This window comes from Melanostigma gelatinosum (assembly GCF_949748355.1).
Source record: "Melanostigma gelatinosum genome assembly, chromosome: 10".
NCBI classification, from domain to species: domain Eukaryota; kingdom Metazoa; phylum Chordata; class Actinopteri; order Perciformes; family Zoarcidae; genus Melanostigma; species Melanostigma gelatinosum.
The window spans coordinates 12,074,140-12,218,318 of record NC_136643.1 but is presented as its reverse complement, the minus strand read 5'-3'; the positions used below and the strand labels follow the sequence as shown (position 1 = coordinate 12,218,318).

The 144,179-nt window shown below is 42.2% G+C and overlaps 7 protein-coding genes across 14 annotated transcripts; 3 read left to right on the top strand and 4 right to left on the bottom strand.

The window, feature by feature from the left end:
- Positions 1 to 4,066: 4,066 nt before the first annotated feature.
- ftcdnl1 (formiminotransferase cyclodeaminase N-terminal like 1) lies at positions 4,067 to 9,414 on the bottom strand. The gene is made up of 4 exons (XM_079276855.1): positions 9,109 to 9,414; positions 8,407 to 8,562; positions 6,497 to 6,685; positions 4,067 to 5,616 (listed from the first exon to the last, which is right to left on the bottom strand). The coding sequence occupies exons 2-4, from the start codon at positions 8,513 to 8,515 to the stop codon at positions 5,180 to 5,182; spliced, it is 735 nt and encodes a 244-aa protein (XP_079132981.1). The 5' UTR covers positions 8,516 to 8,562; positions 9,109 to 9,414; the 3' UTR covers positions 4,067 to 5,179.
- Positions 9,415 to 13,204: 3,790 nt separating this feature from the next.
- LOC306783321 (sentrin-specific protease 7) lies at positions 13,205 to 26,191 on the top strand. 4 transcript variants are annotated; one of them, XM_079276914.1, is made up of 24 exons: positions 13,205 to 13,355; positions 14,213 to 14,301; positions 14,752 to 14,791; positions 15,387 to 15,452; positions 15,549 to 15,655; positions 17,443 to 17,691; positions 18,261 to 18,379; positions 18,797 to 18,915; positions 19,378 to 19,702; positions 19,854 to 19,984; positions 20,671 to 20,793; positions 20,892 to 20,925; positions 21,355 to 21,582; positions 21,710 to 22,128; positions 22,379 to 22,506; positions 22,851 to 22,967; positions 23,063 to 23,179; positions 23,577 to 23,672; positions 23,762 to 23,943; positions 24,085 to 24,131; positions 24,251 to 24,294; positions 24,561 to 24,629; positions 24,728 to 24,878; positions 25,016 to 26,191. In XM_079276914.1, exons 2-24 carry the CDS (start codon positions 14,282 to 14,284, stop codon positions 25,151 to 25,153), a joined length of 3,069 nt encoding a protein of 1,022 aa, XP_079133040.1. In that variant the 5' UTR covers positions 13,205 to 13,355; positions 14,213 to 14,281; the 3' UTR covers positions 25,154 to 26,191. The 4 variants fall into 4 exon arrangements, with proteins under 4 accessions (XP_079133040.1, XP_079133041.1, XP_079133042.1 ...); XM_079276915.1 differs by lacking the exon at positions 14,752 to 14,791; XM_079276916.1 differs by lacking the exon at positions 15,387 to 15,452.
- Positions 26,192 to 28,318: 2,127 nt separating this feature from the next.
- impg2a (interphotoreceptor matrix proteoglycan 2a) lies at positions 28,319 to 48,342 on the top strand (the record flags this gene model as incomplete). The annotated part of the gene is given in 23 exon segments (XM_079276605.1): positions 28,319 to 28,397; positions 28,505 to 28,723; positions 30,714 to 30,880; positions 30,967 to 30,992; positions 31,105 to 31,137; positions 31,989 to 32,044; positions 32,389 to 32,444; positions 32,546 to 32,704; positions 33,628 to 33,686; positions 33,799 to 33,819; positions 36,118 to 36,308; positions 37,454 to 37,497; positions 39,240 to 39,435; positions 39,693 to 40,576; positions 40,872 to 41,159; positions 41,252 to 41,471; positions 43,039 to 43,176; positions 43,179 to 43,242; positions 44,180 to 44,228; positions 44,230 to 44,369; positions 46,756 to 46,957; positions 47,698 to 47,777; positions 48,297 to 48,342. Coding segments are annotated over 23 exon segments (3,417 nt in total).
- A 20,269-nt stretch (positions 48,343 to 68,611) lies between these two features.
- On the top strand, positions 68,612 to 100,906 carry abi3bpa (ABI family, member 3 (NESH) binding protein a). Of its 4 annotated transcripts, XM_079276480.1 has the most exons (22): positions 68,612 to 68,912; positions 75,831 to 76,010; positions 76,152 to 76,220; positions 76,330 to 76,462; positions 78,245 to 78,435; positions 78,834 to 78,877; positions 80,098 to 80,146; positions 80,998 to 81,063; positions 81,268 to 81,342; positions 89,438 to 89,515; positions 89,919 to 90,107; positions 90,841 to 90,906; positions 93,819 to 93,890; positions 95,468 to 95,593; positions 95,995 to 96,087; positions 96,228 to 96,437; positions 96,791 to 96,896; positions 98,060 to 98,139; positions 98,509 to 98,538; positions 98,653 to 98,811; positions 99,563 to 99,685; positions 99,774 to 100,906. In XM_079276480.1, exons 1-22 carry the CDS (start codon positions 68,819 to 68,821, stop codon positions 99,887 to 99,889), a joined length of 2,349 nt encoding a protein of 782 aa, XP_079132606.1. In that variant the 5' UTR covers positions 68,612 to 68,818; the 3' UTR covers positions 99,890 to 100,906. The 4 variants fall into 4 exon arrangements, with proteins under 4 accessions (XP_079132606.1, XP_079132607.1, XP_079132608.1 ...); XM_079276481.1 differs by lacking the exon at positions 89,438 to 89,515; XM_079276482.1 differs by lacking the exons at positions 81,268 to 81,342; positions 89,438 to 89,515.
- Positions 100,907 to 101,525: 619 nt separating this feature from the next.
- On the bottom strand, positions 101,526 to 110,974 carry tfg (trafficking from ER to golgi regulator). 2 transcript variants are annotated; one of them, XM_079276861.1, is made up of 8 exons: positions 110,868 to 110,974; positions 108,812 to 109,025; positions 108,484 to 108,567; positions 106,730 to 106,876; positions 106,377 to 106,544; positions 106,138 to 106,284; positions 102,909 to 103,004; positions 101,526 to 102,799 (listed from the first exon to the last, which is right to left on the bottom strand). In XM_079276861.1, exons 2-8 carry the CDS (start codon positions 108,993 to 108,995, stop codon positions 102,357 to 102,359), a joined length of 1,269 nt encoding a protein of 422 aa, XP_079132987.1. In that variant the 5' UTR covers positions 108,996 to 109,025; positions 110,868 to 110,974; the 3' UTR covers positions 101,526 to 102,356. The 2 variants fall into 2 exon arrangements, with proteins under 2 accessions (XP_079132987.1, XP_079132988.1); XM_079276862.1 differs by having other exon boundaries at positions 106,138 to 106,215.
- A 124-nt stretch (positions 110,975 to 111,098) lies between these two features.
- On the bottom strand, positions 111,099 to 113,164 carry jagn1a (jagunal homolog 1a). Its single transcript, XM_079276811.1, has 3 exons — positions 113,096 to 113,164; positions 112,245 to 112,345; positions 111,099 to 112,128 (listed from the first exon to the last, which is right to left on the bottom strand). Exons 2-3 carry the CDS (start codon positions 112,331 to 112,333, stop codon positions 111,666 to 111,668), a joined length of 552 nt encoding a protein of 183 aa, XP_079132937.1. The 5' UTR covers positions 112,334 to 112,345; positions 113,096 to 113,164; the 3' UTR covers positions 111,099 to 111,665.
- A 942-nt stretch (positions 113,165 to 114,106) lies between these two features.
- col8a1a (collagen, type VIII, alpha 1a) lies at positions 114,107 to 126,784 on the bottom strand. Its single transcript, XM_079277656.1, has 3 exons — positions 126,705 to 126,784; positions 118,020 to 118,317; positions 114,107 to 117,766 (listed from the first exon to the last, which is right to left on the bottom strand). The coding sequence occupies exons 2-3, from the start codon at positions 118,306 to 118,308 to the stop codon at positions 115,830 to 115,832; spliced, it is 2,226 nt and encodes a 741-aa protein (XP_079133782.1). The 5' UTR covers positions 118,309 to 118,317; positions 126,705 to 126,784; the 3' UTR covers positions 114,107 to 115,829.
- Positions 126,785 to 144,179: the final 17,395 nt, after the last annotated feature.

Genomic DNA, 144,179 nt, shown 5'->3' with positions numbered 1-144,179 from the left:
TCAGCATCCAACGGAAAATATGCAGACGATGGCATCGCAATGACGGGACTAAAGTCAGCATCCTCCGCTCCCCATCACATGACGTGTATTTACTGAATGAGATGCTCTCTGCTCACCTATTGCCCTCTGTCTAACCTCCAGTCAAAATGTCTGACCTCTGGTTCAGTAACACCCACGACTGTCTTGTGGTTGGAGAGGTCCTGATCTGTGATGTGTGTTATTGACTTCTGTAAGGTTGCATGGATTCAGTTAAAATTAGATGAACTAAAATGACCTGAGCTGAACTGTACTGACCAGACTGAGGAGGAAGTGACTGTGGTCCAATGTGTCTTTATCAGACAGGCTCAGATGGGATCCAGCTAAATCATATTGTTTTATCTTCCCCAGTGTGTAGGGACACATCTTCCTTGTGTCCATTTCCCCTCCAAGCAGAACGAAGCCAAATGCTTTCAGAAACCAAGAAGACTTTAATAAATGTTTTATTCAGGTCTTCTCCTATCCTAACCTACTTTCCTCAGTACTTTGGGGGAAGCGCAATTACTTGTTGCTCACCATGATATCTCCTAGGTCGTGCATTATACATGGAGCTATTCTGCATCGTGCATGCACACAATATGGCATCATCACAGTCGCGCCATGGTACTGTTTGCAGCCTCTAAAAGGAACTCAAAATATCTCCCCCCCCCCCCACCCCCAATTTCTGTGTCCAAGAGGGATCAGGCACCCGTGTGAGAAAATAAAAATTGGATGTACGTGGTCGTAGTGATTCGTAATGTATTCATGCAACACACAGGCACGTGCACATACAAAACCCATCAGCCTGACATTTGAGCGTGCATGTCAGAGCACCGCATCCTTACCCTGGCAGTGGCTGCGTGTATCCACGGAGACAGATGTCAGCAGAGGTGGCAGGTTGAGCGGTCTCCGCCGAGGTGTAGAGCATTCCTCGTGCGCATCACATTCAAAGACCACCGGAGGGGCGGTGCATGGCGAAGAGCCGGGACTCCACAATCTGGGTCAGTGCTGCTGGAGCCATCCTTATGATGAAGAAGGTAGCCACAGAGAGGAGTGCAGACGTCACAGGCCCACATGGATCCCAGCATGGATCCTAGCATCCGGATGCAATGAATCCCACTGAGACTCAGGCGGGGGGAAATCCATGGGGTTCTCACATCCGCACACGACGAGAGCTTTCTGCTAGAAAATAACCTAGTCTGCACGAAGCATCGCCGCCTCAGTGACAGACTCTCCTCGCATTTCTCCTCCTCCTCTCTCTGCCTCCGCCTAATTCACTGCTTTATCGCTCTATTTCTGTCTTTCTCTGATGCTCACCCATATTTCCACTTCACTGCCCTCTCTCTCTCTCGCTCTGTAATTCTCAGCTGTGTCTCAGTGCTCTGCTCAGCCTGTGCCCAGAGGATGTTGAACATGTGTTCAGGGTGGGGGTTGGGGACTGCTGACTTCATAGGTGGCACGCTTACTTCCCACACTGATAGGTTAGGGAGCATGGCACCGTGCGCTCTCATTTTGGGCACAGCAGCATCTAACTGGCAGTTGCGTTAGTCAAAATCAGCTTGGCCTCTTTTTCTTGTAAATGTTCCTGTTTTTGAATTAAGCATCTGAGCAGTCGTAGATGGGATTAAATGGCTGTGATTAACCGTCACGCTGTACTTGATTGCAGGAAATCTGTGGGCTAGGAAAGTAACGAAGGGAAGGATGACAGACGAGACACATTTCTCTACATTATACACAACAGGAGCAGAGGGAAAAGAGAAGATGTGGGAGGCAGAGTGTGTAGGGGGGAAGAAAATGGACAAACAGAGAGAGGGGGGAGAAAGGGAGAAGGAAGCAGGGAACAGAGAAAGCAGCAGGGAAAAAAAGAAAGAGAGAACAGAGAGCTGTGGAATATTTATAGCAGGCTGGAGACTGATGTGAAGAAATAAGCTCCTCTATTTCTGAGCTGTGACACACATGGTCGCATCTTGGATGGTCCGCTGTCAGGCTAAGTCATATCAAAGGGATCCTATGGTGCTTCTGCAGCAAGGATGCAAATAGAATGCAGCTGCATGCAGGAACATACATGTCTTTATTGAAGCAGATTGCACACCAAAAAAACAGATTTAGGCTTCAGTGGGAAAGTGTTTTTTAAATGGATATTAACTGCTGAAGGAAGTGCACTTAATCATGGAAATGATGGTCTTGTGACAATCATAAGAGCCATTAGACTGAGTCACATGACCCATGAGGTTGTTTGGCAGGGAGGGGACTTTTGGGAAAGATGAAATTCCCTGATTTTCATTTATAGTCTTCTTTTTCCATGGGAAGCAAAGTGTGTCTGTTGTCAAAATGACAATCAAACACTTTTCACTGTCAGCAGAGGAAAAATTTGTCGAGTCAAAATGGATTTTGTATCCAAGACGCGATTTCGCTTGCAAATTTAGAAACGCGTGTGTGTTTGTGGAGACAGGATACCTCTGGGCTTATGCTGTGACCTAGATTCGGCCTTGATGCTCCCAAGCCTGGCAGGCTGAGCGTATGTGTGTGTGTGTGTGTGTCATCCATAGAGTAAATACGTTTGCACGTGTGTCTAGATGCAGAAGAGAAAGTGTAAGACAGCAAAGAGGAGAGAGAAAGGATATGTGTGTGTGTGTGCGTGTGTGTGTGTGTGTGTGTGTGTGTGCGTGTGTGTGTGTGTGTGTGAAAGGGAGGGGGAGAGTTGTGTATGTACGCATGAAATGAAGCTGCATGGCTGCGTTGCTTGTGCGTCTAAGAGCCTCAGCTGGATGATATACAAAGAGGTGAATGCTCACACAGCAAGAGAGCTTATTCAATGCACACATTGATGAAAATTGCACAGCTTCTGCCTCAAAGGGCAACTTTACGTAACTTCAAATACAGAGACATGCACACAGCATGATGAAAATCATTTTTAAATTCAGAAATTGACGCCAAAGCATACTAATCTGACTGGAGGATTTTGTGAATCATGCTACCTTGGTTCGTGCGTAAAGATGAACAGATTAACGCCCACTCTCTGCATGTAGATTATAGGCAGTTATTGGCTCTGGAATCACTGATGTCCTGAACATATGCTAAAAATTCAACATCAGGATTTGCTTGCTTTTGAAACTTATGCTGACCTTGCCTTTATGCCACATCCATATAGCACAGGTTATTATTACCTAATGACTCAAAACCATACCTCCTTGCCCCACGAATGTGCTGCTATTCAATGCGTTATACTGACCTTATGTAAGAAATGAGCGGAATCATCTCGCCCCAGATAATTCCTGACCTGTCCGCTGGCCAAATTCGCTTCAACGTTATTAAATTGTTTAACATCTGCATCATAAGCTCACACTATAGACTTTACAAGATGCTTGACCAAATGGTAAACAACTATATATATATATATATATATATATATATATATATATATATATATATGTATTAGGTGTGTAAGGGTTCACTAAACTCACGGTTGGGTTGGGTACGATACAGTGGAGCCACGGTTCGGTACGTTTCGGTACAGTAGAAAACTATAAATGCCAGAGAAATGTACTTGATTTTAAAATATATTTATTCATTACAACTAACATCATAAAGTTATTCTTTGACTTTGAACAATGATGGAACTATACCTGAGTGACTCATCTTCTGGGGTGTCTTCTTAGCAACACATAAGCATAAAAAACAAAAACTGCTCCTTAATGTTATGTAGTATTGTTACTTGCATCTTGTATTGTTACTTACATCTTGCAAAAGAGATTTTTAATCTCAATGGGACTACCTGGTTAAATAAAGGTTTAAAAAAAAAAAAAAATCTTTTTTTTATTTTATTCAAACTCCCACAGAGTCATGCATGCAAGGCTGATGGTGGAAAATGATGGGAAACGACTCATCAGCAGAGACTCATCAGTAAACATAAGTGTTCCATTTGTTCCAAACAGGAAATGACACACACACACACACACACACACACACACACACACACACACACACACACACACACACACACACACACACACACACACACACACACACACACACACACACACACACACACACACACACACACACAAAAGACAATTCGAATTCCACTCTGGAGGGTGATATTGTCGGATTTATGCTTTAGGTCTTGGTTGGGTAGAGAAGAAATTCTGAAATAAAACCCCAAATGTCTTTGAGTGCAAGTGTCGGATTAGGAAGGCCCTGATCAGACAGGTGTGTTAGAGGATGTGGGAATATTTGCCACAGTTTAACTTGACCCCCCCACCTCATGAACATAATACCAGGATAAAAATGTTTAATCAATAAATGATTTTGTTTACCGTCATATTCATAACATGATATCACAAACAGTTGCTCATCAAAACAAGAAAGAAATATCTATAAATGCAGTCGTGACCTTAATCAATGTTAGCAATATTAAAGATTAGATGTCAATATTAGCGTTATTGGATTGGATCTCAGGTAATATGAATCTATGAGTAAATTAAGTGAAATGCACTGAACGAGTAAACAGGTCAATGGTTCCAGTTACTGAATGCTAAGTGCATTACCAAAGGAAACATTTAAACTTTCTCTACATGCTAAAGCTGTGTGCATGGAGCTGTAGGCTAGTAAGAACCAGTTTGGTGTTTAGAGAATGGGGTTTTATCGATGTGCCTTTCCAAAGTCAAAATAATACAAGAGCAAAATTGTAAGGAATGGGTTTAACAATGGGTTTGCCTGCTCTAACGTAAGCTGCAAATGTTAGCATCCCTGGCTAACTAGCATCAGCAGTAACTTAGCATTACCTCCAAAGTCAAAGCACATATTATTTGGTGATATTGTTGTTGTGTGGGATTTTGTGTTATTTTGTGTTTAGTCACATGTTGAGAACACTCGCTGTGTGGGAGCCAAGATGCTCCTACATTAGAGTTTAAGATAGTTAGTGGCTCAGTCTCAAACTATATTAGGATTGGGGAAGTTTACACTCCAATTGATTTAGTTAAGTTTGCCAACACACTGGTTTGTCTCGGTACTTACTACTTCAATTGAATCATCGTGCTTGAAAATAAAAAAAACAGAGAAGGCAGCTTAACAAGCGGTCAACTCTCATGGTAATTAAAGTGACATCAAACAAAGATGAGGTTCTTTTGCGTGAGGTTTTACTGGTTTTGGCAAGGATTCATTTTCACATACGGATCCTGCCCTGTTCTTTCCAGAACTCGGCAATCCTTTGAGACAGTGCGAACTCTGCTAGGCCCCTGCACTCATGGGGGGTGAACCCCACCAGCGCTGTGCCCTTCACGCCAACCCCCTCTCTCCCCGCCAGCTCCGTGACCCTTGCCGTGATGAGGGAAGCTGGAACATGGCAGTACGGCTGGCCGCCGATGCTGAAACACGGCCACGGTTCACCTGCAGTCGTTTCACTAGTCGGGCTCCCTTTCACGCTTTCCACATTACAGGCGATTTCCACAGCGCCCTCGTGTGGCAAGGCCAGCACCTGCACCCCAGGCAGCCCCCCCGGGGTCGACTCCCTGAGGGCCGCGGCGATGCTGCGTCCCATGGCCATGTCCTGGGTGTCGATAGTGACGTTGCAGTTCATGACGTACGGACTGGCTCCAACACCTGCAGGACATCAGCCAAAATCAGAACACAGAAAACTTAACCCGTCTCATTTACTCTTCTTCAGGAAGCGCAGTCCTGCATTTTACTTTCAGCAGACAGCTTTTGTTATTGCAGGAAACAACCGCAGAGGAATTGAGCGATTGTATAAGGAAGTGATGAAGACCTTCTCTGGTGAAGGAGTTTCGACCTTGCCTCAAAATACAAACGTGTTGTTGCTCGATTACATTATAGTCTACCGAGGCTAGCGTCGGTGGTGAAATATGGATATTCTGCCACTCACGCAATTGATTTCTCCCTGTAAAACTGTTGGAAAACAATTCAAAACAGCAGGTCTAGAAAGACGCTCTTGCTCTGAGGGACTGACACAGTTAGTCTTGAGATAAACAAAAGAAACGGTCTATCAAACACCTTTGATGTTGCACCAGAAACATCTTAAGATGACACGACATTGGCAATGATTGCCAAGTTTTTATGTAAGAATAAGTAAACAGCAGTGGATAACAGAATGGACAAAGATAACAGAAGGTAGGTCACACCAACAGCTGCTTTTAAAGGATACGTCCGTCTTTCAATACTCACATCACATGCCATATTGTCTATTGAAACAGTGTTCGCTCCGTGTAATCACTCCTCATGTCCACAATGGCCATGAAGTGATGACTCTCTAGTGTGCTAGCGTGACTACACCATAAGAAATTGGAGGACAAAATCAGCAGTCCTCGCTGTGTGCAAAAATTCATCCTAAAGTTCAGCTGGAGCTCATGCTTATGTCAGCAGATACCCTTTTAATTTGGCTAATTTAGACTTCTGGAGCCTCATATTAGCTTCGGCTGAACTTTAGAACACATTTGTTACCCAGACATGTACCCATGGTTCTCACCTGTTAGACCAAACGGTTTCTGTGGCTGCGGCCCCATGTCGGGCCTGATTGCCTGCAAGTCTGGCGTCTTCTTGAACCAGCCCATCTCCTTCCTCCTCTGTGCCAGCCCCCGCTGAAGGGGGGAGTCTGCCCAGCCGAACAGGAAAGCACTGGTGCCCTGGACCCGCTCCGTGAGTCCCTGAGCCACAGCTGAGCCCCGGCAAGAACGCAGACGTGTTAGTTAACCAGCAAGTGGAGCGCATGTCATCACATGCACGCAACTTCAGGAGCACGAGAGCAATGAGAGAGTGACAGACAAAACACACCTGAGGGGATTTAATTCAGACGGAGGGAAATACACGGACACACGGACTGCTCATTACGCGCATGCATAAATACAGTGCTTGTTAGTGAGTTTGACAATTATTATTCTGAAATCACACCGCACAGATTAGCATACATCAGGCATGCTGGCACACATGCTGGGCTGCTGCTTATTATCAGCAAGACACGTGGTTGTTAAGTCAGCTGGCAAACTGTGAAACTAATCAACAGCACAGGAAGCTAAAGATGTCACCTCATCAGCCACTAAACACATTGCTCTAGAACTCATTACAAATACTGTACGGCCGATGCATAAGGCAGATACTTTCTAAATGACTGAAGAATAGCCCAAAACAGGGTTGAACGAAAAATGACAGGTGCCCACTGCAAAGGGGAAATTGCAACTTCAAGTCACATCTATTACATGTGTCATCCCTGTGTGCACACACTGGATGTTTACTCTACTTGAGCCATAGAGTCAAGACCTGTTCATCTCAGTCCTAAGCAGGTGCTGCAGAGTACAAAACAAAAGATACGAGTAATTGCTGCCTTGAAATGGAACTCGTGAGCTCATGGTTACAACACGGGATGTCGTGCACACAGTAGCCTTGGTGTTCAAGGGGTTAAGTCGTGAGAATGGTCTCATTCACATGAACGGAGGTATCAAAATAACTCCGGATATAAGTGCATTTTAAAACTGTCAGGACCTAATGATTTAAATGAGGGCTATTCAAGTGTTCATACGCTGATTTAGCTCAAAATGATCCGCTGATTTACAGACATCTATTTTCCAATGTAGGTCCATGGGGACAAGTATTTTTGGGATAACGTCACAATCTGGCATCCACAAGCTCCCAAGGATAACAATTTAGCAAGCTAGCTAGCGGATACCATTTAGCAGGAAATGAAAGGCATAATGTAAGAGGAAAAAGATGAGTCCGTTGGGAATGTCAACATTTTCCTCAGACATTTAAAATGACAAAGAAAAACTCTATAGACTAAAATAACTATATTAAACGTGCAAGATCTGACATTGGGAGAATTTAGATTGCCTCTCAATGGCTCTTAACATGGTGACGGCGAGCCAGCGGCCCACTGCTAAGGGTGCTAACAATGCTAACAGTGCAAACTATGGCGAAAGTGCTGACAGAGCTAACAGTGTTTACCTGAGGGGGAAGAGAGTGCAGAGAGGCTGCCGTGAGCTAACCAGGGGAGCACGCGCACGTGCACTAAAAGCACATTTGGCCGGCCCGGCTAGGTCAGTAAAGAAAGGAGAGGCTCAGATGACATCACACACAGAGGGTGAACCTCCATGGCCTCCGCCTTTTCTGAAAAGATCAGCCAACGCGTCACAAGTCGTGAACTCCGAGCTTTCAAGACAATTTCCACTGAGGAGGTTGTGGCTAATACAAGAGGGAGGCGTTGATATGAACTCCTCTTTCTCGTGAACACTGTAAACATGACCTCATTTGAAGGCAACAAATGACGGTGCCCTGAAAGCTAATGAACAGATACAACAAAGGACAACAACTGTACGCTCAACTGACAGGGACATGTATCTACGTGCACTCACACACACACACATGCATGTACAAATGGCACCTCACCCCGAGCCTCTTTAGCGCAGTCCTCCACTCCCACCTCCTCCCCCAGGGGGTAGAAGGGCACGAGGTCGACGGCACCCATACATGGGTGGACCCCCTTGTGGGCGCCCATGTCGATCAGCCCGCAGGCTTTCTCGCATGCAGACAGAACCGCCTCCCCTTGAGTGCAACAAAAATGACATCATAACAATACATCAAACATACTGTCAAAGCCAAGTCCTGATGTGATGGCTAAGAAAATGTAACTAGTTTTTCTCTTTATTTCTTTTTATTTAAAGTTGTTTGTTAGCTTCAGCAGAAATTCTGATCCAAGACTGAAAAAAAACTGAATTCAATATGATGAAAAATAGAAGATGTGGTGAAATGAAGCTGTTTCAGTCTTTAGGAGTGAGTGGAAGACAAACAACTGGAAACCTCGACAACTCTGGCTGCATTGCCAGAAGGTCGTGTTGCGGATAAGCATGCAATGAGATCAACTTTTCACTGTGATCTTTGCCAGAAAAAAATGTTCATCCTGATTTTTTTTGTGTGTGTTTAAATCCCTGACAAAGCTTAGGATCCCCCCCCTCAGAGGATTGGAGAGCAGACTGAATCCCAGCTGTAGTACTGCTGCAGCAAGTAGCTGGCTCTATTCTTCCCTCTGCAGCAGGAGAAAGAACGTAAAACCGTGACATTGCACCACACATGTAAAAGTTCAATACTTACCGATAGAGTCGATACTGGCCACAATGGTGATGACGGAGCGGTTGTAGTCACAGTCGTTAAAGATGTTCAGCACCGTGATCCCCTCTCGTCTAACACCTGATGTATAATTGTAGAATAATCGTCCAGGTTTAAATTGTGTTTTAGGTGAGGTGCCTGAGTCTTCTCAGGTCACTATGAAGCTTTGTAGCAACATAACAAAAACAGAAACCATGTCTAACAGCATCATGGAGGACAGGGAAGTGAATGTGGGAAAACAAAGTATTGTGAGTAAGTCAATTTAATAATGTTAAAATTAAGAATACTCAGGAGGAACAGCCTCCGGACTGATTTTAGCTGTCTTTAGCATCCTTAGGTGTTGTAACGTAGCCTGTGAATAAAGGTTGAGTTATTCTTTCTCTGCAAGACAAAGACCAAATGAATGCTTTTAGTAATAATTATCCCCAGACTCATGAATTAGAAGTGATTAAACATTAAATGTCACTTGCCTTCATTGTTGTATAAGGCTGCCCTGGCCACAGTCTCCACCAGGTCTTTCCTGCGAGCCTCGGAAACATTGAGAAGACAAGCCACCAGTCTTCTGCCAAAGGACCTTGAGGCCATGTTTCTACCGTGGCTGCTGCTGCTGAAAGTACAGAATGTAAACATGAAGTTGACTGACCAGACTAAAGACGAACCAAAAGCTGAACAGCAGCCAGTCACAAAACAATATTCCACTATTGCCCAAATGTACCTTGACAGCAACGAAGCCAAGTTAATGGCTTTCTTCACCATGCATGACAACACATGTTGAAGTACGTCACTTTCTAAACGAAAAGTTGAATTCAAAAGCAACGCAGTAAGAAGGTTTGCTTCTACAGGTGTATTTGCTCTGCTAGAAGCTTAAGGTACTTGCTACTGTTGGAAAACTTCAGATAGATATGTCTGTGTATCTAAAATCACTTTGCTGACTCCTCTCTACCTGTGATATTGTTATAATATTAGCATTTACCATTCTTTATAATTGTCACTTGTGGCCATCGTGGCTGCTGCTGAACTAGTTACATAGATTGTATGCACACTTCCAAGTGCAAACATTTGTTTCCCCATTTTTTGTTTTCTACGCTCCTTTTAAATGTGTCACGATAAGCATTTACATTAACAGTGTTGTTTTGTCTCTTTGCGAGTTATTTTGGCAGGTGGGTGAGATCTTTAATAAATGCATGACTCTTAAACTGCTGAATGGCAACTGTTCACTCCAAATAACAATACAAATACTTGTTTTTGCCTGTGACAAAATTGTGACCGAAGCATGCAAAGTGTCCCATGCTGACAAGAGAGCAGCTCTAGAAAATAAACTAAAGGGCATGACTCCAGGAAATACAAGAGTACAATCTGTGTAATATAGTCGAGACTGAAGCTGCAGTTTAATAGTTTAATTTAAGTAGTCCTGTGGGTATTATTAAACTGTCTCTCCATATCAGTGCCGTTTGTACAGTTACAGAACGTGTTCAAAGTCCATGATGGAGTAAGCTAACTCACTGACCTGCAATTCAAAAACATGCAATTGCACCTAAAAATCGGGCCATAAAGAATAGCATACTTGCGTTACATTAAATGATCTTTCAGCATTGACATGTGAAGTGCATTTTTGGTGCTGATCCACGGGGGGAAGCGCATTTACGTAAACACCAACCTCCATGCACCGTCCACGCAAATACACACAGGTACTTTAGCACTTGTGGCTAAAGATGAGAGAATAAGTACAAGATGGTTGTCTCCTGTTTACAACCTACTGGCAACCGGTCTTTTCTGTTGGACGCTAAATTTTGCTTCGAGCCTGTAACGTATTTTGCACAATTGTGTAAATTATTCATCTTTTGCGAACTTCGTTTTTTATTATTATTTGTACTGTTTTTGTGACTTATTATTGTCTATGTATGTATGTACTTTTCATATTAGGAAGAATAACCCAAACCAGACAGGGCTGAAAAACTAGTTTAAGAATGTTTGCAAAGCTTAAAAATTGCATATTAAGGGCCGGGTGTTGCAATGGCTATAAACAGCTACATGCATTACAAAGCAGTATTTTAGTCTGTCTATGTCCCTTCCAAATGAAGAATGAATAAGTAAATGACACATAGATCTAGCCCACACAACATAGAAAAATGGTTGCTGAATTGAATAAATTTGTCATGTTTGCTTAATCTAGAATGTATAACATTTATGTATCTATTTCCTGCATTGTTTTTATCTGTATAATGCCTGTAATATTTATGTTTACATTTTTCTCACATATAATCAAGAATTTAGTCTTTTCTAAATCTGTTTAATTTAATTTCTTTATCCTAAGCGCTTGACAAACTGGACGGTCTGGTGTGCTTAACTGACGAAAGCGGAAGTACGAAGGAGAACTTCTCTCACGTCTCTCCGGAATCAGAAACAAATACATGCGCGAAAGTGCTAATGGCTTGCTGTTGTGTAGCAGAGCTGATCTCCGTGGTCAACTCAGCAAACACTTAAATTGTAGTGCACCTATATGCTGAAACCTACGGTAAATGCATTCAAACGGCACAGATCGGGAGCGAGCGAAGGACTTTGCAAAGTTAGCGGAAAGATTAACGTGAGACAACTTCCGGTTTTCTACAGACTAACATCCGGTTTTCAGAATAAGATACCAACAAAGTATACATATTGCATAATGAAATGAGATTAAATGAATTATATTCACATTAAGTCTAAAACATGCTACCTGCATCTCCTGAGTTAAAGGGAAAATACACCTAAATTGTGCGTAAAGTGTCTTTATTCTTTTATTTGAGGGTTGCTGGAAGTTAATAATACCTGACTGACAGTCAATTAAGATATTTTACGAAGCAAAAACTCTGAACTGAATTTGTATCTTCAAATGGCAATTTTTTTAAATGTTTAAGGTGCTATAAAAATGTTTTTCTCAATAATTCCACATAATGACTCATGCATATATGTTCAGGACAAAAATGGGTAATATCACAATATTTAAGGTGCTATAAAAACTATTTTCCCAATAAACCCAGATAATGACTGATATGTATGTGTTGAGGACATCGTTGACTCCGCCCATATTGAAAATTTGACATTTCTACTGTACCAATTAAGAGATATTTCATAGTAAAAGTCATACATTTGAACTGAGAAAACGTCTAATAAATGGATATTTGAAGTGTAATAAAAAGTATTTTCTCAATAAGTTCAGACAATGACTGATATGTAGGAGAGTTGTCATACATTTGTACCAAGAAACGGGTACATTTCTGAATATTTGAGGTGCTATAAAAACCCTTTTCTCAATAATTCCAAACAATGACTGATGCATATAAATTGAGGAAATCTCTGACTACACATATACAGGAAATGAAACATTTTTACTGTCGTAATTAAGAGATTTTTTAAAGTAAATGTCCTATATTTGTTCCAAGAAATATCCAATAACTGAATATTTGAAGTATTATAAAAAGTATTTCCTCAATAATTCCAAACAATGATTGATGTATACAGGTACATCTCAATGAATTAGAATATCATCGAAAAGTTAATTTATTTCAGTAATTCAATTCAAAAAGTAAAACTCATATATGATATAGATTCATGACACACAGGGTGATATATTCCAAGCATTACTTGCTTTTAATTTAGATGATTATGGTTTACAGCTAATAAAAACCCAAAATTACGTATCTCAGAAAATTAGAATATTACATAAGACCAATTAAAAAAAGGATTTTTAATCCAGAAATGTTGGCCGACTGAAAAGTATGTCCGTATACAGTATGCACTCAATACTTGGTCGGGGTCCTTTTGCATCAATGCAGCGTGGCACGGAGGCGATGAGACTGTGGCCCTGCTGAGGTGTTGTGGAAGCCCAGATTGCTTTGATAGGGGCCTTCAGCTCGTCTGCATTGTTTGGTCTGATGTCTCTCATCTTCCTCTTGACAATACCCCATCTGGACATAATCAATATATTGCAGTAACCTATTCCAAATAGGCGGGCTTCCATCAGCACCCGCGAATAATCTACAACCTCTTTGTGCACCTTGCTGTTTCCCCCGACACACTTCCGGTGATCACCGGATGTTGCTAAAGTAGCATTGAAACGCCTGTGAAGTGAATTGGGACCGGCAAAATGTGTCTATACAGTGTTTACAAGGTGCTATTGGAAACCTTGGTTTGTAAATAGTTGTCTACACACTCCGTATATTCTCTGTTGATATCGAGAGAAGCCCCGGCCTCGGGTAAGCTTTATATCTGCTACGTTTAGCTAGCATCATAGACAATGTAGCGTAGCACTAGCAAGCTAGCCCAGTCGACTAATGCTACCGCAATCAGATTAAAGTCTTCTGTTTCTGTCGTGTTCATTATTTTAAAACTCTTAACAGGTGGTCGTTGCGGGGGGGTGCATAACCATTCCCATAATTATCATAGGGGTTCCTGTTTTGAACGGGTAACGTTAGCGTTACACGTGGTATATGCAAGTATTTTTTAATTTATTAGTAGTATTGGGTTAATCAACTGTCCAGGGTTAAAAGGAAAAGCAAACAAATTGATGAATGAAAACCAAAAGCCATCTGAGAAACAATGGGGTTGTCATATTTTGAAAATGTAAAATGAATACCCAGAAGTGTTTATTTCTAATGTTTTCTAATTGACTAAAACAAAGAACATCTCTAGTTCAGGCCTCATCGGATCGTTTGGAATTTAATAGATATCTTTCAGGTTACTATCCAGTTTTTTTTACCCTCAGGTTTTCATCGCCTAAAGAGTGCGTCATCTTTTTTTGTATTTGTTAAGTAAACAAGACTATCTGCGAGATATTGTCTTTCTATATAGTAATCTTTAACGCTCGTCATTGGAGCCACCAGGTTGTACTGGGTCTTACAATATCAACATGTCACATGTGTAGTTGAAATTACTTTATTAAGCCACCTAGTTTGAATAAGACCATTTAACTTAGCAAAAAGCAACATCTTGGTTATGGCTTAGAGAATGGATGTAATTTTATTTTATGTGTTACAGTGCTGGACGTTCCTGACCACCTTGCCATTTTGACAGAGGCAGACCGTTTATATTGTTCTGTATGTTTTTCTTGCAGTGTTCTTGCTGTGTCTTACCAAACTGTGGACCATGATGGAGCGAAGAAGAGCCTTAACTATTCCATTTAATGTTGAAAAGGATAACCGGGTATGTGTGACCCATGTTTTCACGACATTCATGTAAGCTTGCAACCTTTTTGTACTGAAGTGACGCTTGCTTTATGGCTGCCATCATATTGTGCTGTTCTTGTGTTGATCCCAAGCTGGTGGTGATGTGGGATGGATTAATGGCTCTACTCTCACACAGACCTGCTCATGTGATTGCTATATTGCTAAATTCAGTTGATCAGTGAACCCACTTCCCTGCTGTTAAAAGAAATGTATCTCAGCAAGAGTTAGACATTTTTTTTGCTGATAATCGTTAAGCATAGTCAAAGCTGCTACTACGCTACAATAATTAGCTGCAACAAAATATTATTTTCATTATGGATTTTTGCTGTTTCTCAGTTCACCATGCGGCCTATAAAGTGTCAGAAAATGTAACACAGGTTCAAATTCTGTTCATTAAATTGCTTGTTTTGTGTGACCACGAAAACAGGATCCATTACCCAAGACAGATAATGAGCAAATCCTTACAAGTGAGCATAAACCAACCTCCCGGCTAACATGCAGCACAGACTTGTGTCATTACAGCAGCACATTTGCTCCGTCCCACACTCAAACATGTTTTTTCTAAAAATAAATGTGTCCACAAGTGCTGTTTATAGGCCTTGTTTTTGACTTTACGCACATGCTTCAGTCTGCGCTCAGCGTCTCCTCTCCTCATCCCTCTCTGTGTGTGCGAGTGTAGACGTACCTCAGAGTCACGTTTCCCCCTAAATGGCGGCGTTTTGAGGCGGCTGTCTAAAGTACTGTCCAGCTCCAAACCCATGTGTGATGCAGCCTGCAGAGGCTTCAGCTCTGCCCTTCCGCCCCCTCTGTGGGTTACGCTCCGGCATAAGCAACTTCGACGAGGGCTCTGGCTTAGCTCGTCTCCATGACATGACCCGGGAAGAGCTCAGCCAAAAAAAGAAAACAACAAATATACAAATACCAAAATCTACGCAACGAACAAATAACAGTCAAATACTTGGGTCCAACCTTAGTCACAATCTATGCTTATTTGCACTTGCTGTATTTTGCACACATGCTTTTGGGCTGTTGCTTGGTAACTAACCACACTGTGAATTTTAGGTGGAAAACCCACTCAAAATCTCCGTGCGATGTCTTTCATCACAGTGTGGAAAGTTAGAAAGACAGGTACAGCGATACCTTTGTTGTAACCACACAAACACATGTCACGGTGATAGTATGGTTATTCTGGACTATATCTGAGACTCTCCTTCCCTTCAACAGGTTTCCTGGACTGCATTTGCAGGTTGCAAACACAGACATCGTAGTTCCCAGCATATGAATGGATCCATGCAGTTCGATCACAACTTTGTAATATTTGAAATGGCCAGGTAAGCAGACTACGGTAGTTGGTTTTGACAGATGGACTTTCTCAGGGTGTTGATTGCAACGTATAATTCCTAGTTGTTGTTCTGCCTATGAGTTAAACGGACCCATTGTGTTGTCTGTACTAAACTAGGCTCACTTCCTGCTTCGCTACAGTGCAGAAGCTCTTCTCGGCTTTGCTGATATGTGAAGTGATATCTAAAACTGCAACACATTTAGACAGATTTCCTATAACAACTAAATCACCGGGAGGAAAAGAAGGCTGACGTTCCTGCTCCACCTATGATTATGAATGCGACTACGTGGAAGTTTAACTCGCACACTCACAAAAAAATGATCGCTTATGTGATAATATTGGTTGCAGTCCTGAAGCGCTGCATGCAATGTGCCAACCTGCTCACCAGGAGCGGTCGGGGGTTCAGCTGCTCAAGGAAACTTCGACACTCTCTGGAGGAGCCAGAATCAGCCAGGAACCGTCAGTTTACCAGTCGACGGCTCTACCAGCTGCATCATGCCGTCCCGCTTCGATCTCCGTCATCTGGCAGACAGCCAAAGATGGAACAACTGGAAAACAGACTTGATTCATTATTGAGACCATGACACAGAAGTAGAGATGACTACTGCTAATTCTGGACATGCGAGTGTTCACGAAGAGTCCAGCGCCCAAACGTGCACAATCTGTAACGCCAACCTCGTTGATTCCAAAGACGATGGAGAGAACAGCGCTCTCCTTCCGGGGCTCACCAGACTGATAAGGAGCTGCAAATGGTTTTCTTGGATGCCACTAAGCTGACCTGCCACATCTCAAATCGCCGCCGTTCAACACCGAGCATCTCTGCCTGGTGTTCAGGTCCATGGCTGGAATCAAACCAGCTGCACTGCAATACTGTGTTATGTGCTTATTCAGCTTATTCAGCTGCTGCAGCGCTCCATGTGTCTCTGTCTCATGTGAAGCACTTTGAAACGCCGTGTTGTTGAAAGCGGTGCAAAATAAATAAACTTTCTGTTCTGTAGAGTTTGATTGCAGTTTCTTAAACTTTCACAAGATGGGGCTCTCACCCTAAAATTCTAACATCATTTTTATTGAAATGATTCACAGCAGTGTTCAGTGTTTTTCTCAAGCAATATTAAAATTATAACTTCAATTTCTTAACCCTTTGAACATCTAAAGCAGTGTTGTAGGCTGCACCTTTGGAGCTCAATGTATTCATGATATATATATATATATATATTCAAGTTATCTTTTACACAGTTTTTTACTTTTAATATGACTGCAGATACTGTATGTTAATTGTACAGGTGTGCTTTTATTAAAAACAAATATTGCCAGCTGTAACTGATCAGCCGTACACGGCTTTATACAGCGTTTTGCAGATGACATCGCTGTGCGTTAACGGTGATGCTGCTCCATGCGTGACAGAAACAAATGCTCTAGGTGTGATGTTACAAACATTGTAGAAGTATCATGCTTTCCTCACTGATTGTACAGAAACCTTTAACACAGTGACTCAATGTTTCATATAAATTTGGTCTTAAAGCCGTTACGGCCTTTTCATCTGAGAAAATGACTTTTCTATCACCTGCTTATTAAATAAAAATGTATTTATGAGCACCGTGACTCAAGGCCAAGCTTATCATGACCGCACACATGGCTTATCTACACCCCTCCCTCTGGATCCTGTGGTAAACACAAGGCCTGGCCTGCGATGGTAGATGCGCTGTAAGTTAGAATACCTTGAATACTTTGCTCTAGGACGGTTGTGAATAACTGCTTCTATGTTTCATCCTGTAGGAAGAAGCCCTGTCTGATCTTGACCAATGTCCTAGAGACAGAACCCGGCAAGGAGTACATGGAAAGGATAAAACAGAGTCGTGCTTTGGGGAGTCGAGGGTCAAGTACACAGAGGGGCAGCCGTCGCTCCAGGGAGGAGCCGCTGATCTGCAAAGACATGAGGTCCAGACAGAGGGAGGCCAGGAATGATGAGAACAAGAGTGTAACCCCTAAATGCAACCAGAAGACCACCTCTTCGCCCGCTCATAGGTAGGAAGTCCCTGTTAAGGCAATACTGTGGCTCTGTCCAAAGGTAACCAACTCCACCTGCCAGCACCTCGAAAGCTTAACTAGCACGTTATACCTTGTACGTTTTATTCTGTGTAATTAGCGGAATGTAAAAAGTTGCTTTTAATTGATGACTTCCTGAAGATTTATTTGAATGGTCACTTCTCTATTTTTCAACCTGGACCATGTTTTGTTTCAGTGTCTAACTGACGAACAAGGAGCCAGACTGCAGCTGCTCACCGTCACCTTTTAATGGAGTTTGGCTTTGCTGGCTGAATCTCTGGCGCTCAGTATTTTCCAGGAAGGAAACGTGCTGATTTTATTTGGAATAATACCTCACGGAAAGCTTTCACAGCTTAGATTCTAGTTCAAATATGTGTTTCTGCTTTTGTGTTTTTGTCTAATTTCTTTGCTTCGGTACATTTTTTTTCGTATATGAAGTTCCAATGACTTAAGTTTTACTCTACTTTGTGTGGCTTTGTCTAAACAATGAGAGTTCTGCCTCCAGCATAATCAGAGCAATGTGTTAATTCTTCTCATTCTTTCTTTAGGTCAAGACTCAGGGGAAGATCACAAAACGTTGATGGTGACGTGGAAATAGAGGAAAACAAAGACATTGCAGAGGTGATAATAGGAAAGGACAACGGAGACGACTTCGCTGAAGTTGTAGGTGTGTAAACATGACGGCATTCAGACGCACAGTTGCTGAAGTGCTGGTGCTCTTCATGACCGTTGTATTTCACCGGGTTATTCTCGTAAAACTTTGACTTTATCAGTTCTGCTACCGCTCTGAAAGCGTCACGCTTACATTTCGCTACTTTTCCCTCTTTGTCTCGTACGTCCTTTAAGGGTTCTTCCAATGGGAACGATGTATTGATACTGCTGGTGCTTTATCCAGAGTAGATAAACAGATGCTACACTTTATGTAGCATCTGAAATAAAATGCTACAGAATTTGCTATTCCCTTACACGCATGTCTTCTCTATTTTCTCATCATAGTGGTAGCAGTAGTGGCTGTCAGGCTGCCAGTACGGCCTGTGTTTATTTTAGCCTGATAGCTTGATCAGTATTTATCTGTCTCATACAGATTGTGGGTTGTCAGTGAGCTGGGGGCCTGCCGTGGATACAGGAAGTTGTGAGGAGTTCCCCCCTGCTAGCATCAAGGACCGGTTGACTGATCCAGAAAAAGAAGTACAGCACAGTCTGGTGAGTACCGAGCAGGGCCGCAGAGAAAGCCTCAGAACTCTCACTTCAACCAAACATTACCACAAAAGGCTTAAATGAATGACCAGACGTGCACCTCATTATGTTAAAGTGATTGCATTTTTTCACAACATCGTGTCTTGAATACGCCGTTGAGTCAATTTTAGGACTCGGTAACATTTCCATGGCACTCCGACACGGCACAACTCTGAAATGAATACCATCACATGAATGTAAATCCACAGACGTTTTCACCTAAGTGGATGAAATTCTGAATATCCAGCAAAAAGCTTTACATGCCACTTGTGAACAAATAGGACATTAAAACTTCACTGACCAGATAAGTTTTAAAATCCATCAGCCTGTTCTTTCTCGATATCAGTAGTTCATCTTTGCACACCAGCACGAGTTATCCGATGAACTAACGCCTAAATTGAGGTGCTGCGTTCTGTGCTGTTTCCACAGAAGAGGAAAAAAAAAGATGAAGAGTCCCAGTGCAATGGGACAGGCAGCCCCAAACGCCACCGCGAGAGTGTGCTTCGCCTCACCGGAGAAGACAGAAGAGATGGAGGACGGGCACCGACACGCGCTTGTCTGGAGGAAAGTGGAGAAGACGGAGATTTGGAGAGCCTGGACCGTACCATTGTACAGTTCACGGTGGGAGCGGATGATCAAACAGAAGTTCTGCTCCCAACCATCTGTCCTAATTCAGAGGCCGGAGACTCTGTTGGTACCCCCAGAAGAAGTCTATCGTCTCGCCAGGACAACACAACTATAACCTCTGAACCCAGTGAGTACAACACAGGATGAGATCTTCTCGACTTGGAAGCAGCATTCTGCGGAGAAACTCGGTTAACGGAAGCACTGAGCTTCTGTCAGCTGTTTCTGAAACTGGCTCTTGGAAGAACGGGCATAATCAAATTGTTTCTTTTTTTCTCCAGTTGTGCTGTCCAGTGATGATGAGGAGGAGATTGGTGACGCAGCATCCAGCACACTGGTCACTATGGAAGACGGAGTAACACAGGAAGCTGTGGCCAAACAGCAAGACGCTTCTGATACAGAGCACATGCAGGTTGGCAGAACGTGTCCCTGTATTTAGTTTGAGCCATACCTCTTCAGAAACACATTTTATAAAAGATCAAGCATGTTTCCGACTGACGACGTAGTCCTGTATCTGACTCCATAAGACCAGAGCGGAAATAGATCTCTAAACATGATCGGAGCATTAAAATGCCTCCATGTTTGCAGGACAGTGCCCCCTTATTTATTTTTTATTTTTTTAAATGTAGCCATATATGAAAGAGCATGTTGTAGAGAGACCTGCAGTCACAGAAGCTAACAGGAGCCTCATAGCAGCTTCCTGTCACTTTCCTGCTGTAACAAACTCATCTTTTCTTTTTTCTAGATTTATTTAGTTTTGTACGTACTTTTTAACCCCCATTCCCTCTCAAGCTAACGAGACTTTATTGAGAGCGATGTTTTTACAACAAGATACCAAAAAGTTTCAGTAAGCATTGCTGTCAATTCGTGTTCCTGCCACTAGGTGGAGCCAAAGTAAGGGCGTTTTAAAACCTACACATAGTGGCTTAAAAATATTGGAATTGGAAAAATATTAAATTGAAAAAGTAAAGACTGGTTTCGACTCTATTGCTTGTCCTTACAGCTCGATCTCATCGCAGTATTTGGGGTTATTGTACTGTAGTTGTGTACTACTGTTTGCACTCTTTTCTCCAAGCTGAGTGTGTTTGTGTGTTGCAGGTGTTGCGTGTAGTTGTAGATCTTCCTGGTTCATTGGAAGTCTCTTCGATCCCCAGTATAGACTACTCCTTCTCCACGCTGCACTGTGGAGGGTACCAAGGGAAAGCCAATGGAGACTTCATGGTAAACTGTGTAAACTACATAAACTCACATTCGGTATTCGTATCACATTTCAGGGCATGAGGCGTAACACCTTTTTTTTTTTTATGCCTCTTTCACAGATAGCAGACCAACAAATCATAATTCCACTGACAGGTAATGTTGTGAGTAGTTATTTTAAACGTTGGTCTCAAGTACACTGAAGTAAAATCACAGTGTTTGTAGAGGAACGGTGGCCTGCTTGAGCTCTTTGGTGTGGGCTGTTTAAACTGCTTGTTTTGGTGATGCTGTCGGCGATTTGAGAAATATTATGTTCTATGATTTGAAAATGTTCGTAGGATTCACACTAACTGATTAGGAAAGCTCTGAAGCTGTATGTAAGCATCTGCAGTGGCATGATTGGAACGTCTACGGAGAGAAGCTTAAATCTGGATGGAAGATGGGATTGACTTTTTTTGGTTTTGAAGTTGATGGAAAGTATTTACTGCTACAGGAGGGGAACATGTGTGAGGCATTCTTCTTAGTGTGGTGAAGACAAAGACTTGGCGAGCTGCTGAACTAAGCTCACCACCTCGTTCTCTCCAGACGCCGACGAACAGGTGGAGTTGGTATTAACCCTTGATCGTAAAGACCTGAGGAGGTACAGCGTGTGGGAACAGCAGGAGCTGGAGGAGCGGGAGCTTCACTTTAAGGATGGCGAGGAGTCTCTCCCCGTTGCCGTCCTTCTGTTTTGTGTGTCACAGAGCGCTGCAGCTGCTACACAGCGAGAGCTCCTGAAGCTGTGTGTCAAAGAAGACGGAAACACGAGCTCTGGTGAGCACACTTCAAACCTCACATTTAATGCTTATTGGAGACGCGTAGCATTTAGGCTGCAATCGCTCTGTATTGTGTGATGCGTCACATTATTCCGAATGTAAATCTGCACTTTTTATTTGAACAGACAAGGTGAGCCCCTTCATTCTGCTGACGCTGAGCTATCCTGTGGCGGGAATGGAGGGGGCGTTATTACGCTCCCTCCTGGACATCGACTGTCTCAACAGTCTGACAGAGGAACAGTCCATCCACAATGCAGACCAGATCAGTTGCTTGGAGGACTTCCGCTCTCCTGTTCTTTCTCTGGACGATAGCGTGGCGCTGATCAGAAGAACTGGACTGGACTCTCATCTGTTGTCTCTGCTCGGCCTGGAGACCACTGACTCTAGTCTAGACCCGGACCAGGACGGTCCACCTTGCGATACGGACGATGACGCCACACCTCACATCCTGCTGGAGGTTGAGTCGCAGAAGGAGACCGTGCTGGAGACGGAGACGGAACAAGAGGAGGATCAGAAAGAGCAGGAGCTCCAACATCGGCCTGAGGTAAGTTTGTTCCCAAGTTATTTGTTGGCCTTTAAAACAAAGCAGTATCTCCCTCATGCATACGTTTACTGGTCGTGCCCGGTTAAATCTGTGGTATTTTGCCATATTTGACTGTTTATCATCTCCTGTTAATCATATTGCAACGCCTCAGACTTCTGTCCCCCTGACCCCCGGGCTGTGAACCACTTGTTTACATGGTCAGTGTTAAATTATTACATGTTGCTCCTGTGATGTGAATTTGCTCCCTCAGGAAAAGAAGAAGGAGCCCACTCCTGTGTACACGCTGTGCCATCGTAGAACCAAAGGATCCTACCGCGTGTCCATGTATAAACCACACTCAAGCATGACTAAATTTAAACATCAGGGCCTGGCTCGCAGGCAAGTAACCTACCTTATCATATCTGCAGCTTCTCATGCAGCCGGACCCAGCAGGGGTTGGCACGTGGCTTCTTGCAGCCAATGCAGTTCACTCTTACAAATACAGCACTACAGCAGGGGGATGCACTGATCCAGGGTTTTCTCTCAGGATCCTGAAACATTAACTCGCCGATACAGAATACAGATCTTTAACCAGCCCAAATTTAAAACTGAATCCTGAATCACTGAATGCATGCAACTGGTGGAAGAACGTTTTTTGAATGGCCTTCACATGTATGCTTTCTCTGTGCATGGACAGCTACTGCCACTGTAAACCGGCTATTCTTTCTTCCACCTCTGCTTAGGTTGATCCAGTTCCCGCCCCCTCCACTGAAAGGAGGAATAACCGTCACAATGGAGGACCTGCGTTGCCTTGACACCGGGCACTTCCTAAATGATGTTATCATTGACTTTTACCTCAAGTAAGCGATGCATTGAAATATTTTCGCTCCTCACAAAGATTGTTGGGAAGAGATCCGGCGTTTGAACCGATCGCGTCGATGTGTTTTTGAACCAGATACGTCCTCCAGAATGCCTCTGCTGCTGTGGTCGAGCGCTCCCACATCTTCAGCAGCTTCTTTTACAAGCAGCTGACCCGGAGGGACAACGCCAGTGAAGGCATCACCAACGACTCGTGCGTAGTGCTGCCAAAAACAATGAACCTAAAATTAATCTTTTCTGTTGAGACTTTTCGTGTGTAATGGGTCTGCTCTGGTATGTGCTGCTTCCAGGAAATAGCCACAGCCTTGTACTCTTTGAGGCTGACGATGACAATCTTTTTTCTTTTTGTGTTTTATTACCAAATGACGGCAAGGCATCAGAATTGAAACTCCATCACAAACCTAATAATTGTTCTGCATATAAATGTACATATTTCTATTATTTCTATTTCTTGTACTGGCATGTTACAACATACTGATGTCGTCATGATTTTTGCAGACATACATAAGACTTGGACCTCCCAGCACTACTCAAATGTCTATAGTTGATTATATGTTTGTGAATTACTGTTGATCTTTGTGTGCCTCCAGCTGTCAGAGGCAGAGGCGACACCAACGGGTGAAGACATGGACACGCCATGTCGACATCTTCAAGAAGGACTTCCTGTTTGTCCCTGTCAATCAGGAGTGAGTTAAAAACGTCATGAAGAGGTGTATTGTACAGAGGTTTTTCTGTATATCACACTATGCGTCACATTGCTCTGTTGTCTGTTTAGGGCTCATTGGTATTTAGTCGTCATCTGCTTTCCTGGACTGGACGAGCCAAAGTCTGAGACCTGGAGTGGGCCAGGCGGCGAGTTGCCGGAACAAGAGGTGGCTCAGGGTTCTGAAAGCCCAAAGGACGACGCAGAGACTCCGCCCACATTAAACCACAGTGACGGCTTGGACACAGAGACGGGTATGTTTGACCAAATGACACGGAACGAGATGAAATTACGGCCGGTCTTTGCAATTCTCCTGTGTTTTTGTTGTATATTTCAGGAACTTTATTGATTTATGTTGTGAATGCAAAGTTCATGGTTGGTTTCATGTGTTTTAGAAAAGCCTCAAGAAGATTCCACTAAAGACCCATCGCCCGGTCCAGTGGTAAGATGCATTCTGTTCTCTGCTCACGAGGAATAACTCCTTGATCTAACAGACAAATGTTCAACAATCTTTAATTGTTCCTCCAAGCCTACTCAGTGTCATTTTGTCTTTGTTTGTAGAACTGCACAGAGCAGACCTTCCAGAGGAAAACTGTTAGCAAGAGGTGAGTGTGCGGTTACACGGAGCCACTTTATTCTGCTGCCTGATGCATGACAATAAGAACTGGTTTGTCTTTAAATGTAAAGCACTTTGGTTGAAAAGGATTGTGATGGGTACTTTCAGATATATTTAGAGTCTGAACTGTGTCTCGGAGGTTTGTCTTTTCATACTACAACAGTTATAGTAAATGGTCTTGGTGGTCTGCTTTCAGTCGCATACACACTGCCCCGTAAACATCCAATGACAGACGTGCCTCTCTCTCTTCTGTAGGCCGTGTATTCTTATCATGGATTCCCTCAAACTTTCTCTCCACGAGCGAGTCTTCAAACTCTTACGGGAGTAAGTATGAGGCTTCTAATCCGTTCCGTCTGTTGCAGCATGTGTGTGTGTGTGTGTGTTTATGAATGGATGGAAGATAATGTGCGTTTGTCCTTCAGGTACTTGCAGTCGGAATGGGAGGTCCGTCGTGGTTCATCGACGGACTTTAGCGCTGATCAGATGCAAAGCTCACACTGCAAAGTTCCCCTTCAAGACAACAGCAGCGACTGCGGCCTCTACCTGCTGCAATACGTCGAGAGTTTTCTGAAGGTAAAGAAGCTGACAGCATCTGTTTATCGAGAGCATCACCTTTAAATCTGCATGTTTTGATTGAAGCTCAGTGGGGCATTAAAATGTTTTAAAGCATGTACACGGTATTAGAGAATGAATTCTGCTTCTGCTCTCAGGACCCTGTGGTGCACTTTGACCTCCCTCTACACCTACAACAATGGTTTCCACGGCAGCAGGTGCGGGGGAAAAGAGACGAAATCCGAGATCTGGTACTTAACCTGAGCCGAGATCAGAACCTCGGTACGAAGGGATAAGAGGGATGAAGCAGCTCTTCTGTGCAGTGCGTCCCATTCCCGTAGCCATTATAAAGCACCGCTCATCGTGAGCGCAGGACTTCTCAGCGTGAACTAAAAGGATTTCCTTTGCATTCGATGCTGTTATTGTTTTCCACACGTGTAAACCTCTGACTGTCTGGATCCTGTGCGTGAACATGAAGATAAACAAGTAGCTGTTTTTACAATAGATTACGTCTAGACATGAAATTGTTTCTGCACCCCATGACTTTTTATGATGCAAGATTTTTTTTTTGATAAAAACAATTTGTATTTATTTTGTATGTAGAAAGAGTATAACAACGGTAACGCCAAGATTTGACATGTTCTGCTTTCTTTGCTGACATTTGCTGGGCATTTGAAGTCATGTTTTATCTGTCATGGGTTTTGTCATCAAACCTGTTCTGGTCCTGCATTCTTTGCATAGATACACCTTCACTGGATGAACACAGGCAGAGTATAACATACATTTGCCATGTGGCCGACCCGGATTTCATTAAAAGATAACTTGAAGCCTTTGGGAACTGGAATCCCGTCATTAACTCAGTTCCATGTTTATTGTTAGTTTGCATATCACATATTCTATATTATAGTTTTGATAGTCATAATAAATTTTAATTATGTTATTGAAATACAACTTTCATAAAGTTCAGGGGTGTACATACATTATCAGCATGTGTGATGGTATGCTATCAAATGTAAAAGCTACTAAATTCAGACCTAAGACATTGCTGTCTGTCACAACTGTTGCCTAAATTCTTCTCAGCAGAGTTGTGTAGTTTTTTTCACTTTTTGTGCAGATGTTTGTATCTCTTATCCCTTAATGTTTTCTAGGCGTTGTGTTCGAATGTACAGAAGCTGATTCCAAAACTTTGGTTTCAGTGATGTTATTAAAACTTGTCGACCAAATAACACTTTTGTGTTCATCTGTAACCACAAACCTGGATAGTTGCATTAAACATGTTTTTTTTTATGATTAAATACCAACCGGCCAATATTTGAGTAGGGTCCTGACTCTTGACCGCATGTCCCACAAGATGAGGATTACAGTTGGGTAGTTAAAACAGAAAGGTAATGTCTGTGTTGTAAATAAACCCGTTTATTCCTTTTTATGTATTAAGTTTCCTTTGGCTCCTGATCGATCGATCTGCAAACACTTTTTTAATAATTCTCTTTTTGACCAGAGGAGCCAACTTTGTTGTTCTCGGGTCAAAGGCTTCATTTTAAAATGCCTGTCCGTTACAATGCCAATATAATCTGTCCGGAGGGTTGCATGGTCGGCTTACGTGCATTGACTGTCTCAGCGTGTCAGATCCCCTCTGTCTGACTCCGAGTAATCGCCCCCCCCCCCTCCCGTTCTGCATGGCAGTGGGCTGTAGCTATCAGGTGCATGCAACATCTATAACTCATTGCCAATTTAGTAGGTACACTTAGCTAAAGGTAATAATAATACGCAGTCCTGAAATATATCCTAGTATGCATTCGTTTGAGCCAGGCGTGCCTCATACACTGGCAACTGTGTGTATATTAACACATGTTTATGAATTGCATGGCCTGTGCACTGTTCACAAATCTATCATTCAGGAATGCACTGATACCGTATGAGTACAGCCACTGCGCTCTAGGCCTACTTGGCTCCCATTCCATGGCTAGTCGTCCATGATCTCTGGGTACAGGGTCAACATTTTTCAGCCAACGACTATGGCCAGGTCTTTGGTTTGATACCTGCACCACGAAGAGGGCCATTGGGCCAATTAAAGAGACAAACCTATATCTTACCCTAACACAGAGAACAGACATTCATGGTTCTCAGATGGTGTACCCAAGTGCCTTTGGTGATTCCTTGACGTTTCCTTGAGTGCCTCCATGAGATTGATATTTGTGGCTTTGAAAGAAGTATCTTAACAACTGTTTGTACTGACATTCATGGTACCCAGAGGCTGTATCGTAATGATTTTGGTGCTCATTTAGTTCTCCCCGAGGATAACGTCAACATTTTAATTTGTCCTGTACTTTTGGTCGGTTTATGACCAAAAGATCTGCAAAACGAATGACATTTTACGACCGGACTTGTACTGTGTTATTTACAAGTGCTAATTATCAAATGTGAGCCGTCTAACACACTTAATTAAAACGCTGAACATGGTAAATGTTCCAGTTCCAGTATGTTAGCATTGCCATTTTGAGCTCGTTACTGCCATTGTCAGCTTCCTTGCTTTTTTGTTTTTCCGCATACGTAATGCGGCTACTTAAAGATAAGAAGAGGGGGAAGAGTTGGGGTTAAAGGTTGACTCCAGACGAAGCCAATGACTAGGTTGTCAAAATAAACATACTGAGAGGATTTCAGTTTACGCTTCTCAGGTCAACACCACAGCTGGACCAACCTTACACTTAATCACTGTATTTTTGTGTGGTAGGGTGCGGTAGTCGGATCAGGACTTTCTCCTGTCATATGATCTTGTTGCCTTTTGATTGACATTTAGACCCCAACATTTAGAGCAAACACGTGGCCGCCATTATGATTTCCAAAGGCTAGGTGTGTTTAATGCCAATTGCCTAATTGGTTAGCAGCGTGCTTTAACCAGGTAAGGCGACTGTCCTTCAACTGGATTAAGTCTCTTTTATTGGCTGTTTGCTCGATTGTTGCAGACAACTGTAAATCCTAACTAATCTCCTGACAAGAATCAGTAAACTATGATAAAGTAAACAGTGTTGATGTATCCTCCTGCTTGCTGTTGATTCTGTGGCCTGTGTTACCTCCTATTCTCTGTCCAAGTTTCTGCCACACTATATGCCCCCCCCCCCCCCCTTCAGTGTTGCTCCAGTAACTTCTTGGCGAGCTCTTCTAGGGCTTACAGTAAACAGGATTAGAGAGCATTAAAAAATCCCCCTCTTTCAAAAAGCCATCTGCCTTTCTACCTGAGCCAGGAGCTGTCCTCTCTGCACCGTGGGACACGCCTCTCTTCAGCGGCAGAGGGAACCAGCATGTCATCGTGTGGTCAAATGACTTCTCTACGCGCTTCTGTTATTTTTCTGCGTCTGGAGACTTTTTAACGATGCAAACTTGTAAGAAGCTGTTGAGACGAAGTACACATCTACTTAATCCTTTTCCAAGTCCACGGAATTAAAAACAGTCACGGATTTAACATGAGCATCATATCTGGGAGATGTGTCTTCTACTCTGTTTTCTTTTATGTTGTGGTCATATTTTTGGACATAAGGACAGGTACGTATTGTCGTTAACTTTTAAAGTTCTTGCTCACATCTTACTCAAAGAAGAGGTAACCATTAAGTCTTGAATGTGTGTTTTCTGTTGTTGTTGTTGTCCCCCAGATGCAACGCTGGAAGGTTCCTCTATGGGTTACCTGAGTCAGGAGGCTGTGGAGTTGCCACGGCTCGTTAATGTTTCTGATGTCAAGGGATCTGACGAAGGCCATGCAGTTATCTCTCGACGGAAACGGAACATCCTTTTCCCGAGTGGACTCAAACTCTGTGCACAAGAGACCGCCCAGCAAGTCGTTTCAAGCCACCTGAGCTACTTTCATCTCAGAGGTAAGACTGAACAATAAATGAGAGTAGATCACTGTACACTGTGGAAGGATACATCACTATTGTCAGGTGAGGGAACACAAACAGCAAAAACTGAATTTCATTTTGTGAGATTCTGTCCCCACTGTCACATTCCTGAGGAAGTAATGTCCACCAGGCACATTACATTGCAGCAAGTGATCCACCTGGGTCAAGCTGAAGAATGTTGGTTGACATCTTCCTTGACACCATTACATGACATTACATTACAGTCATTTAGCAGACGCCTTTATCCAAAGCGACTTACAATAAGTGTATTCAACATAGGTATTCAAGAGAACGACTAGTGACCACAAGTCATATGTGCATCTCATTTTCTAAACAAGCATAAACCAGAGCCAAAGTACAGTGCAGAAACAAAGCAATACGAATACAATAAGTGCAGCAAACTAGTATGAATACAATAAGTGCTCAGTGGAAGGCTCAGGATAGTACTTCTTGAAGAGGTGAGTTGCAATTAGGCCTTAAGAGATTTACATTCAAATAGACTGTGGTCTACTTACAGGATCAGTTCACCTGAATTACAAATACAACACATTTTCTGACCCTAGTCGTATCGAGTCCTGCAGATAGTTCAGTTCTGTTTTTTTGTTACGTGGCCAGGATTTGAGATATGTACCTTCAGTACTTCACCATATGCTGGGACGCATACTGCGAGGTATACTCTCTTGACATAGTTTGTATATCTTAAGGGTATTATTGTTAATTTCAAGGAATATTGTATCTATTTTTTGGTTGCAAAATCAACTCCCTATGGCGGAACAATGGACTAAGAGTCTGGGGCAGGTGTACTGATGAAAGAAATGATGAAAGAAATGATTGCACAATTACATGTTAAAAAAAGCCAATATTTTTGTGCAGAGGTGGACACTTAATTCTGTATCTGGTTGAATAGCAGAATATTATGATCAAAATCAATAGGGAAATAGGGCAGAACCAGAGATATGGTATTCTTCTCCCTTAATAAAACCCGGCGCCTACATTACCCACAATGCAACTCAACTGCAGACAGTCAGGTCGGAGATTCTGGTGTGTTCTGCTAATAGCGGCTAATCAAGCAGAGATGAGGAGAGTGGGCTACAGACAACATTATCTTCGGTGTAGCAGCAGAAACCTTAGAGGTGGATATCTCAAATGTCAGACACAACACCAAAACAGTCTGCATGGTTATATACCAGTAGTAGAATGTAATCAAGTACATTAAGTACAAACTTGAGGTACTTGTAATTGAGTAGTACCATTATATACTTGTCTTTATTTCCACTTCACTACATTTCAGAGAGAAATAATGTGCTTCATGGAGTGGTTTTGCTCCATTTACCTAAATAATGAATATTCTTCCACCACGGCGAGATACTTTTGAGGGTGAGCGTTTGTGTGATTTGTGAATTGACAACTCAAGAAACACATACAGCGCACCACAGGTGGACAGCAGTTGTGAATCAATATATTCAAGAGAGAAGAAACATTTTGTCCTGTTATTGCTTCAGACACGGTCTGTAACGTATGTGCGTGTGAGTGGACAGAGATCAAGGTGTGAACTCCAGGGCAGCTAGACGTAGACAAAGAGACAGGCTTGTTGGTGCCAAGTCTGTGAACGGGGAACAGTTGAGGTCTGTTATGCAGTAGATTTAGATTTAGCGATGACCACTGGTGTCTCAGTCCTCACAGACGGTGTTGATTGGGAAGAAGATTGGAGCATTTGTTTGTGCATTGACTTTGGATCAGTGCACAGTAGGCTGACTCGTGAAAGGGATCATGTCATGAAGTTAACATGGCAGTGGACCTAGAGTTGGGCCTCAGACCTCCTTGCTAATAATATAAAGGTCTATCATGGTGGTATAAAGATGTCGCCCCAACCAAAATAACTTGGACAACACTACTATGGAACAAGTTCTGCAAGCTTGTGTTTTAAAGTGGATGGTGTTGTTTTTTTCTTCTCTGGTCTGAAAAGTGTGTCAGGAGATCATATGGGAGGCTTTCAAGATCTTTTGGGACCGCCTCCCAGAGCAAGACGAGTACCGAAGCTGGATGAGCCAATGCCAGGAGGGCACAGTTACGGCACAAGATGTGGGCAGCTACTTTAGCCAATCAGAGGAGCATCATGCTCTGGTTCAAAAGGTTAGTGGCTTAATGCTTTAAGAAACCAGTATCTGTGCGCAGTACAGAACATAATAGACAACTCTGATTTTTCTTTCTCCTTCTAGAGAATGTCACTGCCAGCTTTGAAAAGGTAAAATAAACGTCTGTTCGGTCAGTGCTAACCCAACATTTCAATCATACATTGATTGATCTCATCATTAGGTCTGTCTTGTGAATGTATCTGTTCTTCCAACCATCTGTAGTGAAACAACCAGGGCCTGGCAACATATGTGCAGGTAAGGCTCTTCAACCTTACCTGTTCATACTCCTGCACGTTAGTTAGCACACATGGCTTCATCACATGGCTTTGAATTGTTTCCTGTTTGATTTGTTGCTCTTTTATAGATGCGCTTTTCCCTTTTTTTGAGTGTAAAAGATAGCACTGGCATTATTTAGTCTTTTTTATTATTTTCAATAAATCACACAAAAAAACACAAAGCCAACTGGAGAGGTGCACACAGTGGAATGCAGATTTCCCAGGTGTGTGTGCAACAACCACTGCTGCATTACGTGATTGAATTAATAGGACCAATGATTGGCTCGACACCAATGGGCTCTAAGGCATCATAAAACACACTTCACATTCAAACTAAAAAACAAGCTGCGGTGAATGCAGGCAATCGGCCCAAAGTTGTTGTATAATACACAGACAAGCTTGCAAAAAACAAAATTAAACTCACCAAGCTGTCAGAATGCGAGATTAGCTGTGGACAGCCACATACAGTAGGAGCACATACACTCACTTACGGATGCACACACACACACACACACACATAGACGCACGCAACCGATTGCATGGTTCCCCTTGCGGAGATGACAATAAATTCATTCTACGAACAAGTTTTGGTCTGCGCAGCCACCGTCTGATACATCTAATGCCCTCATGTTATTGTCTTCCATCCATGCATGCATTTGATTGCTTTGTATTAATTGCTTTTTAATTAATTAATTGCTTTTTGAATTAAAAAAAAAGCAGCTCTTCTTTAAATCCTACTTGTACCTCTACCCACAGTGGGCGTGTGTGTGCTTGTTATTATTAAGTAATATGATATAAGCACTGTTGTAACACTCTTCTTCTGTTTCGCAGCACTCCGACACAACGAGCACCGGAAGCTGTTGAGGCTGTTGAAGCTCCTGAGCTAGGTCAGTGTCCCTTTTCGCTGTAGGACATCATGTGACTTTGATCACATGGTGTCTCTACTGTCCAATAAGCATATCTGTACCTCTGCACAAACATTGCTGTTTCAGTGTCAGACCATTATCTTGTGTGTGTGTCCAAGTCCTTGTTCCTACAATATTCCAGCTTTCTATGCAGTAAGTTAGTGAATCTTTCTGTGTGTTTGCTGAGTGAGCTTGGCTGTAGGCCACATCTGGTCAGGTCAGGGCCGTCGAATCCATACAGCCATCCGTAATCACACGTGCCAAAGCTCACATCCACCTGAATTAAACCGTTTCTTTTTTTAATGCACATTAACTCAACCACCCAGAAGACAAAGATAAAGGAGAGACCATTGTCATTGTCCCAGAGGCGGTGGAGAGTCCAGTGAGTGCACACACAGATATTTTACAGACTCCCAATGTTTTACTAACGTGCACATACTGTATAACTACTATATTACAGAGTCTCTTTCTCATATGGCACAGATAATGGACAATGGCATTGCCGTGCAGCCTCCCAACCCCGCTGGGCTGGATCAGGTGGTGGAGCTAAGCGTCGTCCTGACCGGAGAGACGTACAGCGACGACCTCGGCGATCCAGCCAGCATCCAGCGGCAAACTCTCAGCAGACAGTTTGCTGAAAAGGTTTGTCTCTGGCTCCATCGCCTTCCGCCTGTCTCTCTTTATGACTCCCCTTAGTGCTACTGTTTCTTGGCTCCGGACTGGGCTCACTATATCTCCTCGTTTGTGGTCTGCAATGGACGCATTGTTTGTTTTAATATCACACACTTTAACAGCAGCCGTAGTTAAACCCAAACTGTTTGGCTGGGAGCTCAAAAGCACTTATATGTGCTGAAAGTACGGTGTTATGACTTGCCTTGGGAGTAGATAAAGATATAAAGATATGCACATGAAGACGTATGCACTGGTAGGCCTACTCTGCCTTTGGAAGCAACTTCAGTGGTTTTACAGGTACTTGGAAAATTCCGTAAATTTGTTGAGGTGATTTTCTCTGGCATCGTAAGCATGCACTTGATTTTATGTCCCCTTATCGCTGACCTGTGGTTCTCGGTGAACATCTGCTATACACATACAATCTGCATGCCTTCACATACACACTCTGCGAACACACAAACTCACGTGCCTTGCAGAAATTATAAGTGTGAGCGGAGCAGAGGACAAGGTATTATATGAATGTTAAGAAGGGGGAATTGGAGGACAAAGACCCTGGAGACCTGTTTCTGTGTCCTCTTTCTCTGATGGATTCAATAAACCGGGTCAGTGAGTCTACAGAACAGTACAGGGATTGTTTTTCTTAGTACATAGAAGCAAGGCCTCGTAGACCAATAAAAAAGTTGACCACAGCGCACTCGTCTGCCTCCAGATGATAATGATCTGGGCCACTGCACAAAAGACTCGAGACCTTTCAGTTGCTTTGAACAAAATTAGCCCTTTTGGAACCATAAGTCAAACTTTATTTCGCCAAGCGAGTTCATTGTAACCACATCAAAATAAGAAGCCTCCTCCTGAGGCTTGTTCATCATGCGTGATCGTTTTTGTCCTTGCAGATAGAGGACGCTCTGGAGGGGCTTCCTGGATTTAAGAGTCTGTCTGTGCTGGACTTCAGGTCAGTGTTCTTGCTGTGGTTTAATCCTGTGGACAAAAGAACTGTCCTCACAATATGACCATTATTACCTTGACTTGTAGTATTGACACCACTTCACTTGTTTCATGTATAGGCCCCAGAAGGACACTGAAGGGTGAGTCATCAGTACCGGCTGTAGTAGTTTCACCTAGAATATACGAGTATTTAAGCCCACCGATCCCCCGTCAACCATTCCTTAGCTAAATCTGTGTGAGTGTGTGTGTGCATCTTCATCTCACCCTGTATTTACCTGTGAGCGTGGGCACGTGTGTCACTACTTGCCTGTGTTAATGGTCTTGGTGTGGTCACTCACATGTTAAGTGGGATCAGGACGGGTGGAGACGAGTGAGCAGGTGCTCTTTTATAGAGAAGATTATCTTTATATAGATATATATATTTATATATATCTTTTATAGAGAGGCTTTACAACCTCACCAATCAGCCTCTGGTCGATGGAGGAAGAGGGAAAGACGTTGTGTGTGTCAGGGGAGCAAAGATGAAATGGAGGTTGGTGGGTAATGGTGTTGGAAACGTGTTCAGATACTTTACTTTCAGTAAAAGTAGCTATACCACTGCATGAAAATACTCCATTGCAAGTAAAAGACATTTTAAGAAATGCACTTCTTACCTCTGTATGGTAGATATAAGGCTGTAGCTGATGGCGTAGCTTAGCATAAATACTGAAAACAGAGGGACACACACAACCTGGCTCAGTACAAAGTAAAAAATATTCACTTTCCAGCTACTCTAATGCATTTCAATGTTGCAGCTGATGGAGGTGGAATCAACGTTATGCGCTATTGGGCATCTTTTTAACAATTTGTCATTTCACAAGATGAAAAATGTTGAACATTTTCCCTGGAAATATAATGGAATAACAGTAGCACAAACAAAATGGAAATACTTACTAGCACACATATATATTGATATACAATACTTGAGTAAATGTACTTAGTTAGAATCCACTCCTGCGAGAGCTTTTAAATGCACACGTACTGCTCTTTCTGTTGTAAACTGCTCTTTGTATACTTAATAATTGTGAAAACATGCTAAGTACACTGAGACCTTCTCACAGTGATGCTGTCCTGCTGCTATCTGCAGATCCCAGGGCAAAGCAGGAGTACATCTCTGTCTGACTCTGTCTATATGTGAAGCTAAACGGGGAAAATTGGATCTCCTTCTAAACGGGGCCGACTGCGGGCCAGCACGTGAGGGCTCCCAGTCGTCAAATGAAGGCTGACAGATTGGCTTTTTCCATTCCAAGCAGTAAATCACTGGAGTCATCAGTCATCTGTGATCGCTTTAGGTTTGATGCAAAATCATGCAAATGCCTGAGCGATTTATTATACTTTCTTATTGTAAATGTGTATAGGATGAGTGTAAAATGGTGTGCAGATTGGGAAACATCCTCACCAAGTTTGGGTCAGAAAAAAGAAAGAGAAACCTTTTCCTCTCACCTGAGAACTACAAAGGAAAGGAAAGCACTCAACTGCTTTGTTGCTCTTGAGAAGCTCCACAATGGCCACAAGCAGAAGACACGTGTAGACAAATAATAATCAAGGCTGATGTGATAAAACAGATTACAGCTGGGTAATATGGCTGAAATCGGTATCACAATATTAATAGGAATTGAGATTGAAATCCACTCCTTGGCTTCAGTCAATCTCACCGTAAGGTCCATTTAGAAGCTTATGGAAATACATTATGTACAGTCTGTATATTTCACAATCTACAAAATCCTTTTGCACAACCTGAAGTAAAAAAAATTGATCAATGTTAAAATATGCTATGCAAAATATCTGCAAAATCACACATAAAATAATGGAATTGATATTCACTGTGCCAATGTTTTGCATCAAAGAAAAGTGTTCACACGCATTAAAACAAAAACCTTGATAACCATTTTTAGTTTTAATACAATTTGCTGAGGTGCGCCACAGGTTTATGTCAAACATTAAGAAAATATAATGACACTCAGTGGCCACTTTATTAGGCACATCTGTAAAAGAACTAGAACTACTCTTCCATGAATTCTACCTCACAGGCATTCATTTACCTGTACGTTTATTATTGAGATATAAATGATGTTGAACTGGACTGTATTATATTCAGAGGTGCTTCTAATGTTTTGCCTTTACCATTTACAACAGTGATTATGAACACATTTTGGTATAATGCAGTCCAACACCACCGACTAAGATCTCAGTCATAAAGTGACAGTGTCAACAAAAACTCAAAATGAAATGCAGAATTTGTGGCATCACATTGCATTCAATTACACAGGTGAACTTAATTTAGAGGCCAGGGAGTGTATATCAAAATGTGATTCCATTAATTGAACAATAATATTGAATTACTTCCGAGCCCTGTTCAGTATGTGGCCTGAATGTAACGTCTATAGTTGTGTCGTCAGGCTGGATGGCGTGGTGGTTGTCTACACTGTCACAGTGACGGTGGATGGAGCAGGAGTGAGCACTGACCAACTGGACTACCTGACCCTGCAGTCGAACCGGGTGGAGAACTCGTACCGTGAGGTCATGGAGCTCCCCACGGTGGTCAAAAAGCTAAACACTGAATACCTGCATAACGATGAGCTGGAGAGCGGTAAGACGATGGCCGGCGATATTCCCCGCTCTGTGACAGAACAAACACATGCCATTATTACAGCTGTTTATTTAATTGTCATGTCAGCGAAGTCGCCGGGGACGCATTGGCAGAAGTAGTGCATGCAATGCAGGGCAAACCTCCAAACGTCATATCAAATGCAGACACAGTTTAGACCCAGCATTGATCTTACAACATACGCTACACCACTTCAGAAAACAGTCCCGGGTTTTAATAGTCTCAGCTGTTTCTTATTCGTCTGCTCCTTCCGTCAAAGAGGACAGAGGAAAAAGTTTCAGCTCAAAAGTGGGGCATTTTTAATGAACAAAAAACACAAGCATCAGTTTTAGGACCAGTGTATTTATTCTGTGTGACACTTAAATCCTTGTCATTAAGTGGTTTGTGAGAGAGCGCCGAGCAAAAAGGAAGTTTGAAATCTGAGCCTTCAGATTTCGTTTGGCTTTACTGTAGTCCTTTATTTTGGCTGACACCCAGTGGATCTTACATTCTGGACAGTATATGAAGAAAAGGGATAATAATTGATGCAGCAGAAGACACAAAAGTAAAACACACACACGAATGCTCACATAGGGAGATTCAAACCACTGCATCTGTTAGAGTTAGCCAGTCAGTAAGTAGGTTAGCTTCCTCCTACTTATGGCCAGAGTCCTTTCAGAAATGTGAAGAAATTGAAAGATGTGATAATGTCTATACCATCTCTCCCTCCTGAGTGATTTCTCCCTGCTCATGTTTTTGGAGAGAATGCATGCCATTAGTTTACTGTGTTAGCGAGCTCCCCTGGTGGTGCATAACATCTGATGCTTACATCAAGTATGAGCTTGGACTTGTGAACTCATTGCTAAACAGTCTCATATTGCCGACATGTGTGGCTCGGGGAACTTAGAGGCACAGCTTGGTTTTGTTTTTCTGCTTTGGCCATTTAGTAATGGCCTTGGCTCCACAGCGGCTGATATTCACGACAGATTTGAACACAGATTTGTCGATATATTTACACCTGAAGGTAATGCTGTGAAAATGAACGCCATCAGTTCAAAAGGGATCTGCAGACTCCTGCAGGCTTTATTTTTGAGCTATTTGGCACATTTTCATTGTTTTCATATTTGTTTCCCCCACTGGTTCCACAGTGTCTGAGGTCCCCGAGTCTATCAACGCTGCAGACGGAGCCACGGTGAGTTAACCAGTTATCTCCACAATCATGACAACAATCTGTCTCCGCGCTCTACAGTCGCTTTGAGCCCCTCAAAGCTGATGAATCACTTTTATTGAAGGAAGCTTGACAGCAGAAGTGTGAATGCTGTTGCGGTTAACTCGTAACCGGCTTGTGATGTCATCAAGACCCAACCCAGTGCAGGTAGAGGATGACCTCACAAGCAAAGATGAAGTGAGGCTTTGAGGATTAGTTTGACTCTTGCTGTATTAAACCACTGCTATTCTGGGGCAATGGCTACAGTGCAGCACACCACAGCGAGTAAAGAGGAGAGACAGCACATATGAGTTCATTCAGACAAATCACTCCATCCTGAGTCGGTCTTTATTTGTGCTGTCTTGTGGTCGACTGTGCACTTTGATGTGAATCAGAGTTCGGGTTTACTAAATGCGTCTGCTGGTTCACTTTGCAGCTGAACTCGCTAAGTGATTCATTTGACTTGTTCAATGAGTTGGGAGAGTTTGGCAAACTTCTCATCGGCAATTGATTCACAGGCAAGAGCGCAGAGCTCCTGTGCCACCGCAGCACTTTGCTGCCCTGGTTTGGATTTGGAACATTTGAGATTCAGCCGCTGGTTTTTCAAGCTTTCTTTGAGTTGATATTAAACGTAAGGAGCCTGCATCATGCCACTTTTTAAAGTTCAGCCAATACATGCAGCGAACTAAACACACTTCAAATACAGCTTGAAGACAGCTGATTGCCTTTAGAGATTTTAGTGAAAGCAATTGGGAAACTGTCAAGAATATTGGACGAGTAGACTAAATGTATTGCAAGGAAACTAAAGCAAAACTAGAACTAAAGTATAGACAATGTGTCAAATGAATTACCGGTACATTGTGCTTCTTTTCAAGAAATAACAAAATATCACCAGTTTAAGTACTTATAGGAAGCAGATGAGGCAAACTTCTCCCATGTGTGCTTATTTTCTGTAACCAGTGTAGCATGAAAGTGGAATTATCACGCTAGTTAGCTTACTAACTAGCCAAGATGGCGACGGCCAAAAATGCCAAACTCGGGGCTTCAAAACAGCAGTCCACAAAGCAACTGGTGAAGTCACGTTGACGACGTCCACTTCTGATATACTTATATCACCATGACGTAGTGCTGTAGAAGTGTACAAAGGGCAGCTGTGATCACTGATGGGCCTCAGAGCGCCATCTAGTGGGCCTTAGAAGTACTGCCACATGGATTAAACTAAATTGAAAAGTTTTGGAAATTTACAAAGCCAGATATAAAGCTTTATATCTAAATGTGCTCAAGAATTCAAATAAATAATAAACCTAAGAAAAACACTTATGCTTGAATACCACCAAGCACATCATCAAATGTGTATTGCCACTGTTAGTTAGCTAACATTCTCAAATGCAGACACGATATTGATTGGTTTTTTAAACAAATAAAGTAATGTGTCAGACAATAAAAGCTTGGCGAGGAAACCCTGAAATTCTGTCGTTTTTGATTTTCCATTTCCTAATATGTCTCCCTATCATATCCCATCCCACAGTTAATTCGTTTTTTGCTTTACCATTTAATTTAAGATACAAACATAGGAATTATGTCCAACCTACAGAGCAGCAGCAGGAGCTCTGATTGGCCTGACCTGTAAACACAAAACATCTGGCCAATCAAAGCTCCTGTTGTATGGCACACTCCAATGAAACAGTGCCCAAAGCTTCAGATAATAAATGCTGCTTGTGATGCAGATTGATGCTGTTGATGAGCAACCAGCGGTCACGATCCTTAAAGAGGACACAGAGGTTGTCAACGAAGACTACGTCCTGCCTGACCCCTCTGAAACCAACACAGTGGCGAGCACAGAAAATGACGTCATTGCCCTGGAGGAGAGTGCAGTTGTGTCTCCTGCTCCCGGCCTGACCATTAGTGCACCTGAAGCTGGCAGTGAGTGTTAATCCTAGCTCCCTTTTCAATTATTATTTTCCTTTTTGTGACATTCTCGCCGTCTTGCACTTCCTACTGCTTTACGTTTGCACTAAAACTACTTCTTAGGAAATTGACGGATGATTTTCAATCTTATCTGAATGGTTTTTTTCTGGTTTGCCAGATAGGTCTGTGGGCTGTAGCCAGTACCAATAAAAGGAGTCCAGCAGAGACTGAGTTGAGTTTATTCTTTTCTTTGTTTTTTTTCTTTGCTGTAGAAACCCCTCCACCAGAGGAGCTCCCAGTGGAGCTTCCCTTCCCTGAGCTGCCAGAGGGCGTCACACTGCCTGAACCACCAGTGGCCATCGAGGCCTCTGGTTCGGGCACAGATGACCTGGAGGACCTGCTCCACCCATCCACGCCGACAGAGGAAGGAGAAGTGTCTCTTGCGGAGACTGGCTCAGAAGATGGGCTGGTAACAGGAGATATAGCCATAAATACAGATGCCATCTCTGAAGCTGAAACAGAGGATGTTAAGGTTGCGGCGGTGGGAGAAGAGCTTACTGTTGCAGCTTTGGAAGAGGAGCATCTGGATGACATTGTTGTGAATGAGGCAAAGAGTCCAGAGGAGCTTGAGATCTCTACAATCGCAGCTGAGACCGCAGAAGAAGGCCTGCCTGTCCTGGTCCTTGAGGCTGTAGATGAAGCGAGTGACGCACCAGAGCCGGAGGCAGCAGAAACAGGTCTGCTTCATGTTGGTGAAGACCCGGCGGAGGGCGCAGAGGAGTCCAACCTCACAGATGTAAATCCTGCGGAAGACGCAGCCATCAATACGGTGTCGACCTATCCTGAGGAACCTGTATTTGAAGAGGGTGGCATGGAGGAAGCAACACAGAGGGAGGGACAGGAGGTGAAGGAAGAGACTGCACCTGAAGCTCCACCTGCAGAGGAAGAAGGCCCAGCAGCTCCAGAGATCTCCACAGAGGATCTTACAGAGGATGACATTTTACTGGTCAACAAAGATGAACTCGAGCCACCAGTGACCAGCCCTGACGAACCGACTGCCCTGTCTCCAGAGAGGGAGTCGCCTTTCACCCGTATCTCTGAAGTGGACCCTCCCTCTGAAGGGCAACCTGACGTCATCGTCCCTTCACTGGTGGAGGTAAAGCAAAAGAATTGTATTGAAAACAATTCAAATCTAGTATTACTAAAGACACAATTGTATTTACTTTTTAAATACAGGACTCATGTCTTGCTTTTAATTTAAATGTCATTTTTTTGTGTGTAAGGAAATCTAAACCATGGCTGCTTCAGTTAATGTGCATATTTTTCAATTTTCAAACGAGGACACAACTTTTTTTTCGACACATTTGTTTTTTAAGCTTAAGACCAAGTAAACCAGCATGCCAGTTCGAAGTAGAAAGTCTCATCTCAAAACCTTTTCAACCCACCACCAGATCCAGACCACTAACCAAGGCCTGGACGATGGCACCGTTGGAGAGCGAGACTACGATGTGATCCATTATGGTTACGAGTTGAAGAACCACACAGAGGACGGCAGCACTGGCTTTCCTTTTGGTGTTGCACGCGGCACAGACCAAGTCAGTATCGCCATGCCTGTGAACCCTGGACGGGCACTGATGGTGTTCTTCAGCCTGCGGGTGACCAACATGATCTTTTCAGATGATCTCTTTAACAAGGGCTCCCCAGAATACAAAGCTTTGGAGCAACGCTTCATTGAGCTGGTAAACATCTCACATTTACTGTACCTCTGCTAATCAGTATTCCCACTGTTGTGTTGAAACGTCAAACTCTTCATTTTTCAATCTTTTCCCAGCTTGTGCCCTACCTGCAGTCCAACCTGAGTAACTTTGAGAACCTGGAGATCCTGAACTTCAGGAATGGGAGCATTGTGGTCAACAGCCGGATGAAATTTGGCAAACCTGTGCCACAAAGTGTCACCACCACAGTCTATCTGATCCTGGAGGACTTCTGTAATACAGCCTACCAGACCATGAACCTGGCCATCGATAAGTACTCACTGGACGTCGAGTCAGGTAGGTTCTCACCGGTACACTGTAGCATTTTTATGAGTGCTTATTGAGCCAGCAACAACCTTCAAACATCAACTGTTTGAAGGTTATGCCAAAGAAAAAAAACAAGAGCCTGTTAACTCCACCTAAATGCATTGATTTGGTCTCATTCATAGAAATATGAACCCCCTTTAAACCCACAAATGGTTAATTTAAACAAAAAAGATATGGTGTGTGAATCACTGAGCTTCAGAAGTGCTGGTAGATGGATTTTGTTACCTTTGGACAGAAACAGGCTCGCTGTTTCCCCTCTCTCTCCAGTCTTTATGCTAAGCTATGCTAACAGGCTCCTGGCTCTAGCTTCATATTGAAACGTCAGAGTGACCTCAATCTTCTCATCTAACTTTCAGCAAAATGTTGACCTATTCCCTCAGTGGGTGTAATCTCTGAACATTGTTTTGGAAAATAACTTCACTTCAAGCAGGTGTTGAATCACCGTGAAGAGTCACATCAGCTGGCTTGAGATAATCAGGGCTTCCCTGGACAGCAGCCAAGTTGACGCGTCATTAACTGCACTTTGACCAACTCATTACTGTGTGCAGCTCTGGTTTTTCACAGTGCGTCTCTTATATGGAGCCAGTCTTCTGTGCACTTTTTATTTTATTTCTTCATGTGGTGTCGAACTCAAGGCTTCTGTGTAACAGAGCACAAGTCAGTTTATAATCAGCCGTCATTCTTGTGTTTACACTCATGACTGAGAGGTCATGAGAGTTTTTAATTTTTTAATTTTTAATTTTTCTCTGTGTATGTCATTTTATTGACCCTAGGGTCACATTGTGTTTTTTATGCTTTTAAACTTCTGTTCTGTTAAGCACTTTGTGATGTTATGTCTGTGAAAAGCGCTCTATAAATAAATTTCATTCATTCATTCATAATCTGTCTGAGTCACAGCCAACGCACAGTAATGGATCCCAGCATGCATTAGGGGTGTAAAAAAGGGAGGAAGAATGTTGTTTGCTTGTGTCTGTGTTTTGCAAATAAATATTACAGTCAAGTAACAAAAACAAAAACCTAATATATTTAAAATCTTGTGCCGGCAATTTTTTTGTTGAGTTTGTTTTAGTTTTATTATTTTTGCTGTTATTTAGCTACCACTCTCATGTATGTTGGGTCAATATGGTAATTAAGCTTAGCTTAGCATAAGGATTGAAAATAAGGGGTGTGGCTCTGTCAGAAGCTAACAACATCTGACAACCAATTAAGTTCAAGAATTAAGATGTATCTCATTTGTTGGGTTTGTACAAAACCCGAAGTGTAAAAACTGGTACAGACAAGAGAATAATATTCTCATCCTACTCTCGGCAATAACTCACATTTTACCAAAACGTTGAACTATTCCTTTAAATCTATGTTACCTTTTTCAGGTTGTAATTTAAGTATGCATGTTGTTAATTCTAAATCTTTTGAGATAATATACCTGGAGAAATGTAGTCTTTGCCTCTTGTTAAATGCTGATCACCACATGAGCACCTGCTTGTTACAGTTTCTCTTGATACCTAAAGTCAACACTCCTGGTGTCTTTCATTTCCAGGTGACAAGGCCGACCCCTGTAAGTTCCATGCGTGCAACGAGTACGCAGAGTGCAAGGTGAACCAGTGGTCGGGGGAGTGCGTCTGCAATGCCGGCTACATCAGCGTGAAAGGACTGCCCTGCCAGAGCATCTGTGAGCTGTGACTGACTTTTGCCTCAATGACGGCAAATGTGACATCATCCCCGGCCAGGGAGCCATCTGCAGGTGGGTGGGGATTAGGGGAAGTGATCTGCGTGTGTGTCTGAGTAGGCAGATTTGCGAGGCCAGTGCTTCATCCCAGAAAGAGCTTTTCAACAGTTCATGCAGGGGGCCAGCTTCTTAGCTTCTTCTAGCTATAGAGTTGGTTTTGTTTTGCTCGGCTCTATGTTGATGAGGTGAAGATGAGAGATGTTCAACGCTCTCAAAGCATTCGTTCAAAAGCACATTTTTTATTTGACTCCTAATACTTTGGAGAAAGAATTATACTCATAGCAAACTAAATGGAATAAAGATTTTGTTTCGCACCTTTTTTGGCAACAAATACTAATGAACTGTCTTCAAACAATTATATTTTTTATGACCTATGGATCAAGATTTTGGCCGTTGGCACTAAATGTACTGTTTTAAGGTACATTGATTTAAATGATTTAAAAACAATGAGCACAATTTGGGGAGTTTTTGTGTCTCAGCATTTTTGTGGGTGTGTCTCCAAACAGACATTTGCATGGGTGCAAAATAATGTGCCAGTAATCCAAATCAGTGACCGAAACATGTCCTGTGGCTGTGTTGAAACTGTTTTATGTGATACACTTAAAATTGTATGATTATAAACAGACAGACGCCCTCTACCACGTCATGAAACATGCAGGCAGCTCTAGATACTGCTGGATTGTTGTTTACTTCATGCCGTACAACCGCAAGTATTGCATGACTTTATGGAGACAGGAGACAAACATTTGAGGACTTATTTTATTCCAAAATAAGGCAATCATGGTTTAATAGCACATACAGAGCAATATAATTGTTGTTGTTATGTCAAGACAGAATAAAAAACAGGATGTCTTTCTTCTGCTTTTGAACAGTTGTATGAAGGTCTGTGCTCAGTCTTCTGTTTTTGTTGTGAAAATAATTTTAGCTGACACATTTTTCATCGTCACCTCAGGTGTCGCGTCGGGGAGAACTGGTGGTACAGAGGAGAGCACTGTGAGGATGTATGTATCTGAGCCGCTGGTGGTCGGCATAGCGATCGCCGCCGTAGCTGGATTCCTATTGGTGGCCTCCGCCGTCATCTTCTTCCTCGCCAGGACGTTACGTGATCAGTATGACAAGGACGAGTCTGAGGACCCCATACGGTGAGGAAAACCACTCGCTTACCCGATGGCCAAACGTCTCCACACAGCTCCATGAATTAAATCTATTACATTCTCAATGTATCGCTCCATAGTTTTTATATTTAAATGGTTATTTATCAGTGAGTGACACGAAGGTAAATAAAAAGGAGCACAATTGTGTCTGTTCTGGAAAATAAACAAACCTTACTTTTCTGTTTGATAGTGAACATCAACGCTTACATTTAGTGTTTTTGAGGTTTTCTCTCCTCCACGTAATCTTTTTGAGATTAAAGGAGCCTGGTTACTTTCTTGAGGGAACAGAATAAGTTTAGAGTTTAGTTTAGAGACTCCGCAACGATGAAAAATTATAGGCCAATATCAAACCTCCCATTTTTGAGTAAAATAATTGAAAAAGCGGTTTTCCAACAGCTGACCGACTTCTTGACCGTAAATAACTGCTTTGATGTTTTCCAGTCAGGCTTGCGACAGCACCACAGCACTGAAACTGCTCTTGTTAAGGTTTTCAACGACATCCACTTAAACATAGACAATGGCAGAAGTTCAGTCTTAGTCTTACTAGATCTCAGTGCTGCATTCGACACGGTCGACCATGCCATACTCCTAGAAAGACTAAAAATCTGGGTGGGACTCTCTGGCACAGCACTTAACTGGTTTGAATCCTACTTGAAGGGCCGAGAATACTTTGTGTCTGTGGCTCATTACACATCGGAGCTGACTAAAATGACATGTGGTGTTCCCCAAGGTTCAATACTGGGGCCTCTTCTGTTCAACATCTACATGCTTCCACTAGCTCAGATTATGGAAAACAACAAAGTGTGTTATCATAATTATGCAGACGATACACAAATCTACATAACTATGTCACCAGGGGACTATAATCCCATACAAGGGATGGGTAACTGCATTGAACAAATCAACAACTGGATGTGCCAGAATTTTCTTCAATTAAACAAAGATAAAACAGAAGTAATTGTTTTCGGTACCAAGGACGAACAATTGAAAATCACCGCTCAGCTTCAGTCACTGATGTTAAAACCCACAAACCAAGCCAGAAATCTAGGTGTAGTTATGGATTCAGACCTCAACCTGAACAGCCATATCAAGACAATTACAAAATCAGCCTACTATCACCTGAAGAATATATCAAGGATTAGAGGACTTATGTCTCAACAGGATTTGGAAAAACTTGTCCCCGCATTTATCTTCAGCAGACTGGACTACTGTAACGGTGTGTTTACAGGTCTCTGTAAAAAGTCCGTCAGAAAGCTGCAGCTGATTCAGAACGCTGCAGCTCGAGTCCTCACTAAGACCAGGAGGGTGGATCACATCACTCCAGTTCTGAGGTCTTTGCACTGGCTTCCTGTCCAACAAAGAATTGACTTTAAAATCCTGCTGTTGGTTTACAAAGCACTGAATGGTTTAGGGCCAAAATACATCTCTGATCTGCTGCTACCTTATGAACCATCCCGACCCCTCAGGTCGTCTGGGACCGGTCTACTTTCTGTTCCCAGAGTCAGAACTAAACATGGAGAAGCAGCGTTCAGTTTTTCTGCTCCACATATCTGGAACAAAGTCCCAGAAAGCTGCAGGTCTGCTGAGACCCTCGGCTCATTTAAATCAAGATTGAAGACTTTTCTGTTTGCTGCTGCCTTTAATTGAACCACATTCAATTCATATATTAATCAATTTCCTGCATTTCTGCATTTTACTACTGCATTTTATTTCTTGTACTGTTTTTTAATGTTTTAATGAATGTTCTTAATTGTTTTTAAATCTCCTTTTCTTTTGCCTTATGTTTTGATGTTTTTAATGGTTTTATGTGAAGCACTTTGAATTACCTTGTTGTTGAAATGTGCTATACAAATAAACTTGCCTTGCCTTGCCTTGCCTTGCCTAGAGACATCCCATGACTGTATCTTCAGTTAGACGGCCTAATTATCCACCACACCGTCCCTTTATTCCTCTAGACTCCCTTGGTGTCCCTTCCTCCTGTCCTCCTTAGATATTTCCTTTACTTGCAGTCTTTTGTTGCAGACACGAAGACACGCAATGCGTCTGTTCACCATCTATCTGTGTGTGTGTGTGTGTGTGTGTGGGGCATGGCTCCCAGAGCAGCATGTGGAAAAACACTGTGTTAACCTAAGACAGTTAACTGATCAGATATCATGTTGATGTATTTCCAAAAAAAGCCTTAAACATCTAACACAATAGGCTTGCTTATAGTCTGGACTCAGACAGACACTAGTAATGAAGGTGAATACATAATGAAGGTTTATCAACACTTAGGTCTTATTCACTGCAGCCCAGTTTTCTTTTCCGTGATGACGTGTTGCTTTGTGTATCATTCAGCCTCCACAATGTGACAGATTCTTGTGCTGCTTTGCAGGCGAGCAGAGAGTCTCCCGTCTCTGGAAAGAGCGACCAAGTACAACCCCATGTATGAGAGTGAGGCCACCACAGGCTACAGCCATTACTACCGCCGCTACCCTGAGGCTCTTGTGTACAGCAGCACCAGCGCTGAGGCCTCCACTGACTTCAGCAGCGAGGAGATACGACACATCTACGAGAACAGTGAACTGACCAAGGAGGTGTGTGTGTGTGTGTGTGGGCTGCTATCCAGTGGTTGATTCAGAACATGCCTTCGCCACATTAAGAGGGCCTTTGCTCTTTTTTCTTTTTTGTACCTCATTATTTTTATTATACAGTGAAATGTTTGCACTGATACGATGCTGATAAAATCAATATTTTTTTTAATCAAAAACATCTAAAGCAGCATATTAACTACAGCCATGCTGTGTGATTGGGTATATGTACAGTTACAATAAAGGGTCACAGATAAAGTTAGTGGCGACTGAAGGTTGTCTTCTTTACCCTCACTGGGCTGGCTTGTGTCTTAGTTTTGCAAAAGTTTCCCCCGCACACATTAAAACACCAAGCTGGCGTTTATGTCCATACTTTCATAAGCCTTATTTGGCAAAGCTCAGGTGCCCTTTTGAAACGCCTTCACTCGTTTTGAACACAAAAATCCACATAGCTGTACTGAAGTGCAGGTGGGAGATTTGCCTTGCTCAAAGCCATCTGAATATTAGACCCAAGGCGAGCTTTCATTTCCCACATCCAAATTTTACCTGGATCTGAATTGGGAAATCTCAGGTTGTGAAATTGTTCATTCACCAACTGACCTTCAACACCTTCAAACAGGAAAGTCATTGTTGTTTTTTCTTCGTGTAAAATTTCCCTTTTTGATTGAGCCACGTCCTGTTAAGTTTAATGTTTATCTGCCTGTGATGTAATGTTCCCATCCGACTGATACCATGTGTTCCTGCAGGAAATCCAAGACAGGATACGCATTGTTGAGCTCTATGCGAAGGACCGACAGTTTGCAGACTTTGTACGGCATCATCAAGCGTGAGTGCCTCTCTTGTTTTCCCTTTCATACTGCAATGAGATAAACACATGGACCAAGCAAACCAGGATATGAGGAAAAGGGGAAGTGAGTTTTAGATACAGGAGTCTGGCAAGATTGTACTGAAAAAAGGATTAGTTAGTTAGTTGACAGCTACAGGAGACGAGTGAAAGACTTCGAGCCACGCCAAACCAGTGTGGACACAGATTTATCATTCTAAAATCTTCACCAATCAGGCCCGGAGCTCATACGATGAGACAGAAACCATTACGAGACACAGACATTCCTTCGTGTTTGCCAACAGTCTGGCAGTAGCAATGTGTCTGTGTGTAAAAAGTGGTGGTTGTTTTTTAAGTCCCATTTGGCTGTATCGACCACCATCGCTCTGTGTGCCATAGAGTTGCTTCTTGCCGGACCAACCTTGAGAGTAAAGTTGTGGGTACTTTCATGTGCTGTTAGTAAAGGAACAGCTTGACCTAGAAAAATGAAATCGAATATGTTTGCGTTTGCATGTGCTGCAGTGTCGTGGATACCCGCAGAGAGAGCTCCGCCTCCACACACACGTGAAAGTCTCCTGGGAACAAACAAGGTATTTCTGTCTTCCCTTGAAGATTGTAGCAGGTTAGTTAGTGTCAGTTACAAGTCCTCTCAAGATCTTGGTCAGAAATACCAGCTACAGTAGGTTGGGACGAAAAGACAGTGAAGTACTTTGATGTCGGGATATTCACTGTATATTTACACAAAGATTTAGCATGATTAGTAACAGTTAGAACGGACCTGTCAATAAAGAAGTGTTTAATGCAACCAATGTATTAGCAACGGTCCTACAATGAATACTTATCAATAAATTACATCAACAGTTTCAGGAAAGGGGACAAATATATATATCTAGTTGCATATTATTCACGAAACAAAGGTGATGTAGCTCCTGCAGTTTTGGACAGCTAACTATAATATATATATATATATATATATATATATATATATATATATATATATATATATATATATATATATATATATATATATAAATAAACTACAACTAAGAAAAATAAGCGTATTTCCCAGTGATTCTTTAAAATATTTGATAACTAGTGGGCTCACATCATATTGCAGCCTCATGAATCAATAGAATAAGGTGTTTCCAAGAGCTTAAATTGTACTTGCAGAGTCACAATCCATTCATTTAAGACACTTATTAGTAAGACATTATATTGGCAGAGCATTTTTAAAACATGTACATACAGTAGAAGACGGTGTACTGTGTATATTAGGTGTTTCTAATACATGAAAGAATGTGGACCCTGCATACTGACACACTTTTTCCTGCTGCACAGAAACATGCCTCAATAGTTAGTGAAGTGAAGCTCATCAAGACTCTTCTCTTTCGTCATCATGGCACTCGTTGACTGTTCCTCCTCCTTCCTTTGTGCCTTCTCTTGACTGGGTGAGCTGGTTGTGACATCAAGTGTTGCTCATCTGCCGGACGACTCCCTTCAGGGGGAAAACTGGACGAAAGCCCATTACTTGAAATGTTCATCACAATCCTGTCAGTAGTACGTTTGTTTAGTGGAATAATCGGTTTTGTTTCATCATGTCATATCTGTCCATACTTAAAGGGAAGAACATAAAACTGTGAATATGTATAAAGTGTTGCTGTTTGGATGTTTGCTATTTAAAATATTAATCTCTACTTATTTATGTCGCTATAAAGGTCAAATTGACTCTTTAGGTTTTCTCAGAGAGGCGCTGAGAAAGTTTTTGAATCAATGGTGCTATCTTAATTTAAAATGTAGGGCTCTATAATGATTTATTTTTACAATTTTAAAGCATCACCAACGGATCAACTCTGTGTGCACGACGGTGCGTCAAAGAAATAGTTCAGCATTTTGCGGAAGATCAGTCTATGGGTAAATATGCATATTCCCTTTCTGGCGGAGACTTAATTGAGAAGATTGATTGGACCCTCATATCTGTCGGTGAAGGTACAGTCAGCAGCTGTTAGCTTAGCACAAAAACTGGAAACAGGGAGAAACAGCTCGTCAGACTCTGCTCTGAGGTAACAAAATATGTTTCCAGGCTTCGTGCTAAGCTAAGCTAAACAGCTGCTTGCTGCTTTGCCCAACATCTACAGATAGAGGAATCAATCGTCCCATCTAAATCTTCGCAAGAAAGCAAAGAAGCGGTTTTCCAAACATGTTCAACGATTCCTTTGAGATGGCCAAATTTGGTGCTAGTGTATGTGTTATTACTGTCCATCAATGTAAAAGCAGCCTTTCACAATCTGAACATTGTTCCAACAATTCTTCTACTGGCAGGTGATTGTTTTTCTGCCTTTTTAACGGCTCCATCAATCAAACGCTTCGGTGTGTATGTTTGCAAAGGTATGGCGTGGTAGACATGAGAAAGGGAAAACATGGTGATGAGAGAAAGGCAGAAAGCATGAACCATTTATAGTTCTGGGATTCAGAAATAAGTGAAAACATGTTTCCGTGGAAAAATGCTCTGGGGCAAGTGACCGAGGGATTTATTCAAATGGTCTGCTTTCAGACGTCATGTGTAATGCACGTGAAAAAACAGGAATCGCAAGCTGATAAACAACATGCTCTCTTTGAAAAGCCAACCTCAAGCTGTGTCTCCTGTTGAAAAAACTTTAAGGATACCAGCAATTCTTCAAAAAAAATGATCTGCCCTGTGACGACTTGTTTGGCCACCATCCTGCTCCTCAATCAGAAACCTGTCAGACTAACTCCAGTGTGTTCTTTGGTCTTCTCACATGTTCTCCGAGACAAGACTTCGTATCGAGCCCTCTGTCGGCCAGTGTGACTGTCAGAATAAGACACAGAGATCGTGTATTTGTATATGCATGCTTTTTTTCTCCACATCCTCCATCTGCCCCCTGGACAAACGGCCAATCATCCCATACTGCTGTCATGTAAATATCAGTGAGGATATTATCAGCAGTTGTAGGATGTAAATCATGTGTGTCTCAAATGTCGCAATATATGAACGCATTCTTTTTACACTGAAAAATTTCTTTCACCATTTTAATAACAGTGTTATGCCGTGCTGCTATGTACATTATTAATAACAAATTGGAACATGTCTGAAAATAAAATGTTTTATACAAAATGCAGAGGTGGAATACAACTTAGGTCATTTACTGAACCACTGTACACTTTTGAGGTACTTGAGTATTTCCATTTCATGCAACTTATACTTTTCAGATTAAGATTTTATGTATGAAGCACATGATCAGCCTGTAAAATAAGATGTTTTGTTATCAAATAAGAAGTGTCCAACAATAGCTCCACCTCCAATAAATAGCCGCCTATGCATCAGTAATAACAATGTAACAGATATAATGCTCTATGGGGCAAATCTACAACATGAGTACTTTTACTTTTGATACTTTAAGAATAGTTTGTCTATATTTATTTAACGTTTATTCGCTTTCTTGCCGATAAGTGGTTGAGAGGATGTCACCTGATATCACATCAGCAGCTAGTTAGCTTAGCTCACTTAGCCTGGCTCTTTCGAAAGATAGCAAAATCCACCAGTAACTCCAAAGAAAGGGGTCGTAATATAGATAGCACCTCTATAGCACCTCTTGTGCTTGTCAGTGTCACAAATAAAACGCATACGACTTTCTCCCAGAGTCACTGATATCTTTTTCCACGATGTTCTTCGACCGGCTGTTTAGCTGCTCCTGCATAATCTGAAGAGCAGATTCGCCTCATCAGGTATGGATCATAGGCCCCTATGTGGCCTTTACAGTTTCTAAAAGATTGTATACCAGTAATCAGCCTTGTACACATATGCCATGGGTGTGGTTGTGTCATTTCACGCCTATGCACAAGTAAAGGGCATTGTGTAAACACGGCATTCGTGTGGTAAAACGATACAACTATGAGCATTGTGTCATACTTGGATCCATCTGCAGTGTCTTGTTACATTTTATGAGCATTGCTCCAGAGCTTTGGATTGTATTTGGTGTGGTTTGATGAGGTCAGCGGGTGTGTTGTTGGCCAGTGATGGCGTATTTGTTATCTAATTTAATACAAGAAAATCAAAATCACCATGGTGACAGAGCAGGAGGGTGTGCCTGCTTTAAGTGGCTCAGAGGTCCGTGTCACTGTAGTGCATGGCAGTGGGTGAAAAATGTAAACACCAAGGCGGGAGGAAATTATTACTGCATGCAGACAGACTGACATGTAATGTTTTCATGCTGGAGGATATTTTTGGGTCGTGGAGTGACGAACGGATGAAAAGTTCCAGTGTTGGAGAACTGTTCCCGACCAGGTGGGTCGATGTTTGCCCGTGTGACAAAAGCAGCTTCAGACTTCTGCTCGAATAAGTTGCTTGACGTGTAATTTATGATCGTGTTCCTCGTGTTAAACCAGTTTGTGGAAAAACCCTTGTTCATTTGCGTTACTCAACTTATTGTTTGGGTTCCCACGGACCTCATTTCTGTTAGTGGTAATAAAAAGTATTTTGGTGGTTCTGGGCACGAGGCTGTAATGCCCCACTAAAATGTTCACTCTCTCACCATTCAAAAAGCGATCACTATGATTTTAGTCAAATAAATTCGGGCTTCTTTCCAAAAAAAAAAAACCCAAAAGGAATGATCAATCTGAATTAAATCTGTATTATATATGTATTATAATATATCTGTATTTACAACAGCAGCTCATTCAGGATTTGTTGGGTGTTAATTGTGCAGTTAATTATTGAAAATAGCCGGACTGTGGTGTTTGGGATGTGTCTGATCCTGTGATATCACCAGGGGGCCATGTATATGTTTGCCTGCACTCAGATGACCATAAATAGATATGTTTGATGAAAGCTGCATTCATCTTAACTTGATTTTCAAATTTGATTGTAACCATAGCTGTGTTTTTAAGACTAAAATGCAAGTGTGTGTCCGTGTGTAGTTGGAGAGGCTCCAAGTACGATTGGAGATGAACTGGAGTATGACACTGAATATACTGAATAGATACCTGATTGCACAGGATTCCCACATTTTGAACACGTTCAGTAATCAGAGCTCCTTCTTTTTGGAAAGGAGTTTGGTACACTGGTACCTCTGAATGTGACCCACAAGTAGGACTTGTGCTCATTGCTTTCAGCAGCTTTTTGGGAAGATGATCTTTTTCTTACTAAAGATAATTTCAAATTGTTACACCTGGAGGCAAATTAGCTTTAATCGATAAGCTGGTTTACTACACCAAGAACATGGCAGATTTTGTTATACTCATCCTTGTTATATTTCTCCTGCAATCTTTTGCACTCACACTAGTCCCTCCTCTCGTCATTTCCTTTTATATCTAATGGCTATGTGTTTTCTTTCTAAGCCTGATGTGGACACAATAACGTCTCCTGTATGTTGTTCTTTTATGTGGGTGTGTGTCAGTGGGAGGAGGATGGAAGATGAGAGCCAATCGGATCGAGGGAGAAAGAATCAGAAAAGGCACGTGGCTGGAAAGACCATAAGATGTATAAATACTGGCCCAAAAATCATACGGTATAGATGATCTTAAGCCAATTACCAGCAAAGTAGAGTATTTGGACTTCCTGTTGTGCATCGTATAATTCATGAGGGTAATTATCAAAGCAACAGCCAAGGCAGAGACACACCTCCGGAGATATAGCGAGCATAATGGGTTGATTTCAGCATGCCATTGCATCACCCATTTTTCAGCCTGCGTTTACTTTTCCTTCCAAAATCCCACTTGAAGCATTATTTCGGTGTTTTGGCAATTAAAATGATGTATTTCAGTTTGTGATGGTAAAATTCTTTTCTCTTGCTTGGCGGTCGCTGCCAAGGGCTTGTCTCTGTCACTATGAGGCCTTTTGGTTTGTGAGGTAACCCTCTCCGAGACTGATTTATACCACACAGATGTTCTAGGATGAGCACTTATCCTGTTGAGAAGTACTGTGTGTGTGAGAAAGTTTCTATGTGATGAGTGTGATGCCATTAGTAGCAAAACAGCTGTCCAAGGTCTGCAAGGGAAACACTCAAGGACCTATGGTACTGTAATTTGTCAACTCCCTTTTCCCCCCCATTTAGGAGAATATCTTCCTGTCTGTCAGTGACGAAATGCAGATAAGTGCAATGAACACTCGAAAGGCTTCATTTGAACTGGATAGAGTTCAACACTAACCTGTTACCACTCCAGTCAAATTAGCCTAAAACACCTATCCAAGGCATACCCAAAGTAAATTGAATGCTGTTCTTGCAATATTTGGAGTACATGCATGGTTTGTCTCTTTTGAAAGGTAACTGTTAGAAAAATTCACTCGAGACTGGTGTAAAAATCATTCATCATTGGACAGTTATTCTTTGCAAAGAAGGAGACAGGGTTGATTCACATACAGAATGTACATTAAGACCGCTCGAAGATCTGTCTCCGAGTATTTATACTCAGTAAACATGCAGTGGGCTGGCACAGGGCAACACACACATTTCACGTTCACACAGGAGTCTACGTATCTGGACACTAACAATTCGTTCTAGTGCAAAGTCTGAGGCAGCGTGCAGGTGTAGAGACCACAGTAGACCAAAAGCCCCTCTGAGGCCATCTGCTCATGTGGAGAGAGCAGCTGGAGAATCTCATTTAAGTCTGTAAACAGGAGACAGTAGAACCATCAGACTGTTCATCATCATCATCACCCTCATCATAATCCAGAGGCTGAATCAAACACAAACCCTTTGAGACTTTTATCCTCAATAATTAGTTTTTACTCAACTTTCTGTAAATGCTCATGGCGTTCGTTATTCATGTGAAATATATCAATGCTTTTTGAGGAAACATTTTAAAAATCCGATGGAATTTTTTTGTCAAGTTGCTACAAAAACACATCATCCCTGCACCACTCTGTAGCAGCACTAAATAAAAGAGTGGATACAAACCAGTCCACAGATCACTGAATATTGCCCTTTCATGCAGTATAATCCATTCATCAATCACGAAGCAAAAGTCACATTATTCTTGTTGACCATTTTCAAAAGCGTACCAAAAGATTGAGGCGCACCATTCAATCAGTCATGGGTTCCTGGTGATTTCACTACAGTGTGATAATTAACTTGTGGAGACCAGAAACTTGCACGACCTAATTCATAACCATGAAAATGAAGTACATTTTTTTTAAACCCCAATGCTGCAACTCTCATTCGAGATGCATTTGAAAAGTCACGCTTGGCGGTGCGTAGTAAAGACAAACAGTAACCAAACATGGATAACGTGAGTATGGTGCTTTCGCATAAAAAAAATGTACCAAACATTCCGAGCTCTCAACGAACCTTTTCATCTCGTGCTGAAATGAAAGGACAACAGAAGCTTGAAGGGAGGAAGTCAGTTCAAAAACCTGAATGGTCAGATCTACACCACTTCTAGTCAGTGGGCTAAAACAAGTAAAACCTCGATTATGTTGGCTTAAAACAGCAGGAAAAAGAGCAACAAAACCTTTTTATTGAACCTTTAATGTTCCTGTTTAGCTGCGTCACAACTGCTGATCCAGCTCCCTTTAGCCGTTAACTACGTAACTAAGGTTTGACGGCCAGCAGGAGATTTACTAGAAACGTATATGCCACAGATCTTCACTAAACTTGTAAGTAGTCTTGTACTTATGGGACAAAAAAGATGGTGTACAGTTTGTGCATTATGTAGCAGGTTGAAAGACTTGGTTGCATATAAAGGATGAGGAGCAGACAGTTAACTCTGTCACATTACTTCATTTTGGGACGATCTGCACGGCCTCGAGGAACTATAAAACCTGAGGGGCCATCACAGGAAAGCGACAAGCACAGGTTACTGCAGCGATGCATGGTCACTGACAGTCCTGAAGCCCCGTCTAGACGCTAAAGGGCTGTAAGGCATCGTAAAACACACCTCATTCAAAAACAAGCAGGTGTATGCAGGCAATCAGCTTAAAGACACGTCGTAATCTCGCCAAAACAAAACAGGTTATAAAAGGTGTTTTGATCAATTGTGAGTCACGACAACCACGAGAGGTCCTTGAGCACTCAGTGATGATTGGCCACCCAAAATATTGTGCAGTTTGCTGCGGCAGAATGAGAGATTAGCCGTGGACAGACCCAGAGCTGCACACTCACTCACGGACGCACGCAAGTGATCACATGAATATGAATTTTGTTTTTACACTTTGTTTTTTCGCGGCTGGCTGTAGCTTCATACTACAATACGAACATGAGAGTGATATAGACCTTCTTAACAAACTCTCAACAAGAAATGTAGATTTGTATTTACAAGCGCACTGAAAAAACACACTGAAAAAGAGAAGACATTCAGGCTTCCAGCGGATCACTACCAATTATCTCTCCAACAGGGTAACAAATGATTTGATCTCTCTTGGGGTGCAGAGGGAGGCTGAGAGAAGAATCCCAAAGCAAGCAGAGAACAGATTCTGTACAGCTGTTTCTGTATCAGCGCTGTTGTGTTTCAGTCCCTTGGTTTTGTTTTGCTTGGGCCTTCTGTAGTCTGAGATCTTTCCCATCATAACTGTGGTCGACAGAGATAATGTTTTAGATACGTGGTGCTGTGAGGAGCAAATCGGGGCTTACCGACCAGTATAAAGCAGACATAACATTCTGGGCCTCAACAGGAAATGATGTTTTAAATTAGAATGCCGCTTTCAAAGAACGTGGCTTATCCCCCCAAGCTGTCCATGTTTTCTTTTCACATTGTCCAAACTGATCCTGTCATCTGGTGTATTGATTTCAGGTTCTACATCTCATTCTTGTCTTCACCTCTCCATCTATTTTAATTTCTCCACATGCTTAAAACAATCTTGAAGGATATTGTAGCCTGTCAGTTTCTAGCTTTGTTCAAGCCCAACTGGAGGCGTGACACGACATCTCCGACCCGATAACTTTGAGGACAGATCTGACTTGGCCTCAAGGGATCAGAGTGAATCCTACAAAGCATGTGTGAGAACTAATCTTAACCTCTGACAATTACTTCATTTCAAACCATTGAACCATGTGTTCAGATTTAAACTGTTTAAACAGTTCGGATTACCTCACCTTGAAGGTAGATTGTTTTTGGCTTCATTCAAAGGATCAGTCCGACATTTTTTATTTTTTATTTTCGAACAAAATCCACCGACAAATTCCACTTACTGACGTGTAGTTAGTACATGTTGTGGCTTTACTGGGAATTATGTGTCAGATTTTCTTGGCTGGGTGCAGTGACTTCCTGGTTTGCCAGGAAACCAGTTGAGACTCCAACACACAACACAAAACCTGCTCATGAACCACAATGTCTCGCTTTTACTCCTTGCTTTTAGTAAATAACAACGCTTTATATAACATGTTATTTCGTGTTAATATGTGTTAGCTGGTGGATGGATTCTAATACATGTTGTAGCTTCATATAATAATGTACAGATATGAGTTGTATCAATCTTCTCATATAACTTCGTGTAAAATTACTCAATCATTAAATAAATACATGAAATTTATCATTTTTGTAATATGCTATTTATTTGATGGGATATGGCACGCTGCACAGTAAGATCATATGTACTAGGAGTTAGCTGTGTGGTGCAAAACATGATTTATTTTTGGTGCATTTTAAGCTCAGCTATTCTCCTTTTAAATGAATTATTGGACGTAACAGCACTTTCATGAAGCCTGCATCTTGGGGTTGGGTTTTAAATAGATCAGAGGGCTCTCTGTTCTCTTCGGGAAGTGGCGAGCACCTCGGCCAACTGCTGAGCTTTGCAGTGCTGATCAATTTTGGTTTCCAGCCAACAGTAAGAGTTGTTTCTGACAGACATATGGAAACCAGATGGTCCTTTACCCAAACAAGTCTTCCAAGGCCTTAACCAGTAAGTGTAATCAAGAGATTGTGGCTTCCACACCAACCTGTCAACTAAAGATAAACAACCCAGTCTTGTACGTTGTATCATATGTAAAACAATACATCCATGTGTGTGTGTGTGTGTGTGTGTGTGTGTGTGTGTGGTGTAGACCTCTGTGTGTCCTTCACTCTTTGTTGATTGTTGTCGAAATTTCTCCAATTGTTTGTTGACACACACTGTGGTTTGCGTGCATCATGCGCCAGTGAGAGCTGCCCAGACACATCCAGCCACAAAAAGTGAAAGCTGCATGTGTGTGTGAGTGTGTGTGTATGTGTGTGTTTGCATGTGTCTGGGTATGGTGTGTGCAGAGTCGGCCAGGTGGATTCAGGAATGTTATGGAAAATTAAAAAAGGCCTGTGAGGGAGACGGGCCAGTCGGGGTGACTGTGGCATTTGGAAGTGGGGGCAGTTTTTCCAAATCGTCCACCGTTCGTCTGCCGGTCACCTGCTCACAATTAGACCTGGATGTCTTTGCTTCTCTCTCGTTTCGCGGCCTCAGCAATCATTTGTCCAGACGTACGTCGGGGACTGGAATCACAGCAATAAAGAGCAGTTCAGAAATACACTTTCATGTCGAGGAATTTAGCTTTATGGTTTTGCTATCAAAGCGCTTCATGGATTTTCAAAAAGACATAAAACCCTCTCAGAGTATCTATTTAACCCCATTATTCAGTTTGAGTTCCTTCCTCCTCTCCCTAAAGCGTCCATGAAGCTTTGAATGGGTTGTGTGGCTTTGCCTTGGGACCAGCATGCAGTATTCCTCAAACTTATCTTCTTCTTCTTATCTTAGATTTGTCCGATACAATCTGTGTGTTAATATTAAGACTGATTTATTTGGAGTCACCAAACTTTGCAAGCAAAAAGCCATTTGTGACTTTAACGCCACATCGTACATAACATCATGAGTCACCAAGTGGGAGAAAACAGTCACGTCAGCGTTGTAGTTCTGAGAACTTTACGGCATCAAATTGAGCTCAGAGGAATGTGTTAAAAAAGCATATCATTGTTCTGTAAATGTGGTATCTAACCCATGAACTTAAACACAAAACCATAAGCAGGAAAAATCATGATTTAAAGGAAAACCATACAATTTGCAAATTTGCTTGCTATCTTAATTGCTTGAAATATATTATTTTGAAAATGACTTTTGACGAATTGACCAAATGCTTTTTTTTGGTGTACATTTCTTCCTCTTATTTCACGCACAGTGCATTGTCTGTTTCAGTACCTCAGTTATTATTTGTCTACTTGAATTCAAAGTCTGTTTGATTCCAGGTTAGACTCACTGTAGCCTAAGAATGAGTCTTCATGTATCCAGCTCAAAGTGAAGGCGCAGATAGGAAAGACTATTTTTATTAACTTGTATTTCAGACAATCTTATGGTTTGAGTTGCTTGTGTTTGCCAGATTTTGACAACATTGAGCTCTATTTTAGAAAAACAGAGCTCTCGCATGCCGAGGGATTTGTGAGTTTTGGATTAAAAAGAGAAATAGATCAATAATATCGACTCAGACTTATGACTGAAAGGTTGAAGGGTTACTGGAAAGAGTCCAACACCAGAACCAGCATCTACAGTTCAGCCCAAAATGTCTGGCAAACGCTCCAGCAGGTACCTGAGGCTGGCTGTTTCAAATCCTCTTTTCAGTGACTGGAAACTATTTTAATGAGAAACACAGGGATGGATAATGAAAAAAAGAAGAAAAAAAAAAAAGAGTTGAGAGTTAGAACTTCACTCTGCTCCAGGCTCAATTAGATGTTGGCCTGTGTCTTTCAGGAATCTTTCAACAGTTTTTCGGGGAATCATAGTATCTTACTCCAGCAGCACATCTCCTCTCCGCAGCGGAGAGAAAATTCAATCCTCTGACAGAAACAGAGAACGAGAGGACACTTGGGTTTCATGTGACATGCCAGTCACAGTGCCCTGTTTGTTAATAAAGTGAGGTATTATCGTTCCTGGTAAATTGCTGGATAATATGCTCATTTGTATCAAATTAAACCCAATCAGACATTAGCGTGGTAATTACAGAGCTGGCCCTGACTGCTGCCATAGAGAATATCTCCCACATGCTGCACATGAAGTCAGGTTATCCGCAGTTCACTGAGGCTTTTCCTGCTTCCATTTACCGTGGCAGCCTTTCAGGTGTGTCTGCATTCACTTTTCTGCTCTTGGCTGGAAGCATTTGTGCAAGGTTTAGGTGAAGTTATGATTCTTTCCAGGAATCCCGTTTTTTTTGCTTCATCCTGACGGTTATTTTTGACAATGGATGAAGTAGTGAGACACCACTTTGTCTCTTTATGTGATTTTGTTTTTACCCTTAAAAAGGGCGTTGTCTGTTCGATATGTGTTGGTCTTGTTTTTACTCATGTTGCCACAATAATAAAGGCTTTTTAACTTTTAAATGAAGCAGTGTGACTTGACTTTTGATGAAATTCACTCTCTTTTTTGAACTGTGCATCAGGACCACTTGTTTTGGGTGTCATCACTGTCCGATCAAGGTATCGCGCGTCCTCTCATATTTACTTATACTAAATGTGGATGCTGTGAATTGAATAATATGATTCATGCCGTCTCTGTTCAGCAGCTGACTCTTCAAACGTGGAGTCCTGGAGAGCGCACCAACAAGACAAATAAAATCAAGACTGCAAATAAATGAATCAACATGAAATCACAGAGCATGACTTAACGATGAATTACTTTGAAGTTGGCTAAATATTCACAGTGATGGATTGCATATCTGGCAAATGTAAAGTCTGTGCGAGTAGATTTTTACAGCAAACTAAAACAAATGACTGTCTGGAAGTTTGGAAAATCAATTAAAAAAAACTTTGGAAAATGGAAAGTAAAACAGCAGTTAATCGGCTAAAATATGCAGAACCACCGACATGTCATTTGTTTCTATGGACCAAAGAATTAATAATAGCTTCAGTATCATTGCCCTCAGCTCTGGGCTTCCAGTGCATGAGGAAGGATAGATCTGATGTCTTCGCAGTGTGGTAAAAGTTCCTAGGTAGGAAAGCATCTTGAAACATCTGCCCTCACTGTGGAACAGTCCGTAATCCCACCCATCCATTTGCATTGTGTGAAAAGATGTGTTGCTGCAGGGTGGTTCAACGTTGCATGTTGAATATTTTCCAAATGCATCCAGGCACGGTCTCTCTGCCTTTGCGTGGAAGCCAATTATTCCGCAGCTTGTATCTTTCGTAATCCTCCCCTGCAGATCATTGAATCCTGTCTATGTGTGACTCCATCTGGATGATAATGGAGTGTTTTTTTCTTTAGCGGAAATTGAAAACGTTGTAAACAAACACAGACCACTGGCCCGTGAGTCTCTCTGCCTGAGGAGATCCTTCTGCAACAGGCATGCTGTTCCAAGCTTCATTCTCATCACCAGCTGTCCTTTAGATTCACATGCTGCTCATGAGGACGCTACAAGATGCAGCAGTGTCCGTGCTGACTCATCGTATTCAGACCTCAGTCTGCGGCCAGTGTGCGCTGGATGTCAGAGGGTGACTGTGAACAAATCCCACTTATCTTTGTTGCGTTATCCATCTTCTTATTGGCAGTGGGGGAAAGAAACTAAGCACATTTACTCAAGTACTGTAGTCAATTCAGAGACAAATATTGAACTTTTTACTTCACTGCAATTATTTGATAAATGATGTTACAAATTCAGATTAATAATACAAAATATAATTAACAAATATGTTATTATAGTAATCAGACTTTACTGATCCCAAAGGGGAAACATACAAGCTATCCAGCCGTATATAAATTAATACAAATAAAAATAAAATAAAAACAAAATTAGTCCCACATTTACTACCTACAGTATTAAAATGGTGTACATATTAATGCATCAAAAATGATTATCCAATTATATATTATTCTGAAATGGGCCGATCTCCAAAAGCACTATTACTTTTGGTACTTTAAGTACATTTTGTTGAATACTTTTGTACTTTTACTTCAGTAAAATTCTGAATGCAGGACTGGCACTTGTATTTACACTACTTTTACTTTATCAAAAGATCTCAGTACTTCCTCCACCGCTGCTTATTTATTGGTGGTTTCAGGGTCCATGTGCAGCAGTGACATATGTTTGTGGTGTTTAGACATTTTCAATGAACCCTTAACATTTGTATTTACTTCTTCTGTTTCACACTGAGCTCAGTATCTGTAACTCTTGCTTTTTATGGCTTGGACAATGCTTTTCTTTCTGTCGCTTCTTCATTCGTCCCCTCAATCTATCATTTTATGAATAACATGCCAGCACACATGCAGTGACCAGCTCTCCAACCTTACACTGTTTGACAGAAAGATGAATGGATGAAACCCAACAAATACACCTTTTGAGAGTTATATGTATCTCCTGTGAGGTCAAACAAGGACTGCTGTGTATCCATAGACTGCCTCTTACTTCATCATCTGTCACATTCACTCTGGTCCAAATCCAGGTACGTTTCTTTCTTTTGGAAGAGGCCTTTCTTTCTGCCTCACAGCCCAGAGGGTTTAACAGATAAATGAAGGATAGAAAATGGAAAGAAGTAGCAATTTGTTTCTGTAGAAAGTGCTGATTTTCAGGCTGTTACGTAATTTACTGTAAAGTGCGGCGTTTGTATTCTGTTCGGTAAGTGTGAAATGATGCGATGTGGAGTGGGTGATCATTTTCCACAGTCCAGTGCACTGGCATCCCATTTGTTTTCACCTACTGAGCTGGCTGTGCTAAATATGTCCAAACTTCTCCTGTCTTCCAGAGCCTGTCTTAGTTTGATCCCGTGGTTTATTTGTTTTAATCACCACGAGGAACAAAGACGGAGCCATGACCAAAGAAGGTATTAGCACAATCATGTTACCAAGCCAGGAAAACAAACTCACTTCAATCAGAGGCCCTTCTTTTCTCTCTGTCTGTCGCAGAACCTCTTTCTAAGAATGTAATTTTCCCATCATCCATGTGACAGGCCTTAGCATGGGACAATATGTCAAAGTGATCGAAAGAAAACATTATAACATGAAAGAATACATTTAACATGCATTCTACCACCACTCTGTCATCCTGCATTTGTCCTGGGTGACACAACAGATACTGTGGCTGCTGCACTCACGTCATCTTTTGTTTGTTTAATTTCTGGAGACAAAAGTGCAGTGTTAACTTTCACAATAGCACAAGCGATGAAGTGCAGGTCAGAAGTAAAGCTCTGTGAAGGAAACACATCTAAACAATTTATCTGTTGGCTTCTGAACGCCTCCTGTGTTTTCTCCAGTGTGCACAGTGACAATGTTCCACCATAAAACATTAACGCCGAAATGTGTCCCAACCTTAAAAACTGAATTTGATGCTGGATTTTTTTTGGTGGAATGAAGCGGAGGTGCATTTTCAGTGCGTTAGGGCCTGGGAATTACTTTAGCATGATATGCATCTGCATGTGATTTTAGTCATAAATGTATCACGTTAAGTAATAACAATTTTTAAGCATGCTCCTTTTTCTTCCCTGTTTGAGTGGTCTGTGTTTTGAATTTGGATGCGAGTAGTGGATTCATATGGAACCGCCTACATTTTGGGAAATACACTTATTCAGTTTCTTGCTGGAAATTTGAGGAAAAGATTAATAGGCATACCACTCTTACTGTATGTCCTTGCGCTAAATATTAAATATTGTGTTCAATTGCAGAAAATTCACCTACCAGCACCCTTGAAGCTAACAAATTAACACTTTATATCTTGTTTGGAAAAACAAAGTGTAAAAACATGGTAAAACTTTATTGGAGGAAGTCACTGCAGTCCTGTACACAACTTAGTAACTGGATAGAGCCAGGCTAACTTTAGTGCTTCCAGTTTTCATGCTAAGCTAAGCTAACTGTCTCCTGGCCATATACTTAAACCTGGATTGACTGGTTTCTTGGCCACTTGGGGGCAGTAGACAAAAGCTATGAACACAACACTGACATACCATCACTTTTGATGTCAAACTTGCTAGCATACAGCCGCCTATTCACCCTTTAGCAGACATGGAGCAACATTAGCATTCGTTTGGAGTCGTGTTTCTGGCCACTTGAAGAATCTTAGTCCATTTCACTCTCTCTGTGTTTGGTTTCTCGTAAATCCTTGAAAAATATCGCGCTCTTTATCTGCTAAATCCTCCACAGTGTACACTTGCTAGTTGCTAACTGGGAGGCAGAGTTTAAGGGAAGACTAGTGCATCTGCTCTATGGGCACATGGATGCGGAAGATGCATGGCTTGAAGTCATTTTATCTGAATTTTATTCTTGGTAAAGTCAAACCTTTTTTTTTTGCTTCACGCGCCACTGAGCGACCATATAGGAATTAGCAGGCCCGGTATCCAGTGCTGTATCCAGTTCTCTTCCTACATCCATGTAGCTGAGGGCAACTGAAGAGTTGGGCGATAATACTCTGTGTATTCTTGACTACAACAGACTCCTTTCACATGCAACCAGTCATGTTATCCATTGTCAACATTAAAATGATTGATTATAGTTGCTTCAATGTGCAGACATGAGAGTGGTATACGTTATCATCTTCTCAACTCTTGGCAAGAAAGCGAACGGGTATTTTCCGAACTGTTGAACTATTACTCGTGTTTTTAAGGGAAAGAAAGCATGTGTACAGATTTCAATCTGCATCTACATCACATTTGTATTGCGCAATTGTTAAAACTATTGAGAGTGAAAGCACAGTGCAGTAGTAGAGCAGAAAGCATTTTAAAAGTGATGATGCAGACATCTGTGCTTTTTAGTATCTTACTAAAGCCTGTGGATTTGTTTAGTATCCTATCTGCTGTCAGCTCTAAGCTGCATGCCTGATCCTCCCATGTAATGGGGTTCTTTATCTCTCAAATGGAGGATCCATCCCGTCAAGCACACTCACAAGTACATACGCTTGCTCAGTCAGCATGCATGCACACATACACAGAGAAAGGCACGCAAAATGAGAACCATATTGAGCTTTTTGGTCGATCTCTTATGTTTTATGAGACAAATTTAGAGTGGATGAATCATATTTGTCTCTTTTCTCTCTCCTCTAGTTCCCCTCAATCCTTCTGCTTCATCATTCACAACACTGTCCCTCTGGGCTTTCCAGAAAGAAAGATTTGCTGATTGCCACATGGCAGTTGGCAATAACACTGACCTGTCTATCAGAAGTCATCATATTGTGTGTCTCGTTTTCATAAAGGAATTACTGGTCCTGGCTGTGGTGTAAAGAATTGCCTGTTATAGGTTTGCAACTTTTCAGCAGATGCAGAAAGAGGTGCATAATGTTGTTCACTTGCTCTGTGTGGGAGTATGCAAAGTGTGTGTACTTGTTGAGCAACAACTACAACGACTGTTAAAGTAATCAGCAGTGAAGTCATCCTCAGGGTGGACCCAGGTACTGCTGCGATTTTGAAATTTATGACTTAATATCATTATCAGCAACATGACAGAGTGATCTGCCATATAAATAATACACATCAAAAAAGAAAGCGTGTCTGCACATAATGGAAGCGTAAATGAAACTAAATGAGCCTGTGACCTCTGAGAAACTGGGTGAATATTTGGAGGAATATTTCCATACATAATATTTTCCACTTTGCTGCAGAATGCAGTGCCGAGCTCCTTTATCTGGCAGGAAAACCAGACTTGCTGCAGTACCACACATCCTGACAGGCGCGTAATAAATTACCAAAAACAGAGCAGAGGGTCAGGAGTCAGATGCATTCTTTCAATAAATGCATCAGTATAAAGGTTATAATGTAGAAAAACGTGGTGATGTCGTGATGACAGAGGAGCGGGATTTCTATGGCGTGGTCTAAAGGCAGAGAATGAAGTATGAAGTATGAAGATGTGTGCGCAACATTTTCATCCTCAAACTGCTCCGACCTGGTATGGAAGTCTGTAACTTAATAAGCCACTCCATTCATGGCATCGGCAGATTGGAAAAAGTTAGTGGAAAAAAAGAATCTAAATGATTGTCTTTTTCCATACTCAAAATCACAACCAGTCCTGGTGAGGAGACTTGCACACACTTGACTGAGCTGTGAAAGACCGTCTGCTGTTGGCCGTAGCAGCAAACGTTTTCCAATCGCCTGAACCTGCTGGAAGGAAGAAATTCAGGAGGATGCAAAAAAAAAAACGGTGAGTGTTTTTCCACTTGAGTAAAGGTGATCCTTCTTCAGGGCGTGGTGGCTATAATCTTGTGGACGAGAAGACGAAACTCCAATTGTTTCCTTCACTATCATCAACTGATTGGAAAACATCAACGGATCCGTGAATGTGACTTTTTATTGTTTGTTTTTCTACCCATCCCTGACGCAGGTTTACGGCTGCGTGGCTCATGCTGGCAGGTGGTGCTGATGTGTTGAAAAGTAATAAAATGAAGGAAAGGAACGACATATCGATGATGACAAAAGCAGAGTGAGGATAACAAGCCTGACCCATTCTCCTCTATCCTACGCATCCTTCACAGACCCATAGGAAAGAAAGGAGAGACGGCAGAGGGTCTTACATTTGTGCATTCAAAACCTCAGGCTCACAAAGAATCACAAGAAAGGTCAGGAACCATTGGTTTAATCTGTAACAGTGCAATAAAACCTGAATCTGTAAAAGTGGGGGAAGAAGTATTGAGACTTTATTAGACTTTAATAGACCTTAATAAAGTAAAAGTATCAGTACAACAATGTACACATGCGCCATCACAAGGAAAAGTCCCGGATTCAAATTCCTCCTGAAATCAAGGTGCAGAAAGATGATCAGCAAAATGTACTTAAAGTGAAAGAAAACCCCTGTGAGTGATATAGTATTAAATGATTTAATGGTTAATACTGGTGCATCAAGTCAGAAGCATTTTAATGTTGTAGCTGGTCGAGGTGGAGCTAAGCACCATTGTTTGGTACTTTAGTTCTGTGGTTGCTAATGTAGGGGTCAGGCCCTTCCAAAGGGTCACGCCACAAATCGGAGGGGTCATGAGATGATTGATGGGAGGGGAATGTAGAAAAAACAAAGTTCTGCGATAAAAATCTGTATTTCAGTTTTTCTCTCTTGTTCCCCCCCCCCCTTTTTTCGTGAAAGATTTCGATAATTTTACCACTTTGGAAATCAAACAGTTACTTAAATTAAACCATCTGAGAAGTTCAGAGGGGGAATCGCTCTTTGATGGAGACATCTGGACACAAACCAAAAGTGCAATATTTCCCTCAGGAAATTATGGAAGAAAAGTATGAAAGTTGTATAAAATGGAAATATTCAAGTAAAGTAAATGTACCTCAGAGTGAATGGCCTCAGTTACTTTCCACCACTGAGAAGAAAAAATGAAATGAAAGCAGACAATTGATGCTAAAGAAAAACAATAGATGCTCGTTGATGTGCTCGTCTTTATCTCACGTGTTTCCCCTCATCAACGTGACTTCATACACAAACAAATCTCATCAGCAAAGCAGTTTCGGTCAACCCAGTTACCGCCCATATTTTTTCATTTACTTGTTATCATTTTTACAGAGTGCAGTCTATGATTCATCTGTGTTTAATGGCTTCTGGCGCAATGAAGGCCGGGGTTCCACTGCAAAAATCAGTTCAGGGACTTCCTCAGGAGACACACCTCCTCTGGCGCGTAACATGATTTCCTGTCTCGTGTAAAGACACGTGGGATACAGTCAACTGTATCCCAATGCCATGTTATTTATCAGCTGATCTGCTGTGCACGTGATGTTAATGTTTTGTTTTTTTGTCATTGGCAGAGAATATATTTATAGATAGGATGATGAGAGACATTGTTTCCATGGAATACAATGGCAGCCATACCATGAGTATCACTCTTTGGATACACACAGTTTACATGTCTGTTCCAGTTCCTCTTCTAATTCTCCTGACTGAAGTGTGTGTTTGCTTATATATGGCATAGTGGGGACACAAATATGGAAGCATGCTGCAGCGGCTTGCATCTGTTCTGGGGACCAAAACGTTGGTCCTTCCAACTGTAACAGCTTATGTTAGCGTTACTATTTGGTTTTAGGTTTAAGGTCAGAATCAGGCTTGAATTGAGATTTGGTTAGGTGGGCTAGGAAATGAAAGATATGGGTTGTATGTCCGTTTGTAGAAAGAGGGAAAGAGGTACGAGGGCAAATCAAAGTAAGGACACAGATAACAAATTGTAAAACCCTGATACATGCACACTTTAACATGTTGCATTTGTGTAAATGTGCACTACTCTTCCAGGTTTCATTTGTTTTTCTGGAGTATCCCAGAGTTTGTGTGTAAACACTGAATCATGGTTTCAAAACTCGGATAAGACTTTATTACATCACTTTTAGAACTCACATTATTTGTCATCTGCAATTAATTGGCTGATCTTCACTCGGCAGCTCTTGTTTCCCTCTCTGGGAATAGTATCCCTGAGCGTTGCCTGTTCTCTGTGTGCTAGTGTGTAGCCTGTCGTCTTTGGTGCAGAGCAGTTTATGCAATCCAGGTCTGACCATATTGTCATTCTGTTTCTTCATATCATGATTCGTCTATTGTTATTGATGTCTCCTCTGCATGTTCAACATTGATTACAGGTCTGTCCAAGAATAAGTTGCTCTACATGTAGCTGACGCTTCACACTTGTTTCCTAAGCCCTGATCTTAGAGTGCTCAGAGTGAGACAGAGAAAGAGGGATAGAGAAGGAGAATGACAACAATGGAAAGTGTCAAAGGGCCTCTGCAGAGATGGAAAGTAGGATTGCTGGGGACACACCAGACTCAGCAGAGAGAGAAAAAAAGAAAGAGTCTGGGGAGGGCGGGAAGCTTGGAGAAAAATTTCACTTATTTTCCAGAGAAAAAGAGTGTGAGATGGCGAGTGAAAGAAAAGGAGAGATGGGGGAGGGTAATGGGTGTGGGTGTGTCCAGCTCTGTCTGTTCCCTCCCTCCACTGTGGAGGTATAGATGGTGCAGGAGCAGCCAGCAGTCCAGTCCAGTGAGCTGCACTAGTCCTGCGAGCCACCAGCTCCAGAGAAGTAGTCCAGCCACTCCAGTAACACCCAGCTGCAGCACACATTATCTCAACCGGTTCGGAAAGATTCAATCAATCAACAAGGCGACAGCATCTTATTTCTGTGTCTCACTCTGAACTGAGCTCACTCAGATCAAGGGCAGCTTGTTGCAGCTGAGTCTTAGAGCCGACCACAGCAGAGATGATGATGGGGATGCAGCAACACATCCTTCTCCTCATGGTCTTCATCACTGGGATAGTTCTCTCTGGCCCTTCAAGTCCCCGCAGGACCAGAGGTAGGTGATATTTACATCTGGAGGCATAACTGAATGCATGTGATGTGATATATTTGTTAGTTATTATGGTCTTCTGTCTCTTGCGGGTGTCCTCCCGTGGTCAAAAATCCATGCATGTGAAAGTGTGATTGTCCTATGTTAGCCCTGTGATGCTCTGTGATTTCGCTGGTCTCTCTCTGCCTTCTGCCAAATGCATGCTGGGATACGCTTGGAGAGGCATGTCATATTTAGTGTGATGGATTGTTTTTGCAAGGATAAATGACAGGATAAAGGGTTTTGTAACCATATTGAGACAACCTGTCACTACAAAGTATATTCGGATAGGGTTTAAAAAAAATATCATTTTTACCATCATATAGAAAGTTAGAAGTTTCTGATGAGCAAAACTCCAGAGCCAAAGATGAACAAAAATATGCAGTAAAGGCAACAAGTTTTAGCCTAGTGCTTTCCCTCAGACATCTTTCCCTATCCTTTTATAGTGATATCTGCCAAACACATCATGATTATGATGACCATATTTGGCTTTAAATAGAGAGGAGGGAGGTCATTTCAGTTTTAGATTTTTTTTTTTGATTTTGGTTTTGTTGAAAGAGCATTGTACCATATTTACCATCTGATTGTGATTCTCACGACATTCTTAAAAAACTGCACATTTTCAACACACGTTTTCCATATTGTCTCATTACCTCACTAACACACACACACTTGCATACACACCGAATCTCTGACTCTATTCCTTGTAGCCATGCTCTAATTTGCGAGTTAAACTTGGGCGCCCCTTTGAAAACTTCCGATGGCAGTAAAGGTGATTTTGAGGTGATCAGACTGGATTCGATATATAAAGGTAAGCACAGTGGAGAGAAGCCTTTGCCCTTTGCTGGCTGAACGTGGCTACCAGACAAATCTCAGTGTGCAGCTTTGGGAGCCAGATGAAAGGAAAATATTGCTTTGGGAGGAGAGTTGAACGTCTGGATCCCTCTTCTTCTCGGATCAAGGCTCTGGTTTTAGAGGGAAACATGTTATGCAATGAGATGTGTTTGCTTTCTTATGTCATAGATACTGTATTATTAGAGTTGATAGGTCTATGCACCGTTAGAGCATCTGTACTTCCCAATACTTTGGATTCTCATTTACATGTGCAAATGCTCTTTTGTAATACAAGAAATTACTTACCATTACCCCTATTTTAGGATAATATATGACCTGGACACTTCTGCTTAGCCAGACAAAACATGGCCACATGTCATGTGCAGATTAATAGATGTGAAATATTGAAGGAGGAAGAGGGGATTAGTGGACAAGACAGATAAATTCAAAGCACTTTAGGAAGTCAATAAGGATCAGGTTGATTGAAAGCTCGTTGCTGACGCTTGGTTGGCAAAGATTGAGTGAAGGAGGAGAGGGATGGGATGGAGCTGCTCCACAGGGGAGGGGAAAACAGCTGTTCCTACGTTGAATTTGACAGGGGGACTACATAGTGTGAGAGTGGAGTGAGCAGCATGGAAGCCGCCATGGTGGGGGGGAAATGTCGAAGTTTGATCCCAGCTGGGCTGCAAGGCGAGGCCTCTTGTGGACCTGTATGAGATGGGATTGTTCCTGAGAAAGATGGGATCAAAGAGGCTCCCGCTGGATAACAGTACTGTATATCTTCAGAGGGCTGGGTATCCCCGGCCTGCAGGCTCAGGATATTCTGATTAGAGCTAATGTCGGTCAGTTCAGCTGTCGTTTGCTCACCAGCTACATTATTTCAAACCCTCTGTGCTCTGGCTGGATCTCGGCTCACAAATATTTTCACACTTCATTGCCTTAAATGAGGGTGACTTTTTTACCAAGGGGTCATAAAACATACTCTGTTGCTACAGAGCTGGAAGCCAAGTCCCCTCTCCTGCCTCTCCTCTTCCAAGAAAGAAACCCGAGAGGCTTAAATACCGAGTGCCAGAGCTGCGTATAATCACTCAGGAAGGGTGTCATCTGCAGTCAGTTTAACTGATTCTATAGATATGAAAGTGCGTGATACATGGGGCTGTAGACCAATATGTTGCACCAATATTAAGAGGTCATACCAGGTCAGGGGCGGTGGTGGCGGAAGAAGGGAGCAGAGGGGGGCGACCGCTTCCCTTGGTGCCCCCATGTTCGAACAAACCTCTTGAAAAGTGCCCTCTTAGATGCTTCTACAGAAAATACACCATGGCAAAGTGCCCTCAAGGGTGCCCTTCCAGTGGAGAAAATGTGATGAAGTGCCCTTTAGGGTACCTTTTCAATGGGAATGTCATGCAGTGCCCTCTAGGGTGCCCTTTCAGTGGGGTAAATGTGATGAAGTGCCCTCTAGGGTGCCTTTTCAGTGGGGTAAATGTGATGAAGTGCCCTCTAGGGTGCCCTTTCAGTGGGGTAAATGTGATGAAGTGCCTGGGTGACCTTTCAGTTGGGTAAATGTGATGAAGTGCCCTCTAGGGTGCCTTTTCAGTGGGGTAAATGTGATGAAGTGCCTGGGTGACCTTTCAGTTGGGTAAATGTGATGAAGTGCCCTTTAGGGTACCTTTTCAATGGGAATGTCATGCAGTGCCCTCTAGGGTGCCCTTTCAGTGGGGTAAATGTGATGAAGTGCCCTCTAGGGTGCCTTTTCAGTGGGGTAAATGTGATGAAGTGCCCTCTAGGGTGCCCTTTCAGTGGGGTAAATGTGATGAAGTGCCTGGGTGACCTTTCAGTTGGGTAAATGTGATGAAGTGCCCTCTAGGGTGCCTTTTCAGTGGAGGAAATCTATAGTTCACTTTAACGTGGCCTTCAAATTGAGAAAACATGGTGCCATGGCTGCCCTACATACATTATGTGAGCTAGTGCCCCACCTCATGCAGCTGGTGCCTTTTTTATATTTTTCGCCCCTGCCCCTCAGACAGTCTGAGTATCAGGGGTATTTACAGCTGTGATGTTCAGGTGCTCAAGACAAACTGGCATGACTTCATTATTCTGTCACTTCCATCCAGCAATACCAGCACATTCATTTCAAAGAGCAGAAAAGTTATTTTCCATTACATATTATTGAAAACAAAACAAGCCTTGTAGTCTTGTTCCAAGGCTTTTTTCCCTCTTTTCTTTTGAGGCTTTGCTGCAGATATTTATAGGTCATTCGTTCACACATCAATGTGAGTGGAAAAGTCTTGAGGTAATGGAAGTTTAATTATTCTCAGAGTGTTTACTTTAATGCTGTCCTGCTCCTCGTGTGAACCAAGAGAGAGACAGTGGACCATGAAAGAGCTTCCATGTTAGACAGAAAATCATGATGTCTTGATGCCAAAACATGGTTGCCCATGCAGCATGCAGGTTTTAACATTAATTAGCTGAACACACATGGAAATAGCACGTTGCACATCAGTTCAAAGTGAGCGTGTTATGCTGGCAAAACCATTAACATACTCCCTTTCCCGGAGAATCATCCATCACTGCTGATGATCCAAGGTAGATGCTCTGCTGAGCCAAAATTCTGTTTCCATTTTGAGGGTGTTTCTGCTTTCCAGGCCAGCAGGATTACATCCTCCCGCTATTAGTCCAAAACAGGGTGAAAACAATGGTGAAATGTTTATTCAACAGTGTGGCATTGTTCATTGGCCGATTCCCAGTGTTTTGATGGATTCTGTACAGTAATCCTTGATTGGTTATATTCTGCATGAGTGGGGCCGACTGCTTATAATGTCCTGCTTTAATTGAAGGGATTAGTCTCCACTGTGAGATTCCCAGTATATTATCCAATAGACTATGTAAGTACTCTGAGTGGGAACGACATTTGTGAAGCTGTCTCCAGGATCTGTCACCATCGCTCCATAACATACAGATGAAAATATGTATTTATTAAAACAATTTATTGTTGGCTATATCACGGCATAGTTGGCATGTTTGCCCGTAACCATTCACTTCGTTGTATTGGTTATTTACATGAACGATTATGAGACAATGGGCCCCTGGCCATAGATATACTATTGGTGCCCCACTCCTCCTACGTAGAAGCAAGACCCACATATTGAAATTGATCCTTTTTTTGTCTCGTCTATTTTGTTTTCTATTTTTAGCATTTTTTTGTGGTCATTTGCATCTCTTAGCTCTCTTTCTCTATGTAGTTGTTTTGCGTCGCTTAGTCTCTTTGTGGTCATTCTAAGTGTCTTTACCGTGATTTTGAATATCTTCGTGGTCGTGTTGTGTCTCTTTGCAGTCATTTTGCGTCTCTTTGTAGTTACTTTGTGTGTTTTTGCATCTTTTTGTGGTCGTTTCATCGACTTTCCAACATTTAGTTTAAAAAGAGAGGTTTCTGCCTGGAAGGTCTGTACAGTAAACCATCCATGCTCATTATGGGTAAGATTATGGATTCAATTATGCTTTAGTTACATGTATTTTGACGAGGTTGTAAATCTTCAACGATTTCATGTGTTTGACAGTGTCAGAGTCACCAGCAGAGATGCCCTCGGGAAGAATTTGGAATTCAAATAATCAATCATTATTTTCCTCATTATTCATTATTCAGCCACACAAACACACAGGGTGTCCTTGTGGATTAGCAGATTTTTTTCTGGCTAGCTAAATGTCAATACTTTTCCTTTGTGCTGCAGTTGATTGATTAACAGGAATGTGACTGGACTTTTTTTCCTAAAGCTTTATTCATTTTACTCTGGAAATACTGACTGGTCTTAACAGTCCCTAAGCGGCGTGTGGGCCAAATGGCCCGAGCTCTGGGTGGATTGTCGTGGGACCGAGCCAGTGTTTGCTTGTACTGGAGTTGAATACTCCAGTACAAGCTATTGATATTGCCAGAAGTTTCCTAATGTTTCTCTCAGCCCCTCGCCCTCAGGACCACTTTCCCTCATGTTTTATTGGAAATATTGATGGCAGAATCACAACAAATGCAGTTTTGATAGAAAGCACACAGCTGGAAAAGCATGAGGGTGTTTTTCAAATTCAGGGCTTCCCCCTCTTTTACTGTCTGTGTCTGTTTTGGCGTCTGGCAGCTGTTGGCAGTACTCCTCATGCAAAGTTCCACTATTTCATTTAATGCTGAAATTTGAGCCAAGGACTTGCTATGGAGAGTATAGTACAAGCCATAACCCAGGCAGAAAGTCCATCGTTTTTAAGCCTCAAAGAGTAATGGAGGTTTAGGTCTCCATAGACTCATTTGTGATTTCCACTGCATAAAAATGAACGTGTAGATATAATTGAATTCATAAATATACTCTTAATTCTGTTTTGATTTAAGAAGGGCTTTACTCATTGAATTAAAACACACTGAATACAGTAAAAACAGAACCACAGGGTAATAAAAACAGGCTAAATTCACAGCTCACAATTTATCATGCAACACTGTACTGGTGTGGTTATTTATTGTTTTTACAAGTGCACTGGCCAACTGTCAGTCATAAGTCACACTTCTGGCCCGGCTGCGCTCATTTGAGTTATATGATGATGATTAGCATGCCTGTTAGAAACTGGCTAATTGCTAGCATGCCCGGGTCTTGGCATAGCAGAGCCAAGAGAAATATAAGCAAATGCATCCATTCTTTGTACTTGTGCTGCTTGTCAGTTCAATAGTTATGCTTTTTTATATGCCTCACAGAGACTTGCTTCATACACACACATATATATATATTATATATTAATATGAGTCAGCAGTAGTTACAGCCAATAATGTTTGAATTTGTTTGGAATTTCAACAATTACATGGCATAAACCTTTTTCATAGTAATAACTACTACACCACGCAAGTACCTTCATCACAATTTTGAACACAGATTACATCAGTTTTTTTTATTATTATAATTGGCGTGTTCCCCTTGACCTTTGCTCTTTCAGTGACCTCAGCAAGCTGGGAAAAGCAGAAACCAAATATGCCAGAAAAAAAATCTTTTACCACTTTTCAAAACAACAAATTACTCTCTCTGCTGTGTCTGACCTCAGAACACGTCAAGTTGGCTTTGGTTTATTACAACCCACCCTTTGATGCCTCTCCTCATCCAATATCTGTACCCAGGCTCTACTGATTAGGACTGTATTCTGTGAAAGTCAGTTCTGGCACAAAATGTGCAATTTCTTGAAAAGTGATGTCAACGTGTGTGAGTGATTGAGAGAGAGAGAGAGAGAGAGAGAGAGAGAGAGAGAGAGGGGGGGGGGGAGAGAGGCAGAAAGAAAGCCAAAAAAGCATTACATCATACCACTTTCTTGTCAAATAAACACAAGCTCAAATTGACCTGAAGTTTTAACAATGGCTGTTCACAGATTTTGATTTAAAATAACAATATTGTATTTCAAAAGTCAATTCTGAGCACAGACCTTGAACACCCCATATAAAAGCTTTAATGTATGCAGTTTATAATGATTTTATGTGGCAGATCCTTAATGTCTTTACTCTCTATAAAAGTAATGTTCTCATCCGGTTAGAAAGCCCATATTAAAAAATGTGTTATTAGACACTTCTATTTTTGTGCTCACTTAATAAAATCCCCATTATTACCTTCCAGTAAAACATACACCTCAGCAGAACATGGACTCCTTGAGTGGAAGTGTGAGGTGATGGAGGACAGAAGTGTTGTAAAATAGAAGCACTTTGTGTAAATCTGTGTAGTCGTCCTACAAGCTTTTCATTCTGCTTTCACAAAACAAGACTGGAATGAAAAGAATGTAAAGAAGTTGCTTGTGCTACAATCTTGTCATTTTTGAGCAGTATTTCCATCTTTATTTATTACTTTTTTTTAATGTATTTTCAATTCCTGGTTGCTGTTGCTGTCTGTTGCTGTCTGTCTGTTGCTGTCTGTAACCCTCTCTCTGACCGAAAGCTTGAAGTGTGAAGAAACTTTTGGGCCTTCTGGCACTTTACTGTGTCCTAAATGAAATTCTCAAACTCACCGTTTAATGAAACACTCGTGTCCTCTCCTGCCTCCACAGTGAGACGTCAGAACATGAAAGTCCGCATCAACGCCACAGGCGACACCATCGTGATGAAGTTTTTGCGTCCCAACGCTGACACCAAGCTCGAGGGTTACATCATAGGCTTCGGCAGCAGCATGTTCTCCAAACAGATCATTCAGCTGCCTGAGAACGGACAGCCGTATGAGACGGAGTTAGGTAAGAAAGGCTGGTGATATGTGTGTGTTTCCACCTTGAGATGAGGAACAGACTGCTATGATGTAAATGTGAATCGCATTTTGACCTTTTAATTCATGGAGAGAGCTGAGAGAATAACCTCGATGTATCTTCTGTTTTTAGATGCTGAGCCCAAGTACATTATCGCCGTTCAGCCCATCCCAACCAATGAGGTGAAAAAGCAGTGCAAAGGTAATTCTACCGCAATAATATCACAGGAATTGATTATTATCAAGGTGACATGGTAAAAGTGAGCATTGAGGGTGGACGTGAAGGAGTAAAATGTGCATTTTTTTCTCAGGTAAAGTGGAACTGCAGAAGCCTCTTCACCTTGTCATTGGCTCAGTAACGCCCACCTCAGTGATACTGTCTTGGGGGACCCTGCTGAAAACTCCCTATGAAGGCAACATCATGAATGACTGTCTTGATGATGGGTGAGCTTACACACTAACACACATTTTCAAGAACTTCATTTTCATGCCACAGAGCAGGGAAACAAAACAGGACGTTACCATGGATTCAATTAGCTTGCTAGCTGTATGATACAACTTCGGTCCCTGTATTTGTTTGCATTTGGGGGATTTGCCTCCACTAAAAGAATGCAAAATTAGCTATTGACATTTCCTGTTTGCAATGTATCCATGTATGGACAGACATCTGTACATCAATACTGAAGAAAATGCAGTGATTCTCAGGCAAGTTCTGGAGTACGGAATATGTTTTCTATGATTTCTAAACAGATTTAAGGATGTTTTTTTTTTGCGACATGCATCGGATGACATTAGATTATGATATCCTCAGGAAGTGTAACTGGATGTAAAATATGTATGTCATGTCTGTTCAGAAGAGTTATGACTCAGAGGAAGAGGAGTAGGAATTTGGACGTAGTTGTTTTTGCTTCAATCTGGGCGCTGAGGGTTTTTAAGAACCTTAATTGTCTTCTCAAGACAGAGTTAGCAGATTATAATTGGTTCCAGGGTTGCCAGGTCTGTGTAGCAAAACCACCCCGATGGTTAATCAAAACCAGCCCGATAGCAGAACTCAAGCCATATACACATATTTTAAAGTCCAACAGCATTGCTGCATTGTAATATCTACACAGTAACCGTAAATGTTTGCCAGCATGACATTCAATTTTCCCTGAACAGTTATTTCAACTCTGTATGTGGATGTGGGCTTATGACGTGGTCCACGTGTGTGCATGCTGATCTGTATTCAGTTTGGTAGGATTTGGGTATGTATTCATAATTATATTTGCATGCAAAATAAGTCTGTCCAACCAATGGACAGGAAATGCAACCTGTGTCAACACTTCGAAAGTAGCCCAATAGGACCTGGCAACACTGAACCTTTCTGTGTCTTTTAATATGCTTTTTAATGATCCGAATACTTCTTTCACCACTGCTGAGCATGAATTGAAACACTCTACTGCCACGGAGCAAAGATAGAGAGGCCCGATGGTACAGATGCAAAGGTCTACTGAAAAAAAGAGAATTACACGAATGCATGGAGATTCCATCTTCAGCCTTTCATGTCATGTATTGTAGTTTAGGTAAGCATAGAAAAAGATAATTCACTTTCCTCTTTCCACACACACACACACACACACACACACACACACACACACACACACACACACACACACACACACACACATATTCGTTGCACAGACTCTGGTTTAACTGCATGAACAGTAAATTATTCCCTGAAGTCTCTCAAGTAACTGACCAGTGGATCCAAGACAGGAGTCCACCCACACATCATGTGAACACAGTTTTCCTCCTGTCAAATGTATTAAAAAAGCTGTTTTGGAAGCGTTTGATAGAACAGATCTTACTCTGCTTTTTGGAACAAATGTCTTCTTGGTTTTATGTCTAATATTAGTTTCATATGTGTCTTCTGAATAAAAGGATAGGCCCTTCTGTAGAGTAGCAATTTTCTGTCACAGCATCAAAACATTGAATCCTGACTGTGCAGTTCATGCAGGAAAGTACAGTGTTCAACTGCAAGCCTACACGAAGATCAACCCCCTGCAGTTGTTAGAACATCGTCAGCATTGAATAAGACAAGACAATAAGACTTCATGGTATCTGAATGTACCAAGCAGTTCGACCTTGACATTTGTACTTCTAGATTTTCTTTCATCAGGTTGTCTGGGTTATATATGATTTCCTGATTTAACTTTTTGTTCTGTTTTTACTCCGTCTTCCGCTCAGACACTACACGGTGCGTTATCGTGAGAGGAGCAGGAAGTGGAACTACCAAACCTGCCCAACTAGCGATACGGTCATTGACAACCTGAGGCCCAACACAGCCTATGAGTTTGGTGTTCAGCCCAACTCCAAGGATGGCACAGGAGTGTGGAGCAGGCCGGTCATTCACAACGTCAGCTCAGGGGGCATAGAGGGTATGTTTGACGTCAGCTTTTCACAGGATATTGTCCCTCTCACTCCAGCAGTGCTGCAGCTGTTGCAAATAGACAACAAACAAGATCCATGCAGTGTTAGTAATGCCAGTCATAATGACATATATAGCTCCATAGGTATGTATAAATCTGTGCAATCACTCATTTAGAGGTCATTTGCTCATTTGGCGGTGTTTTCTACATAATGGCAGCAGGAGATACTATATTGTGGTTAACATTCAAGCCACTTCTGAGGAACTCTCTCATGATTCTTGATTCTTCCAAGATGAAAGGCATCTTGAGGAAAGCGTTTGGTTGTGAAATGTGGTTTTGTTCATTTTATTTGAGTTCCACTGCGCTGATACCTTTACTGATTTTTTTATCTTGTGTCATATTTCTAGAGAAAGTCATCAGGAAAATCTTTAAGCGTCCCGTCAACCCTGTGGTATGTACTGGACACACTTAATTTCTTATGCAAGTTCAACCAAAGCAGGAGAACTAATATGAATCTGTTTGCGGTATATTTTCTCATATTGTATAAATATGTGAAATGAAGTCAGTGTGAGAGTAAGCTCATGAGACTTCACAGGTCTTCTCCTCAAAATAAATATCTTTGGGAACAGGGTGTTTATCTGGAACAGGCAAAATGCTTAAGAGTCCATGTTGTGCACTTCTGTGAGCTTGTGCTATTCTCAGGCTTGTTTGCCTCATTCGTTTTCCATCCAACTGCTGAATGGAAACATCATCAGTGCAGCCAGGACCAGCCATGCCAAGAGAGCAGTCTGTAACTAGCAAACGTATGCAGAGGAATAAAGCAGAGAGATAAAGGAGACGAGAAGACAAGACAGAAGAGGAAGGGTAACAATGTGGAAATGAGTTGAGACGAGTAAGATGCCACTGATTTACTGACAGTGGAGGGCTAATGCACCATGCTCCTGGCTCCGCACTCGTAAAACATCACAGCTGTGGAGAAAAGGGACTTTACCAATTCGACATGGAGTAGAAAGCCTTAGACTTAATAGAACACAGAGATAGAGATGGCATTGAGTTCAATGCTAACCCTTTGACTTGTTGTGATCATTACAAAGACTAATGACTAGGGGTATAACGGTTCACAAAATTCACGGTTGGGTTCGGTACGATACAGTGGAGCCACGGTTCGGTACGTTTCGGTACAGTAGAAAACTATAAATGGCAGAGAAACATACTTGATTTTAAAATATATTGATTCATTAAAACTAACATCATGAAGTTATTACCGGTATTTGACTTTGAACGATGATGGAACTATACCTGAGTGACCCATCTTCTGGGGTGTCTTCTTAGCAACACATAAGCATAAAAAACTAAAACTGCTCCTTAATGTTATGTAGTATTGTTACTTACATCTTCTCCATCATCATTTTAGTATGAACAATGATGGAACTAAACCTGAGTGAACGTGGCTCTTCATCAATAAAGGTTTGAACGTGGCTCTTCATCAATAAAGTTTAAAAAAGAAAAAGAAAACAAAAAGTTTTTTTTTTTATTCAAACGTATTGTTCAGTTCGTCATGCGTACCGAACCGTGAGCCTCGTACCGAACGGTTCAATACGAATACGCGTATTGTTACACCCCTACTAATGACCAATTCTTCCCCTTGTCTTTCTGTCTTTCACCCTTCAGAAACCTTTAACGCCAGGTCCACACTCCTTCCCTTTTTCTCCACGCCATGGTAAGCCAATAGAGACATGCTGCTTTTGGTCAAACCCACTAATCCTGTTTTCATAGAGCAGCAGAATGTTTATAAAATACTATGATTCTCACTGATCCCTGCTTTAACACTCAGCACTGGAAGAATCTTAACTAGAACTTTTGATTGATGTTTTTTTCAGACAGGACCTCATCATATTAAGTCTAAATTTTTTAATTCACAATTTTCATTTTGCTGGTTTGTTGCAGATGCCACGCCAACTGTGTGTCCATGATGATGGGTTTAGCAAAAAATGCCAATAAACTCGACCCATTCTACCACAAATTATGTTCATTTTTAGTTTTCATTAATGAGTCAAACTGCATTGCCTCCCTTTAAATGTGGCTCTAATCAATATTGTTTATTTAACAAATAAACAAATTACTATGTGTAGTGTGAAAGAAGATTTTTGGTGATCATTATCAACTGTGGTTTGAGCATCTATCATCTGAGAATTTCAACATTTAGGCACACAACTTAAACTGTTTTGATTTTCTCTCACTGTTCATGTCAGTGTCATTTTCAACCACAGCAGGAAGCTGTTTTCAGCAGCAACAACAAAAAGCTCAGAAACCCGCTGTACATTGCTTGTACAGCACCAAACAGCAGACTCATAAAGTTAACGACTAGCTTGTGAACATTTAGCAGCTAAGGAGTCAGACACTTCCCTCAGTAGTTGGAGAAGGCCAACAAACAGAGCTTAAATGAGAATGAATAGTATTGGCATAGGCGCATGAACATAATTCCTCGACACAACTCTTTTTTTCCCCCCAGGATTATATGAGGACATCTTATGTGTGACACCTTGACTTAAATCTCTTCTCCCATGTCAGTTCTCCTTAACAGGACCAAGGGCAGGCTACCTCTTTTGCGGAACATAGCCCGAAAGACAACTCTTGGTAATTACTTTTCTGACCTAAAGCTCAGAGTTCAGAGGTCAGAAAAACACTCTTGACCTCATGTCTGACCATTCTACATGTCTTCTCCCTCACTATCCTGCTCATTGTTTATTGCACATACATCATTTTTGTTTTTGTATATTCTGCAGGACATACATTATTAACTTTTCTCCCAGGTCTACTAATGAACACTATATTTCTCAGCTCCCACCACAACTACACAGGACTCTCTGTCGACCCCTGGACCCACACTGCCTGTGGCCACCAAACAGCCAATCGGTAAACAGTGAATCATGGTTCATTTTTAAAACAGCTGTATGGCTCTCATTCAGGCTGTGTGCAGTCATAGTTTTGGCAGACTGTAATTGAATAAATGCTTTTCAGTGCCCTTTGTAATTAGCTGCATGATTAAGAATAGCATGTTCTGATTGAGTACAGTGGCTAGAACCTCCTTCTGCAAACCGACTGTGTGAGCCTCGGCTGCATGATATTTTAGCAAAGCAACATAGCTTGCAGGGATTCTTAATGATTTCTAGGTTCTGTTGTTAATGCAAAGTTGTTTTTAAAGTTACTGATTTGCAAAATATAATCTACAGAACTTTATCCAAGAGCTGTGTAAGGTGCCAGCTCATTCGTCAGGAAAAAATTGTACATTACTGCAAACCATGGATACGTTGAATGTTGGCGTTTTTGCAGTCTTCAAAGGAAGTGACGAAGTACGAGCGACGCGTAGAGCAAGTGACAGAGCGAAAGTTACATTGTAAGATAACGAATATAATAAGCAAGACATTTTGGCAATCAGGCGTGCGTGAAGGGTGGTGGATGGGTCAAACAAACACAGGACCTTCACCCAGATCGCTGTTCCTGTCGACTTTAAACCAAATATAAACATTGACTTTACATTTGTTACGCTATGTTGCTACCCTTTTTACGTAACATTACAAAATAAAGTTTGGTAAGCGTTTATTTATTTATTCACGCTTTAGGTTGTTACTGTTGTCACGTTGTTATGTTATTATTTTAATATAAACTATGATCTTTCTATAACCTTAACCAAGTAGTTGTAACAAATTGTTTTACAATAAAATTGTTAAACATGAAACCTTAATTATGAAATGTTTTTTTTGGTTCATAAATGTCGACATTCAACACATGCCGTGGTTTGCAGAAGCGTTCAATGTCAACATTTTTGTCTTGCGACTGGGTTGTTGGTCAAACAGTCAAACAAGTCATTTAAAATCAGTCCTTTCTAAAACATACAGACTGTAATTCTTGTCTGTTACTCTCTTCTTTGGCATTTGTAAATCCATAATTATCAACTCAACCTCGCATCAGCTTATTATATTATATAAATGAATATGTTGTGCAGTATTTACAGTCTGATTGTTCATCACCATTTTTGCTGGTTACAAACGTGAGGCTTTTGCTGTCAATGCAGCGCAGGGGATGTGAAGTCTGCATGATTGAACTGCATGCACCAGACATTCCTCTCTCCAGCAGGAATAGCCTACTTTTCATCTTCTACTTCTCTTATATTACCCTGTCCTTCTGTGTTCCCTTCTCCGGCATTTATCTTTAATTGTATTTGCAGGTAAATGTATTTTTAGTAAATTTAAGGTTTTGTCATACAAATGCTATTTGAGCCTGGATGCATCCAACAACCAATTAGACCTGTTCAATTCAAAGGCTCCTTGAAATGTAGCCTGGATTTAAAGGATGCAACTGTCGCATTATTTGCAACCCTCATTATCTCACAAATTATTTTTGCACCAGTCAGTGCTACAATGTAGCCTTCATAGGTTGATTTGGAGGATCCAGTTCCTGTTGAGACACAGATACAGTTTACATTTCTTTTTGATATACAGGAGGCAATTCAAGGAAATAATAATTTGGTTAATGTTCTCTGTGTTTGGTTGGTTGGCTAATTCCACTGAATTGACCAATAACCCCCATAAATGCAGGTATTTTAAAGCTTTTATATATATATGTATTATAAAGTTGAGATGCAGCACTACATGTTGCAAATGTCATGTTATCTATTGGTTTCTTTGCCTTCCTGCTGATTTTTTCCCCCCTCTCTCTATTTTCTGACTTCCCTTGACATCTGATAAGATTGAACATTTCATTTAGAATGGCTCATCAAAATCCCACAGCAAGCATTGAGTCAGCAACTAATATACCCTCATGTGCCATAGGCTCTTGGAGGCATAGCCAATGGATTTGGATAGCTACCGCTCACAGCCGGCCTAGCCCTGGTAGCTTAGTCTGTCTGTAGTAACACGGCTGTTACATTTCAAATACCTCCATATGGTCTGTCTGCCTTTGAAATTGGACCCACTCATATCAGACATGAGCCAGGTAGAAGTTATTATGTAACCTTTGCTTTAGCTCTGTGAATTCTTCGGCCAGTAGCTGTACATCTGCTAATCTAAACTTCAGCTGATCCCTGACTGCCTTTATGTCCGTATTTCATCATTTTCTCAACAATAAAATAACATATTTTAATTTCATTTAGTGAAAGAATATTATATTTTAAAATTGTATTTTCCAGAACAGTATGGAGGCTTCATGGCTATATTTTCTCTCTCATACAACCCAGGAGGAGGAGACCTCGCTACATCTGTGTTGCCTCCTTTAATGGAGGTCACGTTAGCTCCCAAGTCCCGTCTTCCACTACAAATTACAGCCACCATTGCATCTGTGACAGTTCCTCAGCAAAATGTAAAGGAACATGGAGAGCATCCACTGAGTCAACGACGACAAAAGCCCCCGTCCCAAACTCATGCACAACCACGGCCACCACCACAACCTAATTCCCAAACTCAAAAACCTCAACTGAAGCCATGGGTGAATGCTCCCCCTCAACCACAACCTCAACCAAAACCCCTTCTCCAGACCCATCCACAACCCCAACCAACATCCCAGCCCATACTTCAGACCCAACCTCAACCAAAACCTCTTCTCCAGACCCATCCACAAGCCCAACCAACATCCAAGCCTATCCGTCAGACCCAACCTCAACCAAAACCCCTTCTCCAGACCCATCCACAACCCCAACCAACATCCCAGCCCATACGTCAGACCCAACCTCAACCAAAACCCCTTCTCCAGACCCATCCACAACCCCAACCAACATCCAAGCCCATACGTCAGACCCAACCTCAACCAAAACCCCTTCTCCAGACCCATCCACAACCCCAACCAACATCCAAGCCTATACGTCAGACCCAACCTCAACCAAAACCCCTTCTCCAGACCCATCCACAACCCCAACCAACATCCCAGCCCATACGTCAGACCCAACCTCAACCAAAACCCCTTCTCCAGACCCATCCACAACCCCAACCAACATCCCAGCCCATACGTCAGACCCAACCTCAACCAAAACCCCTTCTCCAGACCCATCCACAACCCCAACCAACATCCCAGCCCATACGTCAGACCCAACCTCAACCAAAACCCCTTCTCCAGACCCATCCACAACCCCAACCAACATCCAAGCCTATACGTCAGACCCAACCTCAACCAAAACCCCTTCTCCAGACCCATCCACAACCCCAACCAACATCCCAGCCCATACGTCAGACCCAACCTCAACCAAAACCCCTTCTCCAGACCCATCCACAACCCCAACCAACATCCAAGCCTATACGTCAGACCCAACCTCAACCAAAACCCCTTCTCCAGACCCATCCACAACCCCAACCAACATCCCAGCCCATACATCAGACCCAACCTCAACCAAAACCTATTCTCCAGACCCATCCACAACCCCAACCAACATCCAAGCCTATACGTCAGACCCAACCTCAACCAAAACCCCTTCTCCAGACCCATCCACAACCCCAACCAACATCCCAGCCCATACGTCAGAACCAACCTCAACCAAAACCCCTTCTCCAGACCCATCCACAACCCCAACCAACATCCAAGCCCATACGGCAGACCCAACCTCAACCAAAACCCCTTCTCCAGACCCATCCACAACCCCAACCAACATCCAAGCCTATACGTCGGACCCAACCGCAACCAAAACCCCTTCTCCAGACCCATCCACAACCCCAACCAACATCCCAGCCCATACGTCAGACCCAACCTCAACCAAAACCCCTTCTCCAGACCCATCCACAACCCCAACCAACATCCAAGCCCATACGTCAGACCCAACCTCAACCAAAACCCCTTCTCCAGACCCATCCACAACCCCAACCAACATCCCAGCCCATACGTCAGACCCAACCTCAACCAAAACCCCATCTCCAGACCCATCCGCAACCCCAACCAACATCCCAGCCCATACGTCAGACCCAACCTCAACCAAAACCCCTTCTCCAGACCCATCCGCAACCCCAACCAATATCCAAGCCTATACGTCAGACCCAACCTCAACCAAAACCCCTTCTCCAGACCCATCCACAACCCCAACCAACATCCCAGCCCATACGTCAGACCCAACCTCAACCAAAACCCCTTCTCCAGACCCATCCACAACCCCAACCAACATCCCAGCCCATACTTCAGACCCAACCTCAACCAAAACCTCTTCTCCAGACCCATCCACAAGCCCAACCAACATCCAAGCCTATCCGTCAGACCCAACCTCAACCAAAACCCCTTCTCCAGACCCATCCACAACCCCAACCAACATCCCAGCCCATACGTCAGACCCAACCTCAACCAAAACCCCTTCTCCAGACCCATCCACAACCCCAACCAACATCCAAGCCCATACGTCAGACCCAACCTCAACCAAAACCCCTTCTCCAGACCCATCCACAACCCCAACCAACATCCAAGCCTATACGTCAGACCCAACCTCAACCAAAACCCCTTCTCCAGACCCATCCACAACCCCAACCAACATCCCAGCCCATACGTCAGACCCAACCTCAACCAAAACCCCTTCTCCAGACCCATCCACAACCCCAACCAACATCCAAGCCCATACGTCAGACCCAACCTCAACCAAAACCCCTTCTCCAGACCCATCCACAACCCCAACCAACATCCCAGGCCATACGTCAGACCCAACCTCAACCAAAACCCCTTCTCCAGACCCATCCACAACCCCAACCAACATCCCAGGCCATACGTCAGACCCAACCTCAACCAAAACCCCTTCTCCAGACCCATCCACAACCCCAACCAACATCCCAGCCCATACGTCAGACCCAACCTCAACCAAAACCCCTTCTCCAGACCCATCCACAACCCCAACCAACATCCCATCCCATACATCAGACCCAACCTCAACCAAAACCTCTTCTCCAGACCCATCCACAACCCCAACCAACATCCAAGCCTATACGTCAGACCCAACCTCAACCAAAACTCCTTCTCCAGACCCATACACAACCCCAACCAACATCCCAGCCCATACGTCAGACCCAACCTCAACCAAAACCCCTTCTCCAGACCCATCCACAACCCCAACCAACATCCAAGCCCATACGTCAGACCCAACCTCAACCAAAACCCCTTCTCCAGACCCATCCACAACCCCAACCAACATCCCAGGCCATACGTCAGACCCAACCTCAACCAAAACCCCTTCTCCAGACCCATCCACAACCCCAACCAACATCCCAGGCAATACGTCAGACCCAACCTCAACCAAAACCCCTTCTCCAGACCCATCCACAACCCCAACCAACATCCCAGCCCATACGTCAGACCCAACCTCAACCAAAACCCCTTCTCCAGACCCATCCACAACCCCAACCAACATCCAAGCCCATACGTCAGACCCAACCTCAACCAAAACCCCTTCTCCAGACCCATCCACAACCCCAACCAACATCCCAGCCCATACGTCAGACCCAACCTCAACCAAAACCCCTTCTCCAGACCCATCCACAACCCCAACCAACATCCCAGCCCATACATCAGACCCAACCTCAACCAAAACCTCTTCTCCAGACACATCCACAACCCCAACCAACATCCCAGCCCATACGTCAGACCCAACCTCAACCAAAACCCCTTCTCCAGACCCATCCACAACCCCAACCAACATCCAAGCCCATACGTCAGACCCAACCTCAACCAAAACCCCTTCTCCAGACCCATCCACAACCCCAACCAACATCCCAGGCCATACGTCAGACCCAACCTCAACCAAAACCCCTTCTCCAGACCCATCCACAACCCCAACCAACATCCCAGCCCATACGTCAGAACCAACCTCAACCAAAACCCCTTCTCCAGACCCATCCACAACCCCAACCAACATCCCAGCCCATACGTCAGACCCAACCTCAACCAAAACCCCTTCTCCAGACCCATCCACAACCCCAACCAACATCCAAGCCCATACGTCAGACCCAACCTCAACCAAAACCCCTTCTCCAGATCCATCCACAACCCCAACCAACATCCCAGCCCATACGTCAGACCCAACCTCAACCAAAACCCCTTCTCCAGACCCATCCACAACCCCAACCAACATCCCAGCCCATACGTCAGACCCAACCTCAACCAAAACCCCTTCTCCAGACCCATCCACAACCCCAACCAACATCCCAGCCCATACGTCAGACCCAACCTCAACCAAAACCCCTTCTCCAGACCCATCCACAACCCCAACCAACATCCCAGCCCATACGTCAGACCCAACCTCAACCAAAACCCCTTCTACAGACCCATCCACAACCCCAACCAACATCCAAGCCCATACGTCAGACCCAACCTCAACAAAAACCCCTTCTACAGACCCATCCACAACCCCAACCAACATCCAAGCCCATACGTCAGACCCAACCTCAACCAAAACCCCTTCTCCAGACCCATCCACAACCCCAACCAACATCCAAGCCCATACGTCAGACCCAACTGCAACCACAACCCCAACCAACATCTCAGCCCATACTCCAGACCCAGCTTCAACCAAAAACCCACCCAACATACCAGCCTATATCCCAGATGCAACCACAACCCTACCCGGTGTCACAGCCTATACCCCAGACCCAACCACAATCGCAACTTCCATCCCAGTCTAACATCCAAACCCAACCTCTATCACAACTCCATTCAACACCTCAGCCAAAACTCCACACCCAACCTCAGTCACAATCTTGGCCAAAGCCACATCTCCAATCACAATCACAACCTCAAACCCCAACCCATCTCCAGGCCGAACCACGAACTCGACCAACACTCCAGCCCAAATACCAGGCCCAACCTCGAACACAACCACATCCAAAGAACCAGCCTAAAGTTCCAACACGTCCCCAGCCCACACCTGTGGCAAGTTCACAAATACATCAACCAACACTCCTTCACATACCTCAGGCCCAAAATGCCTTACCAAATATTAAAATCCAGGCCCAACCTCAACCACAATTTAGAACTACAACTCAGCCACAAACCCGAACACAAACACAACCAAACACCAATGCACAACTTCCATTAAAAACCAACCCAGAGCCTCAACTAACCACCAAGCAGCAGTATAAGGACCAACCAACAACTAAACCAAAGATCAGTTTTTCTCAACCCAAGCGCAAAACACAGCCTCAACCAAAGAGCCAACTCAAGCGCAAAGCACAGCCTCAACCAAAGAGCCAACCTAAGTCCAAAACACAGTCTCAAACAAAAAAGCAGCCAAAGCCTCAAGGAAAGCCCCGAACAAGGAACCAACAAGAACCCCGCCCAAAGATTCAGCCATGGCCCCAAACACAACCTCCAACAAAGAACAAGGCCCAACCCGTATCTCACACTCAACCCATTCCCCAACCACAACCTTCACCAAATGCCCAGACTCAATCCCCGCTTGAACCTCTACCCAGGCCACAACCTCAACCTGGGCTGCAATCTCAGACCAGGACCTACTCTGATCCCACCGAGATCACCCCAAGGCAGGCAGTCTCTACGGGTAAAGACCCTTCTTTTTGCCATCAGCAATCCACACTATCAAGTATTCAGATTTTTTTCTAAATTTAATTTGAAAAGGGGCATATTGACTTGAATTGAATTTCTGTTGTTTATGTGTTTATTTTTTAAGAAAAGTTATCAAAACCATATAGATATTGTTAATGTCTGAATCTGGTTAAGTCATCTTGATGAGTTGCTAAAACGTATCTTTGACATAGATTTTGTTTTTAGAAACTCCAAACCATGATTAAATGTTCTCAATTGGTAAGACAAAGTTAGAGTCCATATACTTACCATCTAAATTCTTCCTCTAGTCTAGAGTTGTCTGACTACATGAAAGAGTTTACTCTTCGTGGCTATCATGATCACAACAAATACCCCAGCTGCTTTTATTTAAATACATAACATAACCTCCTTTTCCATTATCTCCATTATGCCCCCTTTAAAAGTAAAGAATACATTTGTGTTATGTTAGATAAATAGTGAGTTTTCTTTCATACAGCTCCTAGTCCACCAGAAGAGGGCAAACCTCTGCCAAGACCCGCCCTGGCTACAGAGAAGGCTGGTAGTTACAATCAGGGTAATCACCATGACAAGCTTGTCCCATTACCATCTCTGCTTTCGTCAAGTCACATGGAACCCAGTGGTTTCAGTTGTACTTCAAACCATTGGATGATGTCACTGCTTCCCCATCTCCATCTCCATCCTACCACCCTACACAAACCACGCCATCATTGCCCCTGCCTCCATGTGTGCCTCCATTTTCAGCCTAGTATACTCACCTCACCCCTGCCCCATTCACAACCAGAATAGTCTGGCTAGCTTTCGATCACATTTATGCCTCTCCTTCATTTCAGTCATTGTCCACTGTTCAACATTGTTCTCACTGATGTGCTCTATCATTTATTCCATCTAGGTAAAGCGCTTAAGTTGTCAGAAGTGGATCATCTCTAACCTCCCAAATTGCTTTTCTGCTCATCTAGGTACTGGCGTCCTCAAGCAATCCGTTGCTGAAGTTCCTCGTTCTCCCATTAGCTCATCAGTACCTCTAGCAGGAAGAAACTCCACGCTGTCCCGCACCCGGGTTCCTCCTCATTCCACTCGTAATAGTGGCAGATCATTTTCTCCATCCAAGCCATTAACCTCCTCACACAGCTCCAGCACACCTGAGGGTAATGGAGCACTTCATTTCCTTTCATTCCCTCTTCCCAAGTAGCTACCTCAGGTTATCCTCTCCTGCTAGCACTCTTCCATGCTCTCGTCTGCAACTGTGCATCTACAAAAAAAGCAAAAAAAACCTGATGGTTCTTGATTTGGTATATTATCTGTGTTTGAATGCACACAATAGCCATTTGGATGCTTGTACTTTTCTCCCGATCTCCTCCTTTACCTCCTCTCACAGTCCATATGTTCTCCACGCTCTGCCACATGTGCTCGATGAGTATTTCACAGATTTACCATGAGCTGCAGGGACGTCTCCCAGATCAAGATCGTTAACATGATTTACGGTTCCTCTTGCTGGCCGTGTGGGAAGTCTGGCCACAGCACTGGCCAGAACACATTGCATTTTACACCAACCATGCCAAGCCAAGCACTGTGTAAACAGTATGGCTACCACAGCCAGCCTCTCTTTTCTTTCTGTCACTGTATCTCTTCTTCTCTCAAACACTTGAAATGTCAAAGGACAGAATTAAAGGTTTTACAGTCATGGCAATCCCATTCAAATTAAAGACACTAAAAAGTCTCCAGCTTTATTGTGACTGACATCAGACAGTAAAAAAAAAAAGAGATGGTACGAAATAAAGACAACAAGCATTCATTCTTTTTGACATTCTTCTCATTTGGAATTTGTTCGTCACAGTAACACAGATCAATATATAACAGACCTTTTTCTCCCTCCAACAGCCGATGGGGCGCGTCATAGGGGCAATGCTCTACCTAAACCTGTGGTGCGGTCGAGAGAGAAACCTGGTAAAGACAAACAAAGATAACCACCTTTCAGCGTTCCTCATTCACTAACCTAAGAGGCACTGTTATGTCTCGTCCCACACAGTCACACTGATCTGTGCTTTTGAGACAATCCTCTCATGCTTTGTGATCGTCGACTTGTCTGTCAGTGTGACGTTTTGTGTCTGGCCATGATCTGTGTTGTCCAATCGTCCCAACAGCTTACACTTGACTGAGACTGAAGCCATAATTCTTGTTTTGGCGTATACCTGTCCTCTCCACATTGTTTAGTCTACCACACATATGGACCTGTAATCAGGCACTGGTTTGAACTAGTTTGAGAATAGCTTTAGCCTGCTTGTTGTGAAAGGTGAATGTGGTTTGTCCTTTTTTTGGTCCCTCACATTGTTTCCATTCTGCCAGGCAGGCTCAGTTAATTAGAGTGATTGAATCCATCTCAACTGGTAATGCAAACCAAGTCTGGACCACATGTATCAATGGTGACACTCGTTTGGAGTTATGAAGAGAGGTTGTGCTTCAGTCCCATGTCACAGCTGGTGTGTGTTATTTATGGAAACTGACAGTTTCAGAGGTCTTCAAGGAGTCACATGGCTCTGGAAGCAACTCTACAGAGTCATTTTGCCTGCCACCCTGCACACACATCCAAGCACAAAGCTCCTAATTACTGTTTCTACCTTTCTAAAAAGACGTAATGCACACACATAGTTCACCTTCCCGCCCCCATGAAGTAAATGACGTGCAACAAAATATTATCATTATCACTTGTTATACTACACAGAACACTGCAACTTTGTATTGCAGCTGGTACAGAGTTTGCCTTTGCGGGAATTAGAGTGTGTCCTTGACACTGACAGTTTTATAGAGCTCAGTTTCACATTGGCATTTCAACTTGAAATAGTTTCAAAGGTCTGCTTATAGTGGACTGCAGGTGTGTAATGGACACTGTCCATCCATAAATCCCATCCATGAAATCGGAGTATGTGTTGCAAAAGCAACAAATCCCAGTGATGTGAGACACTGGTATGTATTTCAGTGGGAATATTTTTTCTGGACTGAACTTTAGTCTCTGTGTTTTGATTGCATCTATTTTCACGGTCTCGCCACGAAGATGAAGTTATCTGACAGAAGGCAGCACTCACACCACTGCTGCTGTTTTACATCACAGAACTGAGTCTGAGGCCTTTGGCAGGGCAGAGACTCGGTCTGCTGTTTAAGGGGTTTATTGTGTGACAGCAAACCAAACACACCCGCTGCAGAAACTGTAGAACGCCGACCAAATTGTATTGTGTGCATTGTAAATGGACTGCATTTATTTACAGCTTTACAACACACGCCAAAATTTATATTACATTTATACACTGATGGCAGAGTAAGGTGCCAAATTCCACATCAGGAGCAGGCTATATATATTTATATAGATTGACTTTTTGGGGCATTGAGACGTTACGGTGATATGGCATGCATTGTAACCACTGGGGTACCAAGGCGCACATCTCTTCACATTACATCACATTGGCCCTGTTCTCATTTCCTGCCCAATTAAACAGGACACCACTCTTTTGAACTGACTGTCCTTCACTACACGTAACCCTGTTTTCTGTCTATCTTGAGACTGGCATTTAAATAGCTTCCTCACCATATTGGGGGACTTTCTGTATGAGCATATGTTTGCCATTTGCTGTCAGTTATACCGTGTGGTAGTCAGAGGCCCGCCTTGAATGTATTCTCAGTGCTAATCAGTGAGACTTGCTGGCAGATGTTGTTTTAGTTTGCCTTGATAGCCTCAACTCTTTTCTCTTGGGAGTAGATGACAGAGATCACTGATTTATGCCAGGAGGTCAGCTCCAAGGGAGGAAACAAATCCAAGAGAAATGTTTTGGCCTCAACAATTGGACAATCACAGAATCTTATTGACAGAGTCATCATGAATGAATCTCTTAGATAAGGAAATGAGAACTGGTCAAGGGAGTGGATGCTCTGGAAATGAATCCTAACTGGTAAAAGCAAGGAAATTGCATGTGCCAAACCTCCCCCTGAGTTTAACCACCACTTCTGAGGGTGCTTTCACACCTAGCCTTTTTGGCTAGCACCTTAAGATATCACAACAAAGATTTGGGACATTAGGCTGGTTTAACAATATTAAAGAATTTCAGAACCTTAAGGTTAAGATATCTGAGATTGACAGTTTGTAGCTAATGTGTTATTACAAAGCCTTAGCTCTTCCGTGTGATTACTTATCCAGTTGAGGCCAATTCAATCATTGTGCTCATTAAAGCACTTTGGAGCTCAGTTTAACTGATCTGCAAGTCTTCATCTGAGAGCTTGGCTATATTTGAATGTTTTCCCCACGGTGCAGGAACTTAACGGAACATTTAGTGGTCAAACAGCATCAGATCCAAAATGATTTTTCGCAGAAGGCAGTCTAAATCACACAAAAAAATGTTGGATCTGCAATCTTACTTTCCTGTTTAGGATTCAATAAGGATTTCTACATTCCAATGTTCTCCTTGTGGGGATTTTTGGGCGAATGGTTAAAGCACTGCTTTATAGTTTCAAGGGTTTTCAACACTGACATTGTTTTCATTCGTCAAAGACCATGGCGGTGCTCTGTGGCAGCACTTCACAAAGTATTTCACATGCAACCCCTTCGTCGTTCATGTTCTTTTTTTGTTGCTTGTATATTATGTCTGTGTTTGTACACTCATTTTTCTGAACACAGTATGACTGCAGTCTTCCGCCCTCATCAATGTCTCCCTCTATTGAGTCTATCAACTTCACATTCTTTCATCATTATTGCACTGTTAAAATAACAAACACTTGTTTTCAGTTGTTTTTTTAATCTCTTCTTTAGTGCCATCCACCTGTTCTTTATCAATGTAATTCTTAATCTGAAATGGACTCTTCTTTCCCACAAGTCTCTCGAGTCCTGCGTCCCTCTATTCCTGTCAACAATGGACCCAACCTGGTGGGGAAACCTAGTGACCATGGTGAGGGCAACAGTGTTGGCTGCACTGACCACTGCTGCACCTTGTCCCGTATACTGTAACTATGAGCTACTTCTTCTTCTTTAGCCAGTGGTTCTCAAACTGTTGCTTCATCCCCTCATTTTGGTGCAGAAAATGGTTTATGCCTCCCACCCCTTCTTGAAACAAATTACATTTTGATCAACCGTCTGCCATGTTGGAGTTAACAAAACAAGCCAAAGTATAGTTACAGGAATAATTCAACACCTTGGGAAAAATGTTAATTCGATTTCCTTCTGAGAGTGACACCATGTCCGCTCTGTAAATATGAAGCCACAGTCAGCCAGGTATACGCTTCACTTAATTTAGCACTAAGACTGGAAGCAAGAGGAAGCAGCTAGCTTGGCTCTGTCCAAAGGTAACAAAAGTAGAGACTCCTGGAAGTCACCGCACCCAGCCAATAAAAAGTCCTTCACGACCCCAGTAGATTGTTTTTACACTACTTATTGCATGGATTAAACAAAATATAACGTGTTAGGTGTTGGCAGCCATATTTTGTTACCTTTGGACAAAGCCTGGCTGGCTGTTTCCCGCCGTGTCCAGTTTTTATGCAAAACGAAGCTAACAGGCTTGAACTGACTGCCTGTATACTTATTGAGCAGGCATGAGAGTGGCTCTGATCTCATTTTACTCTCAGCAACAAAGCAGATAAGCATATTGCTGAACCGTTCCTTTAAAAATGACCCAATCTGCCAAAGTCTAAAGACACAAAAGACACCAGCCTTGCTTGCTATATTATATATATATATATATATATATATTTTATATTATTGCTCAAGGAGCGCACTTATTTTCCTTTCCAAAAGTCTGTCCATGTTGAATTTTTGTTTTCTATACTCAATCGTTATACTAGTATTAATGTTGTGAAAGCATTCTTGTTTGTTTATTCGTCCCGCATGAATCCGATTTATTCAACTTTAGTTCCACTCCATATTTTCCCACAAGGTCAAATAAGTCTCAGCCGTAATGTCTCTACGCACGTTGTTGCAGTTTGAGAACCACTTGAGCTCTTAAGCTATTGCAACAAAAAAATCCTAAATCAGCTTGCAAGGAAATTTACTGTGTTCACTGTTGAACAAAACTGCATTAATGTTAACAATACAGCTCATGTGAGAAATCTTGTTGCCAAGGCTTTTTTCTGGACATTCTCTGTCCTCTTGTGTATACAAAGCCTGCGTGTGTGTGTGTGTGTGTGTGTGTGTGTGTGTGTGTGTGTGTGTGTGTGTGTGTGTGTGTGTGTGTGTGTGTGTGTGTGTGTGTGTGTGTGTGTGTGTGTGTGTTCTGTGTGTGCATGGTTCTGAGCATCTGGGCATCCCTGGTCTCAGCAGATGTATTCTGGGTGACCTTTTTTCCTCCTATAAGGAGCACAAGAGATATTACTCACCAAGCCGTCTCTGATCTTTCTAGCAGCCAGGAAAACGCCACTGAATTGCTCAGTGAGGATGGCCAGAGCAGATGGATCACAACTGTGTATGACTATGAGTCAGATGATGAGGGCGAACAACTGATCTATTCTCCTCCTCCCGCTGCTCTGTCCTCAGACAAACCCATCGACCTGAAACAGGGAGACAAGGAATCCATCTTGAAGCCATTCCCCCTGGTCACAGCCAAGCCCAAGCAAGAGCGCCGACAGCAGCACACAACCACCTCTGCCCCGACAGTAAACAGTATGAGTAGCACAAATGAACCTTCTTAAGACGAAAGTTAGGACTTTCTCGAGAAATTTGAATTGAGTATACCTCCATGAACAAGAGAAAATATGTGGTGGAAAAAGCTTTTTGACTCGATGTCGAGTCGATGTATGCGCGTGATAATAATCAAGAGGTATTGGCGATGCAGCTTGCAGGTGCAGCCTATAGTAAGGTAACGAAAGAAACCAGAACATTTTATCACATTGGATGTTCAGTGGATTTTCAGAGGCAGAGCCAGAGTGCAGGCCAGACCAGGTGCTGAGCTGGCTCGTTATCGACCCAGCGCCAGAGCTGTCAAAATGAGAGACAGAGAGAGCTGCCAGGGACTGCTGGCACACCGATCTAACCCCAACTTCTCTCTCCTGTTTTCTTTTCAGCCAGCCATTTCGACATAAATAATGAAAACTCCTCCATTTTCCGGCCCTTGCCTGCGTCAGAGGTAGACATCATGGGCAAGAAGCGCTTTGTTGGTATGACTTCATCACGGCCGTTTTACATCTCCACTGCAGTTTTAAAAGCTTTGGCATTGAAATCATCAGCTCTCTCAATCGTTTAAGTGAAAAGGGCAGCATGAATGAAGAATGGCTGTTTTCATTGTACCTGTCTGCAGCTCCCCACGTGATATACAAGACCGATAAAAAGCCTAATGAGCCGTGCTCCATCACCTCCTCCCTCACTTACTTCCCTGACGAGGAGGGGGGTGATCAGAACGTGACTGGTCCTCCCCGCATCCCTCCCTCCAACCTCACCGTGGTTACTGTTGAGGGATGCCCGTCTTTCGTCATTCTTGACTGGCAGAAATCTGACAATGAAACCAAAGGTACTGTAAATACAATAAGATATACACAGAATACTGCAAGGCTGACATGTTTAAGGCAAAGGGACAGAACTGGGGTTTGAAGCCTTATTCAGCGATGTGCTCGGCTTCCCAAACCTCTTGGGTCGGCGAGCCTCCTGGTTCGAATTGCGTCGAACCTCTTTATACTTGCCAACAAGTCCAGTTTTGTTTTGCACGACAGCTCCACCTCCACATAGTTATGCTGTGTCTCCATTCTTCACAGCAAGTTGTAAAGATGTAAATGGACCCACTCTCTTATTAGCCATACCTGATATACTTGAAATGTGGAGTTTGTGCTCCTAAAAGCACACTGATATTCCTGCTCCTGTCGTCAGAGTATGAAGTCGTATCCACCATTAAAGGACCAAATGGAGAGGAGGTGTCCGTACTGACCACCAACCAGACACACACAGCCGTGGAGAATCTCAAGCCAGAGAGCAGGTATGTGGCTCAAACATGTTAGACAGATCATGTAATGTAAAAATGGGACTCGCTACCTTGACATTTTTTTCCTTTGCTGGTTGGGTACTCTCATTGGGTATAGTTTTGGAGCAACTACCAGCTTTACATTAACATGTTGTCCGCGTAAACATTTTGCTTATTAAAGGTTCCCCATGTGTTTTTTTAAACTGCTAGTAGCGCTATGGAACAGCTTTCCTTTGAGAGGCTCCCCTGTTCTTTTATCCCATGCAGGAGTACGTTCATGCTTGCACGTGCATGCAGGTGACGTGATACATGTTGCTGCCAATGGTATCATATTATTCCACTGATCAATAGGCGGCGGTGACATACCAAGAAAGATACCAACGCACCAACAAAGGCAGTGAAGCGTTCATCTAGCCAGTATTTTGAAGAATAATCGACTTGGCAAGTGTTTTATGAGGAAGGAAATGCATTCATCATGAGCTAAAGAATACACACAGTGTGTCTTGATTGTACACATTGCTCTCGTTAGTTTATAAGAAAACTCCATGGACACCTTGAAAGTACTGTATGCTTGAACTGCTGGCTGATTACATTCCGAATCTTCGTTGTAGATCTCATCAAGAGGAATATTAAATGGGACGGAAAGGCTATTAGTGGCCTACTTTTAAATGTGCAGTGAATTACAAAATGGCCTATGTGACACAAAAGCTGAGTTCAAATCTGGGAGGAGAGGTTTGCAGAGTTTTCATCTAGATCTCAGCATCTGGAGTCTCAGAACACACCAGAACCCTCCCCTGGCTGGGTTTGCTGGCCAAACTATTGCCAGGACAGCTGAATGCAGCACATGGAATAACCATCAGCTGTGTGTGTGTGTGTGTGTGTGTGTGTGTGTGTGTGTGTGTGTGTGTGTGTGTGTGTGTGTGTGTGTGTGTGTGTGTGTGTGTGTGTGTGTGTGTGTGTGTGGGTGGGTGTGTGTGTGTGTGTGTGTGTGTGTGTGTGTGTGTGGGTGGGTGGGTGTGTGTGTGTGTGTGTGTGTGTGTGTGTGAGAGACCCATTCTTAGCTCTCAAAGGAATGAAAATTGTATTTTGCATCCCAGTTCTGGAGGTTTGTGAGGAATTTAGAATGAAAACTAAGTATGGATTCTGCCTTTTATTCGTTTTTTTCTATTTTATTTCAGTTATGAATTCACAGTAATACCAAAGAATGAGCTGGGAACAGGACCCTCCAGTGATCCTGTGTCTTTTAGCACAGAATCAGGCAAGTTTTACAAACCACATAATCCGTTACAGCCACACGAGAGGACATTCCTGCTGAACCCTGATGTTTGCTCTGACAGAAGACACCAATGAGTTGTATGGTAAAATGCCACTGTTAATATTGCTTTGAATCTCAGAGTGGGCTGTTGAGCAGATGTTAATCTAACAATTTCAATATGGCACTGGGGTCTGACTGATTAAGGCTCACGGGTCAAGAAGTTCTCCGAGGCTCACTGAGGCAAATCACCAGGACGCGTGCTAAACAAAACGAAATGTGTCGAGCACGATGATTCAAGATGTCTCATGAGTGTGTTAATTCTAAAAAGTTTTTTATGACATGATTCATTGCAACTTTTTCTGATGTTTGTAGCGGATCCACGAGTGAGCGAACACGTGTCAGGTGAATATCGTCTTTTTCGAGTGTGTCCCAGCAAAATGAAGCTGCTGAATGTTCCTGTTTAAACAGATAACAAACATTACATTACAGCCTGTGCTTCGAATGATTTCCTCACAGGCAAAGCTGCCATCTGGACTCAGTTCCCATTTAAATCCGATGACTACTCTGAATGCAATGGAAAGCAGTATGTGAAGAGGACTTGGTACCGAAAGTTTGTGGGAATCCAGCTCTGCAACTCTCTGAGATACAAGATCTACCTGAGCGACTCTCTCAATGGTAGCTACAGACGGACTCGTGTCCCTGCATTTCTAGTATACGATTTGTTATGACATGCCATACTATGACATTTATAAAACTTTTCTTATTACATAGTACACTATAAAAAATATAAAGGACATTGTTATGGCATACTATAGTATGACAGACTGTCCCATAACATCTTAAGGACGTTTTAATGGCATTGGTATTCTATATTATGACATTTTTGATCAGATTTTGGATGATCTACTTTACAATTTTTTTATGAGATAATATGCTCTGACACTTAGTGTACTATTACATTTTTTTCCATTATTTTATGACATACTATACTAACACATGTTTTATGCCATATTTGTATGGCATACTCTACTCTATAGAATGACATTTTGTCATAATATACTATAACTTTTATGACACTATAATATGACATTTTTTACGAGAAACAATTCGATGATTCTTTCATTTTTCTTGTGGCATAGTTTTTATGGCACGCTATTATGACATATTTACGTCACGCTATACTATGACATAAACAATATTTCTTATTACATACTCTGCTGACATTTTTACATTTATTTTATGGCATACTATACAAATACTTTTTAATAACATGCTATACTATAACATTTTTATGACATATGACGCATACATGTGAACATTTTTGACAGAGTATAGTGTGACATATCTTGACATTTTTGATGACATACTATACTGTCACTGGATTTATTTCATAGCCATAAATCTACTTCCCTTTTCCTGTCTATAGGGAAGTTTTACAACATAGGAGATCAGACGGGGCATGGTGAGGACCACTGTCAGTTTGTGGACTCCTTTCTGGATGGACGAACTGGCAACCATGTGTTTGCTGACCAGCTACCAATCAGGCCAGGTATTTTGGTTCGTCACAACCATAAAGAAATCAAGTCTTTAATCATGCAGACTCTTATACTCTCCTCTGTGTCTTTGTAATGTACCAGGATTCTATAGGGCGCTGAGACAAGAACCTGTCCACTTTGGAGAGATTGGAGGGAAGTCACACGTTACCTACGTGGGCTGGTACGAGTGTGGCACACCCATACCTGGGAAGTGGTAAGATCCCACAGGGCTGTGCAGGAAGGAGGACTTTGTTGGTGGGGAGGAAGAAGACGCCTGACTAGGCCTAAAGGGAGGTGGGCCTTTCTTTCTTGTTACCGTGGAACAATGTAGATAGGTCTATCTGATGGGTTTGAACTCAGCTTACTCTCCCAGGTATGAACCTGTACAGGACTATTGTGTCACAAAACTCTCTTGAGTGCATTTGTAACATTAGCCTAATTTCTCTATTTATCAAAAATGCGTTCAACAAAGGAATGCAGGAGTCTGAGTGAACCAAAATGTTGAATATACAGGAATTCCAGAGAAAAAGTTGGGAAGCTGGCTCCCAAAGTGTAATAACGTGTATGATATTATTTATCAAAGGGGATCCTTATTGAATATTCTGTGTGTGCTCGGGCTTTTGAGATGAAAAAAGTAAAAATTGTTCCCAATACATGCATGTTAATGAGCACACACGTTTTGGTGCCAATCACACTTTCATTGTACATTTGGACTTTGTGAAATACAAGTACACACACACATGCAGAATTGACCTTCTGCTGGCTCTACGGGATTATTAGCAGTTGCAGTTTGCACAGTATTATACCTTTGTTCATATATGTATATGGTGTGAAATTCATTATGTATACCAGGGATCATATAGTTTGCTATATTTCAGGTAAGAGATAAAACAGCTATTAGCCAAATTGTTAATCTATTGTAAGAAAGCCAAAGCTGGAGCCCAGTGTTTCTAAGGGGCCTTTTGGAAAGATGTATGCATTTTGAATGCTCGTGCAGTCTTGTCCTGTCTTTTATGAAGAACAAAAAATGTAATACAAATGAAAAAGTAGGATTGAATCAAGGGTCAATGTTGAAAAGATATACTGTAAGTAATGACTACATTTGTTTTTGGGTTCAAACTATCGAAAGTGTACATAAAGCTTTAAATCATTGGAGTCAGGTTTTTTCCACATCGGTCACGACTGCAGTTGTTTTTGATGCACCATATTTCCAGCAATAAATCTTGTTTTTTCTATTTACTGATAATCATTTCCATTTGATTTAAATGCATTGTATGTTTATGGTAAACGTAGACATTTTGGGAAATCTCAAAAGAGCGACTAGCTCAGGGCTCACGTTCACTGTGTAGCACATTCAGTCGCCAATCATTGAACTCGCACCGTTAGGTCGCAGTGCTCGACTGGACCTTTAACTTCTGCTCTTAACTGGATGAATGAGAATGAAGAATGTAATGTGGTAGACATGAATCAGTTTAATAAATTACAAACACTGTGGCCATTGCTATTTGCACCTAAAGGAGATTTTGGTTTGGCAGACTAGCCGAAGAGCAAAGCTAAACATACTCTAAATTATATTTAATAACCGCCATGTGCTTAATTCCTTTTCACTCAATGAGACAATTTTGACATGAAATACCAACCACATATTCTCATGTCACATGTCCCAGCCAACCACAATTCCACAGGGAGGAAAACTAAATAGCAATACCAGCATTACCACCATTTTCCAAATCTTGGTGGGAGAGAAGAGAAGCAAAGAATAAGTCAGAACCCGAAAAGTGAGGAAGACAGCAAAACAATGTGCGGGCCAAGAGCAACTCAATATCAAAACAAAAAGATAAAAAGGAACTCCAACTGGGTCTCAATCATTTATTAGGTTCAAGAAAAAAATGTTACAGTTTATACATAAACTAATCTCACTCGAGGGAGGAATTTGATTTATTAGTAAAAACCAGAGATAAGATAAAGAGAGGAATAGCAAGCTTTACTGGAGATGATATAATTAGCGAAACAAAAGAAGCCTTCTTCATGACTCTGGGATCAACACCTCCCATAAGCCATCACTTAGCTAGCGTTCCCAACATGGGGCAGTTTCATTGACACATCATTAATACCGACATGGTGGTGAAATTGATCAAATCAAGAACAAACAACAAATCAAACTGACAAACAACAAACAACAAAAAGGGATAACTTTTCATTTAGATTGTGTCTCGACATGGTTAGGTCGACACAACCGGTTGACATGTTTGTCGTCGACATGTGCAGAACATGGACGCTGATCTCACTCGCTTAGGAAGAGCTACCGCGAAAATAAAAAACAGTTTGTGCGACAGCCTGTTTTGGTCTCCCCGATGTGTGCATACAGACGGATTACATTTTTACAGATACAAGAGGGAAGAGCAGACAGTAGTGACGGGAGAAGAGGGGAAATAACACAAGGAGCATACACCAGGGCCAGAGCAGTGTGCTGGAGAGTCAGCATACTGAGACTAACCATCAGACTGGGGAGTGGGGGGGGGTCTTGTTTCATATTTGGACTTGATATTTGTAGTGGGACAGTGGGGATGCAGAGCCGTGAACCATGTTTCCTGCACCCACTCAAACCAGTTGGAGCCACACATGGGGGAGGGGTTAGGGGGGGGGGGGGGGCCTGTGTGGATCAGTAACATCCGCTATCCTCTTTTACCGGTACCCAGGGCCTGGCTGAGTGTAGCCCTGGCCGTAAGGGGGGCGGTTGCGGGCGTACGGGTTAGCAGCTCCTGGTGGAGGGGTGACAGTGTTGCCTGGGGGCGGGGTGTAGCCTGGGCGGGCTGGGTATCCTGAGGCGGGCTGGGAGCCGGGCGGGATGCTGTAGTTGGCAGGCTGGGTGGCCTGGGAGGTATAGTTTTGGGGAGGGAAGGCTCCTGGTGGATACTGCTGGGCTCCCTGAGATGGATGGGGCTGGGGCTGCTGCTGTTGCTGCTGTTGCTGTGGCTGCTGCTGCTGCTGGCCACCCTGGAAGCCCGGAGCTGGAGCTGGAGCTGGAGCGGAGGCTGGAGCCTGGGAGGCGGGAGCAGCGTAGTTCTGAAACTGCTGCTGCGGTTGTGGTGGGCCAGGCTGAGGGGCTCCGGGCTGAGTGCTGTATCCTGCAGAGAGAGGGAGGAAGGAATGGAGTCTCTATAATTCATCCTTGAGAGCCCAACACAGCAGATACCGCTATTTTTCTTTTAATATTCTGACCATTTTTACTCTTACCAGAGTACTGCATACCATACGGCTGCTGCTGAGGTGGGGCACCTGGTTGCTGAGGCGGGTATCCACCTGGAGCCTGGTACTGCTGGTACACCTGACCTAAAGAGACAGGGACAAGCATTATCAGTACACAGATACAACCGAAATGATATCTGATACCAATATGAGCAATTACCCATTACATCTCTTGTCCCATTTACACGTCCAAGTATCTTGTATCCGGTTCAAACTCAGATTTAATACACTCCCATTCCCACTTAGCTGCGTACGTGTGATACTGGGCACTCAGACATTCAGAACACAGGCAAGGAGTGTCCCTCTGCACCACCAGACACAGCTATGTGTGCTGTAGGTGACAGCTGCACTTTTATTAACTATGACTTCACCACTCCACGCTGCATACATGCATAAAGGCGTCTGAACACCAGGGTTTGCTGGTTTTTAAGAGCGCTTCTAAAACTGAAGCTGATTTTCATCTCTTTGGGAGGGCCGACGTGAACACAAAGCTGAAAAGAGACTCATGAGAGACTATGTACTGCCAGAGAACCTCAGAAACAACGCTCTCTTTGTGTCCGATAATTCAAAACATTCAAAGTAGGACAAATACAATCATTGTCCTAAAAGGAAAGTGACTTTGGCTCAAAGAGCCAGCAGTCAGAAGACAAGTCACCTTTACTTTGCACTGATCTAGGAGACACTTGGCAACTGAATATTCAGCTAAAGTGAGGTGGCAGTCATCCGTTATCTCACTGACACACACACCTCCAACATCAACACAAACAACTGTATTGTTGACCCTCATGGGCAGGATCGATGGAAGGAATGCATGGCCTCAAGAGGACACAAGACAAAGAAATGACCAGGGACTCACTGAACACAGAGCCGCAACGCTTCAGGAGGAAAGATCCCACGTTGGAAAATCATGTTCGTTGGAACAAAGAAGCATTTGGCTGCAGTGTCGCTGAACTCTAAGCATGCCTCAACAAAGAGTCATGAGAACGAGGTCCTATTTTTGCATAAAGATTTCACACCACCTCGGCCCATCTGATAAAGAGCCTCGTGCAAATGTCTAAGCTATTGCCACATGCACATGTGTTTACAGTTTCTCTCTGTCATATTGCCAAAGGGTCTATCAGCGTGTGACGGACAACAGGTAGAAATCTTTGCCATCTGCTTATGGATCTTGTTAGCAGCATTCTTAAGGTAACAAGTAACCTAAGCATGCGTTGAAGGTGAGCTTAAGGCTTTAAAAGGGCCACACATGCATCAGTTGGCATCCGATCTCATGCATTTACCTCTTGTAAATTGTTGTGCATGGACTGACTGTTCGGATTTGCCTAAAGGCTGTCATACGGACAAACGTGTCTGCAGCCAGAGACGGGAATAATGTGGGGAACAGGTCGAGTGGGAGAGGAGTCTGGGGAGGACCTTAATGCCAACCAGCCTTGGAAGTAAGAGAAGAGATGAACCAACAAAGCAGGAAAGACAGAGCATGAGCATCTGAAACTTGTGCTCAACAATATCCTCTAGGGCTGCTGGAATCAGTCGGCATAATACATTTTTTAATGTTTCGAAGGAAAAACCCATTTCCAGTGCAAAGAGTTCCCCCCGGCTCACCAGCTCAGAACACCCCAGCAAAAGGCAAATGAACAGCACCTGGTCTATTGATTTGGACCACAAACTTAAATGAAATACTCAAAACAGATTTCTTTTTTTTTTTTTAAAGAAAAATGAATCTAAAACAGTTTGTTGTTGAGCTGTCTAACCCTGTGACTGAAGTAGTCTTCATTTGGAGAAACTAAAGCGTCATTGAGCTGGACCAGGCCAAACCACGAGTTAAACGGCAGTAGTCCAACCACATGTGCGCTGATCTTCATGTGTTGCAGGTGTGGTGGGGAGTCAACAAGTTACAGCTCTCAAACATTGCATCAAGAAGGCATCCCCTTTTCCCCAGTGGTCCCCTCTTTCAGCGAGGCCAAACCACAAGCTGAGAACAATCCAATCCACACACAATGATGTGGGGAACAACACAACAGGCCTGACCTCTGTGGCTCCACCTGCCTGGGCCGTTCTTCACAAAAACAAGCTCGATCATTCCCTCATTACCACCGGTAGTAATTCATTAAATATTCATTTCTCTCCATCTTTTACATGCTTTTCTGTGCAGCACCTAGTATGTATTGTCTAGATGTGCATGCTTTTTGTGAGAACTTTTCATAAAAGACCATTTCCCAGGGTGGTGCCGATAAAATGAAGTAATAAAAGTCGTGTTTGTTTTTCCCAAAATAATGACGTATCCATTTATCTTCATCTAGGCCTTGCGTTTGGGTCCAGCATGTCCGTGTTAAAGATCACACACTGTGAGATGTGATGAAGGCTCTGCTGAGCAAGATAAGCCCCAAATCCACGGATACTCTTGTTTACAGAGTGTTGATTCAGATTCCACAGTGGTGAGACTCAAGTGTCATTTAGCGTTCAATGAAACCTCCTGCTGCAGCAGCAGAAGTTGTTCCAACAAAACAAGGGAGAAAAAAAGCATTTGCTTTAAGTACATGCAGGATACTGTAAATGTCAACTGGTTGAAAAAGATACTGAACATTCATCTCATCTATTATCCGCCATATTTGTTCCTTGAATTGAAATATTTGCTTTTATTTTCTTAGTTTCTCTGAGATTGTTCTTCTCGTATCAAAACATTTCACTTAATCTAACAGCTGGCAGGATGAGAGTGACACTGTTTGTAATCCGCTGAGCGATTAAAAATAAGTGTAGCGGAATTTGATCAACACAGCTAACTAAACAATGGAAGTGCAGCAGGGTCTGGTGCATCATTTGATCCAAGTCCATCGTGAAAATATGAAATTACACATTAAATGTGTAATTGTTTTTAGAGTGGGCACAGCCAAGCGAGGCATGAAATTACATCTCACACACGGCAGGTCTACGCCGACTGCGGCAGCGACTGCACGTTTTGAGTAAATCCTTCAGTCACAGTTATGAAGAAAAAGGAAAAGGACGACTGTGTGAATGTATCGGATGTCCATGACCACAGTCGAGACAGGACTGAACTCACAACGTAACAAAAATAGAAAACGGCAGTTTGTAGTGTCTCTGATTTAATATGTTTTATTGTCATACATGCTGATTTATTTTAGTGTTTTTACTGTGTGTGTGTGTGGGGAGTGGACCAGGACACTTAGACAATGTGTGTGCGTGGGTGCCTATGTCTCACCATCCATGGCAGCTGGGGGTCCCTGCTGCACTCCAGCATAGGGAGCCTGTGGTTGGGGGGGCACCACTGGCTGAGGGGCTGCAGATGAGGAGGAAGCAATACTGTCAGGGGTTCCTGAGCGCTCCTCTGGTGCAACCGCTGGAGGAGCTACTCAGACAGCACAGAGAAGAGGAACATTCTTTACATGATGGCTATGCACTGCAAATTCTATTGTTCTGCATTGAAAGCGGGTGAAATACCTGGGGCCTGGTCCTCGCTCAGGCCAAAAGCGGAGATGACATTCTTGCTGACCTCGTCCTGGTTTTTTAAGGGGTCGAACGCCGACATGCTGGCTGCGCTGACTGGAGTGACGTGCTTCACTGTGGTGTCTGCTGCCAGCATCCTGCCGTCACGTCCATCCACTGAGTCTACAAACAACAGCCACAGAAATGTTGAAGAACCAGCAGAGGCAAAGACAAACTGTGGCAACAATGCAATGCATGTATGCAACTAGTCGTTTGTTATTACACCATTACCACAAACATGTAGTATAAGAGGTATGAGGGGTTTTGTGTGTGTGTGTGTGTGTGTGTGTGTGTGTGTGTGCGCTTACCACTGTCCAGTGCTGTAGCAGCCAGACCAGGCTCTGTGGGGGGCTCCAGGCTATCCAGGAGGTTGTTGACTTTATTCCTGAGCTCAATGAGCTCCCTGCGCAGGTACTTCACCTGACTAGACTCCAAAGGCCGCGGCTGACCATTCACTGCAGATAACGAGAGATGAAGAGGGCAGAAGTGAGCAAATGAAACAAATCCTTGTTATTTGTTTGGGGGATGAGATTGAACAATTCAAACATTTCACCATCTCTGCACAGCAGAACTCTGTGTGTCAGAAGGGTGATGGAACTTGACCCCTGATCGCAGAGGACACCATTCATACCTTTATTAATGGGGCATTTTTGTAAATTACTGGATCTCATTAATAACAAAAATCAGTGCACAAACAGTATTACACTGTAATATCTGCTCATGTAAAAAAGACGAAAAATTATGAAGTTCATTGGTCTGGAAAAGTTGTTAATTATACACGAAGTACGTGCACATTATGAATGATGACCTGTCATAATGCTGTTGGCTCCACACTCTAAATACCTGGGATTACAGAGCTCATACTGCTCATGGCTGCAGCTCACAATAGCAGACGGGCTGACTGAGGCCTTCATTATCACCAGCTAACAATGGAGCTGAAGAATGCTGAGCAAAAGGGAGCTGGTTCATCATGCTCATTTGAATGAAATAGACTTAAAGCTATCAGGTAAAATGGAGATCACCGGACATTCCTGTCTCACACACGTTCCTCTGTCTGGGTGGATAACGCTGAACAGAGATGCACCCTGCCAAAGATTCCGGTTGCTCTCGCTCCATTTGAATCTCGACACATTGTCCGAGATTATCAGTTCCACGTGAGGTTGTGATATATAAAACGCGCCAAGAATCGGAGCTGATTGGGAGGAAGTAAGAGAATAAAAATCGTACAGCTCCCCGGCTTATAATAGCAGCCTCAGGAGGACGGACTAACTCGGAGCAGAGCACAGGAAACAACAGCATGTTGTCATTACAGATTCACAAGTACAGCAAGGGGATTTCTAGCTTTGAGCCATTTTGAGTTTCAAATTTATGTAAGATGCACATCTATGGTGTGCTCTGGTTAGTGTCTCTCTCACAATTTAGACTATCCAACTGCCAAACACAGGGACATAGTCCCGCCTTTAAATTAATTACATTAACAAGAAACAGAGTCATTTTAGAAATGGCCTGCCAGGAGACATCGTCAGTGTGTTTTGAGATTTACAGATTTAGATTGTGCGGTGTACATGGCCTCATATAGGCATATATTGAAAAGATTTGTTCGGGTGAGCCTGTTGCGCTGGAGATGTTCTCAATTCTTCTATGGCCTACTTAATGACTGTGGATTCAGTTGGGCTGGTACATATGAAAGATTAAGCTTAGGAACCAGTAGAACTGGCACACTGCAATTTTGTGAATACATTCATCTACTGACTGTCACTTTGTTTGTTTGCTGAACCAGCACTTAGAAACATGCAGTAATTCCACCCCAAATTAGTCAGACGGGAGTGTAGACAGAGTAGAGCTGGGGTTTCTTTTGTGAAACATAAACTGGCCTGCCCTCCAGTGACTGAACGCTGTAACAGCTGACGGGAATCATCTTGGTTTACAGTTTATCGTGATGATCACATGATTTAAGACATCTACAGGTTTTGAAGTTGGGATTCAAAGCAACATTCGCACACAGCATGGCTTTGTATGTCTATGAAGGGGCAAAGGAAAGGAACTGCATTCAATATCTTACCAAACAAAGTCAGTTTGAGTATTCTACTGCACTGGATGGCGAAGGAGAGGTCAGAGCTGTCAAAGATGGTAATGAGGTCATCATCTAGAAAAAGGTAAGAGAGAGACCAGATGATTCACTGTAAAGGAAATGATGTTTACCACAGAAAATATGTTAGAATTCCAAAAAAAAAAAAAAGCATTGTCCTTGGTTAAGTGACCTGGTAAAGTAATTAGTATATTCGTATCATAAAGCCTATACTAGTTCATAATAAATAAGCTGCCCACGGGAAAACTCACTGTCTTACCCTCGAGACCAATTAGAACAAAGGGTCCAAGTCCTGACTTACCTTCATCCTTGTATTTGATGGCAACCTCGTCGTTACTCTGCAGCTTCCCCCTGAAGACACGCTGCATCATCAGCACGAGCTCATCATAAGTAATGTCTTCGTTATGGATCGGGATGCGTCTGATGTCGTCGCCCAACTGGGCTTTGATGATCAGCTTCCCACTCAGGTCCAGCTGGCCGTTCATGGTGCTGTCTGACCTCTTCTGCTCCCACCACTTAACGGGGTCAGAGGAAAGGTAGTTTTAAAAACAAACCGTGTCTGTTGTTCTAGCTTTCCTTCTCTTTCTCTCAATGCTAAATAGTGCATATTTGAGTATGACAAATGATCAACAGCTGAATTTAACTAAATTTGAAACGTTACATTCTTAAAATTGTAAAGTAGGTCACATATAACTTCAGGCATCAACAGCATCAAGGCAACTGACAAGGCAAATGAATCGGCTCAGTATTGACAGATCTCAATTATTTACTTAATTATATGCACATCCATCTTCGGAAATAGAAAACGTCTTCAGGCAATAAATACAACCACATTCAAATATATATGTATCATTATAGTCAAGTGAAGCCTGAGATAATACACTGTAAGTCGGTTAACAGGTCACAGGAAATTATTTATGATTAAAATGTGGTTGTCTTGTTACATTAATAATGATCAAATTAGCAGCTCCTCTTTATTGTAACTGAGCCGTATTGAGAGAGCTTCTCTTTAGTAATTATCTTTTCATTTAAAAGCCTCCCTCAATCTTTAACAATGAGGCCATACCTGCAAGGTACTGATGTGTTTGCAAAAGGATGTTTATACTTGTTATTATCTAATACAATCAAGACTATGCAGTCATAATATCACACAGTTTCACTTGAACTGCAGAGTCTAAGGGTCAAACATCACCCTGTGAGGTGGCAAAGGCAACTCCGTGACATTACAGACTTTGACACAAAATAGCAAGCAGGTGATAAGATAATCAGAGCTTTCAACTGCGATTAGTAGATCTTTCAGGGAAATATAATGCGGTAAATTATTATGCAAGACAAGTGAAACTCTAAGAGGTATCCTAGATCTGCTGTGTAGCTGTCATTTCCATACATTTAGTTATTCAAGTGGTGTGTGATACATTAACGTCTCACATTGCTCGTGAGTAGCCAGCATTAAATATTACGTCACCTGTTGGTGTTCTAGGTTGGACAATAAACAATTATGAAATGAATTCCAGAAATGCTCCGGCTTTGACTGTCCTAGCCCAGATGAATAATTGGCTGGATGCTAGGGATTGTGTGGTAGCTAACGTTTAGCATACAGTTAGCTAGCTAAGTTGCTAAGTTAAATGGGGATAACAACAATCTGATTTCTACTGAGATTGGCAACATATACGTAACGGTAGTTGGTGAAACCATTGGTACATCAGAATTAGACGTTTAAAATGTCATTGTAGTCTAGATAGCGCTGCTTTAAAAACACACTCATTCGCAGAGTCATCTGTCAGTAGTCCATTGCCAGCTAGCTTATCTAGTGAATGCTAACGTTAGCTAGGCCGTTTCGTTATTGCCCTGTCAATTGTGACAATATAAACTTAACACAGTTAAAAGCAATATTATAGGTAATGTCGCATTGTATAGTTCCATGTATTTGAATGAAAGTAGCTTGGCTTAATTTCACTGTAGAGGCAAAAAAGCTAAACCGGTTTCCTGTGTCACTGTTGACGCTAACGTTACTTTAACGTTTAGAGCTAACGTAAGATAAACCAGCCTTCTTAACACAGTAGTGTAAGAATTCCGTATTTCTTAAAGTAAGAATAGATTGGTATCTGATATTTTTGTGAGTAACTTCCTACGATTGAATCTTCCTCGACACCTGTTTGGGGCGAGCTAGTGTAGCGTTAGCTCCCTGCGTAGCAACATTAGTTGCTAGCTAACAAGCTAACCACTAAGCCACCACTCTAACAGTGAGCGGACAGCAACTGCTGTGTAGTTCAAACTAAACCATGAACTGATATGTGCCTGGACACTAAACCATTAACTGATATGTGCCTGGACCCCAACAAAAGAAAGTATCTGACCTGAATTAGACGACTTGACCACGCTGTGTTTCACAGGTTTCCCCAAACAGTGAAAATCCAATATGTTATCTAGCCTAGCTAGACCCGGTTACCAGCATCAGGAAGTGTCCTCCGAGACTGTCAACGTCAACCAGTACGTGGCATTCACTGTACGCAGGCGCATACCATCTGGAACAAAGTGCGTTGTGACTGACTCACCTAATTGTGAAGATGATCAAACATCAAATATAAGATATTCAAGAGCAACAATTGCATTTTATTTGTTTACAATGCATATTTTATTAATGTGCACACGAGTAATGAGCTGGCTTGCTGATGCTGACTGGGAATACCTGAAAACATAACAGTACAGGAGGCTATTTTTATCACCACTTTTCTTTTTAATGGCTGACATGCATTCTGATAAAAACATATTGTGAGGTAGACTTAAATGAAGGAGACAGTATTTGTCCTCAATGACTTATTTCTCTGTTTGTAGAAAAGATTCAGTCCAGGCTCAATGATGAAGAGGGAATAAAGATGATTGAATACCATTTGTATGCATGGATGTTGCTTTGAAGCCATGTGTGTGCTCAACACTTTTCATCCACTTTAAATAAATAATAATAATGACAGAAAATCCAGGTTCCTGCATACATTGTACATCTCACTCTATTGTATATTTGTGTCAGAAAACACTGGTGTCTAAGGTATAATGTTACATGATAATGGTGACTGAATAAATAGACATAAATAAGATCTTGTGAATAAATTAAGATAAAAACACAGTTTTGCCCAGTCACAGCTTTCTTCACTCAATTATTTCTTCTTCTTTTCCTGAGTGGTCTCGAACCATGAGTCTAACAGTTTTTTCATGTAATATAACTGCCAGGCATGCACTTGAACAGCAACCACCATGATGAGGTACATAACAGTCACTGCGGAGAAGCCGAAAATAAAGCGGTAGGCCTTTCCATGGCGGTAGAGCTGCTGCGCTACAGGAAACATCTCCATTCCACCATAAATGAGAGGCGCTATAGAGAACAGCCCTGCGCTGATCATGGACAAGACCAGGTAACTGACATTGTTCTTTGGCAGTGACAGGCTGCTGCAGAGCAGAGGGAGGAGGCTGAGCAGGTAGGGGTACTCCCACTGGTACGGCATGGACACTGTGTCATGTGACACCAGGTCGAAGTGGCTGACAGTCACCTGTGCTGCCACCAGCAGCCAGAGGAGAAGGTGGACCAGGTTTAACTTACGAACCTCAGACTTCAGGGCAGAACTATAAAACAGATAAAGATAAACAAGGTGTGTTGACGATCACTGTTGTTGCTATTCAGAGATTACATTCATATTTATCGACCAATTTCATGAATAAATAATAAAAGCTATACTTGCCACATTTGGTATTGCGGGGCCACCCTCTCTCTTAATTTGAAGTCACTTCCATTAGTACCAGCAGCTCTGAGACCGACGCGGGATGTCATGGTGAGGGAAACCTACTTATACAAAAACAAATCCTATTTCAGAAGCCCAAAAATGACAAGGGCTACAACTACCTATTATTGACATTGTTTGGAAATAGTGAAAAATGCCCATCACAATTTCTTAAACCCCAAGGTGATGTCTTCTAATGTCTTGTTTGGCAGCGATCCGAAGCCCAAATAAATTCAAAGATGTTTCATTTACGGTTTATGTTTCACAACATGAGCAATCCTCACAACTGGAAGCTGAAACTATGTAATGTTTGGACTTTTTGCTTGAAAACAATTAACCAATTAACAATTAACCAATAATCTAAATAGTTGCCAATTTCTTCAATTGATCAAGTGACTATTCAACTAGCCTGTTTCAGCTCTAGACATAACATTAACATAAGATCACATTTGACTCTTTATAATACAGAATGAGCATCGATGGTAAGAATACAACAATATGCCATCGGAGGGGAGAGAAAATAAAGTGAATAATGACTTGAAATCAAGCAAAATCAGTCAGGCTGTTGTCTAATCCCGTTTCCAAGCAGTGCTGCCGACTATCTGAATTGAAAATGAGTAATTTCAGGGAGATTAGTTGCACCGATTTGCAGCAGGCTAGCGCGGTAGCTGCTGTTGCTAGCTAACCTCATTCAGCATTACATATAAACAGATATAGTTACGTACTGTACGTTGCAGCTGGCATAGTTTTGTTGTTAGCAATTACAGTACAGTGTGACACCATGTACAATTGCTATAGCTAACAACACTTACCGCTGCGTATTTCCGTAACGTTTGGCTGAGCTCCTTGTTTGAATATGTACCAACAAAAGATGTGACAGATGGTTCAAACCGGTATGCGCATGCGCACAACCTGTCGCCCACTGAAAGCCCTCCCACCGCAGCATCTGTTCACACAACACGCAGGCAGCCGCAAACGTGACGCCCCGTTCACTGTTTGTCCAGCTTTGCTCCTGAGAGAGATAAAGGGAGCTGGAAAAGACAATGACCCAAGTAACGTGGGCATCTTTTACAGTGCTCGTCCAGAAACTTGATTTGCAAAAACGATGACTTTCCATGTATTTAAACTGAGCTATTACTATATATGAATGATAACATAACCTTATCAGGATCACTTCTAACATTCATGGTTGGAAGATGTAAGTAACAATACTACCGATAAATAACATTAAGGAGCAGTTTTTGTTTTTTATGCTTATGTGTTGCTAAGAAGACACCCCAGAAAATGAGTCACTCAGGTATAGTTCCATCATTGTTCAAAGTCAAAGAATACCTTCATGATGTTAGTTGTAATGAATAAATATATTTTAAAATCAAGTACATTTCTCTGGCATTTATAGTTTTCTACTGTACCGAAACGTACCGAACCGTGGCTCCACTGTATCGTACCGAACCCAACCGTGAATTTAGTGAACCGTTACACCCCTAATCTTTATGTATACCTTATGTCCTAATGTTGCTGGTATCCAGCTCTCTGCAGACTAATACTTCATCGACCAACCAGGTAACTTTAACAGAAGGAGATCTGACTTAAAGCGTCAACCAGGACAGGTATGATATCTTTCGGTCTTTCTTACAATTTCTCGTGAATGATGCCCCAATGCGGTTTCAACCTCACCGTTTTTAGTTGATATATCAGCTTCAGTCAAATGTTTTCGTTTTGCTTTCTAAGAGCTTAGAAATATAGATGTCAACAATATATGTATGTGTTTTTTAACAATTTTTATTTAGAAAAAACAACATGAACAATAATAACAAACGTGAAACATCAAGACATGACATCTTTGGTTACGACAATATTAGCACCATAGTTAAAAGGAGAAATATACATTTATTTAAAGGTTGTCATGCTTTATGTCCTTGTCATTGCAGGTGATCAGCCATCAGCACATAAAATAATAAATTATTGACATTACTGTGATTATGAATTGCAGCGACATTCAATCCTTGCAAAACATAATAAATGGAGCTCACGAAGGATGCTGTGGAACTTAAATTGCTTTTCTCGCTTCAAAACAAGAATGACCAGGTCCTACTGTTAATATGTTTCATTTCCAAAGAACAATTCGCAATTTGTTTTCCCGCTTATGAATAATTATACTGCCATTACAACAAAAAATGTATTAAGCCTACAAAACAGTTACAGAATATAATCGGTTGAATTTTGGATTAAGAAGAATTTGAATTTGTTTCTCGAAATCTTTTTTGCTTTGAAATGAAGCTAAATGCAGAGTCATTATATTCTTTCAGTCATTTGAATATTTGACAAAAACACTGTTTAATCCCTGTTGAGTATTATATTGTAGTTACAACTGTATAAGTCCACAGGCAGAGGCTGTGCTTTATGATATTCACTGTCACTTATGCTAACGCTATGGTTTAGTTGATGACTCAGAGATGCTGTTTAGTGTGGACTTTTATGCGTGTGGTGTAGTTTTCATACTTCAGGGCAGTATGGTGTGTTTGTTTGACCTCTGCGCTCCGATAAACCTATAAGCAAACATTAAAACATACAATTAATATTACATTCTTACTCTCTGAATCTCACTCATGGGAGCAATTGTCAGTGAGCAACAAATATCATGCGTGTTATTATTTAATTCAGACCCTCTAATCTTTTGTGCTCTTACAAGTGAGCACATTAATTGCCCTATAATAGTTCACCACCAATAACAGTTGACCCTGGTATACATAAGGCCTTGTAAAGTCACTTAGGTTGCTCCCACACTGTATTTTGCAAATTTTATAATGTTTTGGTTGTCAGCGTAGGAGCTTGAGAGATTTAGTAATTGCAGGTTACACAACCAGAAATGTGTTAACTTCTAGACATGTACAAACCGTTGTAATAAATAGCTTCCAATGCATTGCCATTTTAAGAGGTCATTCTACATGCTTGCCACTATCAACCGAGGAACAGAAACTTTATTCAAAATATAAATGTCCTGTCAAAATGAATATGCCTTCATGATTATCTGCCGTATTTCACATTCTTTGCTGCATGGGGTAGCTGCCAGTTTTGAGGAGGTGCAGGGACAAAATGTGCCTTTGTGCAACCAGAATTGTACGGTTGGTTTCATCTACTTTGGCATACACTTCACATGTTTTTCTTTATATGTTTGTATAAATTGCCCTCTTATAGATTTTTGGCATGAAAATACATCTGAGGCCACCTTTGAGGTGTTCTTTCAATGCTTTTTTATACATGCTTTTACATCAACAAAGCTGTTAGAAAACACCTTTGCTCTCCCAATCAGCAGCTAGCAGCAACTATAAGGCTATACAGTATATAAGCTGCTGTACATACAGCCCAACATACTTCCGGTTTTCCCTCACTGCTCATCACAGCTGACAAGATCAATAATTTGTTGACTTTACATTACAAAGACTGCTCAGTCTAAGTTGATTTCTGATCATGTTTTATATTTTTCAAAAAATATGCTCCCACTTTCTTCTAACTGAAGCCTCTCTGCCCCTGCAGTTTGTGGTTTTACATCGGATATAACAAATACCCAGAAAAGGAGGAGTGCACATACTGCCCAGCATAAAGTCCTGAAGCCTGATCTGAGGGCAGTTGAATATACACAGTGTCCCCAGGTTGAAGTGGTAGTACTGCACTCCCTGATGCTTGATCGAGGAATCCCTTTTTGTATTCATCATATGTATACATCACTGGCTCATTGTTCCTCATCAAAGCCACCCACACATTCGCTCCTTTGCAATGAACGTGGTAGGCAAAATAATAAATGCCAGGCATGTCACAGGTGAAGATTCCTGTCTCAGGGTTGTAGTTTTGGCGACCATTGTACAAGAGCTTGTCAAAGATGACTGCAGTGCCCACAGGTGGAAAGGGAGTTGTTATTACTGCTGTGAATGCTGGCATTTCCAATCCACTGGCACCCATTACTTCAGCCCCATTGCCTGCATACTTGCCCTTCTTACCATAGCCACCAGCCTTAACACCATCTAGTTCAGGGCCCATCTCAGAGAGCACTCCTGCCATCTCGGGAGACGGACCAGACGGTCCAGGTGGGCCTGGTGGTCCAGGAAGGCCAGGCCCACCTGGTTGTCCAGGGGTTCCTGGTGAGCCCCCTTTCCCTGGGGGTCCTATGGGTCCAGGAAACCCTGGATTCCCCTCACCTGCAATGCCTGGTTGACCTGGTAGACCGTTATCTCCTTTTGGCCCAGGAAAACCAGGAGGCCCAAATGGTCCAGCTGTGCCATCCATGCCAGGGATTCCTTTAGGACCTTGCGGACCGACCTCACCAGGTAATCCACCTTGTCCTTTTGGCCCGGGAAGTCCTGGTGAACCAGGGTTACCAGGTAGACCTTTATGTCCACCGTCTCCTTTTTCACCACTCTGTCCTGGTGGACCTCTTGGTCCTGGCTCTCCAGGCTCTCCAGGCAGACCATTGTTACCAGGTATCCCAGAGGCACCAGGGTCACCCTGGGCTCCATCTAGCCCTTTAGGTCCTCCTTCTCCACAGTCTCCTTTAGGACCAGGTGTGCCTAAACCTCCTGGGGTTCCCATAGGGCCTGGGGGACCTGGTGGACCATTTGGTCCATTTGGTCCAAGCATACCAGGCAGTCCTCCGTGGCCCTTATCTCCTTTTGGTCCAAGAAGTCCAGGTGACCCACCCATACCTTTATCACCCTTTGGTCCTGGAAGTCCTGGTTTACCAAATCCAGGAAGCCCTGGCTTTCCTGGCAAACCTGGTGGTCCTGGATGACCTTTCCCACCTGGCATGCCTGGCTGTCCTGGCAGGCCATTTTGACCTGGCTTTCCTTGACCAGGTATACCTGGTGGGCCAGGCTGTCCTCCTTCACCAGATGGCCCAGCTGGTCCTAGCTCTCCAGGATGCCCTTTCTGTCCTGGTGGTCCTTGTGGCCCTGGTGCCCCATTCAAGCCAGGTTTTCCAAAACCAGGAAGCCCTCGTGGGCCAACAGGTCCTGGGGATCCTGGGAGCCCTTTGTGACCAGGTTGTCCTGGCATCCCCATTCCTTTATCACCTTTGGGTCCAGGTAATCCCGGTAGTCCTGGCAGACCTTTGTGACCTGGCTCTCCTTTGGACCCTGGTTGACCTGGTAATCCCTGTACCCCTGGTTTACCTATTCCTGGCAGCCCAGGTGGTCCTGGGGGACCCTGAGGCCCTGGCTGCCCAGCTGGCCCTTCTTTACCGCCAGGGCCCATTTCTCCTCGTGGTCCAGCCTCACCATTTCCTCCTGGCTTCCCTTGCAGTCCTGGCAAACCTGGTTTTCCCACTCCAAGCCCTCCTGGTGGACCAAGAGATCCGGGTCGTCCCGCAGGTCCAGGCTGCCCATTCCCTGGGGGTCCAGGAGGTCCTGCAGGTCCCTCTGGTCCTAGTGGCCCAGCTGGGCCTTGTTCTCCTTGGGGAATTCCCTCAGCCCCACTCGGGATTGTCTGACCTGTGAGGAAAGAGATAGATATTCAGCCAGAAACTACAGCCGACATTTTGATTATCAATCGAGCACACACGCACATGTAAACGATACTTGGTTGGGTACTTCCCTTTAATATTCCTTCTTTGGTTCTTGAAGAAAAATAACATACTATATGCCATTTCAAATTCAAATTAAATCATTGAGCCCTTGTGTTCAAGATGTGAATATATGTTCACGAAATATTGTTACTGATTGTTGAAAATGTTGACTTTCTCACCTTTGTCTTGGCCACCATTATAGCCGCCTCCTTTACGAGGGTTTTCTTTGCCCTTGTGCATAGGCATCTGGGGTAGCTCCTTCCTGTAGTGGGGATACTGCATATAGGGTACCTCTTTGCCATGGTACTGTTGTTGGGGAAAGCCTTCATTGCCCATGTGTTGGTGGTGCTGTATCGGCTGGTACTGCTGAGGGTGTTGCTTGTGTCCGTAGTATGCCCCAGCACTCACATAATTGAGTACTGCAAGCTGTAACAGGGTCAGCAACAGGGGGACAGGAAGGGGAAGCATAGCCAAGGCCTGTATGGAAGGTAGAGAGGACCAGATATGACCAGATCTGTTTTTAAATCCTGTACATTAGTCAGTAGATCAAATATTGGTGTGGTAGCAGTTTAGCATTTCATGAGCTATGATGAACCTTCAAGTTTATGAGACAAGTGGACAATCTCATTCGCAAAATGCAGCTGTGGGAGGTCACGCTCTGTCTCCCTCTGCTGGATATACATTAGAGCTACACAGTGGTCTGGTTATCAGTGTTTTCAGTCGGTTGCACTTGTGTGTAAAAATGTTTTGTTATAGTGTCACCTATGTAATATTGGCATAGGCAGACAAGAAAGAGAGTTTGTGTCTGCTTTATTTTGTAATAAATGGGCTGGTTAAGTGTGGGCCATTTGTAATTAGCCAAAGTTGCCATTTCTACCATTTCAATATTTATGCTTTTATTCTATAAAACCACCAACAACAGTATCACCCACTGGAAACTATTAATCTTCCTATGAAATAAAACTGTCAATGTTTTAAAGCCTAAACAACATTTATTGGTCGGCCATGACTTTGTTCTTATTTATTTCAATACCTTTCTAAAGACATATAAAGAGAGGTGTCAAGTAAATGCCGAACAAAATATCAACAACAACAACAGCAACAAAAGCAAATCACAATTGGCAGGGCTCAAACCGTTTCTATCTAATATATTTTGGACAAAACTATGCAAACTTTCCTGTATATTTCTAAGAAGGAAAAGCGCATGGACTTCAATAAAAATGACCCATCGGGAGTCCTCCAAAGTCTTACTTTCAGAATAGGATTTTGGAAAGTTTGCTTCTCAGGAATAACGTCATAGCCATGTCTTGAATTGCCTTTGGTTTAAATCTGAAACCCTTTCAGATTCAAGAAATGTATTTGCCATTTTCACCTTAAAAAGAAAATTATAATTATTTGAGCAATGCTCCCTGAGTCAGTTTAAAAGGAAAACAAGAAAAAGGCAGCGAGGTAACAATATCAATTGAAATAGCAGCATTTATTTCACAATAAATATATACATACACCCTAGACATGTAATATCAAGTGTAAAAAAGTGTGCACACTAAATACAGAAGTCCAAAGTAAAACAATGTAGTTATTTCACTACAAGCTGAAGAATTTTAAAAGATTGCACAGTGTAGCTAAGTCCATTTAGTGCCAGGGTATGTGCCAAGTGTCCACTACGTGTGGTATTGAATTCCCTCTTTAACGTCATGTACTATAGTAATCTCACTGTGGCTGAGAAGAAGCTGTTATGGAAGCGTGCTCTGTGAGTGGCGATGCTCTCTGGCCTGTGGTGCCTCAGGTTGTGTTTTCTAAGTCCTTCCACCTCATCAGAGAGTGAGCTTGGTGATGTCGGTCCCTGGTGATGTTCTGTGCCCTTCTCCTGCAGCGATGTGTGTAGAGAGTGAAGTGAATGTATGAAGGCAGTGATACAGCTTAGACTTTTGATATGGTGTTCTGCAACAAATAATGCCCAATCTACTTAAATTCAATATGATACAAAACGAGATGGGGATAAACTGCATTTACTATAGGTGTCCACAAGAGGGAGCAACAGTTAATGTCACATCAAAAAAAATTGAATTTGTCCTGATGCCCATATTATGAGCTGAAACTTTCCCTGTATGCAAATGTGACGTGGTGTGAAAACATGATGCCCATAGGGTCAAGTGGCTAAAGATACTTACATACCAGTCCCATAATAAATCAGTCCCACTGTCTGAGCTGTGTGGTGACATTATAATGAGAACACTTGTATGAACATTCATTTATTGCCTGACTATACTGCTCTTTATACTACATCAGTTGCTCTGACCGTCGAATGAGGATTCGGGTTTGTTTACAATGCAGTCAGTTGCAGTACGCTGGTATCAGACTCGTAGTGGCACTGATCAACCATCGGTATTTGATGAGTTGGGAGTGAGACCGGGTTGTTTCTACAGCATTGCATAGCGAGGCACCAGTTTGGGTCCGTACTCACTTCCTGTCAGCTGATTCCATTCACATACGCTGCACCAATAGGCTTGAACGTTGGTCTACTTTTACAACTGTGAAACGGTCTTTCAATAAGAGCATTTGTTGTTGTTGCTACATTGCTACAAAACATTCTGTCAGGTATTTGACACAAACATTCTCCAGACGATCAAGTGAGAAGATGTCACATGAAGACGCACAGATGATTTTGTGAGCAATATCTCCAGCCATCTGCAGGCCTGTCAGATGTCTGGTCCAACAAGTACATTTTTTAACAAACAGAGTTGCGCTCCAGCAGTGCAGTTCAAACCGTATATTTATGTCTTACAGCCATTATTTAACCCCAGAGCTCTCTGATTTAAATGGTCGGTAGCGGAGCAAGGCAAAGGGATTTTCTCGCTCCAAAGCAGATGAATAACTCACCATGAAGTGCTCCTCTGAGTGTCTACTTGTTTTATTCAGTCATTCTTTACAAGTGCCATTTCCATCCCAGTTTCAGTTGACTTATCTCCTGCCACACTTTTTATTATTTCTAATTCACATCCTAAGCCCCATCCTTAGTGCCCACTCCATCACCGGCTCTTTGGATATTTTCTGCCCTCTGACCTTTTCTCAGTCAAATGGTGATTTTGACATAGCCGTGCCACTCTCTCCCCCTATGAGAGCTGTCCTTTGAAAGAAGCCCACCATAGTTTCCACGGCGACAGAAGCCAGACATGCCAAAGAGTCCGGAGGAATGCTGCTGAGTTTTTCCCAAAAAGTACGGTACCCGGGCCTATAGCTGTGGTCTGTTCCCAGTCTCGTAATGTGAGGTCTAAAGAGAATACACAGAAGTAAAGGAAATGGACAAGAAAAGAGTTGATCTCTGACCTTAAGGTGTGACTAATAATATATTATTAAGTCTAGAGAGAGAGAGGAGAGAGAGAGAGAGGAGAGAGAAAAATGTAAGAATATCTATTAAATTCTTAAGAGGGATCCAAAATATTGCGGTGCATTTAAGGTATGTAATTGAGGATGTTTCTGGGATTTAAAACACAGTCAGATAACATCTAACTACATCAATAAATAAATGGATGGAACATAGAATCACTGACCATTAAAACGTGTATCATCAGTATATTGGTGATGTATGATGTAGGGTCCCTGTAAGACGTGGGAGCTGGTTGTGGGGGTTAGGAAAAACAAAAGTGCACTGATCCTCAGACATTTGTCAGGTTAAAATATTCAGACACACTTATGCCAACAAAAAAAAATATTTTTCACCATCTATCGATTGGTATGCCAGACAAAGTCCAAACGTACAATAGAATGATTTTAATGACACTAAGTTTGTTTTTTGGATATATGAAATGATTGGTGTTCTGGACACATTGTGGCAGGGAAAATTTCATAAGGCATTAAAAAAAAAAGGCTTTTAACATTCAAATTTTTTATTAGAGCTTTTTTTATTTTGTCATTTAAATGTGATTCATTATGATGGCACAGAGATATAGACAGCCGTAAGTGCACTTTTGACACATTTTCATAAAAGATCACTTTACAAAAACATTCTTCATTGGTATTTCCGTTTGGAGAAATTCGATTTGAAAATGAGTGTTGATCAAGTTTTCTCTGACTTGCATAAAACATATTTACATCATTTCCAGAAATTGTAAACGATATAAAAATGTCAAACAGTTAAAATAAATATTTTTTGTTTCTGTTTTAAGTTTACTAAAGAGAAGACGGGTCAAGGATAGCGGTGCAGTATATAATGTATATTGTGATTGACATATTTCTGCTGATATGACCATTTATTTATATATACAGGAAAAGGTTTAACAAAAATATGTAGAACCGTTTTACTGCCTTTTAGGAACTTCCCAGCACAGTTTCGGTATGTGTGTAATGTGTGTAGTGTGTGCGTGTGTGTGTGCGTGTGTGTATGGGTGTTTTTAAAAGGGTTGGAAATATTCTGACAAAACTTGGGACCAGAGATCAGAGGTACCGTACAACGAGGGTCTGTTCAGTGTCATAGAGCAACACCATGACGTTGTCCTTGCGACAGCAGAGTAATGGAAACACCATCTGTCTTTACCTGCTGTGCTTTTCTCCGTCACATTAACCCACATAAGTGTTTCCTGCAGAGAGACTTGTTCATACAGTCGGACTCTGACACAAACACTTACCAGCAAATTTCCACGTTTTAGCTGCAGGCTTCAGTTATAACAAGGTGACTGTTATAACTGAAGTCTGTTATGCCAATTAACTTAATTCTGAAACGCTACTGTCCTCTGTACAGACGTCAGACATGAAGTCACTTGTAAATATGTGCGAAGTCCTGATGGCGTGAGCAATGTGTTGTGAGCTGTTTCCTATTTGTGATATTTACAGTTGCATTTTTCACACGTTGGTGTAAAACAATCTGCCTCCCTCAATGATGTCTCTCTGACAAGCAGTCATCTGTAACAGTGACTGAAACAGGAGCAGCAACCATGTTCTACACCTTTCAGATGTCACCCACGTGTGATTCCCTTAATCAGTTCACACTCTCCACACCGGAAAAGACACGTGCACACCAGGCATGTCCGCCTGCTCACAATGACAATGTTACGGTGATGTGCTGATGCTAAGCAGGTATAATCATTCCTGTGTTCACCATATTAGTGAAGCATGTTTGTGTGCTAACATTAGCTAATTAGTACTAAGCACAAAGGACAGTTGAGGCTGATGGGGATTGTCAGTAGTTTTGTTGATGTTTAGTCATAAAACAAAGTATTGGACAAAAAAAACCTGATGACATGATGATGCTGCCAAAAGAAAAGTGAGAGGGGAGTCTGTATGTTTGTAAAATATTCAATCCATCCTAAGGTTGTTGAGATATTTCCATCCTAAATATCAACCTCGTGGTGGTGCCAGAGGAAAAGTCACCTAAATCATCAGGATTCATCCACTGGGGATCATGAATGTCATCCAAATATACATCCAAATGCTTTTCAAGATATTTCAGGCTGGACAAAAGTGGTAAACTGGTTGTTATTGCATCTTTAGAGGCATGCTACTAAAAAAGCCCGTATAATATAGCAAATTTGCTCAGGCTATGAATGCTATGATATCGAATATCCATGTAACAGTATATTCATATGTCACGATATAAATAGTAACCAGTGAAATGGTAAAATAAATCTGCATCATAATCATAAACTTTTTTTCACGCGCCGACACATTAACAATGAGACAACAGCCTCGAGGGACAACGAGGTACAAATATCTGCGGACTCTAATTTTTCAACATCTGCTGCCAAAATCATGTGTAGCTGGTCATCCACCGCTGAGCTCCCAGCATGCCCTGCCCGGCCCAGACAGTTTAAAAAATAAGCAAACCTCAAAGTAGTCTACATTGTATGTAACATATGTGTATGTGTCCGGCTCTGTTTCACCAACTGCTTCCAGATGTCTATCTTTTTTCCACAGTTTACATAAACGAAACACAGTATATTGTCCGTCAGGTGTGCAACGTGAGAGGACTCATGGGCGTCATGTGGCCTGTAAGATGATGTTATTGCTGAGTCAGCCTTCGCCCAGCGGAAGCTGAGGTGTCGGCTACTACGGTTTAAACAAGCTGCGATCTCCAGAATCTCATTAAAACTGCAGCAGCTGTGCAAAACCAGTTGATAACGAAGCATTACGCTGGTGTTTTACACATACATGCAACTTGTCCACAGCTACAAGTTGGACAGAACTGTATGTATGACAAATTCAATGAGACAAATATGCCTGCAGTCCTATTGTCACTGTGTGCTAAACTCAAAAATAGCAACACGCAAGCAGAGTGCAATCAATGTAAAAGTTATGCAGATCTTTATAAGTTTACATCATACACACCTAAAAATGTTGGACAGGAGCAAGAAAATAGATACTGATAATGATTTAGAGCGGCTGCTGGCTGATTCCTCACTTGTGGAAACAAACCTGTCTCCGTTGTGCTGGATTAATATTGCTCACGCACACATGCACAAAACCACACGCAATCCAGTGACAGAGTTCAGCCGGTGGGACGGGGGCGGCCAACATTCTTCCTCAAAAGCACCTTTTAATCTCACCTCTCGTGCATCAGACTGAGATGGAAATATCAGCTCTGCGTCTACTATCCTCACGTCTCCAGACACATCTGTCTATCCTCTCTCCTCTGTCAGATACAGACAACTCTCTTCTCGCCGTCTCCCTTTCTTCCTGTGTCTCTGTGTGAACAGAGCAATGCCTGTACTGCAACGTCTTCACCTTCTGCCTCGTTTCTATCGGTTGGCCCTCGTCGGGCCTTTTTCTCCCTTTGGAAACTTCCAGGTTCAGTGACCTGAAGCCACTCGGTGACCTCGCAGACTTTAGCAGGAAAGTCCAGTGGTGATGAGATGCGAGAGGTCGAATAGTAATGAAAACATAATGTGTTAGGATTTAACAATACATTTGGTGTTTCACTGTTAACATGAGCACACATGTTTTTGCTTGTGCTTTCTGTTTATATATTTTGAAAGGAAGAATTACAGAAGCATTTAGCACCTAAACTATTCATTTATTCAGTCTTTGAGTTTCTCCTTCTGCAGCCTGACCAAAAGCTAGTGTTTAAATCACAGAGCAAACCAGGCTGCCTTCCTCCCTGCACCGCAAACCATTTACAAATGTACACATAAGCCAGCAGTACCCTTGCACTCACTCCTGGTAAGTGCACTGACGGTTTGATGCGGTTTCTCAGTGAAAAGGGGAAAAACATTTGCAGCTCCGCGGCTGCCCTGAAACGCAGCTTTTATCACAAAGCACCCCTCGTAAAATGAACACCTCTTCAAGTCACGCTGCGAACGCCCTCGTTCAAACAAAACCTCGTACACACACCAGAGGAACAGAGCTACTCCACACACACACACACACACACACACACACACACACACACACACGCACACACACACACACACTGCCACAGCTGTGCAGCTAAATGAGCAAAGTGTTTACCTCTGTCCCTCTCCTTTACCATACCATCATTCTTGCTTTTTATTGGATCCTTTTGTCCAGTGCATTCCTGAAGTTGGCTGAATAATGTGTACCAGGAGGGTACAATGTGCACACACACACACACACACACACACAAGTGCAAGCACGCACTCTGTTTGAAAGGTTACTTCTTCTGCACAGGACCAGCTTCTGTAGCATTGTTCACACACTAAGGTCACCGCAGGAGCCGTACACTGATTTTATACGATGATGCAATGCAAAGATCACGAAGTAAAGAAAGGAGGGAGGAAAAAAAGCCGACACTTTACGTGAAACAATGAGAGATGAAGGATTCGTAATTAGGTGAGCAACAGTGAAACCCTTTAGAAACGTGTGCAATAGTTTTATTTGCACACAATATAATGTGTGTTTTATTTTAGGTCCCTGAACAACAGCAAAGACAAAACCACAGAGTGATAATTAAACAAGAGAAAAAGACCTGATCTTCATGCTCACGAAGAACAGAAGAGAAGAAGAAAAAATGATGGTAGTTTTCTGAGGGCAGATCTGTGTTGAAGGCCTTGATGAAAACATAAACTTCTGAATATATCGATTCAAATAAATAGATTTCATCCTTAAGCAGGTGAATCATATAATGGTCGCTGTGACTGACAAGGCCCCAAACCGATGAGTAATCAGGCCAGAGAGACAGAGCTGCTCAGAGCCGAAGATGGTGTTTGCTCTGGAGTCTCTTCTCACCAAACTGCTGCTCTTAGCCCCGTCGCACACATCTGACAGTTTGGCTCCAAGAAAAGCAGACAAAGTAGGGATGCAGCAGCCTTGGAAACATCGCTCGAGCTCAGGCAATGTTCTGCCTGCTTCTCTGCGGGATGACGATGTGCAGGAATGATGCTAACTCCATGGCTAAAGGTCATGTTTATGAGGCCTTTCAATTCACATATCGCTGACATTTCATTTTTGTCGCTCTGAGACAAAAACACGCAAATGATTTTGGACAAAACTATAAGAATGATCAACATTCATGACCATCTAGTGTACCTGTTGTTGATCATGTATTTAAATGAGAGCTTCTGTTTCAAGCTTTAATGTTGGATACGTTGTGTAAAAATGAATCACCCCACTTTAAAAGAGAGTGAAAAAAGAGGAAACTATTCACCCAATAAAATATTTTCACCATGCATTCCTGACAAATTACAATTTCTATGAAAACAAACTTTAAGTAAACGAATCAGAAGATGTATTGGATGTATAGTATTTAGTGGAACAACACTGGAACTCACAGAATGAACAAACACTTCAATAATGGCAAACAACTATCATACAGATTCACAAGAAAATACTTGCATTAGTCATACAAATAAAATGCTAATAGAGCCTTAAATCATATGAAACACAGGATATGATGAGAATAGGACAGTGCTTACCTTTGCGAGTGGCCGCTTATGGGGAAATAATCAATGCAGTCAGGCTGACGGACAGAATAGCAGGCAGACAGACAACCACACAGAGGGATATGTGCTCATAACAGACGCACACCTTGAGGACACAACTTATATCTGCTGGAGGGTGGAGCCACTCGGGTGGGTGGGAGAGAGAGAGAGAGAGAGAGAGAGAGAGAGAGAGAGGAAGGGAGGGATGGAGACTGGACTAAGAGTAAATATAACCTCCTAAATTCATTCATTAATGATGTGATCTACGGGCCCAGTGTATGCCGTAAAAAGTATTTCATTGTTGAGCCCAGACACACCGGAGCTGGTTGTTAAAGATCACCTGTCCTAGCACACACCTGGGGAACAACTGTAAAACAACACACACACACACACACGCACACACACACACACACACATTACCAGACATTAAAGGAACTGAACAATTAGAAATAGGTCGTCAGCGGTGAGATGTGACCAAATATATTTATCTTCCAGGTAATGATAGAAAGTTATATTCAAACATTTCGGTGTTGTGAGACTCCATACTTATACTCAACTTCATTATGTTACATAATTCCCTTTTTCCTACGGCCGTGGATACAAGACTGGGATTAACTATTCAAAATATGAGCTCAACAAATAAAACCGAGCGTATTGCTGTAATTGATCCTTAGATTTAGCATTCTGCCACGACAGAATTATTGTATCGATTATGGTAATGTTTCTTTTAAGCCTATTATATATATTATATTATATATTATTATATATTACTTAAGTAAAATTTGAATGTCGGGCTGTGACTAAAAATAGCATATTTTATTTTTCATTACGAAGTTCCAACTTCTTTGGTTCAGTCAGGATGATCCTCCATCAGTGAAAGCTCGATGTTTGAATCTGTCTGGAAGCAGAAGGAAAAAATAACTTCCAATCTTTGCATATACACCTGTCACAGCAACACGCGCGACAGATTCAGTCAGCACGAAACGTGGTGAAAAGCTGTCCGATGAGCACTTAGGAAACGTGAATTCAGTCTCAGCCGTGGACGAAAAATACTCTTTCTTTCTCAGAGGGTCTTTGTTGGTCGGTGATGACAGACACTTTCCAAGGCAGCTTTGACACCTGTCTACCAACTCTTAGTAACTCTGACGTGTCCAGCCACGAACTATTAAACGCTGTGTACATACAGCCCGACCCTGTGTACTGCACCTCAGCCATGACTGTGTGTTTTCTCTTTTATTTCCTTTACGTCAATCGCTGTGTTCCCTGCTCACGGGATTTTAGATGCAGAACAGAGGCCAGCAGTGTGTCCTGGTTAAGGATGGCTTGTGTGTGTGTGTGTGTGTGTGTGTGTGTGTGTGTGTGTGTGTGTGTGTGTGTGTGTGTGTGTGTGTGTGTATGTGTGTGTGTGTGGGTATGTGAGGGATTGTGGGTGCGTGCGGTTCCAAAGTGACACAGTGGTGTAAAAGGGTGAATGTCCTGTTGCACCTCCGACAGCCAAGTGTCAGCTTAGTCAGCTTATTGCTCTCGGAGGGACTCCGTCGCTGAGGACTGTCAGTCTTTTGTGATGATGTGATGATGTTCTCAGTGGTCTTAAAATGTTTGTCTCTATGTCGAGTTAGGATAGCATTAAACATCATTCATTTTGTTGTATTGCCCTGGGTGGAAAAAGATCTAAAGGGTTCAAAGGTTAATGAGCCATCTATCGTTCTGTTCGCTTCATTGCTATAATGTTTGTATATCTAATGTAGCCCTAAAGATGAAATACTACAATGAAGTTTTCATCTCTTGATAGCTTGTAATTGTTCCCCACCCGCCCACTAAAAACACAGAACTCATATAAATGCAATTAATGCACCACACTCACACACACACACACACACACACACACACACACACACACACACACACACACACACACACACACATGCACACACTTAGAGTTGCGGTGTGAAAGGTACACGATAACCAGGGGGTAATGAGCTGTGTGTGTTTGCCCTTGTGCTTCAATTCTCTTCCTGTTCCGTTAATGAAGCCTCAATGGGCCTCACAACTGCCTCTCGCCATCCGGCCTGCACCTGTTGTACTGTGTATGCTGCTGCATGTGAAAGTAGACCCTGTGCGCTCACTCGGTATACTCGTCTCAGCTCAGCATTCAATCTCTTCTTGTGCTGAAATGAGGTCCACGACTCGAAGTCAACTTAAAGCTGCACTAATCAACAGCATTACGTTACGATGCGTAACGGGAAAGGCGTCGCTTTGTGACAAACTTAAAGAGAATTATCACCTGACTCAGCAGTTCCCTTCAGCTCTACGGACCATATCTGCATCTTTCAGGACATTGCTTTTAATTTCACTGCAACTTCAGAGTCTCACAGCTCCCATTTGTCAATTAGCATCATTTCCAGCAGCTGTTTTCAGAAACAAAAGCTCTGATAAACCGACTGTACCCAACCTGTCCAGCACCGAACAGCAGCCAGACAAAGTTGGCAACAAACTGGTGAACATAGTGGAGCATTTAACAGCTAAAATGCCAGATATCTTCCTTAGGAGTTGGTAGAGACAAAAAAAAAAAAGATAAACTTACACGTACCACACAACTTTAAATGAAAGTTAATGGTGCTCCGTGTCTGCTCCATGTGCAACTGTTTGCAAGTTAAGTTATTTCCTGTTACACAGGGAAAACACTGGCTGGCTTTGGTTTAGGAATAAAGTTCTTATATCAGGACAATTCAAATGATTATGTCCACTTTTACACAGGTGTTGTACATTATACAGTATGTTTTGTATATTTCAGCATACAACATCAATTACCATTTATAATACATATCTTTAAGTATAACAGACTAAACTACCAGCTTTAAAATACATGGCTAGAATAGAGATACACAGTGGTAAAGTTGCAGTGCCACTCATGAGAAGCAGGCATGATTTCATACGATGCTCATTACTGCTATACGAGAACAAAATATATACATTTTTCCTGACATACAGCGGGCACAAGTAACCCAGAGTCCATCAACAAACACAGTATCGCACGCAGTATATACGACTGTCTTTGTTTTCCCACCAGCTGGCACGTCTCCTCTGTGCCCTGAGAAAGTTTATGATGCGTATTATACACGACATTGTCCAGAGCCCCTCGATGAGAGTCACACTAGGTATTTGTGTTTTTGCCCTACGGTTCCCGTGGAGCACGGCACTTAGAGAGGCTGAACGAAAACACTCATTTGGTTCCATTATAAATACTGTCTATTAATAGTCAGAACAAGTAGATGGCAGACAGAGTGGCATTTAGACGGGTGATGCAGTATGCGAGTCTGTGTGTGGAAATGCGACCTCCACTCCTCAAACTGTCTGCGCTTCTGCGTCGAGACACGGTGTCCAAAAGGCATCCAGCATCTCACCGTCTCTGCTCCGGGGCATCACGGCAACTGTAGATGCATCTTTTTGTAACATTTGCACTGCTGTGTGTTTACATTTTACAGTCACAAAAAGCAGAGACAATCAGCCCATCACCTCAGTAACTGACTGTTTAGAATCTGTATTTAACAGTTTAAGAGTTGCCATCCCAGCGTCCCTGTCACTTATTCCGATGAGTTTACGGCGTCCGAGTTTGTAAGGCGGCCACATTCCATTCCTTGCCCCTCTCTTCACCGTGAGGCAATCTTGGGAATTTGCAGTGCAAACAGGAGTAAACATCTAAAAAAGTGTCTGTGTCACCTCGTCCGGAGGGACAGAGAGCTGTGGAATTTAGACCTGCCGGAAAGAACCTAAAAATATGAGTGATCTATGAAACGACCTGTATCAGCAACATGCGAGGGACAAGCTTTATACTGCCTACCCTCTTTTTGGCAATTAAACCGGTGCTTTCTTTTCTTTCTTTACATTTTATATTTTAAACCTTATTATAATAGAAAATATTTGTGTCCCTCTTGCCAGATTCTGATCTCTCACCGGGTAAATGTTTACCCCTGCATGATGTCACCCACGGTCATCCAGCTGCTGAGGGATTCTTTCAGCAGACAACAAGAAAATCACGGTTTTACCCACAATGCTTTTCAAAGAGTGTGTAGTCAGCTTCTTTCTTTTAAGACTTTTACTATTTTGAACTTTTGCCCCACTGCCCAGAGCAGTGAACCTTGACCTTCCTCCGCTGACCCTAAAGGTCCCGCTGAACTAACCCCACACATGAACAATGGAGGGCAGTAAACCGAGAAACTCCAAACTGCGTCAAGAGAATATCTCTACTGCAACAAATCATGCTTTCACCACCAGCAGGTCAACATTTTGTTTTTTAAATGAATTTAAATTCCTCATCTTGCTTATTCGAAAACATTAGCATGGTTATTAACATGCTCATACATCGCTGGCTAGCTGACAGGCTCACTGTAGGTCTGCAGTTGCCTTAAATTGAGTTCAGTCCTGCCCTCTTCATCGTAGGTTATGATGACCACGCTGTCGCAGCCTTCAGCTCACACCTGCTGCACTCAGGGTGGGTACTTCTCGCTCCTTGCCCCTTACCCCTTACCATGGGCCTAGCAATAAATCACAGGGTTTAAGGGTCCCCCCGTGGCACTTCAAAAATGCCTCTCTCACCACCAACAAGGTCTGAGGTTTGTTATTCAGTTTTTTAAGAAAACAAGAGTGTGGAGCTCCCAAGACTGGTACCACCCCCTCCCTCGCTCACAGACCTCCACCCCATGAAACAAATGCACACTGTGGAGTTTAAGAAGCGAGGCGCTCCAGTGAGGTCAAAATCCCACAACCTTTACTTTGTCTCAAAATGATCGTCCGTCTGTCACATGTACAGTGTTTGTATCTACTACATAATTTGGGTTAAGGACAACACAAAATACCTGATCATATATTTTGGGCTAATTCTCTCCCAAAGTGTAACTTAATGTGTAATGTATCCCTCACTGGAGGCTCCCATGGTTCAGGCCCAACCACCATGACCAGTCACTATGACCCCGAACACCACAGTCTCCACTCAGTCTACCCAGGGAATCTGTCCAGACCCTCTGGCTACAATCAGGTATTCATCCTACTGTACATGTATCTGTGCCTCCAAGTGAGTCGTGGGCTGATTTAGCTTTGTGAGTTTGCTGTGAATGTACAGGCTGGTACACACACTCCCCCGCTCACAGCTGGTCTGCACTGAGACAAGTCTTCACACAGCAGTGTTGCAGCAAAGCCCCCATACATGCACATATAGGCGTGCACATGCACAAACATGTGCACGGTCTCTCTTCCATAGTCTCCTCATTCCACGCGTTAAAAAACACACATACACAGCAGCCGGCCTGCAATCCTTTGCCTCAGTCAACAGGCTGTAACATTCCTGTCTCTCACCCGGGGCTGTCCAGCGATGACATCACACCACCGAGAGAGACGGGCACACCGTTTACAAGGTATGTGGTGGCTCGAGGAGCCGGAATTCAAAAGGCTCTCGTCTCTCATGGGCTCATATAAAAACAGCAGTTTATCCAAAACCAACTCAATTTAACAGGACATCAAAAACAAACAAAATGACTTCGTCAGGTTTCTCTTCAAGGAATGTTCCCTGACCAAGGATGTGTGATGGAGCCATAGAGAAAGAGCTCCAAAGTGAAAGATGACACCTACCAATAAGTTGACTCTTATCACATTTTATCTCTGTATCTTTACCCACACTGAGTCAAGTCATGTCACAGTGAAGTTGCTAGATGTTCTACCATCATGTCTGTAGTGAGATCAAAACCATTGAGACACCATTACAGCTGTGGGTGCGGTAGACATACAGTACTTTTTACTTCCGCCTCCCTCCAGTCTTTATAATGAGCTCGGCTAAACATGTCCTGACTCCAGCTCCATACTTATGCTTAGTCTGGTCGTATGGGAGTTTCCATAATTACCAATTATTGAATTGCTTATCTCATAATCAACTCCAGCCAATGGACCTCGAGCCAATGGCGTAATTATGAATTGGATTTTTACTGAATGCTTCGGATAATCCAAAACACCGTACAGTCACACATATACAGAACCTCGCATACGCCCTCACCACACTATGGTACTACCACCTCATTCCTATACATCTGCATCCACAACGTGGCAAACAAACTCATAAGACTGATACACTGGCAGACATGTCAGAGGGAGGCAGACAGTCTGCAGACTCCTGTCACGCTTGATGTACTGTTTTCCAACCTTCTAAACGCTGTTCCTGTCCTCTGATATTGGTTTATCATCTGTCCCTCTCTCCTGTGGTGTTTGCTTGTAATAACACATTGTTTGTTTCTTCACTCACCTGACCTTTGACATTAGAAATAAAAGAGTGCATTAAATACTATAAATCTGCTTTCTTTGATTTGGTCTTGTCAAGAACTCTGCAATTCTTTTGACCAAATCTACTTACTAGTATTCACAGCAAGGGGTCATAAAGGCATGAGCACACACATACACAAATGGCCTCACAAGTAACTTTTTTAAGTTCCCCTTGATGTGATTAATAGTTTTCATAGCTTTGTTCCAGATCTTGCACACTGCGTGTATTGATTTTAGCTCCAACAACCTATACACTCTGTTGAGGATTAGGATTAACACAGACTGCCGAACCCAAACGGTGGTGCTGATCTAAAATCAGCGGTAAAGAAAAAGTGAACACTGTGAACAAAAATGAGCTGCCATCTCCCATTCATTTGCTATGAGGAGCGACACGTCCCTCAGTTTATTAGTGATCAGTGACCGAGTACTCCAGTCAGACACTATTACTATATTCACTATAAAACAAAGTTGGAAGCAGAAATAAACTGTATCTTGGATTACACGATGAACGACCCACCCTTAATAGCCAATTGAAATTAGCCCGAGAAAACAATCTTGATGATGTCATCTAGATTATCTTGGATTGGGTTTAGAGACCAGGCTGAGAGGGTTTGGCCATTGGCTGCATTATGGCAAATGTAAAATCCAGCATTTTGGAGCTTGACCGAATTGGGACATTTCAAACCATTCTAAAGTTTCCTTCAGAGGTTTACATTTCAACCGTTTTTCCAGAAAATGTAAACATTTCCATCTCTAACTGTTGTGCTATATATTAACAGCTGGTGGTCTTTAGGCCATTACAGAAGAAGAGGGCGTGACAAGACGACGTCATTAAAAGAGTGCCAGTCAAATGTCAAATGAAGGAAAACATAATTGAAATTTGGCTTTTCTGTTTTCGTCAAGAATGAGTTTGAGAAAGGTTATCATCTCCTTGTTGCTACGCACAGATCCGACGTTGTCATCTGCTGGCATTTTTCATTAAATCCACTGAAGAGATCTGCTCAACAAAAAGGCTCCAGCCAGCTGATGGTTAGCGTAGCTTAACAGCTGGACTGGCTCTGTCTGATGGTAACAACATTTGCCTAATACCAGCTCCTTATCTCATCCCTTTATTAACAAAGTCCTTTAACCAATAATGAAAGCCATATTCCCCACTGGGTGAAAGGGTTAGGCATTGGGCCGTAAATGCAGGTGCTTGGTGAAAGGCATTGTGGGTAGGGTATTCTGCAGTGAGGTGTTAGTATGTGTGGAATGTTCACTCGGTGTTGACCTGGGACAAACAGATAGCATGCTGGGATGCAACATATGGAGACAGGACAGGTCCGGCTTCAGCAGTTCACCGTACCTCACTGGCAAATTTAAGACAATCGGCTTTGTGAAAGAGTCGGGGAACTACCAAACGAAAACAAAATGCATTCATGCATTCGGTACAAGAGACAAACATCATGTCAGTGACAAATGGAAAACAATACATGTATCAAAGTAACAGAAGTGTGCCTGCTTTAACACTGATTGTACTAAAAATGCATAATGAAAACATGATGACGAATGACTTATCGTAATCTAGATTAAAGATAGAAATAAAATTCAGTTTAAGCACGTTTTGTCTTCAAAAACGAAAATGATTCCACTTTTGACTTTTACTCCCCCAAGTAGGCCTACAGAGTCCGAAAGAGTGCCACATGCTGACAAAACAACCAAACCGCACACAATTTACGGTCTGCCACACTTCATTTCATGCTCTGAAACCCACCCACCCATTATGGTTTATGTCAACTGGTGCACTCACACACAAGCACTATTTAATGTCTTGCCTTGTGACTGAAAGCACATTGAAATAATCTGTATCATGACTGTAAATGTTGGCACTCATGCGTAGCTGGGGAGAACAGTTAAAGTACAGTCCATAGCACATATATTAAGCAGTCCATGAGCCTCTTTTATTCCACCCTACACACACACTGTTGCCATCATTGATGCCAAACCAAGCGACACATGTCCTGTATATTATATATGAAAGAAATGCAGTGCCAAAATGTATTTTCAAAACTGTGACATTGAACAAATGTTTTTGGACTTTGATTTGTTCCAATGTGTTTGTTTGTATTCTGTGCACACACACTTTACACATTTACGGTGGGAAAAGGATTCAGATCTTTTACTTGAAGCTACTATGATGAAGTTTAAACTGGTTATGAAACAGTCTCAATGAATCTACACAAGAAACACTGCTGCAGAGTCAGTAGTGACTAAACTTGGAGTTGTGGAGTAAAATTACAACATATGCCTCCAAGTATAAGTGGAGCAGAAGAATAAAGTAGCGTACAGTGAAAATATCCAAGTAAAGTACAAGTGCATACAGATTCTGCTTGAGTGCAGTACTTGAGTAGACGTACTTTGTTACTTCCCACCACTCCTTCACCGTCCTCTGCAAAGTTTAAACACACAGCAGAAGATGCTATTTGTTGGTTTCATTGCAATAGATCTCAAACAGGGTGGCAACGGTGATGAACTATTTACAAAATATTACTAAGATGTGTAAGTTGTTAAGCAGAAAGAATGTGTTTACAGAACACATTGAACAAAAGAGTTTTTGGGGGCGAAAACCAAACCAAGCCCAACTGTGCCGACGTCTATGCCAAAACCCCTCTCTCCGGTTCTCAGGTTCTGTAAACAGTTGTAACTGTCCTCTTCTCAGTTCGAGTGAAATCTCACCACTAAAATCAAACTGTCTGACTCAGTCTGACTCCACTTCTCATGTGGACGTATTAACAGATGAACCACCGCATTCATACAGCGGTAAACCCCAATACTGCTCAAGTTACAGAAACATGATGTCAGTGTTGTTACCACAGAAAATGATCATCAATTTATTTTCTATAAACCTTTAAAGCTTTGAGAAACCAAGTTGGAATGGGATGCACCAATCTGGATATGAGCCAGAACAATTGACATTAAAAAAACATGTATGAGTAGAATCCCGAAATACAAGTATGAGCTTGAAAAGGAGCAAGATTGATCTCCTTTAAAATCTCAGAGTATGTATTTCCTTTTCATGAAGACATTCACTGTGCCATGTTAAATGACAGGTGTTTGTGAGGACGTGTGGCTCTTTTTGTTGTTAAGATGGAAACACATTGTCCATGCCAAAATGAGAACAATTGGTTTTAATTTAGATATTTAGAGTTTTCCATATAAAAAGATAAGGTAAGTTATAAAGAAATACTGTGTATAGGATATACTGCTATACCAGGAGCAACAGGTTACTGTCTGACTTCCCTCCACTGTTTAAATGTCTGTTTTGCCATTCTCTATTAATCACTTATGTATTCTTGGTGTTGCTACGTGGGTGACTATACAATAAACCCTGCTTGGGAAACAATGTGTAGTGGAGGTTCAGTAAAACACATATTAAAACATGAGACCACACACACACACACACACACACACACACACACACACACACACACACACACACACACACACACACATACACACATACACACACACACACACACAGTAACACATACACTCACACATACACATGTAAATATGTTCCATATACAAGCTTGTGTGAACAGACAGACCTCCTACAAGTTGACCTTTGAACCTCAGAAAAGTACAGCATATGGCAGTCTATTTGCTCTGACTTGGAAGATGACACACTGGTACTAGAACAAATAACTACTATGGTATGGCCTGCTGCCTCTGTCATTGGAAAACTGTTTCTTAATATTTAAGTTCAGAAATTAAAATTGTCCCTCAACTGATTTATTCTATTCTTCTTCTGAAGCTATAACTTGGGGAGAGGTAAAGGTTGAACCAGAGTATATTTTTAATGGAGAGGAAGAAGAATAAGATGAAGATGTCTCTGGCTGCTCGCCAGGGAGATGAAACCTTTTATTGTGTGTTTGAAAAATGAGGGAATTTGGAAAAGTTTACATGGGGTGCTCATGCAGAATGAAAAAGAAAATACACAGCACCTGGACAAGGAATGTGTCCAGAAAGCCAAGAAGTCAATCAGCTCAGGTTCAAGTATCTCAGCCACCAGTAAAGCTCTGGGCCTTGAACCAAGACTAGACATCGCAGAGTAGTTCGAAAAGTAGAGAAGAAAACTTTAAACTGTCAGCTTTGAACTCAACTCACTGTCCCAGATTCAAACCAGGACCACGATTTGTGAATCCTAAACCTCAATTCACATTCTGAGTGACCAGAGAGATGTGCACAATGTAGAGTAATCCATGGAAGCAACAGAAACGACAGCTTCAAAGATCACTGTGAAGTTGAATCAGCACATCTCACTGTGCGATAACAACAATTAAAAAACGGTATCTTTCACAAAGCATGTATTGTTTTGTTCATACGTTTTTACATTTTTCTGGCTGCTCAGTACAAAACAGTGATTTCACAACAAATTAAGCTACTAAATGATTTGAAGATATACTGATCTCCAAATTATACCATGAACTCCCTCTAAAGTTAAAAACAATGTGCAGGTATACAGACAGCAACACAGATATAGCAAACCATAGTCATACAGTGGCATTTACGCATTAGTAGTTGGTGGCTGGGGGGCATGCACGCAGTACAAATTAAGACTGAAACTGACAATGTTTTTCATTATTGATTGATCTATTTATTAGTTTGATTCATGTATTAATTGTTTTGTCTATAAAATGTCAGAAAATATTTAAAAATGGCTGTCACAGTTTCCAAGGTAAGAGCTTCAAATTGTTAGTCAACAGTCTAAAAAATATAGTCCGTGAAGTGCAATAGCATTTATTTAACAATGATTTACAACAGAGAAAAGCAGCAACTCCTCAAATTTGACAAGCATGAACTATAAAATGATTGATAATTGACTGAAGTGTTGAATTAATTGTCAGAACTGTTGCTGATCACTTACAAACGACCGATCGATGAAATAAAGCTGCATGCTCGTGTGTGCGTGACACACGTGTGTGTGTGTGTGTGTGTGTGTGTGTGTGTGTGTGTGTGTGTATGACATGTGGCACTGCCGACGCAGAAAAAGAAGCATGCACAACAGAAATACGTTCCTCTTCAATCGGAGTAAACACTGAGCGAAACAAGAGGTCACAGGTCATGTTGGACCAACGCATCCCTATCATGATCTACAATCCTACAAACTGCTCCTTCAGAGACCTTGTGTATGTCTGAGTTTTTACCTGCTAAAAGAGAGGCGTTTTAAGATACATTTTCGAACTCTAAAAGGTTTATCCACAGTGACATGTTTTGCTGTGTGTGCTGTGGTTGGAGCAGCTGATTTGTGTGCTTATGTTTTGAATGGCGGATGTACATTCTTTGGTGTTTCCTTGCTGAAACGGTGCAAGTGTGTATAACAAACACCCTGATGGAGAAACTCAATTCCTCTAAACTGGGAAAAACATTTGAAGAATGAGAAAAAGAGAAAGAGGAGGAAGATGTCACAGTATTAATTTAATGCAAACAGTGGAGCAGGAGACCACTAAACCTGTTATAGTTCAGCTTCAAACATTTTCTTTTAACTTTCATCATTCTGTGTCGTCTTCTTCGTGTTTCTGCACGTGTTTGTGTGAGCACACAATGTAGAATGGGCTCCTTGTCCCAGTGTTTATTGGTGTGTGTTCCCAGTGAAGATGAATCCCAGTTGAGGCAAAATGACACCAGTCATTTAAAGTTACCCCTAGTTCAGAGGGTCTGCTTTTGATTATTTAGTCTTCAGATAAAAAGAGCTTGTTCCCAAAGCTCCCATTGAAAACTACTGCAAATTACCCAAGTCAAAAGACAACCATCTGTGCACCGGGTCTGATTACTGCCGCATGTCTTGTATAAACTGTCTATTTGAGTGAGGCGGTATGTACATACGTCCACTGTCCCACTGGAGGGTGCTGTGGTGTGGACAGGCAGTGTGGTCAATGGTTATAAGGCGGAGGACCACCAGCCACGATCTCACACGAGGCCACAGGAAGGATATTGAGACTGACTTATCAAGTCACACGTGTTTATTTAATGGAACAAAACATACGGAACGTTTCCTTCCACATGGCTTAAACCACTGAGAGACTTCAACTGTGCTGCTCCTCTGCCTAACGTCCGTGATGACGGATGGAGGATGACACATAACTCACACGCTCTTGTGTATATGCCCAGACACATGCACACAAACATAGTTACATGGATGGAAATCACTTGCTGATTCAGTCACTGTCTGAAACACACACACACACACACAGAGAGCTTCTACTGTATGAATAACCAAAGCTACGTTGATTATGTTGAACATGTCTGAGGTGAAAAAATAATCACGTGGATCACACACATTGTGTGAAGATTGGAACACATTTCAATGACTTCATAAATTGCTCGTTAAATGTGTAAAAATGCCACATTTGATATGAGTTCATGTATCATATAGTGTCACGTGTTTTATATGTAACATCGTGTTAGTCACACAATCCTTGTATAAATGTAATGGAGTGAGAAGTGTATCTGAAATAGAAATAGATATAGTATACAATCGTGCACAAAATGGAAACACACAAACAACCCTTGTGGACATTACATTGACTTACATTTATTTCCTGACTAAGTAAGCTTTAACACACCGTTACCAGCCTAACCCGAACCTTAACCCGAACCTTAACCCGATACCAAGTCTTCACCCTAAAATGTAATTATTTACGTAATGGGGACGTGCATTTTGTCCCCAAAACGAAGGTGAGTCCCCACAATGTGACTGTGTAATCAGATTTAAGACAGGTAAAACAACACATACACAAACACAAACACACTTGAATATCCACGTCAAGCCTATGATACACCTTAAACTCAAAGCTACAATCCCCCAAAATACAGGGAGAAGGGAAACAATGATTTACAGGTGAGTGATTTGCACGTATTTGTGCCCCACACTGACTCCCAGTGGAGATGGTAGTAAGTGCACACACTTTACTCCCAGGAACTGAATAGATTATCTTTTTAAAAAAAAAAGACTTACAAGACAACAATAACTGCCGTAGCAACACATTAAATGAAATGTATTCCGAGTCACGTGACTGATTTTGTCAACACTGTATGTTTATCTGCTCTTGAGGTGACTTATTGGGAATAAACCAGAGAGAGTCGTGCGTTCAGAGCCCCCTCTGGTTTAAGTCACCATGGAAACTCTTGACCCTGTGGTCACTGTCACAACCTGAATTCTTCAAAGTCCGATCCTCTCTTTACACCCGAGTGTGTTAGAATAACAATCAGGTTTCTCCTGCATCTGTTGACCTTCCCGCGCTGACCGGTCAAAAACAGCTACATGCTGAGACTTCAAATGTTTGCCGGAGCTTCCATTAATTTCTCTCAACAACAGATCAATAATCTTTTATAACCTTGTGCCATATGGCCTTTGGTTTGTCTCCTTCAAAGGTGGCCATGCTGTGTCCATTTCTGTATAAAAGACAGAACTTATTGATCGAGGTATGATTGATTGTTACAGCATTGCATTGTTTGACTTCTGTGTGCTGCTCAAACACAAAGTGTTATCTAATCCCATCAGTGAGCAATGATGTTATGATTAAACGGTATGGACACAATCAAAGAGCAACATATTCACTGTAACAGAGAAATCCTCCAAAAGGTAAATGAAGGAAAGTGTGAGCACTCTTCTATTTTGAAGCAGGGGCATTGTAGTAGGGGAGGGCTGAGCAATACCTGAAGTATCAACACAACGAAGACTTCTTTTGAGAGTCGATACCAGCGTAAACTTGATGAATCCAAAAATCTTGATCCGCTTAGCGCATGCATTATTTCTTACTTTTCTGTTGCGCAGTGAAAGTTGCAATCAGAGAATTTATACAATTTAACGTTAAAAACTGTCCTGTGTTTTAAAGTGCGAGGGAGTTTAGTTGAGCTACACCGAGGCCGTCCACGGGAAAAGTGAAAGAGACTATTTCATGAGGAAGCTCAGAGCCTTCACTGTGTGCAGCAAGATGTTGCAAAGCTCAAACAGTCTGCTGTTGTAAGTCAATGAGATGATCTTCTTTTGCACTTCAGACCCTCACTCATGTGTACATGCATAATGTATATGCACAATGTAAATTATTGTTCATATACAGTATGCTACAATATAGTAATCATGTTATTGTACGATACATGAACAGTGAATGTTGTTTGATATTATATGAGGATTGTGCATGTTACGATACAGCTTTTAGCAATATTGCCTTGTAATAATGTACGTTATACTACAGTAAATAACTGTCACTGTACGCTGTATAATCAATGGTACTATTGGTCTATTTAGACTAAATATATCGTATATTTTATTTATTTTATAAATATTTAAAATATTTATTTTATAATATTGGATTTTTATATCTCATTTAGTCTATTTTAGTTTTGACCTTCTAATATACCGTACTTGTATCTGTTGCTCTTTTCTTTTTTTGTGATTCATGAGAAGTAGCTGCTGTAACACTGCAATTTCTCCTTTGCTTGTATTAAGTATGGTTTTGTGATGCCCTACCTTTACAGTGCAGGTAAGCCTGGTGTTGCCTATTGTTTCCTGTTTCTGGATCAGCAGGTACAGACATGACCATGGCATGTGATGACTAAGCTCTCACGAACTGACTTTTCTCTCCCAAAAGGCCGTGCCAAGCTTTGATCAAACCATCTGACACGGGAAACGAAAGGAAAGACTTGTTAAAACTCCGTCACTATCGAATCCACACACAGTTTGTTAATCATGATCGTCATCATGGTAATATGAAACACGGGCGTATAAAATGGGTAGTGTGAGACAATGAGGGAGTGATAGAAGGTAAGCATAAAAACGGCCAGCTGTTGCCAACTTGTTATAATACTGTGTGACCACCGAGGGGCACAATCTACTTTCATCAGTCCTTTCTCACAGGGAACAAAGCTTTCCAGCAGAGGTCCTCACTAACAGTTGATCAGAGTCTCGATAATGACAACTGGTTATTAGTCTGTAGCCAGTATAAAGAACCCAAAAAAAACTAAAAAATGCCTTTGTTCTGGCAAAAGTGCGAAGAATGAAAATGATTAATGTACAACAATGTTAAATGTGAATAAGACGTAGCACAACTAATGGTAGAATTCTGACCCATCTGACCCATATGTTAATCCGCAATATAATGCAATGTGTTATAGTAACCCTGCAACTATTACTTGTTTGAACATCTAAGCTTGTAATGCTGGATATTTGTTGAAAAAGAAACAGCATTGTTATTTAGTCCAATACAACACCGCCATAACTAAGACCACATAACCATGTGATCATATCTACAGTTGAACCAACACCTTTCTCACGGAGTGTTTACCCTAATATTCTACTTCTTATGCTCACTTTAGCAGCTCAACAAACACACAACAAAAACACTGAACATTCATTCATCAGCTTGATGCCTCAGACTTTTTCTTTTAAGAGAATTGCTTATAAACCTGATTATGAACCGATAACATGTTCCAGAGGAAAACATGTCCGCTGCAAAACATGATTAAATACAAGGGATTTCCACTTACCCACTGGCCTCTTTATTAGGTACACCACTACAGTCTAATGCAATTAAATAAAACTGTTCTGCCAGTAAGCCGACTCGTATGATGTCTATGATGTTCCGTTTTTTGACATTAACATATAGAGGCGTTAACTCAATTATATGTTTTAACATTGAGGTCATGTAAGCGGTGGAGAGGAGATTCTAATATCCGGCCTCCCTAAATGGGGACAACAAAAACACCTTTAACTATGACATCATATAAATTGATTTACACATTCCTGACAATGTCAACACAAAGTGAACATTCAACACTTTCTAGCTGTTGCATTAAATGGCAACAGGAGTCGACTGAGTGTATTTGTTCATGCGTAGTCCATATAACATCAAATATTTCCCTATTTGGTGTAATAATGCTTTATGGTCATTTCTGTATTCGTGTCACCACTTTTATAGGTTTTAATAAAGTAATCTTGATAAGTCCGCTGCCTTGAATATATTGGAGTTCCCCTTGAGCCCTTGTGCAAATGTGTCATAGAAATACAGATAGGGAATGCAAAAACAGGCCGAGGGCGTGTATGGGAGAGAATGTCGAAGTGGACAATTTCAACATGAGTGACTATTTGGCTGCTTCTCTGAACACTTTCTTACACCCTCGTGGACATCTGCCTACAGTCTGCACACAGAGATGTAACACAGTCACAGACACACATCCAGAATAAAAGAAAAAACCTCTGGATCATCCGACAGATTACTCACAGGCTACAGCATAAACTGTGTTTGTTGCTACGTGTTACTATTGGTTACTCTTGGCATTTGCGTCGCATTCAAGCTCTTTGCCAAGCGAGGGAGTATTGTAGAACAATAATAGGTGTCTTTACATAAATGTATGCTCAAGCCTGAACGTATGGTGTGTGCCGTCCAGTCATCAATCAGACAAAATGATTTCTGTCCAGTCTCACTTAAATAACTACGGTACGTGTTTAGGTCGCCTTTTCACAGCCCGGTATAGATTTTGGTGTCGAGGCGGAGGCTCACAGCTGAAAGGACAACACTTTTATGGAATAATAAAAGGGCGGATGGGATAATGAATGTATTAGCTCATACAGACCTTTATAAAACAACCAAATTCTAGGAACACACTGGAGTCATTACGTAAGTCCCAGTAACCAACAACACAATGGTTGATTTTACTGATGTCAGTCACTAATCCAGCACAGCTTTATTAAGTTATTAAGTATTTGTCAACATTATAGGGGGGAATGTATCTAAAAAACACTTGTCATTACTTTTACTCCTTTGCAGTCATGAGATGGTTGGATCTCGTAGTACTTTGCAGATTTTATATTGTATTGTTTTACTGTAGGGAGCTCAAAGTACATAAAGATAAGATAAGATAGGATTGAATCAATCTTGAAGGAAAAGTTTGTGCTTAAGATGCCCGTTATACCTGTGGAGAATAAAATATACTGTATCTTTACAATGCCTATCATATATATTACATATTTACAATGTGTAATATCATTGTTCTAGAATATCTCAGCGAAGGACTGCCAGTAAACATGTTTTGCTTGCGGACAAACAATGGTACATTTGGTACACAATGGAGGAAAACAGAGTATACATACATCCCTACAGTTCAGAGGGAAATATTGTACTT

Coding starts and splice junctions, on each gene's coding strand:
- LOC306783321 (XM_079276914.1), top strand. CDS start 14,282: ATGTTGAAAAGGATAACCGG. Junction 18,916..19,377: donor AAGAAGTACAGCACAGTCTG/GTGAGTACCGAG, acceptor CTGTTTCCACAG/AAGAGGAAAAAAAAAGATGA. Junction 23,673..23,761: donor TTTGTCCCTGTCAATCAGGA/GTGAGTTAAAAA, acceptor TTGTCTGTTTAG/GGCTCATTGGTATTTAGTCG.
- ftcdnl1 (XM_079276855.1), bottom strand. CDS start 8,515: ATGGGCGCCCACAAGGGGGTCCACCCATGTATGGGTGCCGTCGACCTC. Junction 6,686..8,406: donor CTGCGCTAAAGAGGCTCGGG/GTGAGGTGCCAT, acceptor GCCGGGGCTCAG/CTGTGGCTCAGGGACTCACG. Junction 5,617..6,496: donor GAAACCGTTTGGTCTAACAG/GTGAGAACCATG, acceptor GATGTCCTGCAG/GTGTTGGAGCCAGTCCGTAC.
- jagn1a (XM_079276811.1), bottom strand. CDS start 112,333: ATGACATCCCGCGTCGGTCTCAGAGCTGCTGGTACTAATGGAAGTGAC. Junction 112,129..112,244: donor GCCCCGCAATACCAAATGTG/GCAAGTATAGCT, acceptor TCTGTTTTATAG/TTCTGCCCTGAAGTCTGAGG.
- col8a1a (XM_079277656.1), bottom strand. CDS start 118,308: ATGCTTCCCCTTCCTGTCCCCCTGTTGCTGACCCTGTTACAGCTTGCA. Junction 117,767..118,019: donor TAATGGTGGCCAAGACAAAG/GTGAGAAAGTCA, acceptor CTTTCCTCACAG/GTCAGACAATCCCGAGTGGG.
- tfg (XM_079276861.1), bottom strand. CDS start 108,995: ATGAACGGCCAGCTGGACCTGAGTGGGAAGCTGATCATCAAAGCCCAG. Junction 108,568..108,811: donor CATCAAATACAAGGATGAAG/GTAAGTCAGGAC, acceptor ACCTTTTTCTAG/ATGATGACCTCATTACCATC. Junction 106,285..106,376: donor GAGCGAGGACCAGGCCCCAG/GTATTTCACCCG, acceptor CTGTCTGAGTAG/CTCCTCCAGCGGTTGCACCA.
- abi3bpa (XM_079276479.1), top strand. CDS start 87,985: ATGCAACCACAACCCTACCCGGTGTCACAGCCTATACCCCAGACCCAA. Junction 88,937..89,437: donor AAGGCAGGCAGTCTCTACGG/GTAAAGACCCTT, acceptor TCTTTCATACAG/CTCCTAGTCCACCAGAAGAG. Junction 96,088..96,227: donor GGGCAAGAAGCGCTTTGTTG/GTATGACTTCAT, acceptor ACCTGTCTGCAG/CTCCCCACGTGATATACAAG.